The 144,179-nt window shown below is 40.2% G+C and overlaps 6 protein-coding genes across 17 annotated transcripts; 2 read left to right on the top strand and 4 right to left on the bottom strand.

Annotated features, from left to right (window-relative positions):
• Positions 1-32,723: 32,723 nt before the first annotated feature.
• Positions 32,724-37,527, bottom strand: ap5s1 (adaptor related protein complex 5 subunit sigma 1). The gene is made up of 3 exons (XM_040042364.1): positions 37,219-37,527; positions 35,697-35,988; positions 32,724-33,972 (listed from the first exon to the last, which is right to left on the bottom strand). Exons 1-3 carry the CDS (start codon positions 37,398-37,400, stop codon positions 33,844-33,846), a joined length of 603 nt encoding a protein of 200 aa, XP_039898298.1. The 5' UTR covers positions 37,401-37,527; the 3' UTR covers positions 32,724-33,843.
• Positions 37,528-45,330: 7,803 nt separating this feature from the next.
• cdc25b (cell division cycle 25B) lies at positions 45,331-52,290 on the bottom strand. Of its 2 annotated transcripts, none has more exons than XM_040042341.1 (15): positions 51,751-52,290; positions 51,493-51,575; positions 51,076-51,127; positions 49,858-49,899; positions 49,684-49,717; positions 49,335-49,463; positions 48,953-49,072; positions 48,730-48,864; positions 48,548-48,631; positions 48,112-48,300; positions 47,499-47,603; positions 47,351-47,413; positions 47,158-47,256; positions 46,702-46,947; positions 45,331-46,512 (listed from the first exon to the last, which is right to left on the bottom strand). In XM_040042341.1, the coding sequence occupies exons 1-15, from the start codon at positions 51,948-51,950 to the stop codon at positions 46,372-46,374; spliced, it is 1,722 nt and encodes a 573-aa protein (XP_039898275.1). In that variant the 5' UTR covers positions 51,951-52,290; the 3' UTR covers positions 45,331-46,371. The 2 variants fall into 2 exon arrangements, with proteins under 2 accessions (XP_039898275.1, XP_039898276.1); XM_040042342.1 differs by having other exon boundaries at positions 48,554-48,631.
• Positions 52,291-76,295: 24,005 nt separating this feature from the next.
• noto (notochord homeobox) lies at positions 76,296-77,705 on the top strand. The gene is made up of 3 exons (XM_040042366.1): positions 76,296-76,845; positions 76,952-77,139; positions 77,265-77,705. Exons 1-3 carry the CDS (start codon positions 76,467-76,469, stop codon positions 77,469-77,471), a joined length of 774 nt encoding a protein of 257 aa, XP_039898300.1. The 5' UTR covers positions 76,296-76,466; the 3' UTR covers positions 77,472-77,705.
• A 2,965-nt stretch (positions 77,706-80,670) lies between these two features.
• On the top strand, positions 80,671-90,698 carry emx1 (empty spiracles homeobox 1). 2 transcript variants are annotated; one of them, XM_040042360.1, is made up of 4 exons: positions 80,671-80,829; positions 84,763-85,176; positions 86,845-87,029; positions 89,354-90,698. In XM_040042360.1, the coding sequence occupies exons 2-4, from the start codon at positions 84,825-84,827 to the stop codon at positions 89,519-89,521; spliced, it is 705 nt and encodes a 234-aa protein (XP_039898294.1). In that variant the 5' UTR covers positions 80,671-80,829; positions 84,763-84,824; the 3' UTR covers positions 89,522-90,698. The 2 variants fall into 2 exon arrangements, with proteins under 2 accessions (XP_039898294.1, XP_039898295.1); XM_040042361.1 differs by having other exon boundaries at positions 84,844-85,176; positions 89,354-90,697.
• Positions 90,699-92,972: 2,274 nt separating this feature from the next.
• Positions 92,973-115,170, bottom strand: sfxn5a (sideroflexin 5a). 5 transcript variants are annotated; one of them, XM_040042353.1, is made up of 15 exons: positions 113,917-114,181; positions 111,259-111,327; positions 110,138-110,215; positions 108,575-109,400; positions 108,336-108,399; positions 106,584-106,638; positions 106,051-106,076; positions 105,858-105,911; positions 105,327-105,383; positions 105,141-105,206; positions 103,742-103,832; positions 100,027-100,142; positions 99,714-99,799; positions 95,777-95,894; positions 92,973-93,908 (listed from the first exon to the last, which is right to left on the bottom strand). In XM_040042353.1, the coding sequence occupies exons 6-15, from the start codon at positions 106,600-106,602 to the stop codon at positions 93,831-93,833; spliced, it is 711 nt and encodes a 236-aa protein (XP_039898287.1). In that variant the 5' UTR covers positions 106,603-106,638; positions 108,336-108,399; positions 108,575-109,400; positions 110,138-110,215; positions 111,259-111,327; positions 113,917-114,181; the 3' UTR covers positions 92,973-93,830. The 5 variants fall into 5 exon arrangements, with proteins under 5 accessions (XP_039898287.1, XP_039898288.1, XP_039898284.1 ...); XM_040042354.1 differs by having other exon boundaries at positions 109,374-109,400; XM_040042350.1 differs by lacking the exons at positions 108,336-108,399; positions 113,917-114,181 and adding an exon at positions 114,227-115,170 and having other exon boundaries at positions 109,374-109,400.
• Positions 115,171-115,338: 168 nt separating this feature from the next.
• Positions 115,339-143,842, bottom strand: rab11fip5a (RAB11 family interacting protein 5a (class I)). Of its 6 annotated transcripts, none has more exons than XM_040042303.1 (6): positions 142,881-143,842; positions 127,551-128,062; positions 126,505-127,090; positions 121,060-123,495; positions 119,476-119,620; positions 115,339-118,103 (listed from the first exon to the last, which is right to left on the bottom strand). In XM_040042303.1, the coding sequence occupies exons 1-6, from the start codon at positions 143,255-143,257 to the stop codon at positions 117,846-117,848; spliced, it is 4,314 nt and encodes a 1,437-aa protein (XP_039898237.1). In that variant the 5' UTR covers positions 143,258-143,842; the 3' UTR covers positions 115,339-117,845. The 6 variants fall into 6 exon arrangements, with proteins under 6 accessions (XP_039898237.1, XP_039898238.1, XP_039898240.1 ...); XM_040042304.1 differs by having other exon boundaries at positions 121,060-123,222; positions 142,881-143,841; XM_040042306.1 differs by having other exon boundaries at positions 121,060-123,009; positions 142,881-143,840.
• Between the last annotated feature and the right edge of the window lie 337 nt (positions 143,843-144,179).

The following is a 144,179-nucleotide window of genomic DNA, read 5'->3' as shown; positions in this document are numbered from 1 at the left end:
ATTAAACAGATCAGTATGGGTTTCAATGCATTAGAGAAAAAGCAATAAACAGACTGCAAATAAAAGTTCGGTTGATTTGATTTCATCATTACTTCAGACATTTGTTATCAGTGTTAACACAAAAATACACTAGAATAATGACTTCTACTAAAACAGGGTAGAGAAACTCACAAAATTGTCATCCAGAAAAGAGGGTGAAACACAACAAAAAGTAAACACAAGGCAGCCACGTTAGATTTAAAGTCTGATCATCTGTATTAATTTTTAAAATCCCACCAGTATTCAACTGGGATTTTCTGTGCATTTTTAACATTTTTATCTCTAAACCCTGTGGCAGAATTTGTTTTAAAGGATGCTCCACTGCTTCTGCTCATCGTCAAATTGTTAGATTGCCGGTGGATAGGCATCAGTTATTCCAAGAGTGCTGTTATCTGTGAACTTTGAATTAATAAGGCTTGAGTGTAGTGCTTATACCATGATAATTTGTGTTTTGGGGATATTGTGACTGCATCTTTAATAGTAAAAATAATTTGATTACATAATAATTTCATAAGTTAGGCCTCATGTGAGATCCCAGTGAAATTATGATGAAATCCAATGAAAAACACAAACTGTGGTCCCGGTTGCCACCATCAATTTGAATATCAGTCAAGTTTCTTGACGGCACAGTTGGTGCACCTACAATGGATTATGATGTTGCCACTGTTCCATTTTAACATTTGTTAAAAAATAAACACTTTTACAAACATGTCAAAGTGTGACGCTTACAAACCCATAAAATGTCAATAAAATACATTTCAATGTACCATGAAAGGCTCTGCAAAGTACCCAATGTATGCTTTAATGTCCTAATGTTTTTAGTCACAAAGGTGAAAAATGTCAGGAGCAAAGAGTAGAGCTGTTGTCACCCAACCCAGTCTCAGTCAGTCATGAACTCTATTGATTAATGTTGCTGAACAGGAATTTCCCATCATTATGTTGCGTCCCTAAACACAACTATTCATTAACCCACACTCATATGTACTGATTAAGAGGCAAATGAAGCTGACAGCTGGTTACTTGGAGATATTCCAGGATCTGGTTGCCTAGGTAACCATCTAACGTATTTACTATCAGGTCAAATGTCAATGAGTTGAATCCTGAACTCTCATTGATTCAGTCAGTTGCTTCAGTCATTCGACTGGAAATTGAGAAAAGTTTTTAAAGGACCTACTCACTTTGCATGATCAGTGGTTATTTTACCTTAAAGTAGCCAAATGTCATTCACTTTCTATGGTCTCATTTACACTGTGGACCAGGCTTTATGGGGAAATTAGGTTTAACGGTAGTAGCACACTGGCACTTTGTGGGTAGCTTCAAGCTGTTTGTCTACCTGCAGAGAGCACCTGTTGTCAGATTGGGGCAGTGTCAACAATATGTGGTACAACATGTCCGTGTGCTACTTCGTGGTCTATCAGCTGGCTGCAGGGAAGAGTGAAGTTGCAGCATGCAAAGAGCTAAAGTGAAACGAGTGTTGAAAACAATACAAAGAAACCATTGCAAGCCACTGCTGATTGCTTTTCATTGTTTATTTTGGATCTTCTGTTCTTAATCAATCAAACCTGCTGCAGCTCATTTCCTACTTGATCTCTCTGCCGAGCCATTTGATACAAGTCCCCTTGTCCTTCCTCAGGTGTCCAGTCTCACATACAACTTACTATGCACCAGCATCGCATAGCCACCTCTCTCTTTGCTGTATCCCAACCTTCCAAGTACTCCTGTATACTTCTTTGTTGTCTTTTCAGAAGATGTACCAAACACCTTCTTGGCAGTTTCCCACAGCACTCCTGCTATACATTCCCAGTCATCTGGTAACTATTGCCTACCACCAAGAGCCTGCCTCAACTCCTCCCTCAACTCTGTGCAGAATTAATCCCTGTCTCTGCCTCACTTTCTTGTCATTCTTTGAAGCTATATTTTGGGCCTTTCTGCTTTTATTGGACAGGAAGACATACAGTAGAGCACCGCGGGTCAGACTCCAACCTAGGCCACTGAATTTTAGCTGTAAGGCACATAGCACTCACTAAATTGGCACTCTAATTTTCTCCTCTTGATTTCCACAGTCATCTTACAGATTACTTTCCCCTGCAGACTACCATCTGAGCTGTTTCATCTAATTTTCTAGTTTATTAAACAGGAAAAGGAATTCAGACTAATCAACTAGTCAATAGTAAACATTCAGAAAATCCACAAAGCCATTGATCATATCCTTCAGTCTTTTAAATGCCAGTCACTGGCACTTCTCACTGTTTAAAACACTGCGCTCACATATTGTCAGATTGCTTTTTTGTGTGTGGCTACTGTTAGCTGTGCCAGCACCAGAAGCCAGTTTAAACTCCTCATGTCTCTCCTGAATATGGCTATGCATTGCTTCAGTCGAGTGGTTACTTGGCAGGTTGTTCTGACACAGCCCACATACAACCATATTTTAATTTTCTACATTCAAATACTGCCAAACTGCACTGATGATGTCATCTGTTCTACTTCCTCCCCATCCTGGTTTAAAACATGGAGCATGGAGAAAGAGAGGCTGGTGTCCTGGCAAGTGGCCATTCACAGAAGGCACATGTGTCCACTCATATGAAAGTTTTTGTCATTTGTTACATTTTTATTCATATCAGTGAATTGTTCATTTTCTGTGGTGGAATAATGTACTGAGAAAAGAGAACTCAAGAAAGCAGAGAAGAAGTTTTAAAAAGATTTAACGATGGATCAAAAATGATGCATACAGGGTCAAAAGTATACATAAACCCACTTGCATTATTAACATGCTGCGGAAAGTACAAAATAAAATGTTTTAAGTTTCAAGGCCAAGACCTCTTCATTATTTTGTATGTGATCATGTTTGACTACAGATTCTTCTGTGCCATCAGAAAAAGGGTTTGTTTCACAGCACTCCCTGAACCCAAACACAGCATATTGGCAAAGTCTAAGGAGCTCAGTGCAGCTCTAGGAACAGCATCAAAGATTTAAACAAGTCAGGAATGTGTTTCAGAGCCATTTCTTTAAAACTGTATATGCCAAGAGTACCAGTTGAGTTTCAAAAGAGACCCAACACTGTTATCCTCAGCTGAGAGGAAGTCAGTTTAGATCATCAGAAACAACCCAGAGAACCACAAGGGCGCAGGCCTGTCATGGACTCGGTGTCATCTACCTTCAAATATATTTTATATTACTGACTGAAAGTGTAGCATCCTTGCTCCAGAAACTGAACTAAAGTGTGTTGCTGAACATGTGAACAAAGAAACGGCCCTGTGGAGGAGATTTTTTATGGCCAGATTAGACAACTAGTGATGTGTGGTACCACTGATTTCCTTTCCAATCTGATACCAAGTAGAATTTAGGCTGTTATTGGCAATACTGATCCGATCTGATATTTTGTTGCAAATACCCCTGTATTAAACTATTGTCACACCTTATTAACAGCATCCAGAGGGATGTGGTTTATAAAAGATTAGATTATAGCCAATCTACAACATATGCTTTTCAGAGTATGAGTTGTAAAATCCAGAAGTTGTGTATCTAGTACAACTTCATGATGAATACAAGACATCAGACTACTTGTTCTGATTGTTTAATTATGAAGAATTATCATACAAGAAATCAATAAACCCTTAAAAGTCAATACCTACAACGGCTGTACTGCAAGTACACTGTGTATTTTAAAGATGCCTAGTCTATATAATCCACTTTAAAGTTCAACAAATGGGATTGTGTGTTGCCACATGTGTCACAAACTGCCTCTTGTCTGTTTGTGGAGCTGCAATAGCGCCACACATGACTCCCTGACAATCATCAGTGAGCACACGTGACAGCCATATTTGGCATATCACTATTACAGGCGGAAGAAGAAGTAGTTCCTACCAATCATTTAGACAATCCAAGTAATATATTCACTTTCCAATGTGTCTTCCTGTTAGTCATAAAGAACAAATTTTAAAATATTGATATTTTAATATGAGAATTAATTCTAGAACATATCTGGCATTGAAAGAATCGATATTTCAGCATTGCACCACACATCATAGCTACAACTTGCAGAGGTATGTTTGGAGCAGTATTGGCATTCAATGATAAGAAAACTGGGGAGGGGTCGAATCGTGCTTCGAGGTTGCCCCAGTGGTACATCTGAAAGAATGGACGTAAAACTGCCACAGAAATCTAAAAGCTGGGTGTAGAATCGATAAACCAGGCTATGGTTGATTAACTATGGTTTCTGTTCCAATTCCGACCTTAAATGTGTCTAAAATGTGTAAAAAGTAAGGTATGTGCCGGTGAAACAACCATTTTTAACTGTATTTTGCAGTTCTACTTGTAAGAACGGGCAAATATTCAACCAGAATTGTATCAAAAGTTTGTTAAAGTTTTAGCAAAATATTAGGTGTGCAGTTTCTTTTGTATATTTGAATTCCAATCATGTTTCAGAGAGCCCCAAATATATGAAAATATGCTAATATGTGCAGAATTTCTTTTAACTTTTAAAGATGTATGTTATACAACCATTCTACCCCAGAAAAACAACAAATCACAGAGATGACTGAAAGCCCAGTAACGCCTTGACATTTATGTCCAGGATGATGTATATAACCTTTTGATCGCAGCTATAAAACTCTAATCATTCCTTTAGGTATGAAACATAAAGATTGCTATTATTAATGAAATGTTAGGTATGACTCATATGAATTTACCACATCCATGCAGAGAAGGTAAACAAACAGAAAGGGTAAAGATATGCCCGATATTGCATATAAATAAGGAGACGAATGCATTATGAAAACAAGCAAGCAGGGCCAGTGATAACAGCTCACTGCATCCATACGTAGACTGCCTTTTACCACCAGATCTGCCCAATTTGTCTAACAGTGGCAGAAAAAAAACTGTCACTGCTCACAGTGAGAGATCAGAAAATACCTGAGACATACAACATATACAATAAATACCAGCGGCTGCCTGGAAGCCACGGTAAAAGGATGGATCAGAATCAAAAGCCTTCTGCACAAGAACTTAATGTGCCCATGTTTCATGTTTTCAGACAGGAGGACATTTCATTTCAGATGGATTCACTGTGATAAGCTGTAGGTTACAGGAAAAGCCTGGTGTGTAATGAGCGTCCAGGCCTAATACACAGTTTGGTTGCGATGGGCTCTGATGCATTCATTCTCAAGGGCCGTCGTGCAAATAACTGGCTATTGATTATCAATAAGTTCTGGAGCAAAAATAAATCACTAGCAAGGTTGATAATTTGTTAATGATTTGAAGCCATTTATCAAATCAAAATCACAAAACTAGCTGCTTACAGCATTTGAAACATGGAGATTTGCTGCTATTCCCTCTGTAGTTCCACTGTAATTCAAATAGCATTAATAGTTTAGTCTAGAACTGACAGTCTGATGATATAACTTTGGGAGCAGAGCAAAAGGTAACTGAGCAAGGATCCAGCAGTAATAGAACCTTCAGTTATACTGGAGACTGGATTTTCCTCCATCCATCCATCCATCTTCCGGGACCGGGTCGCAGGAACAGCAGCCTAAGCAGAGAAGCCCAGACCTCCCTCTCCCCAGCCACCTCCTCCAGCTTATCCAGGGGGAACACCAAGGTGTTCCCAGGCCAGCCAAGAGATATAATCTCTCCAGCATGTCCTGGGTCTACCCCGGGGCCTCCTCCCAGTGGGACATACCGGGAACACCTCACCCAGGAGGCATCCTTGTCAGATCCCTGAGCAACCTCAGCTGGCTCCTTTCAATGTGGAGGAGCAGCGGCTCTGCTCTGAGCCCCTCAGGCTTTCTCTTTTTTAACCTGATTGGATTACCTGTTAAGAAAATTGAAGGGTGGATTCCTTGATAAAAAGTTCACAGTACAAAAAAACACTGGTGAGCCAAGGAGAACTGTATAACTGCTCTTTGACATCATTGTGTATTTATCATATTGAAAGTCTTACTTAAAGCACATTTAGAGTTGCACCTACTTGAACACAAAAAAAAACATGATTTAGGCTAACATTTATCTCTGTGTCCATGAAAAAAAACAAAACAGAAACAGCATACGAGCAAAGCTTCACCTTCAAATGAAATCTGCAGCTGGTGTCAGTCACGTGGTTTGAATTTTAAGTTTTTCCTAGGAGGGAAACATCTACAACCAACATCAGGCATTCATTTGGAAACAGGTGCGAACAGGCTCTCAGATGTTTATGCCAGAGTGATGCCAGAGACAGACGCACCATTTCCCATCTTTATGCTTTTCAAAAATAGTTGTGTTGCGCGTGGGGAACAGCGGTGATGATGCCCACTTTAGATGCTACACAGATGCTGTCAGTGAGCGCTGATAGAGATGGCACAGTGTTCTCCAAAAATGGGCTGTTTCTTTTCACAGCAAACTCTGGCTTAAATCTTCGCATTTTAGAAAATGGTCAGAAGTGTTTATGAAATAAACGTGTTTCCTTTGGATAGTTCTACATGAGAAGGTGACGACACCATACAAGGAGCGGGGAGCTTCAATGCAAATGGCATTTCATGTCCCACTTTAAGGGCATTTTTGCAGAAATGAATTCAGGCCCGCATTCGCCCATGCAGTGTTATTGACAGCTACCATGGGAACAGACCGGGGATTTAATGTAGTGTCGGATGCCGTGTAATCTCATATTTCTCTCTGCTGTCTAAAAATCCATCTGGATTCACACTGGGAAAGCAGTGTTTATTAATGTTAGACCTACAGGCCTTACACAGACACACCCACAGGCATGGGTTTAAAATGCATCCTCTAAGAGTTTGAAGTGTAATCTAAATCTAAAAATACAAAAAAAATCATTTTACAGCTTTAGCCCCCTCCCAAAATCATCCACATTCTTCAACAAAAGCCTGCCAGTGATGAAAATCCAGCTCCTTCCCCCCACTGTCACACAATGAGCAGATTTAGGTACGCTGTCACATCGCAGCTTGCCATTGGGCGTCACCTTGCTCCAGGAATTAAAAAGGAACAACAGACAAATCTGAGCGAGAGCTGGGAGGCCCTCCTGTGACGACGAGCTGTCTGATAGGAGCAGAAAATATCGTGACAGAAGCGTCGCCTTCTGCCCCTGTTACATTTTGTCTCAGGTAAATAGCAGAGAGGTTTGATCTCAGCGGGTGGGTTAACTCCACAGGCCTTAAAGCTTTATTCTGAATCACTTCTGCTTCAGGACCTGATTTGTAAGATTTCTATTTATCCCTTTTCTGGGATGTAACCCGTTGCTAAAACATTACTTGACACTAAAGAAAAGAAAAACAAACTTACAAAAAATAAAGGATGTGTTTTTATAGTCTCTTTTTTTTTAAGTCATTTTTTATTGTTTTCAAATAAACTTCACCCACAGTTCATATTCATTTGCGACTGAACAGAAATATTTCCTTTAATGCCATTGAAGTTGGCATTTTGGGGCACAAAAGACTTTTTGAAAAGTGTGCTTGATTATGAGATTAATGTGATGCCTTGCCAGAGCTTAAACCAGAACATATTTTGCTACAGTGTCTTAAAACTATTTCTTTGTATTTTGCAGCAACATTGTATTTAAATATACAATATATAAGGTAAAAGTAGAGTTCTAAGTAAATTCTAATAAGCTTGAAAGTCAATATTCGGTATGATTACTTTTATTCTTTAACACAGCCAGAACTCTTTGGGCAAGCTCTCTTGTAACTCCTTCCAGTAGTGTTTAGAAATAGCCTTGTTGAAGGACATTCAAAGCTTCTTTGCATGTTGGCTGTCTTTTGTTCTGTTCTCTGTTAAGACGATCAGGTATTTTTATTGCATTGGCAGTGTTTATGGGTTATTTATACTGCTAAAAAACAACAACAAAGCCAATCAGATGCTTTCTAGATGGTATTGCACGGTGGATTAATTCAAATCTGACAGCACTTTTCTGGGTTCATCCCTCACTGACATGTAACCCCAAACCATGATGGAGCCTCCACCGTGTTTTACAGATGACTGTAGACACTCATTGTTAGACCTTTCTTCTGTCCTCCTCCATACATATCGATGGCAATTTTAACCAAAGATTATTCATTTTGGTTCATTACTCCATGAGACTTGTCACTGATTTCAGTCCAGTTTTTGTATAATTTCACCTCGGCCCTTTCTCAGTTTCCCTACCTTAAGAATGGCCTCTTGATAGCCAACCATCCATCAAGACCAAGGCTTGATGAAATATCCACAGCCCCAAACAGTCATGATTTCACAAATGTGTGCACAAAAAAAGGTTGGCTAATGATGTGTCATTAGAATATTTATTGAGAGATGTCAGTTTGCTGCCTATTAACAGAACACCTGTCAATACTTTTCTGAGACCCCTAAAATAAATGGGGGAAAACCCAAACATTTCAGATGAGCCTCAACTACTCATCCACAACTGTAAAACATTTCCCTTTATTATTCTGACTTTTGTTGAACCCATTTAAAGCAATTTAAATAAAGTTAAGGTGGAAATATTGTTTTTTTGGCAATAAACAAAGGAAGGTTGGCAATCAGACTGCTGACCTTGATTCTAGGACACCCATGTCAACAGTCTTGGTGTAATCATTGATGCGACTTTAAATTTTTAGTGGCCACATCAAAGCTGTAGGAACAATCGTTCTGGCATCTCAAGATTATTATTATTAATACTGTGTCCAAGTAAATCTTCGTAAGAGTGAGTCCTGCAACATTTGCAGCTCTTTTCAAACCTTGCTACTCAAAAAGAAACCTAACAGAGACCACTCACTGCTCAGTTTTTGGTTGATAGTTTCTGATTTTCTAGTATATGAATTTAAATAGTAAAGGACTTAATTATCAAGCTCAGTGAGTCATAGTATTTTGGAATAATGTGAAAGTAACAGTTCCTACTGGAATATTCAATCATAGCAATAGTTTTACGTGATGTCACTTACATATAAATCTTGACTAGAAGCAGTAGTGCTTAATACTTCGTACTTAGTAGTACTTAGCTCAGGTCATCCCTTTTTAACTGGGAGGAAATTGAAAGATTGTGCAAAGAAAAATGTTGAACCAAGCATTTGGTCTGTAAGGTGTAATAAATGTTTACAGGAGCAAGTATGATAATAATTGTACAGATTATTGTTGTTGTGGGAGGCGTCTGTGGCTCAGGAGGTAGAGTGGTAATCTAACAATTGGAAGGTGGGTATTCCCTCCGCCAGTCTGCATGTCAATGTTTCTTTGGGCAACATACTAAACCCAAAGCTGCCCCAGATGCATCAGTCAGAGTGTGAGTGTATCTGAGAAAGTTAGAAAAGGTCCTCAGGTATACAAAAGATGTGTGAATGTGTGTGTAATTGGGTAAATGATGGTTGTAGTATAAAGTCCTCAGTTAGAGTAGAAAATCACTATATAAAAAGGTAAGTAATGTGCTGCTTGAATGTCTAGAACGATGATGTAAAAAAAAAAAAAAAGGTTTGCAGACCAGTTAAGGCCTGCCAAAATGTGTGATCTGGTCCACTAGATGGATGTGCAAAGAATGAATTGTGTCACAATAGTGGTTCAGTCATCATCAGCTCTGCACTTTCTGATAAAGAGATTTCCAATGGCCTACCATAGCACACAGCCATGGAGCTGCATTTCTAAGTAATGGCCATTAATACATATTTGACTGCTTGTCATCTATTTTGTATAGAGTTGATTCATTAATGTGAATGTTGAATGAGTGTTTTCAGAATGTGCTTCTTTGCACTAAAATTAATATGGGGGAAGAAATGTCCTTCATTCTACAGCGGAAACAATTCATTCACAAGTGGAAAACATTCAAGTCAACTGCCAATCTTCCCAGAAGTGTATGTCTTAGCAAAGACCTTACCACACAGTGCACAGTGATCACACAGCAAAAGAATCCAAGAGCTACATCTCAGAGGCCTCAAGCTTCTAAAAGGAACATGGAAGCAAAGCTTAAGTTTGCAGAGTAGCCTATGAATAAACTGCAGGACTTCTGGACTTGTGTCCTTTGTAGAGATGTTTGGCAATTGGCAAAAAACTACACACAGCATATTAGCACAAATGGGGGAAAGAGGGATGATGATTTTGACTTGTTTTGCAGTCATGGGGCCTGGCCACCTATATGGAGTCAGATGTGAGGCCAAAGTCCAGACCTTAACTGGATTGAAATGCTGCGTTGAGGCTTTAAGAAAGCTGTCAAAGCGAATAGCCACAAACCGCAACTAACTGAAGCAGCATTGTAAAGAAGAGTGGGCTAAAATTCCTCCACAATGATGTGAGAGTCTTACAACATAGGACTACTTAAAGATACCGTTGCTAATAGTGGTTCCACAAGTCACTGAATTATGATGTACATTGAGCACAGGACTACACAGAAAGACTGTGAAAACTTTCCTTTTTCCCCATGACTGTGTAACGTGAGGGTTCACTAGATGGTTTGGAATCTCTCTGAATAATTAGGAACAGCAAGATGGAGACGGATAACTTTTTAGCAGCCTCTTTACTCTCAGCACACCGCAACAACAACCCACACTTCCTGTGTGCCGCCCTCATGAATACTTCACTGGCCTCTCAGAAGCCAGGAAATCTTATACTCAGATCAAAACAGGGAAAACAACCAGGTAGATATAACACATACTTACTACTGGTTTGAACATGCATGTCTAAACATTCAAACATGTAAACATGTAAATATCAAAACACGTAACCACCAAATAGCTACATAACTAGCTTTATAACCTTTGTAAACACCTCTTTGTATATCAAATTAGATTTAAATTTACTTCTACACTTTACAACTGTATAATTACCCTTCCACAACCGCTGTGTCACTTTTACAGATGCTGAAGTCACACATGTGTTGTCATTTTCTCAGACTGTTGGACCAAAGACTTCAACTTTACAGCTCCAAAAAGCCTCCATCAACCCGCATTATTCTCTTAACCTTCAGCTCCACAAACACAGAAGATCACATAGAGACGGAGACGCTCCATACACGCTGCATAAATATTTTTAGAATCTGCACTGTGGATCATACTGTATAAAAATCTTCAATATGTACTAACAGTACCCAAACTGCTATTATGCTCTTCAGGTGTGATGAAATCTGGCACATCAGAATACATTAGCGATAATGAATTTCCCTGGTCTGTTTTTTCACGGCGAACAGAGCTGGCCGAGGGAAGAAAAGGCAGTGGAGTGATGAGGCTTACAGTTCGATGCGTTTCGCTTTTTCCTTTTCATGTGGGAAGTGACACTGTCACGCTCGTGCCTCACTGACAAATGAAAAATATCAGGTTGATGACTGCTTTTTTTTTTTTTTTTTCATTTGTTTCTCCACGCTTCCTGTCAAGATTTTGGAGATGTCTTTTCTGAGCCCTTGTGTTCGGTACCTGCTCGTTATTACTGCTTCCCCACATTTCCGGAAGATTACAGGTTTCTCATGCAAACAAGACAACAACACAATGCAGACAGACGTGCTAAAAGAAAGAGTGAAGTTAATGGGTGCTCAGCCACACTCAGACAGAAACACAAGCGCCTCAAGTCTGCCATCTATTTTGTCCCTTTTCTCCCTCACACACGCACACACACACACACACACACACACACACACACACACGTACTGACAGTCAGCCACAGCAGGAAAGCCAGACACGCTGGCCCCCAGCTTTTTTTCCTGCTTCAGCCCTGAAAATGCTGAATCAAACATAACACCATCTCCTTCACAGCGGCCTTGCCCACCACCAAAAGCACCTAAAAGCTGCAGACACATTTTGGGTTTCTTTTCCTAAAGTGTTTTTTTTTACCAAGGGGGTTAGCTCATGCATGAGTATTTGTTTTCCTTTCCACCGTTTGGTGTGAGTGTGCTGTGGATTTGTATGTTTTTGCACGTGCATGCATATTTTTGTGACAAGGCTATTCATCTCAAACAGTCCCATCTGCGAGCAACAGCCTTGTTTACTTATCCCTCGACCAGAGAGCAGCAGCAGTCCTGTCCACAGGTAAGCGTGCAGCCAGAGCCCAGGACAAGCGGGAGGGATGTGATTCTGTCTTCATCCGGGGATAAATCATCCTTTACACAAGCGCCAAACTTCCAAACCTTTGTCTCTGCCCATGCTGTCTGCTCGTCGCTGCAGAGTCATCCTTTTCTGCTCTCCATTTTGCTGCATCGTTTGCCACTTTCTCACACCAGTTTAATTTACTCATCTTTCCAGAGCAATCTCTTTCACTTCCTCTCAGTCCTCCTCTCGTTGTCCTCTCTGAGCTCCACCCCCACCCCCTCCTTTTTATACCCTTTGCCATTTTTTACCCCTTCTCTCTTCTCCCACACCTTTTCCTTTGTTGAGTGGCTGTCTAGTTATCTTTCTAAAGCCATCCTTTCCCATACCTAAGCCTTTCTCTCTTTCCTCCTCTCCCTTCACTTACTGTTCACCCATCCAACTTGTCTTTCTCATCTGGTGGTCAAAGGCATCTTTCAAAACATAGTCATTTCTTCCCTCAGTCTGCTTCTCATCAGTCTCGGCTCTGATTCTCATCAACATATTCTTAGCCCCATTCTCTCTTTCAGTCCCTGACAGAGGACAGGGAACAGCCGGCACGGGCTGATGGGGTGAAATAGCACCCAGTGATGAATATTCATCTCGTCCCGCCAGTCGCTGTTCCCGGCCGCCGTGTCACAGAGGCCTGCAGAACACAGATGCCACTATGTATTTGTCTCAGCCAAGATGGGACCCACAGGAAGTTTTCTTCTCTTTAAGCCCGATGAGGGAAGAAAGATCAGTGATTCCCACCCATACTAACATCCAACTGATACTTTCCATGTTAAAGAGAAATGAAGAACGGGGACACATCCCAGAACTCAGAATCACAGATTTAGACAGATTTAGGCAGACAGCTAGAAAAACACTGGAAAAATGTTTCCTTATTTTGTTACAATTTTCACTTTTTATTTGTTTTTTTGGTTACACTTTAATCACAGTCTATATGATTGTAAATGTAATTCCTACTATTTTGGGTTCAAATCACCCAGCTGGCTTTCTGTGCATATTCTTCCTGTTCCTCATGTTCAGTGTACATCACCCATAACTTCTTCTGATTTAGACTTCCACAAAAATCTATTTCATAAACTACGATGTAATTAGAAACCTCTTTTAACCCTACGACATAACCCGAAAAATCACTACACATCAAATATATAACTGGTCAGTTCAGCACCATTTCCAGCTACTTTTTTGTTTTTTAACTTACCAGTGGCAGAATAGCAATCATCGCCTCAGCACAAAGAACAATAATCATAGCATATATATATATATATAAGGAATCGAATGTCAGCAGATTCCTGGAGGGAGATTGCTGAAACGACCAAAATGGACTTGAGTGAATACGAAGAAGTGGAAAAACCTGAGAGACTTTTTTATCAGCTGGCACCACATATGTAATACCACCCATTAATTAACACGTAATTACACACAAGCATGAATGTGGGCAATGACGTCAGCCAGTTATGTAGCTCACTAAAGTCTGTATCTGTGACAGAACTTGAAAAGGCGCTGTGGGCATATATAATAATTTAGACTTATTAATGTTAATCAGATTTTACAACTTCTTTCTTTCTTCCTCTTTTTGCAGTAAGGGATTGTAATCAACAATCAGTCTTTCTCAACAATCAACAACCTTTATTTCCCTGCTCACGTTCATTATTTTTCCTCCAGGCATCTCATTTAGATGACTGATTTTTGACTTTTGTGGCTTCTTAGACTTTGAAATGAAGCAAGGTGCTTTTTTTTTTTTTTTTTTTTTAAATGAGCATGAAAACAACTGTGTAAACATATGAAGAAAAAAAGCACTGTATCCCTGTATCAGTGCATCAAAATGTAATACAGTGACATTACAACAGGCTTGGCAAATACGTCACGATGCGCATGAAGCAACTGAAGCTTCTGCGCTGCTGTGGCGACTAAAAGTAGCAGCAGACAAAAGCGTCAGATCCATGTGGAGAGATTAAGGGACAATAACAGTATGTCCTCACCAAAAATACTGCATTTTTCCATTACCTTTTTTTTCACCTTTTGTGGTTTGACTACAGTTTAAAGCTTTTTCGTTTGCATCTGGAAAACAGAACGTGGCAGGAAAATTAGAGACATCAGCTCAAATGTGTATTTTCTGTATTTTCTGTCAGTATTGAGATATAAACCTAACATTAACTACTCACCCCTTGTGAATGCTTACACTTTTACAGTTTTCCCAATACTGTGCAGTATGTCATCACAAAAAAATACTATGAACGACACGAGGTAACTTTGATGATTGACTGTTTGAAGTCTAACTGTAAGGAAAAGCGATGCCATCTTGGTCCTTGTGGCATCACAAACCCCTTTGAATGTACTCACTGGTTTGATGATATAGTGACGCTTGAAGGGTGCTTAAAATCATTCTTTGTCTTTGATCGCATTCCCTGCCTTAGTGGACCAAAGCGGTATTATTTTCCTTTAATAGTGCTGCAAATTTTAAACACTCGCTTCGAGACCCTGCTTCAGACTCACAGATGATTTTCTCTGAAGGCTCCCTGTAAAATGTAGAAGAAAAATAAGGCTAATGGATTAAAAGAGAGCAGGGTCAGATGGGGCGAATGTGCCGACATGATTGGGGTTCCTGCCCAATTAACTGGAGATCACTTAAATGGTTGGCGAGCTGAAGAGGTCATTATCCTGAAGAGCTCTAAAGAAACCCATTAGGGCTTTTCAAAGCTGGACCCATGACTCTCCCACTTTAGTTTTACATTTCTCCAATAAAGAAAACACATGGCTGATTCTGCTTTATGGAGGCTGTTGGCCTTTTTGTTAAATTCTTTACCTTGATTGAATCTGGGGAACAGGTGCAGTCATGCATGTCATGTGTCCGTAAATTCAATCCTCAACACACTCTATCAGACATCCACTGCTATAAGCTGTGACGCATTGTATAAGCTATAGAGCAACTTTATCCTTTTTACGCCAAGCTAAGCCAAAAGGAAAAAAGACCAAAGAACAAATCAATGTTTTCCACAAACTGAGCACTGCACACAAAACAAATCCAAGAAATATTGACTTTCACGTTAGCCCTGAAAAAGAGATGGTAAACTAAACAAAGTACAAATGTTTCCCTGAACAGCCACAGAAACATGAATTGCAACATCAATATATACAACTGCAAAGGGACCGGGTGTATAAAAGTCTTTTTCAACTGGATTCCACATGCACGTTGTGTTGGAATCATTCATTCACGCACAGCAGCTCTACATAATCACACTCTAACTGTGAACATCACAGCAGCATCTCCTGTATTAGTCATGCAGTCCCACCAGCACGTTAAACATGAAGCAGTCTGTTTCAGCCTCCTCCGAATCCCCATCATCCCTTAACTGACTTCTGGATTAAAACTACATTTATTTAAAAGGGCTTTTTTCAAATGATGTCTGTAGAAAGTGGTTAAAAGTAGAGCATAAAATTCTGATGAGATTGGAAGACCAGGGTACGACTGAATTGTAAGAGTGTTACTAGTTTCTCACTTTGCTTATATAGAGTGACTCTAATTTATTAAGACTGTTACACACAATGAAAGTAAATTCAGCATCAGTGATAAACAGCTAAATTAATCTCAGTTACTTTTCATTTCTGAATGGATTATGTTTTACCTATTTTTGGTCATCCTATGTACAAATAATCCAGATGAGCTGAGGGCTCATCAGGCTCAAAATGTTCTGTTTCAAACGGATTTTTCAATATGTTCATCACACACTGTGATATTATTACTTTTATTTAAGTGCATAATTGCTTCTTATTAACATTTAAACCTGTCTTTTATTGTTTAACTGTTAAAGAGTACAAATTAAGTCTGCAATGTGAAAATGCAGAGAAAAGCTATTTCAGCTTGATGCCAAATTAGTCAAGAAAAAACACAAGGAGCACAATTAACTCGAAACAGATCCACCAGATACAGTCATGTGAAAAAAACGAGAGTTTCGCAGGACTCAGTGCAGCATTGCAAATAACTAACTCGACTCTCAGAGTCAGTAGCATGTAGAACCACCTTTATTAGCAATTACATGAAGCACTTATTTTCTGCAAGAGCTGATCATTCTCTCATGTTATTGTGAAGAATTTTGGCCTACTCGTCATGTTGTTTCATTTCGTTGCAAGTTTTGGGCATTTGTTCATGCACGGCTCTCTTAGGATCCAACTTCTCCGATTGCTGCTGTTGCATGACTCGGTTTCAGTCACTCTTCAGCTCTTGGACAGATCTAGAACAAGTTGGTACACAGAGTTCATGGTTGACTCGATGACTGGAAGGTGTCCAGGTCCTGTGGCTGCAGAACAAAGCCAAATCAGGATATCTCCCCATTTTGCTTGACAGTTGGCATGAGGTGTTTGCGATGCTATGCAGGGATTGGAATTGAGATCCAGTCCTTGGTAAGAACTTGTTCCTTTTAGTTCAGTTCCTTGGAATTCTTAGTCTGCCGCTTATCAATCGTACAATCACCTGATTTCAGTTCTTGTACCAGAAGAGGACATTAGCAGTACAGTCTACAGCACTGATGTGGATAATTTATTTGTGTTTTATTGCAAAAAAGGACAAGAGCACAATGGTGAAGTGGTAAACTGCATCCAGAACAGAAACAGCTGCATTATGCTGCTAACACAACTTCAAGCCTGCAAGCATCTGCACAGCAGCATTCTGATACTAAGCTAGCCAAGAAAGCCAGAGTGATGTTAAAGCTGAGTGAATGCTGACTCCAGGCCAGCAGCCTGAAACTGAACTTCAACGGGTATCAAAAGCACTGACGAGCATTGAGGCTGCAACCTCTGTTTCTACCTGTTTCTAAAGTGGAATCACCATGGCGATCGCTTTAAAGTCTCTGCGCTGGTTTCCATCTTTATTTTCTGTTGTCAGCTTTGTGTTCATACCTAAATACTAAGAGAAAGATCATAGTGTGTCCTCATTAGCATAGGTGTTTGTGTTGGTGTGTGGAACCACACAGCATGCAATTACTTTGCACAAATACCTTTGATCTGCTGCTTAGCAATAGTGGTGAATCTCAAAGGGGAGCCAGTGAGAATCGGATAAGAAAATCGATAATGGAACCGGAATCGCTAAATTCTTATCAATTTCCATCCCTACTGATATGCTAGCATGTGGTGTTGTTCAATATGAGCAAACATCTCCATTTTGGTCGTATCTACCCAAGGGGCGTTATTCCAGAGGTCTTGTGGTTTGTTGAAATACAATTTTTCAACACCAAGCTGTCCTGTCATGTTCTTTTCACAGTGAAGAGACTGTCTCCTGACAAACACTTCAAACAAACCTTACTTTTTCCATTTTTTCTAATTTCAATAAGTCCTCTGAAACTGCTCTTTTTCACACGACTGGATAGAAATTTTGCATATTCTCTATCAGGTCCTTACTATCATTTTGGGCGCAAAAATCTACTTTACTCCCTTGCATCTCTTGCCAGGTGTGTAGCGTGGCTTCTTGTAGAATTCACTCTGCTGATGATGAAAAAGAGCATAACTTATTGCTACTAATGAACTGCTCATTTGTAATGGTGGTACATAATGGTGATGAGCAACAGGAGTTCATAGTTTTTCCCACCTTTTTATTCCTAACCGCATCTCTTGCAGCACAGCCCCAGTAGAGACATTGCCATATGACCTAATTATCTCTCATTAGTGGCCTCAGTAATTACAGGCCCTTTTACAGCTCCATCTCCTCTGTCTCACATAGGAGGGGATTTCAATTAGGCTTGCCTTGCAGCTCTGCCTGCCTTACTTTCACAGCTAAGCCACACTGTCACCTGTGTAGCCAAGCATAGCCAAGCGGCATGAAGCCCAGTGCTCACAGAAAGCTCCCAGCAAGTGTTTCTGCATCTGAGTTTTATTCATTCCATATCATACCCCCATCAATGAGACATGACAACGAGACAGCTTGAGGAGGTATCTTCTTTCACTGAAGAGAAAAATAACCTTTTATGCCATCTTCTTCATGAAAAATACATAAGAAACAAACTATGTATTGCAGCAGATCTGCCTGTCACAGGTAAATAGCATGTGATATGCAAAATCTCAGACATCTGAGTGACAGAAAATGCCTCCATCAAGCCACATTCGTCAAACATAACTAGAAGGGGAGAAAAGAAGATTGAATCAGAGGCCCCTACGTTATTCAGCTAAAAGCACAGTCAGATTCATAAGTACAGGAAAGTGGGGCGGGGGGGGGGTATGAACAGGAGGAGGCCTGAAATTGTTGAGTGGAGGTGAGGAATTGCTGAACACACCTCTTCCCTCTACTCATGCTTATCATTTAACTCTCACTCCAACCTCAGCGCCAAATCATTCACCCTAATTAAAAGGCCAACGAGGAACACCAATCAATACTGCAGAGGGATAATTAACCCCTTGTGTTCTCAATTGTCTCTACAAAGGTGAAATTGAAATTGATTGAGATTCCCTTTTGTTGGCTAATTGTTGCCCTCAGCTGGGTGAAAGAGTGTCTGCTAATAGTGCATGCGCTGCTATCAAGAGCAAGTGGCATTTATGCAGGTTGCAGCAAAGACGCTTCATGACTACAGTAGAAGGGTTGCTTTTATTTTGAAAATACATTGGGGAGTAGCCACTTTGAAAAAGAAACACAGTACAGGAAAAGGATGAGTTTTATTACTTAATGAAGCAAACAGTATTACCTTTAAGCCTGCTTACCTTTTTACATATGTGCATCACTGCTGTGCAATATGGAAAATTTGGGTGTTGATCAGATACCAAGGAAATGCAAGGACAATACTGCCGATACTGATACCAGCACCAATACTATAAAGCCAGTTTATGTAGGAGAGAGTGTGTCGTGATTTATGAGATGAATCATTATTAGTTTGCAAATTCTGAACACATTTTAATGACCGCTAAATCACTTTGATTTTTACTTTCCACAATAATTAGTAAATGCAACAAATCACTCGTTTTGTTTTTTTGTAAATGTGCCTGTTTTTAAAGCACTTTGGGGAAACTTCTGTTGTTTAAATATGCTAAAATAGAGACAGTCAACACAAAAAGGTTCAGACATTTTTCATGGCGCATGTTTCAGTTATATTTTTTTTCATTTCCAAGAAAAAAATGCAACACAGTTCAGTGGGCTGCATAATGAACTTAGAGGATAAAAACAGAGGATCGATCACGGTAGTATTGATCCCATACAAATACCAGCGTCGACATTTGGATCAATCCGCCCACCTCTAATGTGCATACAGGTCAGCGCACTGCAAGCACATGTGTTAAATATACAAAACACAATATGCAAACATGTTTCAGCAGCCTTTTATTCACGATTCGTGTGTATGTGTCGCAGAGCAAACTGAGGAAATACAGCATTCTCATATTTTCATCATTTTAACAAGTCCTCTCTATTGGCACCCTCAGTGACCAGTGGATACTACTAGAGCCACAGAAACCCATTTCTCTTTTCACCACAACTTGAACAATGTCTGTCAAGCCCACACTCGGCTCAGCTTCATTTCATTTTCTTTTACCCGGCGTCGAGTCGCCTCAGGTGTCACAACCCCTAGAGAACACTTCGCCCAGCAGTCCTACTTCCTTTCTGCGCTCTTTTTCTCATCTGTTCTAAACCAACCACCTTCTTGCACCTGTGTCCATCTATCCTCGGCGACTAAAGGCTATCCCTGCACATTACTAACTTCATTTGTTCTGGCCTCATTTTGCCACCAAAGTTTGGGTTGTTTTTACCAACCTAGTCCACCATGACTTACACTGAAGTTGAATGACAGACGTTTCTTTCTTCTTCATTATGGGACTTCCTACTTTAGGGGCAGTGAACTGTACATACATGATCTCAGTAATAAAATTAGAAAATAGGGCAAGTCTGTAATTTCATTAGGGAGGTTAGGATGAAAGGTGTTGCTGTGCCCCAGCTTGCTGAATGAGGCTGAGCTGCAGGAACACAGAATTATTCCCATAATTCATTTTCTGGGACAGCTGAAGCTTGTGTCAGCACGCACTAAAACACCGAAACTCTACTTTTCCCATGATCTGGATTGGTGTGGACGTTTGGTCGTCAGTTTACTCAAACAAGGATTCTTTGAAATAAAAATGTTTAGATGCATTCACCTTTATAGATGCCCGAGGACAAAGTGAACCAAAAGCTGAACGAAAATCAGCATAAGCGACATGTAGCTTTAGTTTCTGTAATTAAAGAAATTAACATTAGTCATCAATACAACAGAAAATGTTTGAATTGGAGCTGCAGGGTCTCTCGAGGTTTAAATGTGGCGATCACCTGACTACCTTTTCTCTTTGAGAAGGAGGCAACAATGAAAAAAGGTCCAGTCTGAAAAGACATCAGACTTCAGGCAGGTATAGCTTTGAAACCTGCTGTAATGAGCTGTGACAGTTGGAAAGCCGTGGACAGAAATTTCCCTCATTAGCACTGAGAGTAAAGACCAGCTAGTTATTAAATATTGCTTTCTATCCTGGGCAGGACAAGGTAATTTGGGGTTGATGCATGCCACCCTCACTGTAGGTACATATAAATCCATCCTCGCTGCAGGGGAAACAATTTTAAGAAAGAAAAAAAACTGTGAAAACATAGCTTACCAGGTCATCATTCCTCCACTGTCACTGTGGCTATAACAGCCGCGCTAGATCAGAAATATCAGTTTTGTTCCAACAAAACAAAAAGTCTCATTGGTGTTCCAAAACCCCTCTGGGGGGGGGAAACTATTATTTCACAAAGATCAGGACGAGGAAAAGCAAATCCTTGAAGATATACGCTGCAATCGTATTAGCATTAGGTAATGATGCATAATTATTTGTATTTCAGCAAACTTTTTGAAAATCAATAAGCCTCTCTTCACAGTTTGAAGCCAGAGCTTTCCAGGTAAGAGAGGAGGACTCTGGGGAGTGGGCAGCTCTCTAACTGTTGAAACCGATAAAGGATCAAGGCGGGATAAGGCTAGGGATAAAAGTAGCTAAACAGAGATGGGAGAGAAAAAATTAATTGTGACTCTCTAGAGACATGGAGTGGAGGACGGACAACCTCTGGAAACCTTAAAACAGGACAGGTAGTCACAAAGGACTGTGAGAAAACTTCTGGAGTTCAGATGGAATGGGAAGAACAACTGTTTTTTACACTTCCTAACCTTTACCCATAGCAGGGCCCCTGTAGTGACAGAAACATGAATAAAATAGATCAGAGCAAGATTGTATCCGAAGTCATTCACTGCAAAGATATGGTAAAAAATGTCACCTTTTAGAAAGGATGGGTAAAAGGCCAGCTCCACCAGGAGGACCACCGGGGACTGCTAAGAGCCTTTGAGCTGCCCCTGACATTGTGTACAGCTTCATCTTCTGCTCCCAACGGGAACAAAACACCGCAACTGTAACATCGTAAACTATACAACATACCCACTAATAACACCACTAATCACACCTCGGGGTACCATTTAGCTTTTAATTTATAAATATTTTAGTCTTTTATTTGACACTATTTAACTGAAATACCCCAAATATGCTGCTGCTTTTGTGTTGCCTGAGACTCAAATTGGAAAACACATGGGTAAAATTTGGCAAGGATTGCGAAAAATGCTAATCTTCTTGCATACTTTGGCACGTACGTGCAAAGTTATTAGAAGGATAAAAAAAAAAAAACAGCCTAATTTCCATGTTCGAGAAAATCCACAGCAAATAATTGTTCAGTAAATAACACAGAGGCCTTTGTATGTGTCATTCACGTAAGTGTGCCAACGAATGTGGACGTGTCTCCGGAGATTATCGCTGGTAGAAATTATGGGTCTCCTCCAACCCTTGCATGCATACACCTTGTTGGTTTGCAGTAAATTATACATATACATGGCTGGACTCCAGCCAGAGCTGAAAAAAGGCATCAGTCAAAAGTGTAACGTGTGATGTGTTCAAATGAGGTCACAGCTATTTTCAAAGATCTTTTCAAAGTGCTTTAAATATCAAATAGGTGACAACAACACAGCTACCCACACACACAGGTAATTATTAGGCTGCCATTACAGAATAGGGATTCTACCATTTATCCGTCAGTATCCTAACATCGCCTTCAAGGCATATATGATGGTCTAAAATAGCTTTACTACCTACACACGGTGTTTCAAAAAATGTTACATTGACAACATTCCTATATCCAGTTAATCTAATCTCCTTATATGAGCCCAGTCCTTATGACAGCTGTATTGCAACATATTAGAGGCTCTTTCTGTGAGGGATAATGGCCAGTAAGGAGAAAATTGGACAGGCTTGCTTTTAGAGTGGATCCAACCTGCCCAAACTGACATCACTGACACTGGGGGCCGCTCCTGAGTGACTGCAGCTTAGTGAGAGATGACATGACAAGCACATAGTGCTTTCTGCTGCACATCCCTGGTGTCACAAGTGACCCACTTTCCCCCCTCTCTCTAATTGCAATTCCCTCTTTAAAACTGTATTACTATGCACACCCGAAGATGCATTGTGCAACTGCCTTCTGCAGTGACACGCATAAAATGCAAAGGGAATTAGTGTTTATTCTCACAGTAGTTCTGTGTCTTTAGTTTGCAAGTACAAGCACATACGTTATTATACACTTTGCAACCCTTGAACTCATGCGGTGTATTTGTATTATGCGATTTTATCCAGTGAATTAAAGGGTCGAGTCCAGAAATGTAAAAACTAATGTCTCATCAGGCAACTTTATACAGAGACAAGTTTGTTTCACACATCTGCCATAATCCTTATCAAACCATCCACACGGAAACATTAAAACCACAGGTTTACAACATATGTTGTGACAGTTTACCTGCGCTGTGAAAAGTGTTAATGAAAACGTAAAATGAATTTACTGTGATCAACAAATTGTTCAGAGTGCTAACAAGATACATTTCCATTGTTTCCGACTGGGACTGGGTTTTCATTTGTCTAGTTTAGGTGATATATTTACCAGAGTCATATCAAATGACAGCAGAAGAGGCAAAACAAAGCCTCAAAACATCTATTGCAGCTCACCAGACTGCAAAAAAAGTGATAAAGTGCAAGAATGCCCACAGACAAACATTTCAGTGTTACGTCTTCATCAGTGTCTCATCGTGCATCACAAGTCCTTGTACATACAATGTGGTTTTGTTATAAATCTCAACTACTGCGAGTTGATTAGGCTCTCCAGAATGCTTCATTAAACAACTTATCAGTGGACAATGGAGTGTAGCATGCCGGGGAGTCTAAAAGACCCGCCAGTATGTCCTCTAAATCAGCAGAAGAAGGGTGCATTGCTTTGAAATGAGACACTGAGCTGATACAGAATCCAGATGCTGAATTAGGCTGCAGTTTGAGTTTGTATTAAATGCCATTATAATTGAATGGAAAGTAAAAAACACTAGAGTCTGGCAAAGGAGAGATGCTATTATCAAGACCGAAGAAAAGCCAGCTCGTTTGATGAGGCCTCCTGGACATCCTGTAATTTATGTGAGCGAATGCTGCACGGCTTCCCCTGGGTTCCAAATGCAGAACTGGGTGTATCAACCAATTGGTTAATGGCTGGCAGAGAGAAAACCTCCCACACTTCCTGTTTTCCTGTTGGGTCTCACTCACAGGGGATTTTCCAAAAATGAATAATACATCTTCTCCATTTAACTTGGAAAGCAGTCATAATGAGGCATTTCCCATCTCCAGGCTCTCACGTGCCACGAGCACTGTGCGGTTGAATTCAAAGCTGTGGTGAACCAACGTAAGGATGAGGCTCTTAAGACATGCGCAGAGTCATATTTTAAATGGGTGCAATATTGCTCGAGTTATTTACTGGTGCATTTTATCTCAGAAGATCAGAAAAATGATTTTGGGAAAGGCCCAGTTAAATATTTTAGCACAACTCAAGTGAAGAACCTGGTACCTAGTCTAATCAAACCCTGTCCTTATTGATATAATGAGATGTCAAAACCTGTCTCTAAGGGTGCTGGGAGATGGTGATATCTAGTCTTTATGGGAGAAAGAGTTAAAGTTTCCAAGTTATCATTTTAAATATCAATTAATCATTTTTTAAATTAAATATAAGTTAAATTAGTTCATTTAACAGTAAATGACGCATATTTTGAATGGTATTACTGTCAGTAAATCTGTATTAAATTAAATATATAATGCTTGCCTATAGGGCCACATGGCATTAAGTCAATTAAACACAAGCTGGCAAAAGCAGAATAACAAGCTGTGGTTAAAAATCAACAATCTGAGCTGCTTTATAGATAAGATTAAGAATTAAATCCTCAGCTAGTTTTTTGTTTTTTTTAATAATTTTGACATTTGTGATAAGTAGTAACATGACAACGACCCCAAACTGGGAACAACTGTGTGAATATGCAGTTCTTTGCTAACATGTGGCCAGTAAGAACTTTAGAGCCTTGTCAGAGGTCTTCTGCCCCCTAGTGGCCAAAAATCAATAAACGTTGCTTTACGCGCTTAACTGAAAACTACATTGCTCAACAAAAGTTAAGAAAACACTTGTTTAATCACAGTATCGTGGAAATCCATTTGTCCAGTTAGAAAGGACTAACAAGTGTGAATCTATTTCCCCATTTCTTCAGTTGTGTTTTTTTGTTAGTGTCCTTATCACTGCTGGCATGAGATGGTGCCTGCAGCCCAAAGGTCAGGTTGCACAGATAGTCCAGCTCCTCCAGGATGTCATACATGCAGCAATATGGAGCGACCTACTCATGTGCATGTTTCTGACCAAACACTCTAAAACAGATTCCATGAGCACAGCACAAGACTCAGCATCCTTTGATGGGACCTGTGCTCACACACCTGGGCTTGGCAGCTCAATTGGCATTCACCACAGCACATCAGAACTTGCAGGTCCTCTGGCCACGGCCCACGTGTGACAGGCACGAAAGAATTTGGAGATGCTGTGGATGGACGATAAAATCCTCACGCCCATTATCAGAAATTGTGCTTGTGTCATGGGCCCTGAGTTCCTGCTGCTTCAAAAGAACATCCAGTGTCCAACAAGAGTGTATAGGAAGTTCCCAGGGTGATGACAGATATTAGAAACCATTAACTATTGACAGCCCTTCACATTCTCCAGGCCTAAATCGAACTGAGAACCTTTGGGATGTGTCAGTGAATCTGAAGCCATCAAATAGCACTTGTCCAGGAGCTTACTGATGGCTTGACCCAGGTCTGGAAGGAAATTCCTTGACCCGATCTATCATCTTATCAGGAGTGACACTGTCAGGAGTGAACATGGCCTGTGATTTCAAATTTCAAACCCTCAAGCCGTTTGTGATTTTTGTTTCCATTGACCATATTGCTCTCAACAAATTACAAAATGTATACCATTAAAGGATTTCAACTTGGATATTTCATTCATTAAAAGCCAATTTGTGATTGAAGCACTCCCTTATTTCACTGAGTGAATTTGCTTCATAGATGTCCTGATATATTCAGTTAAAATCAAAGAGGAAAGGTGAATTGTATGTGGCTGTATTTCTAAAACATAAACATAATACAGACAGCTTTTTTCTGATCTGAATGAAGAAAAGTGCATCATGAGGAGCAGGGAGGAGACATAGGGGAGTATTAATGTGATAAAGGGGCATGACCCATTAAAAAAACTCCAGGCCCGACTATGACACAGTGACACGCACTCTCACTGTAATTTTACCATAAAGGAGTCAACCATTCCCCGGATGTAAATTTATTGGGGAGGCTGTAACATTTTATAGCCGGTACTCTGTAGTGGATGTGACCACATTTGTTCAGAGCTGTTGAAATTATGATCCCAGACATACTGCTGAGGAGCTTCCAGCCTCGCTGAAATTATTTTCATTACTGCTGAAAATTGCAATTAATGGCTAATTGCAAGCTGTAAAGCAGCAGAAGGTTTTCTGCGTGATAAAGACACGAGTGTGTTTTTGCTACAATTCTTGGAACTTATTAGGAGTTTATACGGAGCCGTGCGTGCACAGCCTGTCGCTGTGATTTTAAGAGAAAAGCGAAAAGTAAGTGAAAGTATCTCTATCTGTGATTTAGACAGTGGTGACAAATATTAAGAGCGTCTCCCGTGCAGAAACAGATGGCATCCAGTTTGCTATATAATCCCCTCTGAGTCACTATCAGAGCATCCGGAGCATGTGGCCTTTATCAGTCTAGACTACTTTATCGCTTAGCTTATTTACAGATCAACAAATCAATTTGGTGTGAAAAACAAAAAAGAACACAAAAAGAAAGCAGAAAAATCAACGACATAAAAGTCCCCGTTTTCATTTCTTGGTGTGAAGTTATTTACTCGACTTGTTTCCCCGCAGACCCACGCGCTGCCTTTTCATTGGTAATGAGCAAAAACAGAAATCCTACAGAGGCATCCCGCAGCAGAGGGAGCTTAATTAAGAAATAATTGACTTATATTTTCAATTAATGGGGTTGTTTGAAGTCTGCCTCTGACAAACCGTACCTTTAGAAAGCAGGCACCTTGCGCGCATGTTGGTTGAAATGTGGAAAAGATGTTTTTTCAGAGACTGGGGAGAAAAAAGCTATGAAATAAAGGGCTTGAAATTGGAAATCTAACGCGATTTGAGATGCTAAGAGAGAACGTCTCACTTGTGATGCCCGATAGACTGGATGAGAGAGAATGCGATACTCCCTCTGCATATGTGTGTGTGTTTTTAAAGATGATTCCAGGTATAATATACAGAATTATGGGGGAAGGAAATCATCATGACAAATTTATGTTTATTACATTCCAGCCATTAATTCAGGCTTGGCATGTGCGCACCCACGCACTCCACTTCAAACATGTAATCTCCCTCCTACGGATTCTGCGGAGAATGCAGAAATTTACAGATCACGCAGATCTGTTGTGACATCTAATATGAGTGGCGTTTAGCTGTTAGCACTGAGCATTCCTCCACCTCCACTCCAATAGAAACTCCACTTAGCTGTGGCCCAGGAGCAGAGGAACGTTTGAAATTCTAGCGATGCACGCGTGAAAGGGAATAGAAATGATGCCTAATGTATATGAATGGAAGCCATGGCGTTCAGGTATTTCACACTGCATGCCCTGACAGAGGCTAAAGTGAATAAGTCGTCAACTCGCATTGAAATTCATATTGTATCTCTGGCTGGGGCTGAGCCCATTTTCTCCACTGCGCTCTCGCCATGAGCCATACAATAGTCAGGGAGACATCTAATGAGGCAGGAGAAAAAATATTAAGAGCAAAATCCTTAAACTCAGGAGTTGGCATACTCAATGACCACACTCTAAATTCAATGAGAAAATCTTTTTTTGGTTTTTTGTTTTTTGTTAGGAGCTTGAGGCCGGTGGGAGGGAGAGAACAAAACGCGGGGAGAAGGAAAGATTGAGTGAGTGACTGAGATGGGCTGTGACAATGTCAGCTTTGGTCTGGTCAGCCCGCACAGATGATGAGTGAATATGAGGGAAGCTGGAAGAAGAAAGGCAGGAGGGGAGAGCCGGAGCACATAACCAGAGCAGGAGGGAGCTGCCAAGTGGATAAGAATATTGTAAAAGGAGTGAAAAATCTGTGTAGGACAGCCACTCTGCTCGCTGCTACAGAGTATCAGGTGCTCTGGGAAACACCTTCTTTCTTGACTTGGTGGGTCAGCAGTGCAGTCCAGCTCGTGTACAAAGCAGATACCCAGATTTTGCCTTTGATCCACTGGCTCTGCTGCTTCATGCAGCTTGACCTTTGGGTCTTCTTTATAACCTTGCCCCACTCACCATCTGCTTGCCATTCTCAGTGCTCAGGGTTTTGTTAGCTATGAGAATTTTCTGTACTTCAGTTAATGGCCTTCAATTTATTCCCTCTGTAAGTGCTATTGAAGCCAGAGAGTGTTGAAGTTTTCATTTCAGCAACACATTAAAGCAGCCGGCTCGCGCCTTGTGCTAATCAGGGAGCGATCGCCTCCAGTTTTTAGCCGGAGTTCTTGAGCTTTTGATAGCACTCAGTAGAAAAACCTCTTCATGACCTTCCTCCATTTAAACTTTGACCTGAGAGCGCCCTCCTTTCAAAGTCAAGACAACCTGCGCATGCTCATTTTGTGGCATCATTGCATTTTCTGTCCCTGGGATTTTTTTTGTGCAATTATGCTGAGCGTCTCCTTCGCCCTTCTGACTTCCACGTGTTTATTTGTACACTCTGCTGCGTAACATGTCCTTTTTAATAGTCCCTGTTTTTAAACCGAGCTGTGCTGTAATTAAATGTAGCTAGGCCATTACAATCACAGGCTTTGAAAGCACAACATACATGCTAAAATATCTGCAGCAGATACTGTAAATTTAATCTCCACTTGACACCAAGTCATGCATTTTATCAAACAGCTGCTTGTTGGCAAAGATCAACTTCTGATTTTCCGAGCTTCCCTAATTAGACGTAATCACAAACAGGATCCACACACATGAAAACAATTTGAGCGCCTGCTTGTTTTGATGTCTATCATATTGTTTTAAATGGTTTCAAATAAGTAGCATTTGTGATTTTATGGCCGGTTCTGCTATTACTGTTTGTCTTCCATTAGAAGAAACACAGGGAGCAGCTGCTTGGATCGTCTTTGGCTACATACTGCCCCCTAGTGGTGAGGTGCTGCATTGTCAGTCCTTATGCTGCACCTGGTTGTTTAACACAACTTTTTAAAGATGCCAAGTAACTGGATGGAGGCCAGCTTCCACATTTGAATCAACTAAATGTTTTGTTGGGAGATTATAAAATGAAGTAAACTAAATTTGCTAAACAATTTAAAGAACTCAGAAACTACCTGAAGTTAAGTTTGAATACAATTAAAGACAGTTAAGAACACTTTGAATGAGTTTTATGATTTTAACACACAAAGTCTGAATTCTTCTTCCTCAAAAGAACCAGACTCAACAAACATGCTAATGTTTTTCATTTAAGATGTAAATGCTATAAAAAAAAAAAAAAAACCTAACAATTGTTGAAAAGTTTTCCATTTCAAAAATAAAAATATGCCACTGGAAACCCACTAGCTGCTCCACAGATAAAACCCTACTGACAAATGCGTCATGCATCTGCGCCTCCTTGTGAGTGCATGGCATGGCAGTAGCGCCCAATCATACTGATTGTTAATAAAACATGAGTGAATGTACAAGTTTTGCTTTTAGTATGCATGCCCTGAAAAACACATTTGTAGCAATATTAATTTGCACAACACTGACGTTCAGTTGTGCCACCCATGCAAGAGCTGCATTCAAGGATTTGTGATAACTGCTAATGAGCCTTTTATATCACTGTGGAGAAATTGTAGCCCACTCTTCTCTGCAGAATTGTTTTAATTCAGTCACACTAAAATGTTTCAAGCATGAACAGCCTGTTTAAGGTCATGCCGGAGCATCTCAACCAGAATTAAGTCCAGACTTTGACTCGGTCACTCAAAGACATCAAGTTTGACTTTTTGAGACTTTCAGAGGAGGACTTGCTGTTGTGTTTTGGATCATTGTCCTACTGCATAACCCAAGTGCCTTTAAGCTTCAGGGCATGAGCTGATATCCAGATATTCTTTTTCATGATTTTCTGGTAGCGAGCACAATTCATGGTTTCATCAATTACAGCAACTCGTCCAGGGCCTGAAGCAGCAAAGCAGACCGAGACCACCATGCTTGACTGGTGGTATGAAGTTCAACTGACTTTCATCAGTCCACAGAATATTTTCCCAAAGATTTCAGTGATCATCGAGATGTTTTTCTTTTCTTTTTGTGGGGCCAGTAGTGGATTTGGGCTTGGAACTCTTCCCATGGACACAATTTCTTATTGTTGAATCATGAGTTCTGACCTTAACTCTGGCAAGTGGAGGTCTTTAGATGTTGTTCTAAGTTCTTCCTTCTGGGTGAGTCATCCATCACTCTTAGAGTAATTTCAGTAAGATGGCCACTCCTTTCAAAGGTTCTCAATTGGGCTTCACTGGAGTCCCAAAGCCTTAGAAATGGTTTTAGAATCCTTTCCAGCCGGTAACATGTCAATGACTTTGTTTTGTCAGTTGTTTCTTTAGATCATGGCATGGTGTGTTGCTTTATGAGCCTGCTTCACTTTGTGACAAGGTTCTATTAAAGTCATTTCTTGATTCAGCAGGTCTGACAGTGATCAGGCCTGGGTGTGACTAGTGAAACTGAACTGAGCTTTCCAAAAATTCTGGTTATTTATCTTTCCTAATATGTTTTTTAAATTATCTGAAATATGTTAGTGTGATAAGTGTTATACATTTTCACTGAAACTCAAATTTTGGGCCATAGTTTTTGTTGATACTGCAATATTCCTGAAACAATCATTTTATCCACAGATTTGATCATTTGATCATGAACACAACAAAAACAAAAATAAACTTTATTATTCTGATGCATTTCCTGTTGTTGTGAACAATCAGCAGAAATTACAATTTTCACCAGACTAGCACCAGACTAACAAGAAGAATTTCTGTTTTTAAAGGTAGAAATGCATGAAGTTAAAGCTAGAATTATTGTAATTAGTCGAACAAGAAGATGCCAGAACTTAGTGCTCAGCCTGTGAATATTAGTAAAGTCAATAAAAACGCTCAAAAGTAGAGAAAAAATCAAAAAATCTATTGAATTGAAATCAGTTGATATTTTAAGTTTAATGGCCTTTTTCTTTCTTACAGTGTGCATGTCAAAAGATGTCTCCTACTTAAAATCTCCTGCTTCGGATTTGTATAAATAATGTTATTGAACAATAACAAGACTTCCAGTCTTTTAAAGCTAATTGCTCCAAAGAAAAAGTGTTGCTCTCATTAGATTAGATCTACAAAATCTACAAGATCTCACATGCAGATAACACTCTAAGCAAGACTGGAGGGTTTTGTTTGGGGGGGGAGACAAGAGCACCCATAGAAAGGTTTGGGCACCCCTATAGTTCTGAGCTTAATGAACTTTTAAGAGGTGGTGTGGCTTGTTCACATTCATTCATTCATAATAAAGGTCAGGTAGAGCACATTTTAAAGCTTTATAAACACTCCTTAAACCTTGCTCAAGTAATCAGTAGAGAACACAGCTGCACTGCACTTGGAAAATTAGAGTAATTGATGCCCCCAAAGCAGGAGAAGGCTGCAAGAAGACAGTAGGAAGATGGATGTTTCCTCAGTTAGAAGTGCAATTAAGAAATGTTAGTTAACAGGAACGGTGGAGGCCAGGCTGCGGTCAGGAAGACCTGGAAAACTTTGAGAAAATTGCTCATAGAATCGCTAGAGAAGCAAATCAAAAGCACAGTCTGAGTGCAAAAGACCTTCATGAAGATTTAGAGTGGTGCCACTGCATTCTGCTGTGTTCAAACAACAACTGTAAATCCCCCCAAACAAGAACTGAAAGACTCATAGCACCACAGAAAGCACCTTCATGCTGTGATCCTTGCCAAAGGACACACTGCTAAGCGCTGACCTATCTTTGCTGAGGGCCATTTTTCCTTTTTTATGTTGAAATTGTGGAATATGCAAATTAAAGAAAAGCAATTTGCGTGAAATATTAAATCAAATGTATCCTCTTTAACTCGGTGCCTTTTACAAATCAGGACATCTTTATTGGCCATTCAGAGTCATTTTGACGAGCACTACTGCCCAAACGTCTGCACGGCACTGCACGCAGAGAGAAAAGCAGGCCATGCGAGTGCAGCAGAGGACCTGCGCTGCCTGTCTGAACCAGCTCTGAGTTATTCATAAGGTCGCTCACTGATGTTGGATGATGAGTTCTGGCTTGCAGTCAATGTTCTAGCTCATCTCAAAGGTTTTGGATGGGGTTGAAGTCAGGTCTCTGTGCGGGCCAGTTCTACACAACTTCTTTATATTTCTTTATATGGCTGTTTTTGTTGGTTGGGAAAAAGGGAAATGTAACAATTTCTTGACTGAAAGAACTCTTGAGTTCCGTTTGACGTCTTCTATTTAGTGGATCTGTCCTTAGAAAATGTTCCCCTGGAGTCAGATACTTTTTCTGTGTTTTACACGCTATTAGTAGAGACGCTGTTATTGGAAAGTTGATGGACCAACACTTACTTAGCTGATGTCTCCACTGGCATTATTTATAATAGCTTCAGGAAGGAAAGATGAGCATTCTCAAAACAGATAAAATACAGTACCGCCCCTCATTTCTTTATATTTTGCTATATATGTGTGTATGTATATATATATATATATATATACATATATAAGGCAAAAACAATTTGTACAAGCTGGAAAGTTAATATTCAGTATGACCACCTTACCAACTTTCTAAGGCAAGCTTTCTTGTCATCTCCGTAAGGACTCTTCAGTAATACTTCTTCTTGTCTTGTACTTGTCCTTTTTATTTTGCAATTATGTGGAAGTCTCCCTCAGTCCAGCATCCATCTTTTTAACAAGTTCTTTCTCTACAAAGAGAGCTCCAAGTAAGATTTCCCCTCCAACGTCCTTCATGGCACACTGAAAGTCACAGTAACAGCTCCCTCTCCTGGTCATACCATGAAATGACTTGTCACGATCAGTGTAAAGGTGTTTATGGTGGTTCTTTTTTTTCAGTAATTTTTGCTCAGCATATCAAATTCTCCTCTTGTGTGCTACATCTCATTTAAGGTGCAATCCCCAGCTCCTCGCTGATATCTTCTTTTTTTTTTTTCCTTTTTTTGGGTGGGGGAGATGTGCCGCATGCTTGATTGCAGACTACACAAGTTTCAAAGCATACGCCTTGGGTAATACAAGAAATTAGTTTTATTTTTAATACAGGGGGAAAAAAAGAAGAAGATCAAAGCAATCAATGTTGGCATCCACACAATCTCCCTTCCACACACACAGACACACGCCTAAAAACACAGCTCTGGTTTTGGTTGCCAGCACAAAAAGTGGGGTTTAAGAAGCTCTTAAGAGGCCAGAAGGAGGAGCAGGAGAGTCTGGCTCGATGTGAGGAGAGGCAGTCGGGGGGGAACAACAGATGTTCACAAGACACAGGTATACATTTTTTATTTGTTGAGTCAGGATGTTTGTGTTTGTAGGTCTACTTGTCATCATTTCCTCATGTTTTGTTCCATGTTCTGCATGCCAATGCATTTCTGCTTTCATTCATAATAGTTTATCCAAACGTCTCCTCACTTCCTGCCCCGTCCGTTGTCCTCAGCATCACTGGCATTGCGGCATTTCTGCTATAAATTGTCATAAAACAACTCAGATCTAGATCTTTTGTTCTTCCCTTTCTATTGTGCATTTCTTTAAGAGGATTTATACTGTGTTCTTGTTCTCCCAAAACATTCTTTTAAAACCCATTCGCTATCCCGATGAGTAGTAGGAAATGTAAGGTCTTATGAGGAGTTACTATAAGGCAATAACACTCCGAGATTTCATTTATACTCACTGAAATCTGAAAAAGCACAAAAAAGGGGCAAGTCTGGCTCCTCAAGGTCACACTGTGACATTTCGAGTATGGTGAATCAGATAAACAGCAGGCTTTAATGCTGACAAGTACGTCTTAACTGGCCTCTGCGACTGCACTCTTTAATCTGCCACATTTTTCTTTCCACTCTTCAATTTGACAAACAGGATTTGAAGTGAAGCCACCCACACAGTAAACAGCCAAGAGTGAGCTGCAAGTGGATGAGGCAGGTATTTACCACTCTGTGTGTTTACACATCATGCAATCTCTAACAACAGCAGCAGCACCAGCAGCAGCTGGTAGTCCGCTCTTCGTCTTCCAGCGTGGAAATGTCACCGGAGGTGAATGACAGAGGGCTTGTTTGCTTGGAAGCCAGCAGATATAGCTAGAAGTAGCTGTAAATGATAGCCCGCCCTCCCTGAAAATGGCAACCGTGGCTGCTCGGCTTTATTTGGCCATATAAGCCGCTACTTCCTTTTCCAAACTCTGGGCAAAGCGGTGGTTGAGGAAGAGCAGCTGCCCGTGAGGAAGCAGGCGACTGAGCAGGACGTCGATCCGGTTGCTCTTCAGCAGGACCTGGAGAGAAAAATGCCACAAGTGATGACCCCGAGCAGGCTTCTCGATTAATCAAGAGATGCTTAAAAGCTGGTAATAAGAATGCGCGCTGCTGCAATCTAGTTTCATTACTGCTGAATTTTGCTTTATTGATATTTTTCATAGCACGTAATGAGAGGCTGCTCTTGCGAGTCTCGATACCAGTGTTCGACAATCATCTTTCTTTGGGGAGGTAAACTGTTTAAGTTAATGGATTGCAGTCTGATGATGCCTTAGGACGCATATAGACACAAACACTCGCTACAGTTTCTGAATACAAATGCACTTTACAGCAGCCGGAAGATGCATGAGTCACAGTGATCTACTGTATGTTTGTGGTAAAGAAAAGATGTTTATGCAATTATTCCTGTCAGAAAAAAAGAAAAATTGGAGAAATGAAATAAAACAATACATTTTATCAACAGCTGGTCAGTGACTCATGGCTTCACTAGGTTTGTACAAGTCAAAAGGCTCAAGAGGTCTTTAAAGTTTCACTGTTGAGAATAACTTCAAAGCTAATGACATGTCTCAGTGTTCTTCACACACTTCTCACTGAAGCAGCCATCAGAGATAACACTTCTTTAATCTATGAAAGCCTTAAACAGTATATAAAAGAAGGCATTAACAAATGTGATGTTGCACTTCAGCTTGTGACATCCCCATGTTTAGCATTTTAGCTGACACCAAGATTAGCCAGAAGCAACTATATTTCGATGAGAGCGCTAAGCTATCAGCAGGTTTATCGCACAGGCGCTAAAAGTAAGTGCTGTGAAACACACAAACACATAAAACACCATAACTTCATTCATCAAAACTGAGAGAAAGACTTCTTGCATGGTCTGTCAGCACAATCAGTGACACATGGCCCCATATTACTTGTCAGATAATTGAACTGATGACACTCAAAAAGACATCAATGCCAGAGTTCTCGTTCAGTGACGTGAATTAACTGAGATGAAGCTCATGAAACTGCTGCTGGCTACAACCCCGCAGGCAGGCGTCCACTACTCAATCAAAGGGACAATACTCCTGATAATACAAAGTTTAAAGCCAATTTAAATGGGTTTAACATATGAAAATTCATACGGCACCAGACCATAGCCATTTACAAATTACGGTAACTGGAATTGGCAAGTTTGAACTATAGTAATATGGGCACTTATTATAACTCTGTCATATTTATGAAATCTAAACTGTATTTGTGAAAATAGATCCTGAATACTCCAGACCAGGTCCAAATTAAACACACATCTAGTGCAACAGAGTGAGTATGCTCACTCTAGAAGAAGTCCAGCTCTCCTAGAGTAGCTACCTGCCTGCTGGAATCTCCTGTGTGGTCTTGAGACTGTGCTGTGAGGCTCAGCAAACCTTCTGGCAATGGCACATATTGATGTGTCATCCTGAAGGAGTTGGAGTACCTGTGCAACCTCTGTAGGGTCCTGGTACCAGAAAACAATCAGAAAAGATGAGGCAGGAAAAAAATGTCAGGGGCCTCGACCTGTAAAACCCGTTTTGGGGGTTGTCTCATTGTTGCCCCTCTAGTGCACCTACTCTTAATTTCAAAGCAACTGAAACTTATTTACAACCTACTGCTACTTAGCTGACCAGCTCAGTATCCCAGAAACTTAACTGACTTGATGGTGTACGCTGATTAAAAAGTGTTCCTTTCATTTTTTTGAGCAGTAGAATGTATGTCCACAGCTCACCTCGCTCCCTTGCCCCAGCATGTGCAGGTGCTCCAGGCAGTGGCGGGTCAGGTTGCGCAGTGTTCCCTCAGCCAGCAGCAGGTTCTCGTGAGGCTCACAGACGAGCGTGAAGCCCAGACTCTGAACCCCCAGCCACAGAGCGCTCGTCTCCTCGGAGAACAGGTCTCCGGCTCTGAGCCGCACCACGCCGCAGTCGGCGTCCTGCAGAGCCAGATTCTCTTCGCCCGGCATCGTCTCCACTATCAGCCGACCCGAGGCTTCCCGGGACAGAGAGACAGCACTCCGGACTTGTCTGAGACACAAAAAGTGTTTTGCCATTAATTAGGATGCTTTCATAGTCACAATAACTGTGGGGCTCATTTTATTTTGAGCTATTTAACCAGTTTTACTGATAACATTAGAACAACCGTTGTCTTTGACAGTAGTAATCACTAGTTACAGGCTGGAACAGGAGAAAAACAAAACACACACACACAATGATTCATGAGTCACTGAAAAAAAATATTATTGTCTGGCATTTTACATTGTGTGTTCCCATCAAAATAGCAGGATGCTTTATATGAGAAAACAGAGAGATGATTGATGGTGAAAGAACTGCTATTATGAGTTATCAACAAGAATAAATCCTAAAAATCACTAGAAATAAAGCCAGGGTGCTATTTTCAGTATTTTTTTAAATTACCTTCATACAATTAGCAGTAAAAAAAAAAAAAATTGCTCAAAAGCCAAAAATGGCTCTAGGTACTCTGGCAGGTAAATTCATTTTTTTAAAGCATTGAGACTGAGGCCATCTCGGTGTCTGGCAGACCATCTGTATAACAAGTATTCCTGTGTTCTTGAGTCTAAACATAGCTCCTGTGCTCATCGCTGGATAGATCTTCATGACACTGCATGACGGATATGAATAGAGCATTCAAAGAGCCTTTTGAACAATACTGTATATGACAAACATCAACAGGCAATGCAGGGACACGAACAGACGCCACTCAACAGAATACACAGGCTGCATGTCTTTATCTGGACAGGTGTTAGTTCCAAAACAAGAAAAGAAAACGCACATCAGCTATCAGAGCTGACTGAGACATTTATTCAGGAGGAAACAAAAACATTTTTGCCCCCTGCAGTCTCTGCATGAACTGCTGAATCCTGTTGTAAACACGAGGGAATAGTGTACATCAGATGCATCCACAAAGCGGAATCAGAAGACTACCACAACAGGTCCACTGCGCAGGCCTGGGGCTCTCACTCTGTCTACCTGGTGGAAAATGAATGAAGCTCAAGTAATGGGACAGAGCCTTGGGCTGTCAAGTCATTTCCACTATGTTATTGTAATGCAAAAACACAGAAAGGTGATTAACTGAATTTAATTATGTCTGCTGTCCTTATCTCTTCACTCCTACAGGCAAAATTACACAAAAAGGGCTTAATTAAAGTGTCCACTTCTGTCCCAATCTGTGGATGTCCAGAAAAAAAATGACTTCGAATAATGATTTATTTTTAACTGTTAACCACAAACACCCACCTGGCTACTGCGGTCACCCTCTCCTTCTGCAGAAGCCTTCTTTCCTCCGGGCTGAGGTCTCGGTGCCGCTCGGACAGGACTCCGTCATCTGGACCGAAAACCCGGGAGTACAGAACACGGCTCTCCCCGGCAGACAGAGCACTCACCGGGCACACGGTGTGGATGAGGAAACACCGAACCATGCTGTCGTACTAGGGGAGAAAAGGTTATCCAAACAGAGCTTTTTACTTTATTTCTTCTGAATCGTTGTTTACACTGCTGATTTTAAGCACTTCCGCGTTGGTCAGCTGACCAGTCTCGTGCACTGTTGCTTTTCATAAATATAACCACCAGAGGTCGCTCGCAGTCAGCGACTCCCACACAGCAGTGTTATTCAGAGCCATACAGTATCTTTGAAGACTTGTTCGTTTGTTTGTTTGTTTGTTTGTTTGTTTACACTTACAAAAGATTGTTTTTAAACGGCAGCGTGGAGCTGTGTGGTGGCTGTGTGTAAAATCAGAATAGTTTAGCCAGAATAACATTGCTTTAGCTGACAGCCTATAGTACACTGATCATAGACAATATTGTCAGGAGAAATTTGGTACTCTGCAGATTTTAATCCAAAATTCTGACCGTAACATTCTATTGAACAGGTCACATGTGAAATTAAACACTCCTGCTTTCAGCTCAACATACCTCACTAACTCAATAGTCTCTTTCTTCCTAGTACAGCTCTCAGGACTGAGGGACAGGAGAGGCTGCAGAGAGGCTGAGTGAGAACAGAGGGTTTCGGGGTCTCAGCGGATAAACAGAGGCAGCTGGTAATCCAACAGCTGCTGCTGGTCATGCTTCTTTACACTGAGAGGCCCTCCTCTGTGTGTGTGCATGCGTCTGTCTGTGTGTGTGTGAAGAAGAAAGAGAGCATTCACTCTGCTTTGTTAGCATTCACTCCACCATCCTGTTAACCTCTTCACCCTCAGCCCTGAACTTACTTGGTGTAACTGAAACACAGTGTAACAAGACCTGGGGATAGTTCTAGCTCTTCATAGGATTTTATTTTATTTTATTTTATTAGAAGAACTGCTGATTTTATGACATTCAGAACTCCGTATGTCATTATTACAACTCTAACAGCTGGAAGAGAGTAGCATCATGAGGCTGTTAGCAGTCTGGCTTTATTATTAGGTAATAGGGACTCATGTTAGTTCACCACGTTGGTCCAGAATGAAACATCTCAGTAGGTATTTTAGGGATTTCTAGGCTAGACTAAACTAGACTCCTTAGCAACAGGCAGGAAATCCTGGAAATCCTTATTTTGATCCAAAAGGCCACAGCAAACAAGTAACATAGGCAAGAAAGAAGGACTGTATTTCTCCCATATTAGCTTCTCTTCATTGGTTCCAGGTAAAATCTAGAATGTCATTTTAAAACCCTTTAAAAAAATCTCTTCTCACATGCAATTTGACATGACGATGAGACCCTGTCATATGTTACAGATCGTTTAGTGTCATATTATCCCAATAAAGCACCCTGCTCTCAGAGTGAAGGCTTACGTGTTGTTCCTAGAGTTTTCAAAAGTAGAATGGGAGACAGAGCCTTCAGTTTTCAGGCCTCTCTTCTGTGGAAACAGCTTCCAGTTTGGATTTGGAAGACAGACACAATCTCTACTTTTAAGATTAGGTTTAAACCTTTCCTTTTTGCTAAAGCATATAGTTAGGGCTGGATCAGGTGACCCTGAATCCTCCCTTAGTTAGGCTACGATAAGTGTAGGCTGCTGGGGGATTCCCATGATGCATTGAGCCTTTCTTCTTGAGTCAGCTTTTCCACTCAAAGTGTGTTTATACACCTCTCTGCATTTAATCATTAGTTATTGTTCATCTCTGACTCTCTTCCACAGCATGTCTTCTATCCTGTCTTGCTCCCCTCTCTCCAGCCGGTTGTGGCAGATGGCCCCGCCCCTCCCTGAGTCTGGTTCTGTTGGAGGTTTCTTCCTGTGGAAGTTTCTCCTTCCAACTTTCGCCAAAGTGCTTGCGCCTAGGGGTCATACGATTGTTGGGGTTGGTTGTATTATTTTAGGGTCTACCTTACAATATAAAGCGCCTTGAGCGACTGTTGCTCTGATTTGGCGTTGCATAAATAAAATTGAATTGAATTGAATACAACAACTTCTCGCTGCTTTCGATAGGTTCCACAGTTTGGTGATTCATCTTCCTGAATTCAGTGGTACCCTGACTCTTCTTTTAGATATGCAGTTGGGTTTAGTTACCTCAGTCAGGTTTAACCTGAAATTAAGCTGTCTTGTTTCATTATTTAGCTAGGACACTCATGTCACCTTTGTTTCTATTGCACATTTAAAACAACAGGAGTTCTATCCAGTTAAAGCAGATGTATTTATACTCCAGGTCTACAAAAACTCAAGTACCACAATTCACATAAAAAACACCAGTCAAATAAAAGTAAGTCTTCAGATTTGATTTAAAAACAATCACCTGTTTGACAGGTTTTTATATGGGATGGCAAATTATTCCAGAGCCTGAGGGCTATAAAAACAAAGATGCGGTTGCTTTTAGGCTTTAGGCGAAAAGGGGACGCTGAGAGACGTTGCTGGAGGATGACCTCAGTGACCTCGAACCTGGAGGCAAAATTTGGGCTTAAAACATCCGTGAACTATTGTGGAGCTGATCCTCAGAGGGCTTTTAAAGTAAATAATAAAATTTTAAAAACAACTCTATGTTTCACAGGTAGACAGTGCAACTGAGCTAAAAAAGGAGGGATGTGTTGTCAGGCAGTTAGAAGTCAAGCAGCAGAGTTGTAAACCAACTACAACTGAGAAAGACACTAATACAGGGAGTTATTGTATTCTAACCAAAAAGTGATAAGGGCACGACTAACTGTTTTATGTTTAAGTCCTTATGATAAATATATAAATAAAGATTTGTAAAAAGACAGCTTATCTATCGTGAATCATATCTTTTTCTGTAACTCCACACAAAAATTACTATCTTTTATTTTGTTTGAGATGTCTCCATATAAGCATACAATATTGTATTGTAGCTTAAAATGACAGTGTGTAAAATCTTACTAGATGTCTGTAGATTGCAGACTGCAGTCAACACACATGGGATGCTTACCATTTGTTCCAGAAGACAGACCATTAATCTGTAGTGAGTGTACTCAGGCATTAAAGTGACTCTGGACCAAATCTGCCCTGGAGTCTTTTTGCTATCTGGGCAGGCCACTGTTTGCCTCAACTGTCAATATGCAGATGAGAGGCGTCCACGTCTATTTACTTTTAGGAGGCTGTAAAACTTGAATACGAGTTGATGTGTCAGCGATGTTCACTTCTGTTCAGTGGCACAGACACTATGATCAGTTTTTGAAGATATCCTGTTAGCTGTTAGCCACCATTAAACTCGGTTAGCCGCTGTTAACTGGTGTTAGAGAAAATTGGAACTTTGAAGTTAATATAACATTATTGGACGTTGGCACTTTGCAAATAAACTCATATGACGTGAGAATGTAATCAAACTGTTTATCAGAGGGAAAGTGTGATTTTTAGGAAACTCCATTAGCTTGCACAATGTTAGCTTATAAACAGCTGTTTTTAAGCTAGCTAGCCTTGAGCTGTCCAGATTCTCTTCTTCTTCCCTTTTGCAAGTCTCCAGACGCATACATAAGATGCGATTAGGTGGAACATGATGACCATCTTGGCCATTGTAGTCAAGATGATGGAGCAACACGGTAGCTGCCACAAACCGGTGTTAACTCCTGTGTATTTTTAATGGATGAATTCAAAGTTATGACAATGCATAAATTTGTTGGAACAATTACTGTACATTTATGAGAATAACATTCTTTGACTCTATTAAATAAATTTTTAAAAAAAAACAACTCTCTGTACTTTTAAGATGCGCATAAAAATTCCATGTTTAAAAGAACAGACATAAAAATGGCAAATATGAAGATAGTTGTAGCACTTCTCAAATCACTGGTTAACATATGAATGTTGTGCAGGTGAAATTATGTTCCACTTACAGAAAAGACAGAAAAGAATTGAATGAATGTAACTTAATAACTAACTATTCTTTAGACCAGTGTGTCAAACGTAAGAACAAGCCTAACAAAGAGCTTAATCTGTACGACTGCGTGGCTGGTGCATTTCTCTATGATGACAGTGAAATGACTGAACATGGAAAAAATTAGTCAGAGCGTTGAAGATGCATTTATTTTCTCAAGACTTCATTAGCTTTTCGTCATCAATTTTTCTGAATGGGTGGTTCATCAAATGTGAACGTTTCCACAATATAAATCTTGAGACTAAAAGAAAAATGATCCAATACTTTTGCGTCCCACTTGAGATCAAGTGGCCAGTGAACTAAAACGATTCTGCTGCTTTAAACACTGACTACTTTGGATTCAGTTCAAGTCTGGTTTTGATTCATGCTCGGAAACCAAGAGAGAATTTTCAGCCTACTTTTATGGAGCTTGTCATCAAAATAGACATAGGAGAGCAATATTTCTGCAACACACACATAAGGTAATGATCTACACATGCACACATTGCTCCTCAGCAATAAAGTAAAGGGTGGAGATCACTGCAGGTAATAATTAGACAAAATCATTGAGAGCAGTCAGTGTGAAAGTGAAGGCAGATTATGTTGTCATTGTGAAATTTCAGCTTCAAACACCAGCTGTTTGACGAGGATCGCGTTTTCAGCGTGGAGGAAAACAAAAAAGGAAAAGCAGCGAGCGTGACTGAAGTGCAGAAACTTGTGTCGAGATCACCACAAAAAAAAGTCAGAACACGTTTCGGTGTTTTTGACCTATGAGTCACATTTCCTTGTGATGAAATAAAAACCAGCTGAATATGAAGAACAACAGGATGTGGGGGATGGCAAGGGCAATCAGCCAGTCATACGGACCAATAATGATGAGACCCGCCAATTTGAATTAAAGGAAGCTGAAGACAACATGCAGCGAGTGACATAAAGAACATTTTGTCTGCTGCGCAGGGTGAAATCTTCTTAAATTGTGTGTATGCGTGCGTGTGTGTGTGTGCAGAAAGCAGAACTGTGAGTGAGACATTAAGAAGTTTCTAATCCTCAAAAACTTTGACTTCACCTTAGAAAACCACAATCTCCACCCTTTCCTTGAAACCACACTGTTACGCTTCAGAATTTCACCACCCTTGTTGGCCCGTGCGACCCTTTGATTTGCAGGCTGGTTTGTCAGTTTACTGACAATGTCGGCAGTCGCACAGCAAACAGAGGTTTATGGGTGACACCCAGGCTGGAGGTTTGTTTGAGGGCGCCTTTGATCGGCTTTGCAGAAAAGGAAAGACAGTCACAGGAAGGGTGGCGAGGTTTTAAGGGCAATTCTACAGAGTGCTGGCATGCTTTTTCATCCCATGTCAAGTCTTTACATATCTTCATCAGTCTTTGGCCATATTTGAATTAATTAAACCGATTTAACAGGAACATTGCTTCACACCACCAAGGGTCCACATTTAGTCATTTGACTAAATCCAAACCAAATTAATGAAAGGTCATCAAACAGCATCCACCATCAGAGAGTCACACACTGTATACGCAAAGTATAGGTAGTGGGTCTGTGAAGTGAGTGCCTTAAACATGCATTCAGAATTTCCCTTTGTTGCAAAAAGAAGTCCAACAATCTAGCAAGCTGTGGGAAAGCAGCCCTGGGCTCGCTTGAGCCATGTCCCCAGGAGACACTTTCCTCAAAGTTTAACAGACTCGATTGCTGTTTTCAAGTCTTCCTGAATGGAAAATGTCGTTTATTTTATTCTCTGTTGTGCCCAGAAGGTACCCTTTAGGGTATGTCTTTATAATATACACTGTTTTCACTATGGAAATATGGGATTCCTCCACTATACAGGGAGTGAGACCTCTATTGTGGGAGGGAAAAAAGGAAAACATACACATAAGATATTGTTTCTGTTTATGTTGTATACAGTTTAGAGTTTACATTCATTCAACTCTTTTGAAAGCCGTCAGATAAACAAAGCACACCTTTGAGAACAAGCCACTCGGTAATGCAGCATTCATTCGTGGAAATCAGTTTAAGTGTCCCACTGTTGCTTTGCTGAATTCTTGAATCTCCTAATTGGATGAGTCTAATTGTAAAACCTGGCTCCGTTTACTTTTTGAGGACCTGCCAAGGACTCATCTACATTTTAAAAACGACTATTGAGGTGGAGAAGGGAAGCTTGTATTGAAAGGATCTCACGAGTGTTGCATTATGTATGCCTCGTGTAAAGGTGTCAGGCCTCTCAAATCTAAGCAGCTGGCCTGGTATTTGCAAAAAAAAAGGTGAAAGATACCATAGACTCAGGGACCAGTATGTGTAAAGACTGTGGAAGCTAAATAGTCGTTTATAAAGATGTATAGTGTTTGCTCTTTAGTGCTGCTGTCAGTAATTTTTTAGAGGATTTAGGAGAGACTTGAAGCAGCTTCAGTTGCACAATTCAACCAACAGACATTAGTTTCGGCAATTTGCCACTGGCTGTAAATAAGTTAGACTTCACTCACTGGAATGCAAACAAAGCCTTGTCCTTTCGTTCCCACAGCCACATGGACATTGGGAAACTGTCTGATTTCAAACTTTGGTGAGGTGCCAGCAGGCTTGTGCTTTTACAACCTCTCCTCCCTTCATGTCACGTGTTTTCAGCACGTGGTGACTGTGATATTTTCCCTCCACTCCTTGTCCTGTAACAGGACAGTTAACCTCATGTCAGGACACGTCAAGCTGCCAGGTACTGCCTTCATAGAGAGGAATGTGTTTGTATGCGTGGACACGTGCTGGAAAGGAGAGGCCACTCCCACGGCCAACTCGAGAGGGAAAATTTGAAAAAACAGGAAGCAGCCTGTGGAAAGAAATCCTTCACCGTGCACAGCAGGCATGCTAAACAAAACGGCAGACGGGCTATTCTTAGAGATCAAATGTGGAAAACTGGCTTTGGGTGAACTCAGGCTGAAAGCTGAAGGAAGTTTAGGTCCAGGATGTGTACAAATAATGTGTATATCCCAGAATATGAATAAAGTTTCTCTAAACTGGTCTGTCAGTTCTTTCAGTTAGTTTTTGCCAGAAAGCAGTGAAAAAAAATTACAAAAACAAATCTTGTTTTGAGGCTCTAATGTGATTCGTGCAGCCATCAGAGAGCATTTCTTATATTATAAATCACTTTATTAATCAGAAACAACTCACTGTTCCGCTTGGAATGAAATTTCAATATCACAACTTGGTCAATATTAATATACAAAATCAGCATCTTTCTTTAATGTAGTTTTGTGTATTTAAGACTAAAGTTAATCCTGAGACGAGAAGAGGAAATAAGAATAGTGGCCCTGTTGACACATAGCATGTATATCAATGAATAAGATGTGAGATACACACATGCTAAAGTGACTTTACTTTGAACTGGTCATTGATTTTCAACACTAATCAGAAAAATAGTCAGGGGGGGGGAGAGAGACTCCCTCTGGGCAACCAATTAATTATTAATCATTGACAGGAAACCTGCTGCCTTTTCAAAGAAAGCAGTCAATTAGCAGGGTAATAAACTGACTACACTCACATATAAAGTATATTCAAATGCATCAAAGGCTAAAAATTGCATAAAAGTATTGATCTATTGAGCCTTTTGTACATTTTTAAATCTAGGCCTTATTAAAGACCGAGATAGATATATCTATGAACTGATAGTCCTAATTTTAAGTATGAATTTTAGTATTCGTACCTCACCAAAGCAGCTCAACTCCTTAGCAGGACATACATACTGAACATTGAGACTTTCTTATAGAACAACTGGTTTCAGCTCAAAGACGTGGCAATCATGAAGCCAGTGAGCACTTTTAGTCCCTTAAACTCTGCACGAGTGGTTGTGGCCATTAGAGCTCAACACTTTCGATCTTTGATGGTCTTGCCAAAACCATAAAGGTTTAAGTTTGTCAAGCTCAACTTAAACCTGATTTTATTAAATAATTCTGACAAACCATTTTTAAAGAATTTTAAGTTTATTTTAAAAAGTATTATTCATTCACAAACTACTTGCAAAGAAATATAATTTTAAAATCCTGCGTGATAAAACTCAGAAAGAAGAGGCTGCTATTCATCTCATTTCAACACACATCAGATCTTTATTTCAGCAGCTCCCCCGCGAGCCTGAACCAAAATACCAAAAGCACCCTGCTCATTATAAACCAACATTATTAGCTCGGCAGAGGGTTAGACAGTTCTCTCTGGATTTTAAAAGGTGTCAAAGCGAAACAAAAGACTTCTTATAAGACAGAAAAAGAAAAAGAAAAAAATCTGTCCACACTTGCTGACCTGCAGCATCAGAGAAATCTCACTGCAAAGTAAACAGGTAGCTTTGTTTGCTTTGGTATCTTCTGACTGAGGAAAATAATTATTGCAACAGATGTGGGTGGAGGTGATGGGGCAAAGCTCTGCATTGATCTTGTGCTTTCACATGTTATCATTAAGTATCCAATTTGCATTTTAGAATGATGGAGAAATGCACACTTCAAAGAATACTCAAATCATTCTTTAAAAAACAAAAAGTGTGTGTATGTATATATATATAAAAATCTTGGGGACAGGGACACCTCTCTAATTCAACTTTTTTTTTTCTTTAATTAAGTGCTGATATAATGTAGTACATGACATTAAAAGAAAAAAAAAAATAAATCCAGTGGGGGGACTGAAAGACAAAGTCCTGGCAGTGTGGTCTGTTTGTATATTGCAATATGGCATTGATTCATATCACTAATGCCAGCTTATATTTAAAAAAAAAAAAAAAAAAAAAGTAAAAGGAAAGGTAAAAAACAGGCAGTAGGTCCTAGTGGTTTGTTTTGTTAAAACATACAAATTGTTTAAAATCACCTTTATAAAATCTGTTCACTGCACTGCTGATTTCTTCAAGGATCAAGGATCCATCATTCCACATCCTTCCCTCTTTAACTCGCATAAATAACTAAATTGGCTATAAATGAAACTTTGTAGGAAATTTAAAAATCCCCTTTTCTGCTGGCGCAATCACAGAAGGCATTTCTCCTTGGTTAGAATGAGGCGTTAGACACATGAGGTTGCTGCACTGAGTCCGTTTCATGGAGAGGCAGTGTGTTTTAGCGGGAGGTTGGGAAGATGAGGACGTGCTCACAGCTTCTTCAGTCGTCCGTACATCTCCCTCTTACTGCGCTCTCCGGCCCAGGTGCGACTCTTGAGGCGGCACTTCCTCAGGTCCTCCTTGAAATCCTCATGGTGCATGGGTCGGTAAGACTGAGGTTCACATTGTGCCTGCACAAGAGAACGAGATGAGAGGATTCAGATGACTGAACAGCTGAGATTCATGTGGGTCTGTGATAACTGATATGCTAAAACATGAGCACGCAGTTCTTTGGACTAAAACCAAAGCATTATGGTCCAGATACACAAGGCCTCACCAGCATTTATATTTCACTCCTTGAGAATCAAATCAAACCCAACCTGAAAATGAGGGAAGAAGTCCTTGTAGCCGCCCTTGAGGATGTAGAGCTCGGGGTAGTGAAGTTTGGGATACTCGTTCATGGCGCGGTCTTGCTCTCTGACGAAACGGCACATTCGGGGGCCGCGCTCCGAGGAGAACTCGCAGTGGAAGATGATGACGATTCGCTTGTCTGGGCTGGATGGGACAATCGGGTTCTTGAGGAGGAAGTCCTTCACCTGGTCCTCCTGGTGTAGGTTTAGCGCTCCCTGGAACAAAAACAAATACCTTTAGAGCTCAGGGATGGATCACCTACAGAGAAGTCTTTAATTAAGCAGTTTTTACATCATCACCCCCCCCCCCACAGTTGTTACTGAAAACATCCATCACTGATTTTCACATCGTTCTGTGCGATTTTCCAACACAAATTAGGAAACACTCGAGTTTTATGTATACTGCAATGTCTGTCACTGACTCACCTTGATATGTCCTCCTTCAAACTCATAAGGATAGCGGCAGTCAATGACGATGACTTGTTCAACTACATGATCAAACTGGCCAGTGAGAGCTGCCACCATCTAAAGACCACACAGAACATACTTTTAATGTTTTCAAAAGGAGCAGTGATTACTGTGAAGGGACTGAGCGCTTTGACACAGTACGTCTACTCACCATGTCTGAGGTAATGTATTTGAGGTCTTGGTGTTTTCCATGCACTGTGGGTAGAACGAAAGGCTAAAAGACGAAAGAGGATTTCGTTATTCCACTTTTTCAAGCAACTAACTAACAAGCACACAGAAGAGTTTTCATTCTCCCTTACCTTGGTGAAATCACCTATTAGCTCATTAGAACCAGCCTCACCGTCCAACAGCTTTTCAATCTCTGCCTGGCAGAAGGACTTGGACCTCTGGAGCAGTGAGCAGCCCTGGAAAGAGAGGAGAGGGACACTTACCGAGGTAGCCAAGGAGAAAATGAAGCGATTTAAGATAAGCTTCAAAGCCTGGAACAATAGCCAGTAAGCCTCAGTGGATGTTTCAGAAGCTGGGTGACAGATGGTCAGTGGAGATTTTTTAAATCACGCCTACAGATCATTGCTGTCTGTTCAGAACAGCAGCTCCATGTTATCACTGGTTTTAAATGTTTCAATCAGAATAGAACTTAAGCTCGACAGCACGTTTTTTGAACACAAGACAGTTTTTATTAATCTTGCACCGTGTGGCTTAGACCTGAGCAATGCTGTAAGACCAATCTCAGCATGCATGCACTTCATTCTGTTTTCATTTAAAAGACGATGCTGCTACTTCCTCCCATTCACCTCAGCTCCTCATGTTATTGGCCAACATGTTAAAATGATCTCAAGTTATCCAACTAACTTGCATCAACTATCACAACAACAAAAGTGATGCATGTTGTCCAAGGCAGTATGGCCTTACCATTCTTGGGGATTCTGGGTTTTGTTCCAGGGTGGTTACTTGCGTTCCTGCAAGGCTACGCCGCCTCTTCACCCTGATGGGTGTATTTTCATCTCCGGGGCGGTCAGCGCGCTTCACAGAGAGACGGGAAACAGGACTGGGCATCGAAGGAGAGCGAAACAGGCTTCGTGGTCTGCACCGAATCACAGGCTAAAGAAATGCGAGAATAAGTACATTTTTAAATTCAACCCACATTTTGCGTGAGGTGCTACAACTTATGACAGCAAAGCATCAAAATTTATTCTGGGTGATTGCATCAAAATACATCAGGACTATTCTTTATACTATGCTGTGACATATTGTGTTTGTTGTAAAATGGTTGTCAAGATGGATAAGTCATCTGTGGCTACTGAGAAAACCAGGCACACACTTTACATACTGCACCTAAAGTACGCACACTTACAGAGTCTTCTCCTATACTGTCAGCCACCAGTGGGGCAGTGAGTAAGCTGGCCATGCCCATCGGTACCCCAGAGTCATTCTACAAACAACAAATGGGTGACGTTAAAAATCAAGTCTGACAAAAAGGAATTGCAGAAAAAAAATGAATCCATAAAAACATGAATGGCAGGGACTCACCTCCATGTTGTCATCAAGTACATCCAAAAAGCCATCGTCTTCATCATCATTTGAGGAGGTGAGGGAGGAACTTCTCAGAAACATGGGGCTGGAGTCATGAAAGTCAAGCTGCTGCACCGGAGGAGGTGAAGAAAGCTTTATATAAAAATGAAAAAAAAGTCAGTCAGCATCTTTCGAGAAGCAGATCACCCCTTTTTAACTTGCAGACAGATTCTTCACATACCATGAGGGCTGGGGCGGAGCTGGGACGGCAGGCAAAGGTATCCTTAGACTGCCCGTTGTTAAAGGATCGCCCACGACACCGCGAAGCAGGTTTGGTGGGTTTCTTGAATTCAAAGCTTTCCTGAAAGAACCGCCCCCCCCCAAAAAAAAAAAAAAAAAAAAAAACCACACAGGGCATTTTAAACAAGGAATGCCAACACAGACGTGACAGATTAATAAAAGCACCTGCTAATAACACTAATAATTTTCACTTACATAAAATGCAAATATCCCGTTTTTAACCCAAATGATGAAATGCCGTCTCCACAGTAATAAAAGCTCATATAGCATTGCCTTAGTTCTAAGGCAGTGAGACTTAAGTAAATGATTTTGGTCCAACTGACCTCTGGCATGTTCTCCTTATTCTCATCCTGAGAGGTGGATACTTGGGAAGGTTGCTGACCAAATACTCCATAGCGGTTTGGATCATTTTGCTGCCCCTTCAGAGCTGGACTGAAGGCCATGAGCTGGAGCTGAGTGGGGGAATAAAAGGGAATCAGTTAGCAACGCGTTTAGGCTTAACCTCCACTGTATGGTTTGTTTAAGTTGTGTTTTATGTGTACTGTCAACTCCTCTTTAAGATTAAATGCTATTCAAGCGCCAAAATCACAACTACAACAGGACATTATCTGTTATCTCTGGGGATAACAGATAATATGTGTACGCATAACGCACAAGCTGTAAAATACTTACGGGCAATGAGTTGATTCTTCGAATTGGCATTCTCCTATAATCAACAGATGGCAGAGAAAAGAATTGCAGTCAATAAAATAAGGAGATAAGATTTTTTTTTGGCTTGAAAATTAAACTGCTCTGCAATGTTGTTTTTTGGGGGGGGGGGGGGATAATACCAGGTACAAAACTTACTCATTGACAACTCTGCTTGACTCTCGAATGGCTTTTTCAAATCTGTAACAGAAAGAAGAGTAAGGAATGCTTCAAAAATTACAAAACTAATATATTCTTGCAATAAGATCTGCTAAGAAAAGAGACTAGGAAGGCCTCAACTGTCAGTCGAAACATTGCATACTCATAAACTACAAAGAATCTGGGACTCTATTGAGACACCGAGAGGAACGGTTGAACATGAGGAAGTTGGGTGAATGCATGGAGGCAAGACGTACTCTTTGCATTGGGAGTACGGCCCACCTGTATGCTAAATAAGTGGGCCTGAGAGCTCAGGCGGTGGGAGGGAGGTCAGGGGAAGGGATGCGGAAATCAGCTAATCTACCATATGCCTGCTGGAGCCGATGCTGCAAAGCCCCCTTTCTGCAAGAGCTCTTTTGTTTGTCGAGGGGGGAGCGTGTCCCATTCAGCGCAGACCACAAGAAGGGAGGGCAGCTGTTCTCTGGGGGTGCCCTGATTTCAATAGCTGATGCAGAGAAACTCCAGCCCTCAATTCCCTATTGAAACAAGGCTGCAGTAGAAGAGTGTGCCAAAGCTCAGAGGGGGTGGGTTATCAAACCAGAGCACGCACGCCACATCCTCCCCCGATCATGGAAAACTCCTAGCAACCTAACAGCTGTAAAAGGAGGTGAATGAAGTCTTGAGCACCAACTGCTGCAAAAGAACTCACATCAGACCTCGGCAGATGTCTGCAGGGCAGAGACTCACCCAACTGAGAATAAGGAAAAGGGCCACCCAAGATTAGGCAGCTGAGGGTATGCTAACAAACTGATCAAGATAATAACGCTGAGCACAAGTGCAACAGTATTTTCAGTGAGCAGCACTAGGGTTTCCAACTGATTTTACAGAGCATATTGTCCCAGTTGTATTACTTCCCACCTACAAAATTGCAATATTTAACTATTAAGTTAAGTCCATAATATGTCACACTACATTGATTTAGAAAGTAAAGCTCACATGGTGTATCAGCTAATCTGCTTTGTCTAGTAAAAGGAGCGAGGTCATCGTCTTAAAGTCAACGGCAGAAATATTAATCCCTCAGATGGGAAATGGTGCTTAGCGCTGCTGAACCCTAGCACTGGGGTGGGGGTGGAGGGTCGGGTGAAGGGGCAAAAGGGTAAGGAGACTCACTGCTCAAAGGCTGATAACAATAGTCAGAAGGAGGATAGTTTAACTTACGTGTCTTCCACTTCGATGGCATCTAGTGGGCTGGGGAGATCCATGCCCAGGCCTGAAGGAAGAGATATGTGTCACTAATAGATGATACTGACCTGCCACATGTATACACACATTTCTCATATTACAGTGCATAGGTGAACTGTCTGGTGGAGTAAGGACTTTACATTAGAAGACTGGAATTACAAATAAAAAAAATTTAAAAAAAAAGAATAAATAAAAGACTATACTTGAGACATTTGAGTCGTAACTGAGTTGTAAATTACAATGCATAAAATATTACTGCAGCTAAAATAAATAATACAATACTACATTCCGCATAACCGTATCGAATCTTGTGACTTGAAATCAAATTCAGTCCATGAACATTTGGCCTTATAGCATCAATTAGCACAGACAATAGCTTTAACGGGGTCTCACCAGCATCAGATGAGACGTCAGAGGCGAAGGAGGGAACCTTCTCGAGGGGTGCATGCTTTCTCCTTTTCGGGGTATCACATTGGCTGCACGACAAAGAAAGAAACAGAAAATTTTCCTTAATGTCAAGACTGAAACGTATTGTGCATTGCAAAAAAACGATCAAAAGGAATAAACAGATGACAGGGTAGTTAGTGGTTTGAAAAACGGGAACTGCAGTTACATGAAAATAATTAACAAATAAAAACGTCTTAGTAGTACCTTCCGAGTCCAGCTAAATTGTTCATGTCCATAGCCAAATTGGTAACAGGAGACAGCACAGCCGTGGGCCCAGGGGAAAACAGATTCCTGCAGTGCGAGGTCTTAGTGCTGTGCTCAGGCAGAGAGAGCAAGGAAAGCTCGGGGATCCGGTCGGGCCTGTTCGTCTTAACAGGACTAATCCTGCTAAAAAAAGATTCCATGTTGCTTTTTTCGCTGTCAAATCTGTGCAAAAGTCACGCGGGGGTACTACTGTATGATAGATTTGGTTTGAATTTCGAGTCGGAGAAAGCAAGACAGTCAAAGTTTCGAGCTAACCCGGAAGCTAAGCAGCTAGCTAGGCACAATTGAGATTACATTTCCAAAAATACGAAGCAAAACACCGGCCGTAAGTTAGACGGTGGTTCCGTGAGGTGTAAAACCTAGATTTGGTCTTTCCAAATCACTAAAGCCACATAGCTGTTGTTTATGCCGGAGAGTTACAGCATAAGGCACCTCCTCTCTGACAACCCCTGATTTGTGAGGAAAGGACTGAAGCTGCTCGTATTTATGTTCAAAATAGAAGCTCAGAAGCGGCAATATTTGAGCCAATCAGCGACGTTGTTACATCTGGAAAACCAATCAGAGCGCGAAAGGCGTCTCCGCTGTTGTCCTCTCACCGGATGAGGGAAAAAAGGAGGAGGATATGACACAATATTCATCTTTTTTCTTCCTCGCAATTCTTTTTTTCTGAGAAGAAATTTGAATTTTTTTATTTTTTATTATGTATTTACCGGGACTATACACTCAGAAAAACATGTCTTCAGAGTACTTTATTAGTTTTTCAATTTGTGGAGTAAGATTTACTTAACTGTAAATGATGGATTTGATAGGGAACTTTGAATATTTCGAACAACAATGGACAGTCTTGCAAACAAAATGCCCGTTTTTGCAAACCTGTACTCAAATCTACGATTAATAATCTAACCTCAAGTACAAACTGAAACAAAACGTTCTCCCTCACATTTTCATGAATATTTTTAGTGAAGGCAGAAATATCAAAGTACTTTTTAAGTGAAAGACACCGACAAAGTAAAAAAGCATAAAAATGCATGATTTTAAGTACAAAGCATTATCAACATTAGGTTTAAAACGTGAAATCAATTGCAGAAATTACAAAAATGCTTCAAGTGGGTGTTTTTGGTTGCGCATGTAACAAACTTGTCAAATACAGAAAACAGATATCCATTGTTGTTCAAAAGGCAGTGAAGAAGAATTGAAAAGCAAATGGAAAAACAAATTATAAGTACAGTACTTCAATAATAATTAAGCATAAAAGGCCCAAATATGTTACATAAATCTTACAGATGAACCGCAGGTTGTTCCTTAAGAGGACTGAGCTGCACAAAAATTTGGTAAATCCCATTGTAACACTGATTGTGTGCATGCTTAATGGCAGAGTGAGTCAGTCAAAGAAATCAGCTTCTCGCAGGGCGAACATGTATTAAGAACACCACGTTCTTTCTCTTGTGCTTTTCTTTCTGAAATCATGTTAAATGCATTAAACATTTTATTGATTAGATGAGAAAATAGAACTCATGTTCTAATGAATGCTCCTTGTTGATTGTGAATGCTGTGGGGTGACATGGGAGTTGTTAGGACTTTAACTAATTGTTTTAAAATTCATGTTATTTGAAATGAAACATCACAACCTGGCTCCTAAAATTACAACTAAATGTTTTAGAAAGCATCTCAAATAGAATGAACCCATTTTCACGCTGCTGGACAATAGAGTTTACCACACATATGTTTCAATTTAAAGCATGAACTTTTGACTGTACAATGTAATGATATTATAAACTGCAAAAAATGTAAATGGTTCATGATTTCTGTATTTGTACAGCAGGTTATTACGTAGGTTCTGGTTCTAGCTGGTTTCAGCACAGACTTTTTATTTCCTTTTATGCTTATCCCAATCTCCTATGTGCAGTGGGCTAACAGTCATAAAGTTTGTACATGCTCGCTGTTGACTGATATGCTACCATATATTGAACTGAAAGGCACACACCTTCCTGCAACTAGTTCAACCAGACAATTGAAGTTGTCCAACCGACAAAACCAGACAGATGTTCGTAAAACCACATCGGTATTCTGCCTGAGGTTAATGTCAGGCTTTGTTTTTTGCTTTCATCCATCTCTGCGTGATTCATTTCGAAACTTCTTCCACCAGCAGTCCAGGTTTCCCACATTTTGATTGCATTCACAAAGCTAAGGGCGCAGTGGTGTATAGTTGAAAATCTGATATCTTATCACTCATTTTAACATGACAACAGTGATTTAGTATTTCAGTGAGAAGATCCTCGGCTAACATTTTCAGCTAAGTCGGTGTGTTGATCCTGTGACCTTCTGGTTTTAATCGCTGTTCACTGGACTTCGCTCAGCTAAAGTATCCTTGTAACTGCCATCTCAAATGTAAATGAACTTTCTTTGGAAAGGTGTGAGCACAGCGGTACGACCCAAGGCTCCACACCCCGCGAGTGAAAAAGAGAGACAAAAGTGGGAGAGGGAAGGTGAATCATCCCAAATGAACCCCCTTCAAAACTACTGCTCCCACTTGATAGTGCTAGTGCACTCACACCACAACCTCAGCTGCACAAACATGCAAATAAGACTGAGATCACTGAGAATCATTCTACTGAAAACAAGACTCTATACCATTCAAGTAATCCGATACCATAAACATGTTGATTTTTTGGATTTATGAGAATTCATTTTCCTTCACACTTTAAAGAAACAATGTTGACATCAGTTTATGTATTTGTTGTTACTTTAAATAAGTGAATTGTAACCAAATACAGAATAATTGCAACATGTAACACATGTAACACATGTGTTACATGTTGCAATTGCAAAAGAAGCACACGTAGAAGGGTAGAATTGGCCAGAAGTATTACATTTTCCCAGAGTTAGCTATGATTGCACTTTCTGAGCTTCTGATCATACCAGGCTACAGTTTATTCATAATTGCAAAGATACACATCCACATACACAAACATTTGCAAAACCTCCGACTCGTTCGCCAAAATCACTCAAATGCCTCAAAACCATTCTTATCTATTTCAAAACCACACAATAATTTCAGATCACATGCACACACTCAGTCAAAATAACAACACTACTGAGCATTCAGTATTCAAACCAATCTCTGAACCAAATTTTCTGTCTTTTGTTTTTACCACTTTTACTTAATTAGATAAAGTTTGTAAATCTCATTTAGCCTTTTTGCTTATCTCTAAATATGTTCACATATCATTAAACACAACTGCAACACATCTGCGCTGTAGTTGTGTTTAACTTCTGCCTATTGCGATACCCATTACACATCACGAGTGAATTGGTGTGCAAAATGTGTGTCAGAGAGTGGTAAAGACTACTATGTTTTCTTTATTGTCTTTGGTTTTGTGCTCCATCCAATTTGCTGCAAATCACCTACACTTATGATTGCAGTACACCAAGTCAATACAGCTTTAAATATCACTGCAAGGGCAATGGCATTATGCAAAGCATGCTGCTGTGGAGTTTTTGCGCCATAATGTACAAAGTGAATCAGCAGACTCTTGAAATTTGCTTGACAACTGTAATCCATCACAGTCAGCTTATGTCAAAATAGCATCTTTATTATCAAGACTCAGCAAACACAACGTTTAACTCAAACCTTTCTACAGTTCTACACAGACGGGCTGACTAGGAGGGTCACACTGCGCCATAATTATAGATAAGACCCAAACAAATAAACAGTAAAATGATGATCCAGGGAGCTTTTAAAACGTTATAGTGATTATCTCGGTATACTGTTGTAAACTGTTGTAAAGCCCCTGTGCTACTTGGGGAAAAAACTAAAATCACAGTCTGTAAGTTTTAGTCTATAGCAACAAGTTGTTTGACACGGAGCTGTACTCAGTTTTATCTAATGTTTTATATACATTAATAACAGTTAAAGGCACATTTTGCTTCTTGTTCATTTCTGTCAGATCAGTTAGCAGGCTGTTATCTGTGGGCAGCTGTTTGTGTTACTGTGGAATCCTGCAAGTGTGAGTTCATCAGTGCTTTTCCACCAATTGTCCCCCGACTAAACCATCTGCACTCTTTTCAACCCCCTCTGCAGCTGTGTAACTACAAGGGAGCTGAGACACAGAGAGAAAGAGACACACACACGCACACATGCACACACACCTTGTAGTCTCATAGGTGTGAAACTGGACTTTCAAGGTGGTCTTTGTGAGTAACTTCTGAATTTGACTACCGAAGGTCATGGAGTTTGACAGATCTCTTGCCAAAGGCACCGGGGAGTTTAGACTTGTCACTGTGTGAAACTGCAGAGGGTGCATTTCGGCTATAAAAACGTGACCCACAAGTGTATCACAGATACTTCCAGCAAAATGAAAGCAACGCAATAGCACCCGTGGATCACTGAAACATTTCTATTATTACAGGAAGTGAGTTTAAAGGAAGTATCTTTAAATTATATGGAATATTTGGGAGCACCTAGTTAGGTTTAAATATTAATTTAGGGGGCTTTGACAACTAGCAGACAACCTCAGCAGAGGTTAAGAGCTGATAAAAGCTGGAGCGGTTGATTGGACACTTAGGTACGCATTTGAATTTGTCTTATCTGGAAATGAATCCTGGAAGGAGCATTTACATTCACACTAGTTCAAACAGGCCATTAGCACAGTGGCAGAGCACTCAGACTGTCATGTGGACAGAGGAGACAGTTTACCACCTCAGGCTGATGACACCAGAGGGTAATTAACATGGCAGACTGCTCACAAAACAACGTCTCTTGTAGCTGCTAATAATGATCTCTCTGCAGGTTGAACAGCACTGCTGTAGCTATGGCTTTGTTCCTTTACGAAGAAAGAATTAAACAATCAAATTAACTAAATTTATAGGCATGTTTTCTCACTGTTGTTGCAGTCCTCCGTGAGCCATTTGAGCTATCTTCGCAGCTTCAATCAATACAACAGAGATTAACCTGTAAATGCAAACTAATATAAGCCCTGTGTTTCCTAATAGGACAATTAAAATGTGCTGTGTGATAAAGAAATCTCAGCAGTGTTAAAAAAAAGTGGTACTATGAAAGAAATGCTGCAGTAAGTTAACATTTAACTGCTCCATATATTGTTCTTCTTTTCATTTGACCATTTTATTATGCTTATTTTCTTGCTTCCTCAGAGTTATTACATTTTAAACCTGAACAACCTGCTAATCGATTAGCTTATTTAGCTTTGCTTGAAGATGAAAAGGAGAGGGTAAAACAGCTAGCCTAGTCTGGCTCTCTGCAAAGCTTTAAAAAATGCATTCAATCCAGATTTATGACACAGATTCACAACATTTCTTCAAGATGGAGCAGCTTCTCCACCTAAAACACAACTTGTGGTATTTATAGCAGCACAAAGATATAGTTTGGGGGTTTGTTGTTGTTTCATTTGATAAACCCAGGCTAGCTGTTTCAACCTGCTTTCTATCCTTATGCTAAGCTAAGCAGTAGTTACTGGGTAGCTTCATGGCAGTAGTATAACATTTTCCCATCTATAAAATACAGTAGGCAAAACACCATATTCCTTATTGTGTTTCTTAACGTTCCCTATCACAGGATTTCTGGTTTCTCACCAGTGGACTTTTCACATAAGTGATAAGCATTTGCAAAGTAAGATGCATTTATGTTGCCAAAACACTTTCTTGTCATGGAAGCAAATTACGTGAGGTACTGTGCTGAAGTGTCTGTTGCTGTAAAATCCAATTTTAATAGACATTATGTAGAGGTGTTTTGGACTTGCACATTATATTGTTATATTAAACCTTTTAGGTCATTTTATAGTGATGAGATCATTTTGTGAGCAGAAATCCTGCGGTAGTCAAGACCCTTGAAAGCTTTAACTCGTCCTATGTATGCTCACAGCCCTCCGCTCTACAGAGGAATGAAGGCTTCATATGCATGGACACAGTCAGGCAGCTATGTTACCCCCATCCTCCTCCCTGGTGTCCTGCCTGGTGTCCATCCATACCATTGCTTTCGCTCATTGTCTCTACTAGTGTCAGTGTGTATAGGTCAGCCTTTCACTCGTAGATACCCCAGCTCCCTCCACATTTACCCACACCCGTAGGCGCGGGCCAATGCAACAGGAGTCAATATCAGCTCTTGGAGAAGGCTGACAGATGGACACGGGGGGAAAGAGCTCCAGCCTTTGGCCGGAAGTTCTGGAGGGAAAGACAGACAAAAGGCGAGGAGGGGGCAAAGATGGGAGGCTGCAGCGGGCGATTGAAGGGGTTAATGAAAGGGAGGAGGAGGAGATAGAGGTTAATAGAGTGAAATGACATCCTGATAAAGCTCAGTGTATTCTGTTAATACACAATATTAAAGCGAGAGAAAGCAGACATTTTTAAAAAAGGAGATATTATTACACATCTTCAGCTCCATTTTTGCTTGAAAGGTGCATATAAATGAAGTCAGTCCTTATTATTCTTAACATCATTATTTGAGAGTAGGAAGGAAATGAGCCTTTTCTTAAACAGCTGGAGCAACACAGTCTTCCTGTGTTAGTCTGCTCTTTTATGATTATAAAAATACAAAACAGAGCGGTTTAAAAATAGAAAAGAATAACAAACACAAGTTAAAAACACCACACAACTAACTGTTACAAAAGATATGAGCAGATCTATAGATGTGAAGCTACAAAAATAAAGCAATTAAAAAATGAAGGATCTCAAATATGTCTGAAAGTTTCTGAAAAGGATTTCAGAAACAAAGATGGAAGGACTTTTTACAAGATTGTGTACATTCATGTTTGTTTAGATGTTACATCTTTTTTTGTTTTCTGGTTTATGGTATTCATACCTGCATGTGTATGCATGGTTAACACTTTATTCCTGACTTATAATGGGTAGTTCCACATGTTTTCTACCATCTTTTTTAACCCCTTCCTGACCAGTGTTGGTCAAGTTACTTGAAAAAAGTAATCAGTAACTAATTACTGATTACTTCCCCAAAAAGTAATCCCGTTACTTTACTGATTACTTATTTTCAAAAGTAATTAATTACTTAGTTACTTTTTAAAAACACGATTTACAACCTGAAGAGGTGATAAAGCGATAGATCTTTCAGCCCAATTCTACTTTTTCTGCATAATCCATCATACAAAATGTAATCAAATGGAAAAGTCTCTTTTTTAACTTGTTTTATCAGTTTTAATCTTTTAACTTTATGCATCAAGCAAAAATTTAATTATATGCAACATTCTTTGACTTGAATAAATTAGTTTAACATTTAAACCTATTTTCTGCACATTCCAGCACATAAAATAAAATATTTTTTGTGTTTACACTCACTCTTTCAAATAGATGCAAGTAAAACACAGCAGAAAATAAATAAAGTCAAAGACTCAGCGGTCCTGTTGCTCTATTTTCACCTGTAAAGCAGGACTGCGGTAGGCGGAGGTTTACCCTGGTGCAGGCGTGCCGCGGTCAGTTGAAGAATCCGCGAGTTTCTCTGTGAGTTTCCCATTACGTGGTAGCGCACTCGGTGCTAGCTTGGAAGTTTAGGGGTTTTTTTCGCTGTAAAAAGAAGTTTTCTTCCCACGCGCGATGCTAACAGATGCTAATGTTTTTGTCACTTTTTATGGAATCAAACTCAAAGTAAGGTCAGTACTTCCACGCTTTAAACGCTGCACGCTCATACTCTCTCCCGCACTCGATATATTATCCATTGTTGATCTGCACACAGCTGTTGTCACGAACGTCGCACTTGCTTACGTCACTGTCATGAGACATTCTCGCAAAAAAAATCACGGTTTTAGTAACGCAGTAACGCAGCGTTCCTACGGGAAAGTAACTGTAATCTAATTACCGTTTTTACAATAGTAATCCCTTACTTTACTCGTTACTTGAAAAAAGTAATCAGATTACAGTAACGTGTTACCCATCTCTGTTCCTGACACAACACCTAAGCGATCGCCGCCTCCTCAGTTTGAACCAGCGATCTTTCACTTGTTAGGTTATTTACTTTTATTTTTACCTTTGGTTTATGTTATTTGTATATGGCACAAATACCATACCATAGATATGGTATCTGTGTTATATGTTTATTGTTTAGTGTAAATAACAGAATCCGTAAGGCAAAGAAGAAGAAATGTAGCCTTTAATAAATACAATCTTAGCTGCATTTAAATGTAAAAACAACAAAGATAAAGAAAAGTAAATCAGAAATGTATAGTTATAGAATAAAACAAACTGCTTTTAAGCCGAGCAAACGAGTGAGGCAAAGTTCATCATGTTGTGTTGAGCAGGCTGTTAAGTCAGGCTCCACACTGTGAGAAAAAAAAAACGACTTAAGTGGGAGAATTTGTGAGTGAATATCCTCGGCTGTTTACAGTTTCTGCTGAGCAGATCTTTATCTATGCAGCAGCTGGGGAAATGGATTTAGATACCATCATAGTGTTTTACAGGGACACCTCAGAACAAACTCCACATACTGGTGACATTTAAGTATCTCCCGCTTTTAGCATTTTTAATTACTGTATTCTTCAAAATTGCTATTGACGCGTTTATTATAAGCAGATAAAACCGTGTATGTAGGTCATCAGTAAGAGATGGATTTAAAACTTTTAAACTAAATGTGTTTATAATGCATTGTTTGCTTCAAAACATGAACAATTATCAGCTGAAGGACATGATTTTCCCCCAGAGCGCTCAGTCTTAGGCTGTTTCATGGCATTTGATAGACACTGCTCTGTTGTCTTAGAGAGCAAAGAAAAATATAATTTCTAAAAGGCTTCAGTGACAAAGTGTACACTTGTACTACACAGGAAACAGATAATCATATGCAGTACTACAGAGCATAGATCACACAGTTTAATGTGGTTTGTACATGAAGCAGATGCTTTTAGTCTTTGAAAATGTTCCTCACACATGTTTTTTGGTCAAAAACAGTTTTTTTACACACACACACACACACACACACACACACACACACACACACACACACACACACACACACATAAGAGAGAACAATGTGCTTTATATTGTTATATTATAAAGTAAAGACCCAACAATAATATAGCGAAAACACCACCGCATTCAGACGAACCCTATATGAGCGAACATTGGTGACAGTGGGAAGGAAAAACTCCCTTTTAACAGGAAGAAACCTCCAGCAGAACCAGGCTCAGGGACAGGCAGCCATCTGTAGGTGAGGGGAGGTAGACAGGACAAAAGACAAAAGGCTGTATAAGAGAGCCAGAGATTAACAATAACTTATGATTAAACACAAAGTGGTGAATAAACACAAAGAGAGTGGAAACAGGAGCCTTGGCCTGTTGCAGTGTAACTAAGGGAGGGTTCAGGGTCACCTGATTCAGGTCTAACTATAAGCTTTATCAAAAAGGAAAGTTTTAAGTCTAATCATAAAATAGTTAAGGTGTGTGTCTGTCAAATCCAAACTGGGAGCTGAGTCCATGCAATAGAGGCCTGGAAGCTGAAGGCACCATCCTTTGAACGCAGTTCCTCATTTTACCACCAAGTCTCTTCATCCTCTTTCTGTGGTGTTTGTATTCATCCTCTGGAGAGAGCATTTACCTTCTTGGAAGTTTCCCTCAGAACTGTAGCAGATATACATTTAGCCGATATAGTGAGATAGTGAGTATCACTTAGTATCAGGGATACTGAGTGATAACGCGAGACTCCCTTGGTCAGAAAAGGGACAAAACTAAAGGCAGAAAGAGCCACTAGCAAACACTGCACATAGCTGCAGTAAAGTGTCACAATGGCAGAAACGCATGTAAAAATAAACATGCGTCTTCAAGCCCTTGACTTGAAGCTCAGTTGCAACTTGATTATTTTATTTTGAAGTTATTACATTTGTAATACAGAAAAAAATGATGCATAAAAATAAAGTATGTTACAGATAGCTCTGAAAATTCCTCAACAGTCATCATTCTATGACATCTCCCAGTTTTTCTCAAATAGCCTAAATTATGTTGCTGTTGTCACCTTGATGGATAACTACAAGAAAAGAGGGGCAGCCTGTCTAGGAATAAAATCACCGTCCTTGTGATACTGAGACTGTCCTTTTGTTCAACTGCCAATGTGAGCCATGGGCACTGGTTGTGTGTGTATATGTGTGTCTGCGCGTGCACGCTCAGGCATATGCATCTTGAATATTGCATAGAAAGCAGCTGGCAGCAGTTGGGCTGCCCATCTGTCAGAGCCAGTGCGGGGCTTCATTTTCATAGGATCAGACAGAGAGTTATTAATCATGGATGAGGTCAGGGATTAAAAGTTAATAAGTTCCACAAGTATCGGAGGAAACGTTACTAAATATTCGCTCAACAATTAGGAGCTCTTGCCGATTATCACCCAAATGACTGATTCCTTATTATTACTGAATTAATTGGGATTAATGTCATCCATCTATGCAGGGATTAACTTCCTGTTCAGAAAACGTCCACTGTATTGGGGCAACACTGATTTAAAGAGTTCCCCACACTTTTTCTGACCAGCAACGTTTTAAAAACTCCTGTAATTTCACTTTTCACTCTACTGCTTATTCTTTTGCAGTTAGTAATTCCCCCCTCAAAAATAATCCACAGACAACTTTAACGTTGTGTTTGTTATTATTTATTATAAAGTAACTGATTCAACATGTGCTGCAACCAGCGGTGGTATGCTGCCACCTACTGGCGACGTTAGTGTAAGACAAAAACGGGAGTAAGAAAACCTTTGTTTTTCTTTCTCTCTTCTTTGGGAAATAAATGTCACATTCCAAATGAGGATTCACAAACTATCCAGATAATTATAATTTTTTTTTTGCATCATCTTCATGGAGATGAACTGAATTGATGATTAACTGTTCTTTTACTGACGGAGAGTTTATGTGAGAGGAGATATTTGGTTTCCATGGGCTCACTTTTAGCTTGCTTGGCACCTCCTTAACTTCTCCCAGCAAATAAAACTTCAGTTGAAGTTATAGGAAGTAGCTTACACTCTAGTTTTGTTCACTAATTTCCCCTGGCAGGGGGTGTTTAATGTGTAATAATATAATATAATATAATATAATATAATATAATATAATATAATATAATATTAAAGGTTTTCTTTGTTTGTTGTTTTATGTATTGACCATGTGGGTGTAGTGTCGGTGTCACTTGTAGTGTAACACCAGTCGAAGAGCACACGACGGTGTAGAAAAAGGTGCAGTTCCTTTAATGGCCTCTAGAGGCGAGCTCCAAAAGTGAATCAATCTCCTTTTTTTTATTTAAAAAAATTATTTTAACCTGATGTAAACAAAAACAAAACACAAAAAGATTTGGATCTCCAGAGGTAGTATCACTCTTTAAAGCAAACATATGGTGGGTGAATTTCTTTTTAACAACTCATAAATTGACTGGTACTCAATATAGCGCCTTTCTACTCAGTTAAAAACTCAAAGAGTCATTCACCAAATCACACACACATGCACCCACAAACGCACACATTTGTTGTACAGGTAATTATTAAAATTAGAGGCCTGGCTGCTGTGATCAATAAGCTGCAGGTCGTCTGTTTGCTAGCATCACCTCTTCACGTGCTTTTGGTCTTGCAGAAATTAGTGAGCAAACTGCAGAGCAAGGAGTTGAGGGAGGTGGTTTGAATGGCACCAATTCAGTGGACATACCAGGCATCTGGAGGCATCTAGACATTAATCTCTTAAGCCGGTTTAAAAGGTTGTTTGGCGACAAGAAGCCAGGAGATGCTGGCTGAAGTTGAAGCTGTCTAGGAGCTGCACAGAGTTTTCATTAACTCTGCCATAACTAACTAACTGACTGCAGAAGTTGAGGATGATGTAAAGAAATTCCAAACTCTTAAACGTCCCAGAGAGGTTTCCCTCTGAGACTTCACTTTGTTTATGGTGATTACAACTGTTACAGTTTATAACCTCATCTGTGTTATTTTAATTGAAAAATATATTTCGATACAAAATAAATATATTTAAGTTGAAAGTGTTCTGTTAATTCATTTCCTCTTTATCCCATTCCTACAGTCTCTAGCCCAACTTACATTTTACTAATCAATAAACCTCGGATGGGTTATTTTTTTTTATTTAACAATAAATCTTTGTTTGTTCCGCATCATTTTTGTGCTTTGCCTGTTTCCCTTTTCTGTTATGATGATAGCTGAGACTGTTTTGACTCTCAAGGTCATTCTGATCTTTGAGATTCATTTGCAAATGTTTTATAAGGCCTATAGTAGACGGTGTGCTGTAAAATACTTAATAAATATCCTGTAACCGCCTGAATTAGCCATGGATATAAATTTTGGTGACTGTTAAGTTATATATGTGTGACGTATGTTGAATCTAACATGAAAAAAATACAGAGAATGTCATATACACATTGCATTTGCAGAAATCCAAATGAAAAGAATAGAGATTTATAATACATTTAAAAAAACATATAGATGTTAATAATTGCTGTATGTATTAAGATGCTTCTGCAAAGTTTCGTTCATATAAGCCTACCTGTTGACGAGGATATGGGTACATATGTACATACATAAGCTAAGATCATTATAGTAAGATTAATTTGAATGCAGACATGATGTAACTCATGGAAAGTTAGCTCATATCTTAATCGTATGGAAAAATGTACATCTATAAACTTTCTTACTCATTTACTTAGATTTTCTAAATGATACCATGAGAAATAAAGAGCTCCTAAATCCTTTTTGTACATTATTTAGAAATGGTTAATCCATCATTTACAAATAAGAAAATGTTGTCATGTTATATATGAATTTATTAGGCCTGAACAAAGCGTTTAAAATGATATAAATGAGGTACAAGCCGTCCAAGAGGTTTGTGCTTCAGTTTTGATAAGTTTCTGGCAAATTAAATTCTATTATTTTACCTGTCTTTTACTGACTCTGACTGCTTTGTGTACTTTGAACAGCATGATATTGTGACAGTAGGATATTATAACCAGTTAATATTTTAATTTACTGTAAATGACAAAGGATCATGGGGAAAATGTTTGCGCAGAATGTTACAGTTTCTGAATACAGTAGATGATAACTCAGGACTCCACCAGTTCTTCAAGGACTGAGGAGAGCAACATTTTTTCCAAGGTGGCAATAAACTGGACAACTGAAACACGAATTGACTTTATGACTTTTTTTTTTTCCATGTGGATGTTTTTCATCACTTTAACAGCTTCTACCTCACTTGTCCACCAGATGTCACCAGATGCCGTCCCTGGTTCTACCTGTGAGCCTGTGTGTGGTCTTGTTTGAAGTGCTCAGTCTGCCCTTGTGAAAAAACACTAAATAAGCCATTGTGTCCCCTGACTCTTTGCATACTGGAGCAGACAGGGAAGTGAGATGTAGTGTGCCTCTAGGTGGGCCGTCCACTCTAATTATTGCACTCTGTCTATCATGGCCCACATAATCTGCAAATCTGTCTTTGTTTGTCATTTCTCCATGGAGACAGCTGCTTTGATCTGCTGTTTAAAGTCCCTGTTGCTCAGCTCAAAGTCAGGCTACATGACAGAAACAAAAGACTACAGCCAAGGTGAGCCAACTGTAAACTTTGAAGTTACGCGTCAAACCACAAGATTCATTTACAGTTTCCTTCTAAATGTAAACAAATGTTTATCCCATCACCAAAATTACAACATAAGAATGAAAGTAGTGCTTTCAGGTTAGATCTGCACAACCCTTTCAATCAAAGGTTCCTGAGGGTCAGTCCTTGTTCATTAGTCTTCAACCTTTACATGCTCCTGCTTGTAGTGCAGTGTCATAAAGAATTCTAATATATCCTACCGTTCTTATGCAGGTGATATTTCTATCATCTGTCTTTAAACTGCATTGAGCAACTCAGGAGTCATTCTGAACAGTGCTCAGAAAACAGTGGTTTGATAATCACATCAATAGTATTACATGAACTGCTTTCTGTCACTTAAAAATACATGTAAAGTTAGAAGACTCCTAACACAAAATGATTATAAAAAGGAATTGGTCGATACGTTCACATCAACCAGTTTACATTACTGCAATGCTGTATTTGCCTGATTATCCAAATTATCAATAGGACAACTTTAGCTCATTCAAAATGCACCATCCTTACGGCCACACGGACATTTTACCATATTACTCAGCATTAAAGGGACTTCACTGGCTCCCAGTGTAATGTGGAATTACCCCTAAAATATTTTTACTAGTTTATTGTAAAGAATTAGATTTAAGTGTGCTGAAGGTGCTTTCAGCTATCGTGGTTCTGTTCTTTGTAACAAGCTGCCTGAGGACCATCTGTGCATACACAAGAACAAACTAAAAACCTTTTTTATTTACACAGGCCCACAATCAATAGCTTTTTACATTTAATTTGTAATAAACTTGTACTTTTTTCACTGCCTTTATGCATGAGGCAAGGGGCTATGACTTAAATCCAATCCACTGCTTTTGTGGCTATGCAGCATGTGTTGCCTGTTCACCCAATGAGCTAAACCAGCACTTGCCCAGGTATTCTTCTGATACACTGAGCATATAGTTTGATTCAAGTATTTGGATAAAGACAACCATCTTCTCATTTTGGTTCTGTACACCACAATATGTTCTGGTTCATTGTCTGTATTATGAAATGCCTCCCAATCAATCTGAGTGCATTTAGCTGGATTTAAGCAGACAGTATGTCTCTGAACACTTCAGAATTCATTCAGCTGCTTCTGTCCTGTGTGTGCTGTGCTGGCTTTTTTAGAGTTTTGTTTTTTGTTTTAGCCAATCTAGCCTTTCTATTCCTGAGACTTATGAGTGGCTTCCACCTTGCAGTGAACCTTCTGTATTAAACTTCATGCAGTTTTCTCTTTATGATAGACTTGATGTAGATACGCCTACCTCCTGAAGAGTGCTGTTCACTTGGTTTGCTCCTGTGAAGGGATTTCTCTTCACCATGGAAATGATTCTGCGATTATCCACCGGTGTTGCCTTCCATGGATGTCCAGGTCTTTTTGCATTGCTGAGTTCACTATGACTTCTTTTTTCTTTGTTTTCTCAGGATGTCTTGATGCATGCTTAACCATCCAGGTAAGTAAATCCCAAAAGGTTGATTCAGTTCATCTGACAGCAGCATTTTCAGTGGGAAAACGCTCCCACTGAACAGAATCAACCTTTTGGCTCTTTCTCGGGATGCACCAAAATGTAGATTTTGCCACTCCTAATATTGTAGCATTTTCTTGGATGGGTTTTTTCTGTCTTCGCAGCTTAAGGATGGTTTGTTTCACTTGCAAAGAGAACTCATTTGACCGCATGTTGTCTGTTCACATCAAAATCTTCTAAATGGAAGATTTTAATGATCAAGCTGATGTTTTTGGTATTGCACGGTGGATCAAGATCTGACTGTACTTTTCTTGTTTCATATTTCCTTAAATTTTAACAGGATCCACTGACTTAAGTGCAGCTCCAAACCATGACAGAGCCTCAACCATGCTTTATAGATAGATGTAGACACTCACTTTTGTACTTCATTCCTAATTTCCTCTATGCCTGGTGACAGTAATCTAATTTGCTAATGCCGGTCACATATTCAATCAGCTTATGTGATTATTTTTCAGACAATTTCATACAAATTTAGATTCTTCACTACGTGAGACCTGTTGTCACCTGCTGTCATTTCTTGTGTATCTTCCCACACCAGTCTTTTTTCTCCGTTTCCCTTAATAATGGCTTCTTTAGAGCCACTTTTCTACTGAGAGCATTTCTGACAAGGCTCCAGTGAATAGTAGATGGTTTAACTCAGGTCCTGTGTCAGGTCTTTGCTGGATTTTTCCTTTCTTAAGAGCGTGACTTTTAGATATTTTTAATGATTGTTTTTTAGGCCTGCCACTTCTTCTTTTGTCTTCCACTTGTACAATTTCCTCCAGTTTCCACTGGAGACTACAAAACAGACTACAAAACAAAAATCTATTCAATTTAATTTCTATAGCATCAAATCACAACAAGGTTGCCTGAAGGTGGTTTATATTGTAAGGTAAAGACCCTAAAGACCCTGTTACTGGTTGGGGGTCAGTGGAGGAAGACAGGAGTTTTCTGATTTCTACCATTCATTAGATCTTTATTGTCATCCAGACAGTGACCTGAACAGTCAGGTTTGAATATGCAGGCTTGTCATCATTTCCTATAAAAGGCCTGAGTGTAGGGGGGGTGGAGGAAGTGTAGCAGTACCATAAGCAAACAGAGAATGTGAAGAGAGGAAATGGCTTGTCCCTATAATCACAGCCCAGGAGCAGCAGTGCATTGAGCTCGCAGCGCCAGGGTGCTTGGCCTCTCTCTGTCTTCTTTCAATGCTGCAAAACCCTGCAAGAAGTGCTTTATAGACAAGCTCTGACACCCACAGGAAGTGTAAACAGAGGTCAAGTGTTAAAGTCCAACCCGCCAATTCTCACCTCCATTAAAGATAGAGGGGGTCCCTCAAAGCACCTGGGAAGAGCCCACCCTTTTAAACACTGGAAAGACTGGTTTTAAAAAGAAGCCTTATGACTCAGTGAAGCTCTGAAAAGTCTATAATTTATGCATTTATCAAAAGACTAATGGGGATGCTAATTTGACTAGAGAGATAAGAAAAGGTAAAGTTTGTTATTAAATGTGGTATCTACGTCTGACCAAACTTTTCTCAAAAAGGTTATAATGATGCCACCTATAAGGCCTTTCACCAATCAGTGTGTTTCAGATCTCTGCCTTCACTTATTAATAAAAAAAATGCATGCTCTACTGGGTTGAGATCAGGTGACTGACTTGGCCATTAAATTAGCTGGTTGCTAGATGGGAACGCACCGTTAATCTTATTACATTTTAAAGACAGACACAGCAAAATTTTTGTATCACAGTTAAAACATGAAGCTCTCAGAGGCCATAAAGGCAGTTCACTCTCTGGGACGGATTTAGTTTTAAGCAAATAATATTATATATGATATTTAAAATCACCATATACCATTTTTCTAAATTTTGCCAATACGAACAAAGGCAGCAGATTTTTAAGGAAAATTTTAAAGATAAAAGACATTTTGTGGAAGTTTAACATTTTGAGGTCAAACATGACAAAACATTTTAAATCTTCATCCAGTAATTTCTATGCGTTGACAATACGCAGTACACTTGTAAGCCAAATTTTAATGGATTGTGAACAGGACCCCACTTTGCACCCCCATGAAGTTTAATCAAATGTCATTAAAAAAAATTGAACGATCATGTTTACAAACAGAATGATGACACACCTGCACGCAAATGCTAATGAAAACATAATGTCCTTGTCAGAGGTAATGCTGGCATCGGGAATTACAGTCAGTCCCCCATTTTCAGAGGCTTGAGATGAATTTGAAAGTTGACAAACAGTTTCATGGCTGTGTGAGACCTGTTCCCTTGTTATTACATGGCAAATGATGCAAACATAATATCAAAATTCAAGGTGTTGATTTTGCATTTTGCAGCTTTTGGCTGTCATTTTTACTACAGGGCACAAATAGGCCATTTAAAGCCATCACACACAGAAAAAACGTTAGGAGTGGACAAATGCATGATGACAGAATCATTTCCATCCTAAAGAAAAAGAACTTCACAAGGTCTAATCACGTCTCTGAAAATGGAGCACAAATGGGTACAACTTCTAGAAAAAGTATTTTTTTTTGGAAAAACCCTTGAATTAAAGCTGAAAGCTGGTATTTCAATCACATCTTGATTTTTTTTTTCATTTAAAATCCACTGCAGTGGTCAGAGCCATGCAGAGATGTTTGAAGGTGCTCAAAGTTAAAAAGGACCACACAGAACCAGGCTGACTAACAACAACACACATTCATCAAGAATCTAATATGGACTCACATCATACTATATCACTGTCATCAGGTGGGGACAATGCAAAGCAAACGTAGCCTATGTTTTACCTGATGGGTACGATGTTGCTGTGGAGGGGTTGCTGCTGCTCCTGCTGCTGATAGTGCTGGTGGGCAGGGCTGTGCTGATCTGAGACTGTAGACTGTAAAAGGTTCATAGGAGAGATGGTAGCTGATAAAACAAGTGTTATGAGATAATAATAAAATGCAAAGATTGGTGACAGTACTTGGAACCATAAGGCAAGAGATTTAAAAAACCGCTCTTCCTCCTTCCATCTCCTCATCTCATCCATCACTCTCCACTTGCTGTCCATCTGAGAACAAGGCACAGTTTGCTATTGCATTAAACTGTTATTCAGTTATCCACACTTAACAACTCTTGCACCTAATCCATGATAAAGTAATGATAGAAAAATGTTATAGAACCAAAATATTGTGTTTATTATTATTGTTTTTATACTTGAATACCTCTGCAATGCAACAACTGGTACATGTGTTATTGTGACCTGTGCTCTTTGTAGCCCAGCTGGTGAGGGATCCACTGCTTTTAGCCTCACACAGTTCCTTTGGCGACTGTTTCCTCCTCGTGTCCTTACAGGGCATGTCTGGACAATGTTATACCATGAGTAATAATTAGAAAAAATGCACACATGTGCATGTTTTCAGGGGATAAATGTAGGCACGGGAGAATAATTGGGTAACAATTGTCAGTATTAAAGTAAGTGATGAGTAAATTAGACTGCAACATTTTTAATTGACCAATGTTTTAATTAACGTCGACTTTTGAACAGAATAAACTGAATGTTAAACAAATAATAAATTATAATATTAAAAAGCAAAAGAACAAATTGTCTTGAACTAACTAATCCAACCCTTAATTTTAAATAAATTGAGATAATCAAAGCCTCTGGAATTAATTCTAATTTTTTTGTACTTTTCTTTTTTATTTATTTATTACTTCTGAAATCTTTTTGGAAACTAGCGCCACTTGAAAAACACAGTATCTGGAGGACTTTACAGCCCATTTCCCAAAGAAAATGCAATCACATTGTTTATACATGAAACTACTTATAGTATAATTTGTTTTTCCTATTAAAGCACTAGCTGTTACCTCTTGTCTGTGCCTACTGGTAAGCATTTTTAGGTACTGAAAGTAACCGGTAATATGAAGCACTACCAAAGCTTGTCGCTTACAATGGCTGCACATACATTTGACCACATCAGTGTGCCAGAACCATGCATGATGGAATTCAGTTCTAATAGACCAGGCAGATTTGCACCCACAATTATCTGCACAGGCTTCACGTACAGCAAGTGTCTCAGTTCATGGTGCAATTTTTTTTACATTGTATGCAACAATAAATACTTTATAAGGTCAGCAGCAGCAGCAGCATGAATTCCTGTAAGTAAGGGAAAATGTGCACAGCTGGAATACATGGTTGAAGCGCAATGTTGGGCTACACCTTGCTGTTATGTTTGCTAGGTTTAGCTTGTTAGCTTGCTAAATTTACACTGAATTGTGCTCTAAACACAAGTTTTGCTAATGGGACTTTAATCATTTCTGTAGGTCATTGTGTGGTCATAAAGTAAATTAGGAACAAAATTAAGTTTTGTTAAATGTAATCTGGGGTCAGATGATTAGCTGTTAGATCATGAAACTTATCAGAAATCCATAGAACGGGACATGAATTTAATGGCAAGCAGCATCTTTTAAAAAACGATCCACTAAAACCACAAATGTCCACCTTATAGCGGTCCTAAAGGAAAGACACTGGGGGTTTGTTGACTGAGGACAGAACTATATAATATATATATATTTCTGTAGCTGACAGATATGATAGCTAAGCTGCTAGCATGGCTGAAAAGGCTATCCTATTTAAATACTGAAATGTTGTTTTTATTGTGTCTCACCATCACCACTTTTCTCTATCAAATGACTTATTGAAATCCTTATTTTTTAAAAGTTACTGAGGGAATTGGCTCTTTATTTTGGATTTTGCTCTGCTGAAATCAGGGATTGACAGACTCTTTCTTTGGCCCAGTAGTGGTTTGTCTGTGTCTGGCAGCTTGAATACACTGATGCTCCGGTGCCTGTAAAGCCAGTGAACAGAAACTCCTCAGCAAGAAAGTTAATCCTTCATTAAGTTGACAGTATAGACGATTATTTAAGTGAATGGTGGCAGAAAGCAGCTCATACAGTCAGTTCACAGCTCCGGTGTCGACACTGAAGGACAGAGCTGCAGTGAGGCTGTTTCTGCCACCACACATATAAATGGAAAACACACAGAATATACATAGTCACATGCAAAAGAAGCTATTTCCAATACTGTAATTACTTTGTTCATTAGAGGAATAAAAAACATCGCTTTTATACCGATTTTTATTTCTCTCCAGCTCTTTTAATGAGATCAGGTCTTATAGAGCAGCGGTCTCCAACCTTTTTTGCGCCACGGACCGGTTTATGCCCAACAATATTTTCATGGACCGGATAAATACAACAAAATAAAACTAGTACCGGTACCGAAAAAAAGAAAATTTATTCATAACAGATGTGAAAAGACCCAGGAAAACCGAGTTAACGATAAAAACGATAACAAAATAACGCTGAAAACCGATAAAACCCCTGAAAACCATACATTTCACACCTGAGCCTCAACTCTCGCGGCCCGGTACCAAACGACTCACGGACCGGTACCGGTCCGAGGCCCGGGGGTTGGGGACCGCTGTTATAGAGCAAAATTAAACACATGTATGTTCACATACATTCTAGACAGCCAGTTTCTAACTGCTTTTAAATGACCTGCTGTATGATTACAGGTAAATATATTCAAGTTAATGATTTGGGCTAGTAAAACGCCAAAAGAACCAAATATATATAAGAAAGTTTCCCCAGGGCTAATCATAAATGTTATTTATATGTGATTGAAAGATTTTTATCTGAAACTAATGGTTGATGACACGGGTATAAAGTCTTTTACATTCAAAGACTCATTTGCAATTTAATAGCCTGTGACCCCCCCTCAGACTTATCATGAAAGTCTTGAGACATGTTGTGACAAGATCTGACTTATTTCTAAAAAAATATAGAACAATTATTAAGCTATCGACAGTATTTATTAGAAGTCACCATACAGAGACAGAGAATGATATGCACTGGTGTTTTTTTGTTTTTTGTTAATAGATCTCAATATTTCTGTGCCCTGCCTCTTCACACTTCCTTAAACAGTAACCCCTGAGGTTCAAGCACTGAAGCTGATTTTAAAGCTGTCCACTTCTAGCAGGTCAACTCGCTTTTTTAAGAAATTAAAAAAAAAAACACTTAGAAAGTAACAATTTTGAAAAACAGTCTCATGTTATGGTTTCATCTTTAGGGCGTGTGAGGTTCTTCATTGACCAACTACAGTCACAGCCCACAGCAGTCCCTGAATGTGTATTGGAGTCAGACGGCGTACCTGCCCATTCACTGGACTCTCATTCATAGTCAAGGTGAGGGCCAGAGCCCAGCAGGCCCCTGTAATACCTAATGACTCCCAGTGGCAAAGTGATAGAAACAAGTCGTTCTTGATCGTTTAGTAAGTAGCTTCATAAAGTCATTAGTGGGGAATGTGTGGAGACAGGAAAGACTGAGATTACAGTGTATGTTAAATATGTCGAGCAGGTGAGAAAAAAGATCCCTTTCACTGCAGCGGTAATAATGATGATGATGATGATGATAGTGTTTCTCTTTGCTTTTGTCTCATTCAGCTGCATGTGCACAGAACTAAACAGAGTTGTGTAGCTCTCACTCCTCTGTCATGTGCCCATGAGCTGGAGTAATATTTCTGACATCCATTGTTTTAAAATGACGGCTTTGATCCTGAAAACCTCGCAGTAACTTGTAACTGAAAGTAAAACAGGAAAACAGAAGCATGTAGGCAAGAGTAGGCTTACATCTCCAGTTGCCGTGTTTTGTTGGAACTTTTAATTCATTGTTTTATTTTATTTCATGCTACTTAAACTGTAGGTGAATTATCTTTCATACAAGTATTTATTACACAACATGATTGTATACCAAATGTGAGAATGTGAGGTTCATTTCTGCTGACAGCTCTTATGTTTTTTATGATTCTTGTATGCTTTTGATTAAAAACAGCACCTTTATTGTCTATGTTTGTGACTGCTCCTTGGGTAAACTTTCACAACTGACTGAATCGCAAATAAAATGAGAATCTAAATGCCACCCATCATTGACAGACTACTGTGATTTTTTTCTCCCTGTAGAAGCGAAGGCTTGCATGCTTGTTGGTTGTATTAACATAACATTAATGGCATCTGTCAGAGCAGCTAATGGATCTCTCATATTCCACAAACTGCTGTTAAAACTCTGATGTACGAAAATGTTTCACTTTCTATGAAATTTTAAGATTGTGTGTGAATGTGTGTGTGAATGGGTGGATGACTGGATGTGTAAAGCGCTATACAAATACAGGCCATTTACCATTTATGCATCATGTTAATTAGATGGAGTTTTGGTTGTTCACCAAGTGTGTGTGGAGGGTTGATTTTACTGTATGACCCTTTATCTTGGTAGAGTTTTGCATCACTCACAGAAGTAAAACAAATACCAAGAGGCGAGAGAAACATGAGCCATCACTACATGCAGCCAGATGCTGAATGACTAAGTGATGCTGATGAGTTTCAAGCTTCTGCTGAGAGCCTCATTTGGGAAGGGTGGCCCACGGAGCTATTAGAGAGCAGCCCTTAGTTGTCTTTCTTCTCTCGAGCCATGACTATGAAAGGGGAACTCCCCTGGACAAAGGCGCGTGTATTCCCTGTCTGGCTCCAATACACAAGCATGCTCTGTGACTACCTTGACCCAGAGAGGGTTTTTATTTCAGGTTAACTCTCAATATAAAGAAAAAGAGTGTTGTTGAAGATGAAGTAATGTTATTAGAATAAATATTTACAGCTGAAATATTGGAGGATTTGGCTGAAAATGAAAAAGAAATATATTAAACATAGTTCAGACTTAAAATTGAATTTATTCAATTCTCTTTTTTAGCCTAAATTGTCCAGAAAGTGCAGGAAATGTCCATCACCAGTCCCCACAGCTCAATGTGAATCCATCAAAGAATGTATTTATGTTCTATATTCCACTTTTGTCCATCTTAACAGAAAATAATCCTTGAAATATACACATTTACATATTATAACATAACTTTTGGATCTAAATGTCTCTTATATAGACCTAGACTATTTTTGTATTTGCTTATTAATTGTCTTGGCCTCACAGGAAGAATGTGAAGTTAATAATTTATGTATTTTTCACTTCTTTTGATAATTTTTTGACACTACAATAGTCCTTTTCTCCGCTTCAGAAAATAAGGCCTTAGTCGACAAATAATTTCCAACGCTGTTTTAACTCAGAAATGGCTTACATTTGCGCACCAGCTTAAAGCTTTTCCTTTTCAAGACTAAATGTGAATTAAAGGACTCGTCGGGGCAGAGGTTTTCCGCAGTACACGCCAGTAAACACCGGTCATGGGGTGGGTGGTCCGGTCGTAGGCATCAGAAGAAGGATCCTTTATTGTTCAGGCCTACTCGAGAAAGTCTGTGTTTGCCCTCTTCATTAGACATTCTAGTGTCAGCCAAAGAGAATAAACAGATCGAACGGAGGTCAAAGGGAATGAGCGTTTCGCCTCGGTGTTTAAATGTGTTTTAACAGTTACTTAAGGCTCGGGAGGCGCTCTCTGCCACGTCCAAATGATGGAAATGAGCCTGGAAAGTTTGCAGAGCTGGCAATAATCCGGGTTGAAAGAGAGGAAGTTTTTTTGTCCTAGAGTTAGTGTAAAATCACCCCCTTAAACAAAAAAGAAAGAAAAAACCTAACAACTTTTTTTTTAAAATAAAATAAATGTATGCAAAATAGCTGTGCAGTGATAACACTCCACATTTAGTATTTTTAGACCATAAACCAACCAGACCTCAGATTTAGGGCTCAGATTCAGAGCAACTTTAGATTGTTTGAGAAATCAACCAAAGCCTTGCCTTCTCTGAGGAGCTAAAGGACGGGACAGATCAGCATGTGGATTAACGGAGTAATTGAGATTAGCGGAGCTGCAGTTTGGTAAAACCTGCAGCGCTGCGCTCACCCGCTGAATTTGACGCCTCAATTACGCAGGGCTGTTATTCAGTTTCAAGAACCACACCGTTGCTGCTAAAATAAACACTTTGGGAATAGAGTGCATTCGTTTTATACAGGAAACGCATCACAAACTGTTAACACACAGACGCAGTGCTTGATTTACAACTGCAAACACGTATCTTAGCGTGGAATTCAGAATACAGGATACAAAAACAGAAAGCAACACAACATTCCCTTTCTCTGTAGCTTAAAGAAGGTTTCCAATTATGAAGTGCTTAAAGCATCTGTCGACCAGCCTGAACTTAAAGGACACAAAAATAAGATGATTTGGTAACATCAAGGCTTTCCCAGCGGTGATGATTACATTTGGACTTAAGATCCATGCAAGAATTTGTACTCTAGCAAATCTCTTGAGTCCCCCCCCCCAGCCTTCTTCAAAAGGCTGCTCATTCAAAGGGTTAGGATGTTTGACAATCCCAGTTTGTATTACTCCAGCAATTAATTGGATACCTTGTCGGGATGTTCGCCTCTCATCTGCTACTTAGAAAGACAAAGGGCTGGCGGGGGGCTGTTGACACCTCCGTGCGCCTCTGGACTATAAATTGAGACACTCCGCAGAGGAGCAGCATTCACCTTCCTGCTGGACTTGGAGAAGCAACTTTTTTTCAGCAGAGACCTTCATAAACTAATTTTAAACAACCGTCAGCATGCAGGTACCGATCGGAGCTTATGGATACTCCGTGCGTAATTGCGCACCTGCGTCGCTGCACCCGCACTACCAGGGAGGTCAGTGCGAGTCGAAACCACCCAGTGGGAAATCTTTTACTATTGAGGCTTTGCTAGCCAAACCGGAGGACAACACCAGCGGCCGCACGAGTCCTGCTAAGTGCGGAGTAAAATACGAGTCAGCAGCACCATCTCTGCCTTTTACCGGACACGTAGGCTTACCGATAGGACCAGCTCCGTGGGTCTACTCCTCACCCAACGTGTTACACTCAGCGATCCACACGCAACCTGGATATTCCGTCTACTGTTACTCACCTTTCACCTACCAGCCATCGTGTCGAGGCGCACTTTACGCTCAAGGTAAAAACAAACAATCAAACAAAAACATCCGAAAAGTAGTTTGTCTGTAGAAACGGAGACCTTTACGTGGCAGTGTGTGTGATTATATGCTTCATCTGTTCTGCAGCTGCAATGCCCAAAATCAACGTGGGGCTACATTCGCTCAAAACGAAAGGTGGGAAGTCAAAGAGGATGCGCACCAGCTTCACCAGCGAGCAGCTATCCCGCCTGGAGAAAGAGTTCGCCCGGCAGCAGTACATGGTCGGATCGGAGAGATTCCTCCTAGCGTCTTCTCTGCAGCTCACCGAAGCTCAGGTAATAAAATCTTACCGGAAAACACATAGTTTAGGTATTCTTTCAGACATCTCAACAACTTAGTCGTCCCAAGGTAAAGGAGCGATTTCTAAGTGTCTTCTTTCTTCTTTTTTTTTACCCCATAGGTCAAAGTCTGGTTTCAGAACAGACGCATCAAGTGGCGCAAACAGAGTCTGGAACAGCAGCAGGCCAAACTGGCCAAACTGGGCCTGGCTGCTCCACCGAAAAGCCCCGGATCTCAAGGGAACGGAGATGAGGGCGATGAGGATGAAGAGTTCTCCGATTCGGATGTGGATATTGACGTATCTGACGACTCCAATGAGCACTGCTGAACCAACCACCGGACTTTTGACTACAATAAAAAAAGAGGACTTTTTTTTATATATATGTACATATATATATCTGAGAAAAGAGGCTAATAGTCTCCAACTAAAAATATTTAATAGATTTATAGTTTTTTATTTAATTGTCTACATTTATTGCCCTTTTGATGAGTTTGTTTTTGTATATCTGAAATATTAAGAAAATATATTTTATGAAATGAATGCAAAACCTGTCCTGTTCCTTCCTTTATATCCAATTAGAGAGATTTTAGAAGTTTAAGGCAACAGCAGCAAACTCAGCAGCTTAAAGTTTGTTTGGGAAGCAGACATGTTACATCATGTTCTTCAAATCTGAATTTTTAATAGTTTGAGTGAATTTGCTGGATGTTTGCTGGGGTTCATTATTCATTGTCAGTGAAATGTGATCACACAGTTATGAAGAAGCAAATGAATTCATGTTTGAGGGGTTAAAAAAATAAATGGCACATTAACTTCAAATCTGGTTCACTTAGTGTTTTAGAGAAAGACTTGAAATCCTGTTTTCAGAGGCATCATTTAGATATTTCAGAGTTTTATTTAACAAATAAATGAACTTTCATCTTTGCTACATGGAGCAATGTTCATCTTTAATGTGTCCTAAGCAGGTCATTCTTGTGTCTTTCTGGACTTTGCTCATTTCCCCTCTCATCTCACTCTGCCAAGTCTGAGGATGATGGGAGATATTTCCTTCCAGGTTCGATCCAATGTAAAGTCTAGGTTCCCCTCTGGTTTAAGCTAAGCAAATAAATAACCAGCTCAGGGATTAGCTGGGATATCTGTAACCCAGGGTGGTAGGGGTCACTGTGTCTCGGAGCAAGAGAGCTGGGTCTCACTGTTTAATCTGTTTAAATGGTCAATACGACCGTTCTCACTGTTTCTCAGTGGACAGGGCTTCCACATGCCCACCCACCGCCAGCAGGTGTCCTGTCTCTGCTCTATTGAAACGAAAGGGACTCATGCTGTCTGCCTGGCAGACACGAGGGATAAAACAGAAGAGAAGACGGCACGTAGAAAGGATATGTGTCCATCAGAGCAGGTAATTGGGGCGGTCAACTGAAACTCGGTCACATTAAACAAAGAAGGCTGATGGGAACACACAGCGTCTACCTCTATAATCTTAAAAACATATGATGACACATTTCATTTTAACAAATGCATCGTCACAGGGACAACAGAAGGTACAAGTCAGGGATGATTTTAGTTCTAGGTCACATACAGCTACTTTGATCTTCAATGGGTTGGCCAAGTGAAATTACAAGGTAAATGAGTAAAATGAAAGAAAAAGTCTTGGTAGTTCATTGCCCAGACTGTCCTGTAATTCTAAAATATCATGTTTTTATTATTTCTCTGAAAAATGTCTGGGGAGGTTTTCTTTTCTTTTTCCCCCTTTTTTTTAATGTCACCAGGAATGTTTCTGTCATTTAATTGTTTATCTTTTACTGAATTACTTTGGTATAGTGTGAATACCAGTGGGAAGGTTGTCTTTACCAACAGGAAAAGCTGGAAAACCTTTAAAAATACAGCTAAAAAAAAGTTCCTAGCTAAAGCTATGCACTCCTTCACAAGCTTGGAGTCTTCGCTGGGCCAAGTTGGGCCCCCAGGCCTTATGTTTGATACCCCTGATGTAACTAATTATATGAAGGGTTAGGCTTCTTTGCTTCTATGGTAACAAATTTAGTTGCTGAAAGTGATGATTTAAATTTATAATTTAGTTTCTATGCTCACGTTATTTTACCCGAGGCAAAGAACAATTACACAAACATGACATTTGGAAGAAAAACGCACACACAAGTCACACAATCATATTCAATCAACAGAACAACTCCAGATGCAGATACACCTGTTTCTGCGTGCAAAATGTATTTTAGAATAAAGGTTTCCTTTCCCATGCAATATACTATATGTTTCTGACCAACAGGCCACTCAAGCTGACTAATTCACTACAAAAAGTTCAACAAAATCAAGTCAGATATTTCTTTTTCTTCTTTCACTGCCGATCAATTTAACTGTCAATTTAAATATCAGAGTGCAAGGAGACAAGGAGAAGACAGCTGGTCACCGTATCAAAGAGAAGAGTTTAATAAACGCTAACAGAGCTGATCTCTTTCACTGTCTCTTGTCCGCCACCCCCTGCCTGCTCTCTCTTGGTGCCCCCGTTTGGCCTGATTATGGCTTAAGCACCGCTGAAGGAGCAGAATTTGTGTAAAACCACAGAGAACCGTTTCTGATGTGATCAGCTGGGAATCAGAGCCCCCTTCTCCTCTTCTCTGTCCACAGCTCCACGTAATCCCATTGAGGAACAGAAAGAAGCAGCTAGAGGCCTGGGAAAACTGAGAGAGTCCAGGGGAGGGGCGGTGGGGGTCACCGGGCTCATCGTCTCAATTAGCACAGGGCACCTTAACGGCTGGATGCTTGCCAGCGCTGACTGTGCTTCTTAAGACTCTCTGCAGGGTCCGAATTGAAGGCTTTTCTGAAAGGAAACTGTAACATCTTCACTTGTCTCTTGACCGGTCGCTCTCATCTGCTCTCGTGAGCTTTGCATTTCAGCACATTACACAATTTGTCTTGGCGACACAAACACAGTGGGCAATTTTGGTCTATCCACACGGGTCTCTTCAATGTGCCTTTGTTGGGCTGTGTTAATCTGAAACAACTCATCAGCAACTGTTTTGATAACTCGCTCAAGAGAAAAGACCACTCTTTGCTGGGTTTAGTGTTTAGAGCGTGCACATTTCAAGCTATTAACTTTGCTCAAAGCTCAAAATGTTGGGAGAATCAATATTAGGGTTTCAGTGAATAATTAATTGCAACTAAATCCTAATTTTAAGAATGAATTAGTCAATTTGAGTCTGATCTGAGTTTCTTGATGTTGAAGCTGATGTCTCGAAGTCGCTTTCTTGGCCTCAAGAACAGATCAAAGGCCAAAGCATTATTATAATTATTATAATAATTATTATTAGTATTATTATTATTATTAGTAGTAGTATATTGAACTCACTTTTTTGAGGATTATTAGTGGCAATGATGATCCTTATTTGCACCAGTGAGGCCTGTTTTATACTAGCTGTTTTATATTGTCTGGTGTACCTAATTAATTGGCTACTGAGTTTCTCCCCACCAAAAAATTTAAATACAGTTCGTCATATGACTCCCATGAGTTCTTCTTCGCCTTCAGATTGTAATGCAGCTTTGAGGAGGTGTGAAAGTTCTCATGGAATTCAACGACCTGCAGCCTCAATGGAGAGCGCACTCACGCTTTAACCAACATGCGTTTTAGAGCAGGCGATCGTAAAGGGGGGGAATCCCTCTTTGCATTTTATTTGCAGAGGTAAGGGCCACTCTACTCCATCTAATAGTCATTAGCTTTCATTACAAGCGTTTGAAGTAGAGGCAGGGCTTTGTCTCGACGTGAAAGGCTCGCATTTGAGATGCACATTGACTTCTGACACGGGCACGGACAAGAGGGGCTCATGCTCGGAGAACAAACTGCTTCTTTTCTTTGCCAGGAAACAGCAGTTCCTGTTAACGTTGTATACAGCGACGGAGGACGCCATTAAACAAGCTGCAGGCTAAAACAGAAAGACCGCCGGATACCGACTGTGCAACTTTTACGTTCGACAGCAAAACCTTTCATCAATTAAGTGTCATATTTTAATTGTATTGTATCTGACGTCCCAAACTGAGATTTCAAACATATAATCTTAACACTAATGCACTTCCCATCCCATTATTTTTTCCCCAGGCCTTGTTCAAAGTGGGATGTTTGTTTATGCTGAGGAGGGGAGCCGGTGGAAGAGCGGGGCCCGTACAGGTGGCTGAACGACCGCACTTCTTATGCAGGTGCCACAAACGCAGAGACGTGCTACTTTTCTCATCTCGTTATAATGGGGTGAAATTTCCCAAGTATTTAAGTGGAAGAGATTAGCTGAACACACAACGCTAATGCGAAACAAAATGGCCAATTAGGTTATTAATGAACGGAGGAAGGGACCGAGGCGGTCTGCGGACTGATTTGATCTCATGGCTTTGATCAGCGTTAGGGGAGAACGAGCAGACAACACACGGCGCTGATCTTTGTCACACAGCCCCAAAAGCTGAATAGCCCAATATTTATTTAGTTATTTCCTTTTAATTCACAAGTAATTTTCATTAAAAAAAATAATATGCATCAGTTAAAACTTAAACTTCTTGTTCTCCAACTTACAAGCCCTCGTGAAGCCCCTCGCCAACCTGGAACCGCTGAGGTCACAACTTCCCTTTGATCTCCGCGGATAAACTCAAAATCCTTACAACCTTACGGTTCCTCACGTCAACCGCTAGATGGCAGCATTGACATAAAAGTCTGTGTTTTTCAGGGAGCTGTAAGAGCATTTCAATCTTCCGCCACTAGAGGACAGCACTAATCTAAACTGCCGTCACTCGTCACAGTTGTTTCCTTTTTTGACTGTGAGGAACTGAACAGTTTAAAATGTATTATTATTATTATTATTATTATTATTGTTGTTGCTTTTGTTGTTGCTGTTGTTGTTGTTGTTGCTTTTGTTGTTGCTGTTGTTGTCAACTTCATATCAGTTGATTAACATTTAAAATTATAAGATACAAATTTATTTTAAGTTATGGATAAAAGCAGGCTGTTTAGGGTTTACCGTAAGCGCCCCCCCTCCATCCGGTTATTTCTAGCTCCTGCAGGCTACCTGCATCTTGGAACATCTCCGATCTCTCTTCTGGGTTTTCTTAATACACAAAATGTGCAACGATTTTTTTTCTCCGGTCACACTGGACATATTCATACGTGTGTTGGGTGCTTTAAAGAGTTGTCATTTATCTCGTTTTATTTGATTCTTAATGCACTAAATGAGAATTAAGATCTCGAAAAGGTTTCAGATTGTTGCAGCTGCTACATTGAAATGTCACTATAAAAGCTTTAAGGAAACAAATCCATTAAAACAGTCAGTGCACTATTCTTGAAGATCACTTTGGTCAGACTGAGTAATAAGGGGGCCTCGGGGGTGAAATCAGCAACAGGTACGGAACAAGGTTAGAGCGCTTTCCTTTGTTTTTTGTTACAGCAGAGCGATTTGATCATCTATTAACCAGCCGCGATCAGGGTCAGCGCGTAGAGGCCCACAGGGTTTCATCATTAAACTCAAGGCGGCATTTTTAACCCACTCAGCCATCCTTCAAGTTCCTGCTTCTGATGCTGGACTGTTTAGATAGAGAACTGAGCTGCGTGACTGATTCCTGAAACGTTTCCCTGTAAAGGCGGTGTATTCATCGGCGCTGTTTCCTTGTTCCTCTTATCTCTCCTTACATTCTCTACCACTATAGGCTTGTGGAACTTACCGCTGACCTATACGACTAAAATACTTGTGAAGGTTAAATTTAAAGAGTTAAAAAAAACTCCAGGGTTTAATTTTACAGCTATTTCGCGGCAGACCTTTCAATAGACACTTATAGTTATGCCACAGATGTGGATGATTTCCTGGCAAACTGTATTAGGAATTTATGATCCACCAAGAATGAATGTTAAAATAACTGAATAGCATTTATGCGTCGCCACAATCCGCACCGTGTAATTACTATAACTAAAAGAAATGGAAGTGTTCAAGGAACAGCCCCATATTAAGCTTTTCGAACAATGACCCATTCCCAGAACCGATTGCTGTCTTTAGGAGCCTTTAGCTCTAAAAGCCTAATCAACAGCTTGTTTTACCTCATAATTTCCATCGGTAATGATTTTCTAATGCAACCCCAACGCGAAGGAGCATATTAAGAGGATAATTATTAACTTGGTTAGCGCGCAATGGAAGCTGAGCGCCGAGGGAGCAGCTCTAGTAATGACAAACAGACTTTCTCCTGCTAAACTGTCCTCACAGAGGACAAACTCACAGACGTTTTCTTAAAAATATATATAAAAAAAAAACACAAGGCGAATTAATGACGCCGTTATGTGCTTACAATAAAAGGTAATAATAATAATAATAATAATAATAATAATAATAATAAATGAGCTCAATTTTTAACACCATTAAAAAATACAAATACACGTTGTGACCTGAAAGATGCTTCGATCTGATTCGACCAAATTTAACAACGTTTGCTTGACAAATTTAAATTTTAAACAGGAAAAAAAACTCTAAACTAAAATTAAAAATAACACCTGTAACAAATATTATTTCTCGCCTTTTTCTCCTTTTTAACCGGAGCTGTTAAGTCGAACGTGCACTTATTATTGCACCGATTGAGAAACATTTCAAATCCACGGAAAATTTGATTTAAAAAAACAAAAAACAATCAGCGGGACACCTCACATTGTAGAGAGAAAGGATGCTCTGCTGCAGGGAGTCTGACTCACCAGAATCAGCATTCTTCACTGATTCATGTTGTTGTTGGGTTTGTTTGTTTTTAAAAAAATATATATATTATGAAGATCACATAAAAACATGAAAGACAGAAGTGGAGTTTCGACTGTAGTAATAATAATTATTAATAATAACCTCAATAAAAGAAAAATAAGCCGTATTTGAAGCTAAAACTTTGTATTGTCTTATTCTGAGAGGCACATAAATCTCATAATATAAATCTAATTTTGCTCTTGTGTGTGCGTGTGTTTGTAATGAGAGTTGAAAGAGAGCCTAAACGTTAAGTTAAAGGTGAAAGATCCAAAGTGTCTCGATGAGTCAGCTTTAAAAAAACAAAAAAAACAAACAAAAAAAAAAACAAAACTTCTTAACGAGCGTCAGTCAAATACTGACACTATGAGAATTCCTGAACTGGATGAATCTGCTGTGGGACGAGTGGGACCTTCTCACTCCCGCAGGCGGACTAGTTTTTTTCCCCCTCCTGTAGAAAAACTTGACATTAAAGCTGAACGCGACATGCAATGACCCATTAATTGGAGCATGCTAGTTTTTCTCAGCGTGCCCCTGTAACTAAGCTGCCCGGTCTTGTGTGATCTACAAAGCAGGTACTTGAGGAGACCTATTGGCAGGTGCTCTGGTCCAATCAGCTCCCTCTTTCCGCGCAACGTCAAGCCACATGGAAGGTTTCGGGCGCTTTTCTTGGTGCGCATTTGCGCGCAGAAACCCTCCGAGCGCGCACGGGCTCCGTGAATCAGGACAATTTGCAGCACCGTTGAGTTTTCTAGCAGCATCTTAGAGCTCGTGTAGACAAACCCTTCACCCACCCTCCCCCTAACACCCCCACCATCTTTGGCCATGATGCTTCTCTGAGAGTGGGCTTCTTTTTTTTCCCTTTACAGCAAGAGGAAGGAAAATAATAAAGGCTGATCGCGTTCTTTTTGGTTTCCCTTTCTACCGAGAGATGATGTTTTCGTCTGCAGGCAAGCGCTGCTTCACGATAGAGTCTCTGGTCGCTAAAGAGAACCCTCTAACGGCAGAGGATCCCATCCGCCCGACGGCTTTAAGTTACTCCAACCCGACGACAGATGCCTTAATGAACAGTTACCAGGCTCCACCACCGGCCAGGTCCCTCTACCAGAGCCCGGACCTGGTGTTCCCGGAGACGATGAACCACCCCTCACTCACCGTGGCTCCTCACCAGCTCGGAGGATCCCACCTACAGCATCCGCACTTCTTTGGGACGCAACACCGAGACCCGCTCAACTTTTACCCCTGGGTGTTACGGAACAGATTTTTTGGACACAGATTTCAAGGTACGCGAAAATGCGAATGCAAAACATAATAATATAATAATAATACTAATAAAAGTTTTTTAAATTATTACTTCGTTTAAAGATTTGCAGATGTGTGCGTATTTTGAGGTCCACTGTTGGGCTATAAAGGCCAGAATTCTTAGTCTAGAATTAAACAATGCGTTATTCTGTGCGTAAAATGGTGAATAAAGTAGGTGGAGGTGATTAAACTAATAAAATAAGTGTGTGCATAACACGTGGTTTCCATAGTAAACTAAATATCTTTGTGTGGGATTTTTTTCAACAATATGACTGTAGATTTCAAAAGCATTTTTAGTCGAACAATAAACTGTAGCCGCAGATATCACAATCCACAAGACCACTGACAGCTTGCAGCAGGCTTGTTGGGCTCCTCTCATGTTTCCCACTCTCGTTTGCCCTGCAGCTACTCTCGGAAAACCACAGGAGGAAAAGATAAGCAGCCGTGTTGTGTTTTTTCCCCACATAAAATAAAATTCGCCTTAGGTGAGGCTACAGTTTTTTTCATTTAATTAAAAAATCTTGCACAAAAGCCAGTCCACAGAGGCAAAATAGATCAAATCTACCATAATAATTTCATCGTGAGGGGAGGGATGCGGAATAAAAATCTGATGCAGAGAGGCTTTGAACACAGCTAGTGGTGACAAACCTCAGCCACACCGACCCTCCAATAACTATACAGCACTAAGACCTGTTATTAGTAAGACATGAAAAATAATCTACATCTTTTTATTCATTCAATCATTTTTAATTACGAAATTGTCTGGACAGAAAATGTCATTTTGGGGGGGGGGGAAAGCAATGTTGCAAACGCATAAAGGGCCCCTTAATTTAAAAACAAAACAAAAACAACTAAATAAATCAAATATCTGTATCATAATTATACCTTAGGCTAATTAATACAGACATTAGCCTTATTGGATGTAATTGGGTAATATGGGACATTTAACAGAATTTGTAAATGTAAAAAAAACCCAAACAAACAAAAACCCAAACATTTATTTTAAATAAAACAGTTTGCACCAAAAAATAACTCTGAGAAATATTGACCATAAAAAAAATTCTCAAAAATATTTTCAGTCTCACCTCTTATACCCTAAAAAATGCAAAATAGATCAGACTAAAGACAATAACTTTTAAAGACGCATTTAATATATTTAGCTGTAGTCACATAAATATTTTTATATATTACGATGTGTTATGATGTGCTATTTTATGACTCTATTCCGAATGTGTAGCCATGTACTTTCTTATTTAACTATAAATGTCTGATCCTGATTTTTGTCACGATTTATTTATTTTTAAAATGTGCGTAAAGTCATTCAGCCTAAAACTGCGTTATAGGGCAAAACTGTCTTTAACGAGTTTACCAGAAAATGAATTTATTGTGTTTTTTGTCAGGTTGGACAGTTTACAATGCCACGTTCAAACGGGCCTAATAAATAGCACGATTGTGCAAAACAGCATTTTGTTATCGTACTTTTGTATTAATACGCTTCTTCTTTTTTTTTCAAATGTCAATTCTATTTTATTAACAAAAACAGTAATAAGTGAACCATTATAACTTGTTTTGTTTTTTTCTCGGGAAAATAAAATAAGAATGAACTTTTTCCATGACTGACGTTACCGTTTCGTTGACTTCGCTGTCAGGTAACGACGTGTCCCAGGACAGCCTGCTCCTCCACGGCCCTTTCGCGAGAAAACCCAAACGCATCCGGACGGCCTTCTCTCCCTCCCAGCTCCTCCGGCTGGAAAGAGCCTTCGAGAAGAACCACTATGTGGTCGGAGCCGAGAGGAAACAACTGGCCAACAGCCTGAGTTTATCTGAAACGCAGGTAGGTTAAGCTAACGCTTGCTTGTGTAAATTAATTGCTAACGTCGCTTAATTTTGTCGTCAATACTATTACTGCTAATAAACTATTACTAGCATTTGGCTAGTTCTGGACTCTTCTACAACGTTATCTACACATAGCTACAGCTAAAATAGCCCTAATATTTTAAAGCCCAAGCAACGACATTAAAACGGACAGCAACAAAAGAATAATAAAAAAAATAATTTATAAAAATAATTTATATTTATTTTCTTACGTAGCCAACAATTTTTTATATGTTATATTATAGGTTTTTACTCGTCTGTTTAGTTGTTAGAATACATTTATTTGAATGAATGCACTGTATTGCAGAAAACTAGATTCAATTGTAATAGTTTATGGCAATTTTATTTGTATAGCACATTTTATGTGTAAACTCAATGTGTTTAACATGAAAGATAAAAACATAAAAACCCATGTAGGTCTGCTGTGCCTTCAGGCAGTAAAAATAACAAAACAATCTTTACAAAGATATAAAACACAACACACACGTACAAGGTAACACACACTGTTATTAAGTGCAGAGCTGCGAGAATGATAAAGTTTGAAGTTTGTCTTTGATTGTGGACAGAGCTCTGACTGACCTCAGGGCAGCTTGTTCCTAAGAACAGGACCCGGGTAGCTGAGAGCATTCTCAGCACACTTTGATCTAATTCTGGGAACAGTTAAAAGATCTGCACCTGATGACCTGAGAGGTTTAATCGACAGGGAGCAAGTCAGAGATTTATTGCGGGGCCAAACCATTTGGAGCTTTCTGAATTAATAGGATTTTAACGATGATTCTGTGCTGAGCTGGGAGACTTTAATATGTTCAAATTTCTGCGTATTTATAAGGACTCTGCTGCATTCTGGACAAGCTGAAGCCTACTGATAGTTTGGATGATCCTTCAAATGGAGCATTACAGCACTCTTGATATGGATGCATCAAGCACTTTGATATAAGTATTTTCAAACTTTTTAAATATATATTTAAGTGTCAGAAAGAAAAAACAGTTCTTGTGAACCTGTTAACATAATGAAAAACAGAGAATTAAAGTCCAAAATGAAAAAAAGTTCCTGACTTGATCACTATGTTTCAGAGACAGAGATGATAAATATACAAATATTTTCTTCTTGTTATTCTAATTTCAATAATGGATATTCAATAATGGATACATTAGAAATTTAAATTAACAATAATTAACTGAATTTATCTTACATGACATATCTGTAGGCCTGTGCACTTGCATTTCTTTAACATTTACCTGACCCACATTTTGCAAAAAGAGTCTCTCAAAGGGATTTCACTCATGTATGCTCTACCGTAAGCTGTGGTAAATATTATTGATGCTTAAGTTTAATGAGTCCACACTCTGTGGGTGTCAATTAGGCTGCCTAATAGGTAAGATTAAAAGATATTTCCTCAGTCAGCAGTGTGAATATATTCGGCTTGCAAGTTTCTGGTTTGTGTCAGTCAATAAGGCGGCTTGCAATTAAGCAGCAATTGAATTATGCAAATTTTAAAGACTGTCAAACGAATACTAATAAACTCACTTTATTGGATCAGCAAGATTAAACGATAGCATCTACATGGGTGATAGCAAGGCCCATGTCATCAGTTTATCTTAAAGTTAGAAAATTTGGATAAGATTAATCAAGTCACTGTGGTCATGAAATAAGCACGAAATACTGTAATATACTATAACGTATATAATGCAGCTCACCCTCAACCCTTTAGCTAAACAGGTCATTCACAAATTACTGTACCAAGGATCTTTAAGCGTTTGCTCTGAAAAAAAATTTACCCCAAAGCCGAGCAAAGTAAAGATTAAAGAAAAGTAATGTAAGTGTGAGTGTGTAGTACTCTGACTACATACAGGTTAGTCAGACAGGTTCATATTACAAGGTCACAGCAGCAACCGTCTGGAAGCTTTTAAGCTTGATATTTCACACATTTTATGCCATCCTTAGTCATTAAGTCTTTATGTGCATTTCTGTTTTCCCTCTCGCTTGCTAAACAGAATAAACTGCGTTGCTTTATTTTATTTCCCTTACTGCATTTCAACAATACAAGTCAGAAACACAGTTTGCCAAAGCACATACTTTGTAGTGCCATAAAGAAAGAGAGAAAGGAGCTTCTTAAGGAGTAATTATCGTGCCTTTATTAGATCAACAAAACCACAACATGGCCATCATTTATCTTATTAGCTGCTTGCGCGTTGGGAAACTCAAAATGTGCATCTAAACAGATGTTCGTTAAGTCTTTTCCTTTTTCTCGGGTCACACACTGAGTGCTTTTCTCTATCCAGGTGAAGGTGTGGTTCCAGAACAGGAGGACCAAGTACAAGCGACAGAAGCTGGAGGAGGAGGGACCAGACAGCCAGCAGAAGAAGAAGGGGAACCACCACATCAACAGATGGCGCATCGCCACTAAGCAGACCAGCTCCGAGGACATTGACGTGACCTCAGAGGACTAAATCTGCGGTCCAGCCTCTGACAATGCTGCCCTACCCCTGCGTCTGCTTGTGACGCATCAGAGGACCAATACTATTTATTATGTAATATTATTAAGTATAATTAGGCACATTAGAGGAAGACTCGAGGACTTAATATGTGATCACTGCTCATCTCTTCATCAAGGAGCTATACTCTGTGACACTGGGAGGGGTGGGGGGCATCTTATTTAATGAAATCTCTTCTGATTGTCTCTGGATGAGGAGAGATTCTGACATCGTTTGATCATTTTGGTTGTGTGACAGCCAAACATGAAGAGACATGACACCCTCTACCATGGTGTTTTTGTTGTTTTGTTTTTTTAAATTGTACATAGACCAGTGAAGGTTACGTGTTTCATGAAAGCTGTTTTTTTTTTTTTTTTTTGGGGGGGGGGTGTTACCACTTGCTTAGGTCATTAACACTTCATCACTCGCCCTACTCCACCACCTGTGTACCAAGTTAATTTAAATTTCTCCTCACTTACAAGAAGGAGGTGATCCACACTACGAATCCACCCGGTGAGTCGGAGGACGCACTCGGTGCCAGACCGGAAGAACAAAAACTGGGGAGAAACAAACAAACAAAAAAAATAACGTAAAGAAGCACACATCAAAAGAAGATTCAAAGATCCTGCATGATTTTATTCCCACTTTCACGCCTTCAAAGCCGTCTTGGCTCTTTGTTACACTTCCTAATGAAGATTCTTCACAGTAATGTGACTCTTGGCCAGCTGTGCATGACTCTGGGACAGATGAGAAGCTGCAGAGACCTCTGGTGTTCGGGTTAACTTGAGCTGCATAGTACAAGTTCACAGCTTCGTGCTTCTTCTGCCATGGCACATTTGTGATCGTGAATGTGTGCAGATTTCATCCAGCACTGTGTGTAGTACAAAAACGTAATATGACCGGAACACATTTGTGCGAGCGGAACGTGTAATTACAGAAAGATGTTTTAGAAATAAAAGTAAAAATTATTTCTCTGATGGGATACGCCATTTTTGTGTGTGTGTGTGTGTGTGTGTAACTCAAGTGTTTTCTTTTTAAACTTCAGATACTGCAAGATTACATTCCATTACAGCCATTGCAGTTACAGATTTGATTTATTACGTCTTACTTTCAAACTCAAGATGCATGCAAGTGATGGGAATGACAACCCGGCAATACTGGAGCACAAATGAAGGATTTTACTGTTCTTTTGCTGTAAGCTGCAGCAAATCTGACACTTTCAGAAGTTTTAATTACTGCTTAGGTGGGTGGTGCAATCCAACATCCCTTTAAGGTGGTTTCTCTTTGAGATTGATGTGTCAGGAATGTTGCCGGACAGCTGCACAGGTGTCAGGTGTGTTAGCCATCAGTCTGTATTTCCTCTGAATTCCAGCAGAAATAGCACAGAAATCATTCCCATCCAGAGGCTGAAACTCCTGGAAAAAAAAGGAGGGAAAGTAGTTGGCATTGTGCAGAAGCCTTTTCACCAACTGCCACAGTAATCACCTGTCAAAGGAAACGGAAGGAGCCTCTGCCTAATGACCCCGAGGCTTTAGAGATGAGCCCTGACGGCTGACCCTGATGACTTGTTTTGTAAGCTAAGAGGCACGGAGACGTACGAGTAAAATGCACTGCAGTAGTGCTCACTTTTTTCTTGTTTTTTTTTAACAGCGGTGCACAATACATCAGACATCTGGAGGTGTAAAGGGGCCATATGTTTTGTTTTGAGTTCCAGGATATCCTATACTCACTGCAGGTGCAAATACATTGTAAGAGACATTGACGGTTTCCAATCATCTAAACAAACACAATCAAATGGGCTTATTTTTAAACAGTACAGTAGCTCACTGACACTAAAAGCTGTCTTGACGGTGAGCGGGTTGCTTAAGCCCAATCACATCTTGATTAGCTATAAGGTCAGCGCAATTAACGCGAGCTGCACCTCTAAGTCGTCTGTTAGGAAAACAATTAAAGGCAAAAATCAAGCTCATCTCCCTAAACGCCCGGTCTCCTGTCGCCTTAGTCAGCAGAAGGGAGAGTTTAGGATGAGAGCAGGAAACCAGCGTGAATAACAAGTGTCTCTCCAGACGTGTAGGGTTAGGAGCTGCTGCTGCTGTTGTTGCTGCAAAGGTGTTAGAAAACTCGACCGAATCACTGTGGGTTTAATCAGGATTTTCTCATTACTTGCTTTCTGGGGGATGATTGCAGCTTTGTGTTTTCTCAGTAAAACGTACAAATTACACTGACTTTAAAATTCCTCGTTGAGTGATAAATCATGCAGTGCAACGCACACACAGAATTACACGTCTAATTACTGAAAGAATGCTGCTAACTATGCCCTGGTAGCATTTACATGGAGCTCAAAGTATAGCTGAAAAACTGAAATTATAGGGCACAACCCACAGCACCTTTAGAGATGACGCTGAAAAACATTTGCTGGCTGAAAAATATTATTCAACATAGATTTAGTGGATGTAATTAGAAATAAATAAATGCAATATATCACCGTAACCACGTTAAGCAATTTTTATTTTTGTTATTTTATGGCTATTTTATTGTTTTTATTTTAATGTTAAATTTAAAAAATAAATTTACTGAATTTCAGTGAGATATTACAAAGCTAGTAAGCAGCTTCCGGTGATGGGACGCCTTGATCCTGCATTATAAACGTCTCAGCTGTTGGATAAGCTATGGCGGTGGAACCACTCTGCTGGACAAACTATGGCACAATTTCTCAAATCACATGATTTTAATGAATTGTGGCCTTCTTAAAAAAAAAATAATAATAAAAATTAATGACATTTTCTGCAACATATGTTTTCCACAGCTTTATGATATGCAAATATCAGCCAACAAATATCAATATCGTTCAAGTTCTGTTAAAAAAAAAAAACCCAATACCTTTTGATTACCAGTTTATAATCTTCCTCAAAGGTTTCACATACTCACCTACAAGAGACACACAATTGATACCCAACCAACCCCCCCCCCCCTCTGGATTAATCAGACAGATGCTGATAAATCCACTGTGGATTACAATTTAAATTACTAGCTCAAAAGCTACAACATGGTGCTCTGTAACATCAGATGACATTACAGTTAACAGGCCAGAAATAAATCTGATGACAATAACTTGGTGAGAGATGTGCGTCGTTATGAATGGGGTTTTGTTTCCATTTATTCATCTCACCCTGGTTGTGTGCCATAACTCACACCCAGCAACCTCCACTGATCCTGCATGTGGCTTCTTGTTGAATTACGCTGGAGTGCAGCCTACTGTGCTGTGTTCCCTCAGCAACCGGGCAAACATACTAATCACACACATCACAGCAAACCATCTTAATACTTTGAGAATGTTTAGATAAATCGAGCATGAATATGTACACAAAGAGAGAGAGCGAGAGAGAAGTCTCTGGTTATAAGACTAATAAAAGAAACAATTTGGAAATAAAATGTCACAATTGTGTATTTATTTATGCTTTTGCAATATTTGCTTAATTATAATGTTCTGGTTTTCACTCTGAACCAAAACTGCAACTTTTTCATTAGAAACTGAGTCACTCTTTCACTGGAGGAATTTAAAGCGGATAGTGGTCACAGGGAAGACTTGGCTCATTGAGATGCAAGGAAACTTAAACAAACACAATCAGGCTGTGTATATATTTGTTGTGCAGACACCAGAGAAACGCAATTCACAGCAGAGCTACTTTAAAAATACATAAATCAGTAGTTGCGAACGTGAGTCACAGCACCCCAAGAGAGCAAAAATAATCATTCAGATTCAAAAAGATTGATCTTGGCTGCTTTCTTATTTCCACTTTGATTGAAATACTTCCAGGTTATAGACATACATCGCCTTGGGTCACAGGAAGGTACTGACTCATATTGAAGGGTCAAAAACAAAACAAAAAAAGGCGGGAAGCATTTGTATCTTCATTTCATTCACAGTTTACACATTTATTTGTCCAGACATTTTAATTTGCCCATCTTTGATCTATGGTTAGCGGTCTGCTCGTTGTGGAAAAAGCCTCAAGGAACCAAGCAAGCTAACCTAATTAATCAGCCTAACTGGGCTGTTACCCTCAAAATGCACTTGTTTGGCTTTGTCTCCTCGTGTTGTGATACATATTTTCTTATCACTGTTGCTGCTGATTCTTCGTATCAGCTGTTGTTGTCCAAACGTGTGCTAAAGCCACTGCAGCAGCAGCCAAATTTGACACAATTAATTCCCTGGCAGCGTCGGGGCGGCTCGAGCCACGACGGGCTGCGCGTCCTTTCTTCACATTTCAGTTTTGGTAGCGATCACTCAAAGTCCTTTATTGTATGTCACAATCTTACAGTCGGTTGCCATGGCGATCTCTGGCTCCAGCTGATCTACACTGATCTGTGGGAAACCAAAGCAGGACAGAAAAGGTCAGTAGTGCAAATGGAAATATTTCGCACAAATCGTCAGATATAACAGCTTCGATGCAGTATGTGCTGCTGTACATGCAACCGTATATCACCGACACGAACCGCTGCATAGAGACTGGAAACTGACTGTAATTCTCAAAGGCTTTAAATGTTCTGTATTTACTGCTAATGTGCAAAAAGAGCCAATTTGCCAGATTAAAGTCTAATTTGAGGTTTGCATCACCTAATATTTGAACCAGAGACAGATGGCTGTTGGAGTTGGAGGCAGAATCCTAATCAGACATCTTGGTAGGTGTGAAATGGGGAAGTGGGACAAATTGAGTAGGCGGGGGGTCCAAGAGAGTGGGGCATTCATGTTGCTTTTTGGGGAGATCTTTTTTTTTTCCCTTTTTTTTTTCATCTGCTATCCTTGTGAAAGTGCAAAAAGGACTTGTGAGAAGAAAAAAAAAAAACAGGCCCCTCTGTGGAACTGGAGGCAGCTTTTCACAGGACTGTTGGCGGCACATATGTCTGAAGTTTTTTGCCATATGGCTGTCTGAGCTATTTCAAGTGGTAATTAAATCCTAAACATTTTAAAGCCAGAGCTGGTTGGCTTGTGTCAGCAAGTCATTTGGCAGAGAGGAGACAAAGAGAGAGGGAGATGGAGTGGAAAAACATAATTGTGCCATTGCCGTTTAATGAGTAGAATGATACATACTGAGGCAATAAGGCTAAAGTTAGATCTCAGCCCGCTAGTCTGGATGGCATCAGTGGCGGTGAATAAAGGCAATGGTGGCTCTGGGCAGATCATAACAGAGCAGGTTGAGTCTCAGAGGGCGGCGCCTCATTAGGACAGCGCTGGTGCACAGCTCAATGGGAAATACTGGAGAGGTCAGGAGACGCTGGTCACCGACATCATCATTCAACCTGAGGCTTTACATTTGCAGCTCTGTGTTTGCAATGAACAAAATCTCAGGACTGAGCATGAGCATCCGAGCATTAGGCAGGAGAACAAAAACTGTGCCACCGCAGAGACTCAAACATTCATAATTTAGACACATATGCTCGAACACACATCCAGCATATCTGCAATTTTAGAAGACCCAATATAAAGCCCTGCTTAAGTCTGTTCTGTTTTATTCAATGTTGAAAAATTACAGCGGGGGAAATGATTATTTGATCTCCTGATGAACTTGTAAGTATGCTCACTTCAAAATAAATGAACTGTCTTTTTTATGGTATTTTCATTTTAATGCAGAGAGAGAAAATCAAAGGAAGAAATATAAAATGACCATCAGTCAGTCTCGGTTTGGAGCTCCATGCAAGATCTTGGCTCATAGGATGAGGATGATCATGAGAACGGTGGTGGATCAGCACAAAACTACACCGGAGGAGGTTGTTAATGATCTGAAGGCAGTTGGGACCACGGTCACCAAGAACACCATTGATAACACAGTTCCAAAAATCTTTGGAGGAAGAGAAATGCAGAGTATGACCCAAAGAACATCATCCCCACAGTCAAGGTGGAAACATTATGCTTTGGGGCTATTTTTCTGCGTAGTTTACAAGACGGCTTCCTCAGTACCATGATATCTTGCCTGAGAACCTCCTTCTCTCGGCCAGAACACTAAAATTAAATTGGGTCATGGATGGATCTTCCATCAGACCTCAAAACATACCCCCAAGGCAACAAGCAAGTGACTCTGGTTGATAGTTCGTCTCTCTCAATTAAAATAAAACGACCATAAAGATTAGCCTGTTCACTTCTTTGTGAGCAAACTTACAAATTTAGCAGGGGATCAAATAATTATGTCTCCAACTGCATGCTCCTTAAGAGAAAAAGAATTGGGCATGAAGTACCTGCGACATCTGTGGAAACAAACTGATGGCAAGCGGCAGAGCCAGGCTGAAGGCAGCGAGACACACGAGACTGTGGACAGGCAGGACGAGCCTCTTTTGTCTCTGCAGGAGAGGGAGCCTGACGGGAAACAGAGAAGAAGAAACAAGTCAGTTGTCAGCCATACACCCAGACCATGGGCAAAAGCAACAGGTTCTCACACACAACACAGTGCAACATAGCCTGGGCTGCATATATAGTCAACAAACACACATATGCTATGAGTGTTTAGGGACCAACCAGCTACACATTTTAAAATAAAGGTGAATAAAAGCTGGATCATCTTGTTATATTTATAATCTTCTGTTGAAAACTTTAGGTTCTGGCCAGGGTCCCAGCAAAATGTGCTTAAGAAAGGAACATGACAAACACCCAAGACATTGACGGAGTCTCCAGCCCTGTTCAGGTGCCAGTCAGCACAAGACCCATGCAGCACTAGGCAGGCTACTTTTCCACACCATTCATCACCGAAGTTAATTCAGTGCAGTTAAGCTAAATAAACCCCGGCAAGAAAGTCATTTGTCAGGACCTGATAAACCTCACGTGGATCAGCAGGTGAGCAGATCAAAACATTTTGATTTCACACACACTGTCAGCTGTCCACTCCGTCGTTACACATGTTTAGCTTAAACAAGCCTTTAATCACCATTTATGCAGTTAAAACTGAACCGCATGATCCTTTGCTAACATTTTGCAAAAGGTTTCAAAAATGTATTCCCATGAGCTAAAGAAAACAAATGCATGTTAATTTTTTTTAAGGGCATTTAATAAATCAAACGAATGAAATATGTTTCTCCTCTCTCTCCTCGCTAACCCTCCACTAGGATAATCCCCCTCTACATTGAGCGGGACAGCGAAGCTCAGCAGGAGCTTGAGAAAGAGCCGCTCTGTCTCTCCACCGCTAGCGACGCCTCTCCCCCTAACGAGGAGAGCTACTGCCTAATGAGAGAGCTCATTAACACATATGGCTGCCATGGTTTAATTAGGCTCCGTGCACACACACGCACGCGCATACACACACATGTGCAGATACACACACGTGGAAAACTGCATTTTTAACAAAAAAAAGTCAACGGGAGAAAAGTTGCAAGGTATGTGAGACGTGACAGGAACTTGGATTTGGGCTCATGTGCAAAATTTAAAAACCCTTTTTGCTCAGGTAAAAAACCTGAAACCAACCAAAATCAGTGATATTTAATGTAATACTGCATTCACGGGATCTGACTACAACCTGGCTAGTGGCCATATTTTGGTCAAGGTCTTACCCAGGTTGAACTGTTTACATGGACCTGTGTCTCCCTGTTACCATGATCAAACTGGCTGTTAGACTGTCCCCTGCTGACCTGTGGCGAAACACAGCACTAGATGATGATGGAGGAAATAAAAATAAAAAAGCAGCATCAGAATCAAATTTAATATTGTTAGTCGTTCTACTTATAACCAAGTGCATTACTGTGAAATGAAACAGCAAATAAAAGCATCAGAAATTAACACATAATCAACTACAACTGTTTCCCCCCCTTTAATGGGGACTAACAGAAACAATTTCTAAATTACTAAATCTAGGATATCATATTTATATTGTTTATTTTTATTATACAAGTGTCCTAGAGTTTGCCCAAAATGTGCCCAAATGTGTTCCCATTTATTAAAAATGAATTCCTGAAAGCCAAACGGTTCATTTTTATTCACTCGTTCGCTTCTGCCGAGCCATCATTTGATTTATTTTGACATGTTGGCCAGTTAGAGCAGAAAGAAGCGTGCAAACATGTGTCAAGAGGGGTTGTGTAATACAGACTTTTCACAAATGTTACAAAAAAAGGAAAAAATAATGGTGAGCATGTCTATTTTTAGCAATATCTTTGGTGTCATATTTCAATATGAAAGAGCCTTAACATGGCCAGTTTTGACCATTGTGTTTATCTAAACAGTCTCGCTACTGCTACTGCAGGAAATATACTATCATTTATATTATTAAATTGTTATAAATAACACCTGACTTAGAATTTAAATGCTGAAACAGTAAACCTGACTCTGAATCAGGTAACCTGGGTATCTTACACCAAATGGAAATTCCCATTGCAGATTAATGTAGTCTGGGACTTAAATAAATAAACAGATGAAAGTCCAGAATTCACTGCACCCCCTCACAGCTACTGAAGCACATGAAGGCCAGAACCTGCAGTCACTCCCCGTGTATCTGTTCTCAGCAGTGTAATCCATCACTGAGGGGCCGCCCGGGGACGTGTCTCCATCCCCTTGTTCTCGCTCCATTGAGAGCCAGTGAAGGCGAGCTGATGTGGAGGACGGCTGAGCAGCGCTGCAGCCAACCCTCGGAGATCTACGCTCACCCCACCGCTGCTTTCTCTCTCGCTGACGGTTCAGTCATTCAGCTGCCAGGAATCCCAAACACACCTGGGCAGTCGGCCCCACCGACTGAGCCCGCCCACTCTGAGAGGTCTAGACAAGTGCTGTCAAGGATCTGCAGAGACGGCTGCATTCCTCGCTGCACCACAGGCACAGTCGCGCCATCGATCAACGGGCATCTGCATAAACACCCTTTGTCATTAAGGCACCGTTACCGTCATCGCACACAACGCTGAACCAGTAGAGCTGATGTGCGGTATCGAATCAGTATTAAACAACAGCCAAGTAGATAACGAGAGAATCACAAATATTCTTTTCTTGAACAAAAATTGGACGGCTTTATAATTAATTTGTGGTAATTTAATTAGAAGACAGCTGGATCCTTGAATTATTCTAACTCATGAAACTTTCACCTCCTTCATTACCGCCATAACAGCATAATCAGCCTCTTTAAAAAATAGTTTATGGAGTTTGATAAAGACAGTGGTTCTCTCCATTAAGACTTAATTAAATGAGTTATTTTCCTGCTGCAAACACTGGCTGTTTAGTCTTCTTTTCCTAAAAAAAACTATTCATATCAAAATGAAATGCATATTAAGGAATGCATTTAAAGTGCAGAGCACAACCTCACTACTCGTACACACAACAGAGGTCAACATCAGCAGTTCCAACAGACACAATCTACAATTAATAGCATAAAAAGCCAGAGGAGTCAACTTTCCATTGAAAGTCAAGATTATATTTTCATTTGAAAGACATTGCAGGGAATTCTTTATTTGATCAGGAACAGTGTGGTTCTTCTACTGTTATCCTGTTTTTGTGGATATAAAAGCGATGGATCTCAACAGCACACTTTAAGACAGACGATAAGGAATCAGAAAATCCAAACATCTAAACGGCATCAACATCTTTCTGCCTTCAGTCGTCCGATACATTCACAGGATAGCTTTATTAGGTGCACCAATCGGTGCTAGTATCGGGTTGGTTCCCGTTTTGCCTTCAGAATGGTCTTAATTCTTCATGGCAGAGATTCAACAAGACGCTGGAAACATTCCAGACATATTGACATGACAGCATCACACAGGTGCTGCAGATTAGGCAGCTGCATGTCCGAAATGCAAATATCCCATTCATATTCAAGAAGCCAGTCTCAGATGATTTGAGCTTTGGGTTATCCTCCTGGATCCTGGGAACGGGAAGGTCATCAACAATACTGCTGTGTAGGCTGTGGCTTTTAAACAAGTCTGCCAAGAAAACACCCCAAATACCATTACACCACCACCAGCCTGAAACATTTATATAAGGCAGGTGGGATCCTACCATTCGAAAGCTGTAGCAGGAATTGATTGGCACTGAAATGGCAGCAGATCAGCTGTTTCTGAAATACTCGGAGTGGCCTCTGCATCATCAAGAATCACTTCTCTTAACAATTCTGATGCTGGATTTGAACTTCTGCAGGGTGTCTTGTGTTAAACAGCAGCTGAACAGGTGGAAACACACAATGGCTAAACTAAGTGGAGAAGTGTTTCTTACTTTTCCAGTGCAGACATGATCAGGGGAGGAAGCACCAGGATTGGCATGGGCATGACTACTCTGGTCAGGGCCGTCTCCAAGAGAGCCTGCATAAGAAAACATAAACCAGGAATATTAAAAAATACAAATAAATTTGCTTTGAATCTGGGAAACAATGCAATCATTTAAGTGTTTAAATGCACGAATACTGACGTGTGAAAGCAAAACACTAAAACTTTAAATTGTTTGCCATTTAAAAGCATTATAGTGCATATGTTGCTAAACAGCAAAACCAATAACATGATCCATTTAATTTTCAGAGCTGAGGACATACATGCCTGGCAGCTACTTTTGATGTTCCCACCACGTCGCCGTTGTTGTCGAGCACGCTGATGCCCTCTGACAGCTCAGAGTGTCTCATGAGCACCACGTTGCAGACATTTGCACTCGCTGTGAAGACAAAAGAAAGTTTTTTAAGATCAAAGGGAAACGTGCCACTGCCACTAGGAATGTAACATACAGTCATATTTGGAATGAGGAAATCGTGATGTTATGGACAGAGATAGAAAAGGTTTTTTTTTAAAAAGCACCGTTTTGACAGCCTTAAAAGTAATCAGTCTACTAACTGATAAACAGGTTTTCTATGAAGACGCCCACTGGAAAAGGGAGGTTTGATTTCCTTTTATAAGTCCTATAAGGATGAAGGACTAAACTTTGTTTGTTCTGAACTGCATGGATGGATTCAGAAGTTGCACATATTCTTTTTCAAGATGTAAACGCCACATCAGTGTCCTGTGATTATTAAATATTTGCTCAAAAATAATGAAGCTTCTTGGCTCTAAGGATGGTAATATCAGTCAATGGGTCATATGGCTGGTCCACCACTTTGATGAAATTCAGAGTGACTAACCTCTGGCGCTGACTTTTCCTCTTGGATTTCTACGAGCGTGACCTTTTGTTTTCTTGTGAAATATATTTAAAAATCTGGACTGACATTAAATTTACTACAGACCCTGATGCGCTACAATAACTTTGATGAGCCTTTAACTTTTTATCATGAAGTGAAAAATCATCATTTGTCCAAAATGTTGTAATGTAAGAATCAGCATAAAACTAACTATAGAACTGGCAGCAAGGCAGTAAAACTGCAAGGACACTCAGCTGCCAGCAAGAAATAATAATACTTTAACACACAGATTGATTAAAAAAAAGAAACTTGCAATACCCGTACATTATGTTTCTTTCAAATTATATCATAAGGCTCGAGTCATCACTTATTTGTTTCTTTTTTGCTAGAAAAGTAGGAAATAACTGCAGTGTGTACATGCAAACATGTGCAAATATACACAGAAATACAGTATATTAGGCAAAAACAGAGTTTGTACAATTCTAATGACATTTAAAAGTAAGTATTTGGTGTGACATCATTTATTCTCCAACACAGGCTGAACTCTCTTAGGCACTCTCCCCACTGACTGTAGCCCCAAAGCTTGGCAGAGCCTCCGCCGTGCTTCACAGATGGCTACAGACACTCACTGTTGTACTTTTCTCTCAATCTCCTCCGTCCACACTGACAATGACTTGAATCAGACTTAAAAATTGCTTTCATCACTCCATAAGACCTGTTGCCACCAACTTTCAGTCCAGTTCTTGTTCAGTTTGGCATACTTCAGCCTGTTCTCCTTGTTTACGTTCCATAAGAACAATGACAGCCACCCTTCTTTCACTGACACATGGATCAGCTGACGCGTTGGCTGTATCACTCAGGTCCTGTGTGAACCCTTTGCTGGATTTTTTCCTATTTCTTAAGGATATCATTTTCAGATACTGTTAATCAGCTGTAGACATTTTTTAGGCCTGTCACAGTTTCCTCAAATCTTTTGAAGTCACACTGCACGCCATGCTGCAATAGGCCAAGCTGTTGACTCTCTGGTAATCACCTATTACTCAAGACCGCGTTTAAAAGGTATAAAGAAATGAAGCGTGGCTCAAGACTTGCACAAGACTATTCTTTCAAATGAAATAACCTATTAACTACATTAACTCAAGGATTGGCACTAGACCTATAACACAGATAAATAATTTCTGTTTGCATATTTACATTAAATATCTACAACTGCATGTTATTTGCACATTTTTGGTTACACAATAATGTTAGATGAGCAGCCTATCATTGATCTACAGTCCATTTTAACACATCAGGATATGCAATTAGGTCAGAAAACACCACAGCTTAAGAAATCGCTTTTGCCCTTGTTCCCTCCTGTAAGGAAAATCATCTCTTGTAAAAGAAGCTAACAGGCTGAACTGACATTGTTATGAAAACTCCAAACTGCCAATTACCACCGCTGAGTGTCCCTGTGGAAGACACTGAACTCCTGTTTACTCTTCTCACTCCTCAAATGAAGAACATTATTGCCATGTCATTGTGTCAGCGTTCAGAAAACTGAAGCCGTGCCTCTGCGAGACTCTGACACACACAACAGTCAGATCACAGAGAACAGAATCACGAAGGCTGGCAGGTTGACAAACAGCGGCGGTGCTTCCCTCTGATTATTCACGAAAACTAAAATGAACACAAATGTATGTTAATATAGATTAACCTTTCTTCTTGACTCTAATAGGAATAAGACAAACTCATTTTAGAGAGTTTAGTGGTGCTGCCCCGAGCCTTTTTAATTTAAGACAACAGCGTTCAGAGTTATCTCTACTAAAGGCCGCAGGGCTGCCAGGTCGCTTTGTGAGGGGAATTCAATTGACTGAGCAAATAACTCTTTTTACCTATAAGGGATTTTTTTACCCAGACCAGTTAATAACAAAAAGGGACAGACAGGGTTTTGGCGAGGAACAAACAGGAACAAACACTACAGTTAAATAGAAACTCTTAAACACATAAATAAAAGCATCAAAGTAATTACTAAATTAAATTGATAAAATGCAAAATCTGCACAGCTTAATGTTGAAATATCTGCCTGTCATTTGTAATTATTTAAAATAATTACATTTGTGTACATTTTAATCATCATCTCATAACTGGTGGTACCCTCACAGAAATACATCCAAGAATTTTTTTTGTACATAATTACTTTCTAAATATCACAAATAATGACAAATAAGACAACAAATAATTAACCCCCTAAATTTCTGCCAGCGTGGCTTTCCCTCCAGTTAAGGTCTTCATAATCTAATTGAATGACAGGCCGCCGCTTGATTAGGTTATTACAAATAAATCTAGCCTTAAGTAAGCAAACAAAATCAAATGGGCGAAAATTCAAACGGCCCTTTGCTTTCGTTCGCTTCAATTAGCCATTTTAATTACCTCTTATATTGGCCTAGCAAAACAACAACAGGAACAACAATGAACAAACAGAAATCAGGTAAATGAGGCCTTGACATAGACGCCACTTTAAGGGTAATTATCCAATTTGTTTGCGGCAGCAGAGTTCTAACAAGCAGCCAATTACCAGGCAAAGGCTGCGCTGTAGAAACCTGTTGATTTAATTAGAAGAACCGCCATGGTAAGGAAAGGGGGGGGCAAGCAAACAATTTAATTATGAGCCAGCAGCCCGGGGCATTCTGGGACACGGGTCTATACCCCTGGGTGTGATTGTGTTTGCGGGAGAGTGGCATGAAAATCAGCTTTGTGGCTGCACACACAAAGCCGGCTGTCAACGCGACGGTAAGCCTGCAGAGAGGAGAGCGGGCGGAGGGGAGCGGCGTGAGACAAAAATCGCTCTATTTAGCTTTCATACAGGGAATTATTGTGATCAGAAAACAGCTTAAATAAAAAGGTATAATATATCAAGAGCAAGGAAAAGAAAACAATCAGCTTGTGTGTGCACTTTTTTAAATATACCTTTTAATAGCAATTATTGCAGAGCTGTTAGCCAAAGGCGTTTCATTTGTTTCTATAAAACCCCCAATTGTTTTATTACTATTACTAAAAAATATCTAAGCTATGACATTTACTTTAAATGTCCATCCTAGGCTTAACCCTTCTCTGTCCCACGAGAAGCTCACCTGACTTTTTACATTTTTATTTAACTTACCCACTGCTGGGAAGGGGATGAACCTCTGCACCAAAAGCCTGGTGGTTGGGCTGAAGCGGCTCGCTCTCTGGATTAAAACGTTTAACCCAACCTGAAGATAAACCAGACACAGATGATATGATCAGACACTGTGTGTGTGAAAAGCCAGCACAGAAAATTTGGAATTCAGAGCTCTTTCTTTCAAAGGGGATGAGCAGAGCACGAGAACAGCCACCACCAGGCTTAAACATACAAGCATCAGAAAAAGGATCACTGGGAGAAAGTGGACTAAAATTATGGGCAATGTGTTTAAACATTTGATGAACGTAACTTTGCAGTGTTTTAACATTTCAGATTGGTGCATTCAAAAGGCTATATTCGCTCAAATAACACACCACCACGCCACTTCATCCTCCAGCTCCCTCTAGCCCTGCGGGGGGTCGTCACCAGAGCGGACGTTTAATTGGAGCGTGCCTGCCCCCCTCCAGGGATGTCGTACCAAACTCCAGACACCCCGCAATTTCTTTCTGTGCTTGCTGCCATTGTCAAGCCTGAGGGCATCAGCCGGATGAACACCCAGCAGGACCAGTAATTGGCTTGGTTGGAGCTCCTTGTCCACACTAAGGGTTGTGTCAGGCAGGTGTGTGAACGGGTATTACGCCCCTATGACATTTTATTCTGTGGTGACATAGAGGTAAGAAGAGAGGTCTAAGTGATTGGGATATTATGAAGTCTGCTTTTTTTAATAGTTATGTTGATATCCACCTTATTTGAAATTTTGCCATTTTGGATATTTGGTGTTTAATTCAAGAAGTAATGCGGTGAAAGACCACATGCTGAAACTGCACAGAAGCCCAGATTACCAATATTTTCTTCTGGTTATCAAGGTGGTTACAGGAACCCTTCGTTTAGTGTATGTAACAGACAAATTAATAAATAATCTGCAAAAAAAAAAAAAAAGAGGCTGATTGGACATTTTTTTTCCCATCTGTAGGTAATGAAGGGATTACAAAGACCTGCTTCTATACATTGTTCCTAGTTTCAGTGAATTATCAGTTAACCTGATGGATCCTTAGATGTCGAATGAGACTAATACTACTATTTGGTGATTTTCAAAGTCCTTTATAATGGCCGATATAATCAGAGATTTTTTTCAGACACAGCACATACACAGATCCCGCAAATAGTTGTTAATGAGTCTTTAGTCCACAACAAATCATGGATTTCTCATTTACATTACTTGGATCAGCTGGTTGTTGGGTTTGTGGTGTTCCAAACATTTGTTGCCAGCAGGGAAGTTGCACTGTTTTGGTAGAAAAACTATGCAACATCAACACTCATGCCAAAGTTGAAGGCTTTACTTTTTTGGTTTTTCCTTTATCAGTCAACACAAGTCAACACAAGATTTGCTGGGACTTACAGCAATGGACACTGCACTGGTAACCGCCCCAAGGTATCCCTGCAGGAACTTGGAAGCTGGAGCTGGCTAAAGTGGCAGAAAACAAGAGGAGACAACATTATAAAAGCACTTTAGCTGAGCAACAGAAAAAGGCATTTGTAATGTGTGTAGTAATGGGCCAGCTGGGATGCCATGCAGGTACAGTACCTTGGAGGCATTGCGGTTGCTGTAGTTAACACAGGCATTGTGACTTTGGTTCAACCACTGCCATACAAAGGAGAGGAAAGTGAAAAGTATAGCAAGATGTAATAAACTGCGATAATAATAAGTTTCATTCAAGGTGATTCTCCTGTGCATTTAAAATCAGCTAAAAGAAGCATCTAAACCTACAGGCTCAGCCACTGGCTCTATCAAGCATACGAGCAGAATCAGTGACAGAAGAGACTCCGTTATTTAAACAGTGGCAGCCTCTGTGTCACACCACCCGGATTTCTTATAATTAATTCTTAATTTATTCTATTCATTATTGTTTCTGCTTTTTTAAAGCATTTTCCATCAATCAAGCTTTACAACTGATCATTCTTAGTTTTATCAAAACAAAATCACATCATAGTCAACACTTGCTCATTCGTTGTTTTTCTTGAGGCACTACCTACAGCATAGGTGCCATGTTTACAAAGTGAAGTAATTTAGAAAACCAAACTTGTACTACGCCAGAGATGAATTTCGAAGAAATACCTGCCAGAAGACGGTAGATGCAAGTGTTTGATTAGGGAGAAGGAGGCCAACAACCTGCAAAGAAAGAAAGAAAGAAAGAAAGAAAGAAAGGAAAATTTCATAAAGGAAAATCAATAAATTATTATTATTTGTAGCATTGGTATTGTATGAGTGTGTGCTTTGGAAAAACAGAGTTTATGAAAACCATTCTTACCACTGGTGTGCCAAACGGGATAAAACCTGGTAAAAGATGATCAGTATTACCACTCTTACAATTTCGCCTCTACCCTTTTTCTCAGATTTACTATAAATCTATTCTTTTGTGCAGAAATGTCCAAGCCCTTCAAAAAACACTGTTCTCTTCTTTCTAACTTTGGATCACGAGGCCAGTTCCTATTGGTCTGACATTCATGTGGTATGTTGGTCCTAACATGTTAATTGCTTCTGTCCTTTCCTTCTTTTCTTTGTTCTCACTTCCACTACGGTCATCCTACAAAAAAGGGTGCTTTCAAACTGAACCAAAGTGCTAGCATTTGCTTCTTCACAAACCCCAAGTAGATCTCTGTCAGCACAGCAGTGAGGTTTTAATCAGCGCCCAGCTGAGCGTGACCTTTTCCAGGCCTGAGACAACCTGAAGAGCCCTGTTGAGCCATGACAGTCTCTAAGGTGAAGACGCCTCCATATTGGACCACTTAAAAGCCCCGAGATTCCCCTCCACTCCAAAGTTTCCGCTCTTAGATACGCTACCTGACATCCGAAAAGGCATGAGGATCTTCTCCCCTGTGTCGGGGTGGATGATGGCCTGTAATAAGTGCATAATGATAACAATCAGACAGTAATGAGCACCGAATGATTTGGGTTAAGTCAGTTCATATGACTTATAAAGAGAGTACTGCTGTGAAAATAACTAAAAGAAAGTTACTGCTCAGGGTATTTAATATTAACTTGAATATATAAAAACCACTGAGAAAATGGTTTCAAATCAATAGATTAACCAGTTATTGCTAATCTACTTATTTATTTACATCACTCATTTAATCATATTTCAGGAACAATGCATTGCACTTGGGGAGCTTTTGAAAAATAACCTTACTTCTTTGACAAATATAACAGTTTGACATGTTTGCAGTAATTCAACAAAATTCAACAAAAGTTGTTATCTTCACAAGTAAAAGAAAAATAGTGACTGAGTTGTCAGATACAGTATAACGCTTTAAAGCAAGCCAAAAGTATTCACCACAGAAAAAGCTCCCTTTAAGAAGCTAAACATGCTAATGCTAATGTAAAATACTTGGAATAACAATATGCTGATGCATAAAAGTACGAAACACCAGTGTCATTACCAATTGTGGGGTGCCGTAGAAACCCAACCCTAACATTTAACACAATATGTACAACAAATCTAATTTCTGTTATGGTTTGGGTAGCGAGAGCTATCGTTTTTAGCATGTTAGCATGCTATCATCTTCTAATTTATATTAAAACACAAAGTAAAGTTGAACCAGGCAGTTTTCATGGACAGTTAAGGGATGTCTAGTGAATGAAATTTATCCTGCAGACTGCCTGCACACACTGTCAGCTGAATGTACGAACTGGTTGCAACCACATCCAATGGCTTAATTGACTCCCCCGAAACAGGGAGCAAATTTTAACAGCAGTCTTTTCAGCTAGACTAAGGTACGAGGCATTTTCAAGGTTTACCTTCTCATCTACCACACAAGAAAGCATTTGATCAGTTTCAGATTCATTCTACAACATTACAACAACTTAACCAGACCGTCAAAGTGATAAAGAACCACAGGAAGGACCGGCAACATTAGGTAAGGCCACCATAGAGCCATGATTCCAGTGTCACTGAGTGAATCTTGGATAACATAAAGAGACAGAAGCAGCCAAAATGAATTATGGCAGGTATTTCTAGACAAATAGGAGACTAACTTTAGAAAGCCCATTTACTTTTAAATGATTTTAGAAGGATTGTGGGATGTTTTTTGTCAATTCTACACAAATATTCAAGCAATTACACCAGACATTATCCCGTCAGTTTGCTATTCCCACTGTTACAAAGTAGATAAGACAGATGATGTGTCTTTCCCCCACTGCCTTAACACTGATCAAATCTGCAGATTGGAAAAGAACGAAAGCGATTACACTGCTTCCTCAGGCTCATGGAGCCAAGCTTCGACTTGTAAAAGACCACATACGTACATGTGATAGATATACCACTATCATGGCTGAATATAGATTTTCCTCTTAGTCTTGAATGAACTTGGGATGCAGTAAGAAAAATCTGGAGACTAGTTTAAACTATAATGATCTAACAAACTACACAAAGAGTTCTAGGTCTTTAACACTCAGAAAGAGTATAAACCTTAGAAGCACATAAATAAGGCAAGCACCATGCTGAAGGATAGGTCGGTTTTGGGGATTTTTGGCAGTTGACAACCCTGAAACCCTGCAAGTGCACCAACTGTTTCATGTTCTCATACAAAAACAAACCTGGACGTAAGCCAGCCTTCAGTGTTCATATGGAGCCCAGTTTGAGCCGGATTTGGTTTCATTCCTGCAGAGTGTGAAATTGTTTATGTAGACTGAACTGCATATCCTACACATGAAATGGAAGCAATAGCAACCATAATGATAAAAGAAGAGTTACTTACTTAAGATTTGCCTGAACAGCCCTTTATACACACATTAAACCTGACCCAAAGACAAGTTTATGTCGACAAGATACATACTTTAACGTAAAGTCCACTGCATCCCATCCGTGGTTTTGAAAATTAGTTCTAAAGATGAGAGGATACTTTTGGTTCATCTGTATTTAGAGTGTTTGATTAGATCCTTAAATACACATTTTAGTGTCGAGTTCAATATGAGCAAAAACTGAGATGTGACAGCTTTTAATTTTTAATTTTCCAATGAAAATGCACATTTTAAATGAATAAGGTGGACGTGGGAAGTCATAAGATTTAAACAGCATCTAAATGAAAAAAATGCCAAATAAAGTACAAAACTAATTTCACAGTGCTGACATTGCACTTAAAAATACAGTCATTAAATAATTCATCAATTCATTACATTAATTAAGTTTTATTTAGGTGAGGCATAAATATCAAACATATAAATCTCTGGCAGTGTTGGACGTTGGCAGTTTGTAAATAGATATTAAAACTTTAAATAATTTTTTCCCCACTTTAACCGGCTGCACCTGTAGTTCAACGACTGTCAGCCGTCTTGCAGAGCTGGCACTTCCAGCTAATTAACACTGGAGGTAAAACCGCTCGCCTGCTTCAGTGTCTAATTTTAATGTAGTTACTTCAACATGGAAGCCTTTTTTAATGTTGTTTTTGTACACTCTTTGGTATATTTGCGGTATAAGCACGTAACACCAGTCAAACCTTACCTGCTTCGAATGACGTTACTTTTGATTGGAGTGTTTCACTTAGATCGGACCCAATAATGACATTATATAGAGATGGATCGTATTTCATCTGCTTCTCTTAATAGACAAAGTAAGCAAAAACAGAGAAATCTTACCTGCTTTATTTTCTGGGCTTGCCAAAGCTGTAAAATAAAATAAATAAGAAAAAGTAGAAAGTCTTTCAATGCTTCTGCGTTTAAGGGGGATAGTTTGTCTGTCTACAATATAGTTTACAAATTTAATATGTAAAAGAAAATTAAATAAAAAATTACATTAAAAAAATGATGAAATTTCAATTATTATATTTTGCAATTATTAACAGGACTGTACGGTTAATAATATTGTTGAAATTAAATGAATTAAAATGACTAAATTTGGTTTATTTTTACAATTAAAATTGTTTGTAGTACATCAGCTATTGCAAAAGCAGTAGACTTGAAAAGAACAGATATTTCAAATTTAAATATTTCATCTGAACGTTTAAACAATTAAAAATATTGATTGTAAATACCTCCTTAGATAAAATAGAAGGTTAAGTATATTCATAGAGTCTGCTTCGCAGAGAAATTACTGTACAACTAATAACGAATAAGTTGCTTCAACGGTGTAAATAAAAACTAATTATTAAAATGTTGCAACAATATAAACCTCGTTCATACCATAAATATTTCCCTGGCACAAACATTAAAGCAGCTATTTTTGATTTAGCATTCAAAGGCCGGTTAGTGCCTGCAGTGCACAGACAATCCACTCAAGGGCAGGAGACACATGTCAGACTGCACAGAAGAGGCTTTTCAGAAAGGTTTGCAGCGTTTCAGATGCTGAATTCTCACAAACTGATGTTGATGTGAGTTTTCAACTCAAGCTGACGCATATTTACCTGAGCATCCGTCACTCCCAGAGGCAGAGTTCCTTGCTTGAAATGGTCAAGCAGCTCGACGCACTCCCGCAGCCGTTTCTGATGTGACGGAACATGAGAGTCAATAAAATGTGAAACCAAGTCTGGCCACTCTCGCCTCTATGTCAGCTTAGATGTGTATTTGCCCTCCTGCTATAGGCCTCAATGTGTGATAATTATGTTTTACTAAAACCTCCGTGCTGATTTTCATGTGACAAATGAGTTCCCTAAAAGGTAATGAGGAGCTTACTGTGGTGTGATCATTGTGTAATATGGAGGAAAATACAAGGTCATGAGGACCAATTTGTTCTAATGAGCTCGCCATCTGTGTGTGTATGTGTGTTCACGTTTCTGTAATTGTGCGTGTCAGTGTTAGCCGTGCACTTTTTTTTTTTTTTTTACTGTATGCACAGGAGGTCATGTGTGCGTGCGACCGAAGGCAAATCAGGGCTGTCCCTGTTCCACTGTCTGCATTAGGGGCAAGTTGAGGCGATGCCTGGCCCAGCAAGGTGTCATGTGTATCAGTGTGGGTGTGGGTGAGTGTCTAAGCATATGCACTTTCCACCCCTCCCAGCAGCCCCATATGTCCACACCTCATCACATCCCGGGAGGTACTGCAGCTATTAGTGTCACCAAAGAACCCACTAACAGCTTCATTACCCAGAGCACTAGAGCTGTGATGGCTCCATGAGCAAAATTACCACAACACAACCAAGAACTGTGGAAATGTTGCAATGAGCAGAGCAGCCTAACATTTACAGAGAATATCCTGTAACCTAAAGGTGGCACATTTGCTGGTAGTAGCTGAGAATCCTTCATTTTAAGTATACCTTTGAGGTTTTCTTCCTTTGCTTCAACACCTCCTTCAGTAAATTTTGGCTAATGTTGAATCCCACAAGATTATTGTGCTGCCGTTTTAGCCCAGCTAGGAAACCACTGCGGTTATATAAAACCTGACTTCTCTAAAGATCACCATCACAGATCATCTGATGGAGTTTAATGTCATTTGTATGCAGATATTGTGATACTGTGGCTAACTTGGTAAATAAGCAGCCCCGATAGGACGCATGTGATCCATGTAACAAATCCAAAGGTTTGTTTACCTCTGTCACAAAGAGCGTGCTGGGGTCAATCACGTCCAAGAAGTGCCTGAACCGGCCAAAAAACGTGTCCTGAGAGACAAACGAAATGCACATTCATTCATATACAAAGCAATTGTTAGCAATATTGTTTTTTTTATTTAAAGACCAAACATTAAACTGCAGATGCAACTTTAAATATATAATCAGTGGAAAAATCCTGATCTGGAATGTATAAGTTCAAAAAGTCCAACTTTCCACCCAGTCTGCATATAAATTGTTGATCAATTTTACGCAGCCAAATCATGATTATGAATCAAGAGCCATGGAGATTCCAGCTGTCGCCCAGTAAACAGCAATATTACCGCTCGCCAGCTGTTTAAACACGCCAGGTGGAGCCTCCTCATTAATGCCAGAGACAAACTGTTTCCTATCTGCATCTTTTGCACACCCGAAACTACTCACACCGTTTTGCAATTAATTCTAATAATGACTGTGCCAGAAATACCTTTCGAGAATTTATTCATAACCGAGCATAAGGAATAATTTAGGGGAATCAGCAACGCGCCACGCAGCCTCGAAAGCCTCCTATCCCTCCCTAACTGGAGTTTAATTACACTAACTGCTAATTTGGATGAAAATCTGGTATCTGACTCACTGCTGTGCCTCGTGACTTCCTGAACATATGGATGGTTTGTACAAACATGGCACAGGGGAAAAGTTGTTAAATCTGGTACATTCAATTACTCACCAGTGCCACTCCAGTTTGACCAGTTTGAGTCGATACTCGAGTGGAACAGACTTGTCTCAGCTTTACTGGAAGGGTAACAGGGGCTTAATCTTATCATTATGTTGTATCAGATCCTAATTTATGAAGACGCAGCCTTTTGAGTTGGTTTCCACATTTCAGCTTCGTCTGAAATTCCACTTTCAATGGAGTAAACTTAACAGTTTTTATAAAAGAAAATTCAAAAAAATATCTCCATATAATAATTTCACAGGATCAAAATAGGGAATGCTGGAAATTCAATTTTTCCACAGTTCATGCCATACCGTTATACCAGAGTACAGATGGAGACTTATAACACCTAGCCATTACAGAAGGCTAAACCTCCCCAACTTAGACCAATAGAGTTGGAGTTAAATGCAAATCACCTCAGTGATGGTTAAAAAACTATGAAAGCACAGAAATTAGAGCTACCAAAACAAATAACCATCCTCTGGAACAAGAGATTAGGCTTTGGTCTTTTTCAGGACATTGTCGTAAACCCTACAGAAAATTCCCAGCAAACCAGTACTAAAATACTCAGACCAGCTCACCTGGCACTCAAATCACCGTTCGTCCTCATTCAGAAAATTAGTTTATGAGCAGAGAACATGCCTACATGGCAAAATGCATGTGGGCTAATCACATATTTGTGTTGACCAGCAGTTGGACAGGTGTACCTAATAAAGAGGCTGGTGAGTGTATACATCTTATGTCTTATGTTCTTCTTTTTCATTTTTACTGACTCAATATATTTGTGTACAAAAATACCATAAATTGCTGTAAATGTATATTTATAGCAGACTAAAAAGTGTATTACACAAAAAATCTGCATTTTCTGTTAAGACTTTGCTGATTCACCTGGGCGATGGTTTTTGTTACATGTGGCTTGTGGTGCTGAACCGCTATACCCCATATAGAGAGCCGTTTATGACATGTCTCATTTATCTAAATGAGGCATATAAAAAAATCAGACACCAAAAGAAGGTCGTACAGTTCAAACTGATAAAGTAATAAACATTTCTCTGAAAGAGCCTCGAAGGTGCAGGCTTGTGTGTATTCGCTTTTGAGGGCACTAGGGTTGAAATATAAAAGGCTAACATAAGATGGAATAAAAGCATATCTCATGGGATACCTGTATGATAACAGCTGACCTGCATATTTTCTGTTAGCACATACAGTGAGGGTCAAAAAGCATTTGAACAACAACACAGTATTTTGCAGTTTTAGCTCTGTGTGCCTCCACAGTGGATTTAAAATCAAGCAATCAAGGAACTATTTAACAATTACAGATATTTTTCAGGAGCTAAAAGCTTGTTGGATCAACATAATTTGAAATAAAATGACTGTTTTTAATACTTGGATGAAAATCCTTTGCAGTCAGTGACTTTCTGAAGTCTAGAATCATTGAAAAATATTCAGTGTCTCTGACTCGCTGCTTTCGATGATTTTCTGCACTGTAAATCGCTTTCTGATCAGTTTTGCAGCATTTGTGCTGAATCGGAGCACAGAGTATATCCCTGTATACTTCACATTTCATCCTGCTACTTTTATCAGCAGTCATGTCATCAGTAAACACTAGTGACCCGGTTCCTCTGGCAAGCATACATGACCGTGCCATAACATTGCCTCCACCCTGACTGACAGATAATGAGGCATGTTTATCTCCTTCTCCATACTTTCCCCTCCCTGCACACTGTAGTACAAATTCATCTTGGTTTCACCTGTACAATGATTGACACCAACCACTGAACAGTTATTTTTTAAACCCCTTGAATAGAAGCTGGAAGCCTTGACCTTAATCACATCTTGATTTTAAGTCAAGAGGTGGTGTGCAGAGGCTAAACTACAAAAAGCTGCGTCGCTGTCCAAACACTTATGGACCAGCTGTATATTACAGATTTTTACAAGTTTACCTTTGCTCTTGTGATGCGTTCAATGCCCAACTTCACCTAAAGCCTTTGGGATACAGCTTTAAAAGTCACAAGGCTTCACCTAAAGTTATGGTATGACTTTCATTTCAAAAGCGCAATAAGATATGATATGGTATAATGGTCCTGATATGGGTTTAAGAATCCGCCTGCGGGACAGCGCATCTAACCACACACACGCATAGACACGCTGACACGGTGAGTGGGTGTGGTCTGTTTGCCACGCAAATTATGTCCAAAAAATATATTTTGTTACAAGTGTATCTGTTTATGATCAGATAAAAACTGCAAGTACCTGGTCGAAACGAGACTTGCCATACTGGAAGGGCGGATATTCAGACATGCTGCTTCAAATCACCGCCAGCCCTCTTCTTCTCTGAGATTATTAAATGTTTATTTCTTTCTCACCCTCCAACTAACTTTTACAGCTGTGGGACTGCCGTCAAACAGTCAGCTGGCCAGGTTGCACTGTTGGAAATGTAGTTTTTCCGGTCTGCTTCGCTCTGACAGGACGTGGCTTTAACCCCTTTACAGGATAACTACATTTCCCAGAAGAGCTTGCATTGTTTTCGCCTTTTTTTAAAACGGGAGGTTAATGTTGAAAGACCTGCACTGGGTTTGGAGTACAACGGTTAAAAAGAGAAATGCTCTTGGTGAGTACGAGGTTGCTTGAGCTTATAGAGGATAACATACCCCCTAGTGGTGGTTCTGAGGAGCAAACAGTAGCAGCTTGTATTATACAAATGTGCAACAGGGTAACCCAGCAGGAGTTGGGTTTGGTTTGTAAATGTGAGTTCAAAGTATATGATGTCATGACACACGTGGTTTTTAGAAATTATGCATGCTTAAAATTGCTGGTGACTATGCAGTATTCAGAAGAATATCAGTCCTGGAGGTGTGTGAGAGCATGTACAAAGGATAATAAAACTGCAGGAAAAGATTCAAATAGGATATAAAAAATGTTATTGTTAATAGTGAAGAACACTAATGACTTCAGTGTTCTGGTGTAAAGGCTACGAGAGGTATTGTGAAATCTCCAATAAGATTTCAGCTCCATCTTTTCAGTGTTTTAAGAAGGTGGAACTAATAAAGGCATGACAAATGGGTGAAATCATGTGTATAATATGAGCCCAGTCACTGTCGGTGAAAGGTTCCCAAAAGACAGCGTTCAACATGACATAGCAAGATCACTTGTTTTAATATATCACATTTTATTCAGTTACTACTTTGAAGAATATGCTCAAACTAGTTAAAGAACTACCTGAATGTCAGGAACATCTATAACTCTGCTGTTTTAGCAGCTTGGAATTGGATGCAAAATTGTAAGAAAAAACCCAGAGTGAAAGATTCTGAGTGTTTTTTTAAACAATCAGTGGAAATATGGAAAGAAATAATTACCAGAAAACATACGGTGAGCAAGAAACACAAAATATTCTTTATTAAATATACAAAATTTGTGAAACAGAATTGCATCACGGATTGTAAACTTTCCAATCTTACATACTACCTCAAGCACATTCCACCAGCTACACAGTTGAGGAGAAAAATACAATCAGTTTAAACTGAAATGCAAAAAAACCAAAAAACAAAACAAAACCTCTGTAAAATGGAAGACGTGAAAGAGGATGTGCCGAGTCACACGTAATGTGCAGTCTCTACAGTCATCTACGCAACTCGATTTTGCAATCGCACAGCAGGACTGAGACGACGGGATAGGTCCGGATGCTTGTGTATGCTCGTGTATGCTTTGAGCTCACTGGCTAGTTATCTGTCGTGACGTTAAAAGTAGGCCGAGTGCTTAAATCACGGAGCGATTAGAAAGTGCAGTACGGTGTAAAGAAGATCTAACTATACCGATACCAGACAGACAGGTACAGCTTTATTCTGACAGTTAAGTAGTGCAAGAACATCCACAAATGCTGTTAAAAGTGGCATCATATCAGAATACTTTATGGTGTATCACTCTGCTCCATAGATTAAGTTTCAAGGCTTCTTTTTAAATAAATATGTACACACTATATTTTTGGCATTTCACAGGAAATCACTGTTTCTACTCATTTTCTATTGTTATGCATACATTGTACTTTTGTGCAGCAGTGACCTAAACAATATCAAAACAAAGCATTAGAAAAAACAGAGAGAACAGAAAAATATCAGTGAACAGATGGCTTTTCTTTCTCAAAACCTGCCTCGGGCCCCGACAAGTTCAAACGAAGTGCTCGATTCTCAATGAACACCAAAAAACAAAAATAAGGCAGCATTTGGCATTTCAATACGGCATATATGCTGTAGAACGCGGTATATATCCCTTTGTAACACCTGAAAGCTGTAGCGATATGTGTGCTTGAGCAGAAGCATATGTGACACCCAAGACACTGAGGGAGGGAAGTCAAGTACCAGCATGTCGCAGGCATCTTCTTCTTAACGTGGTGTCGAGAACGCACACGTGGGAAGGCAGAAGCATGAGATCAAGTAGCTGGGATGGCTGATCCTGATACTGACTGGATACTGAGTGATACTGTCTTCACCTGATAACACCGTGACCCATGCTAGAATCAGTTAGCTTATGTGGCTGAGCATAACATGCCCAAAGAACAGAAAGAAGAAAAGAGGAAAAAAAGAGGACGGAACAAGCAAATAAATGGGTGAAAGAAAAAGAAGAAAACACCATTCACTTGCTGGCTAAGAACACTTTTGAACATTCAAAGGCTACAATCAGTTCCAAGTAATGTCCACGTGACAAAGGCTGAAATCTGCTCATTTGGTTTGTAGTTTCAAAAACGAGTCAGAGCACTCGGTACTTATCAGGGAACATTAGTAGAGTCTTAATCCAAAACCAAACACGCACACGCACAGACACACACTCTGGAAATAGTGGCACGACTCAAACGTTGCAGAAAGCCATACCAAAAGAAACATATCAGTGGTTTTGCACATTTTTATCATGAATTTGCCTTTTTAGTTCACTTTGCATGATTTCTATTTGAAGATTTCTTCCTTCCTTCCAGATAGCCAGACTTTTGAGATCATTTCAATCAGGTCTCAACTTGCAGAGACTTGAAACTTTCCCTCTGTTGGAGGAAATGTTATGGTGCCTTTGTTATTTGTTAGCGGTGTTTCCATTGCGTACTGCAGCGGCTGCTGTTGGCGCTTCATTCTGACTCTATACACAGGGCCCAAAAAAGCCAAATCCAACATAAACTTTCACAAGTTTTACACATGAACTCCAGACAATGCAGGAGAAACTGGGTTAGGGGATTGCCCAGTGAACTGCTCAACACACAATAGGAGATACTTGATTTTCATGCCAAAAATAGCTGAAACAATGTCTGCCTTGAAAGAGGGGAATCAATCTACCACTTGACTGCATGCTGAAAAAAGGCCAACAACTGATGGACTAAATATGCAAAACCACCAGTATGTCTCTTCAGGTTGCTCTGCTCAAGCTACAAAGCTGCAACACTCACGAGGAAGTGTTGGTGTCGTTTCATCTCGAGTGAGGATATAGTCGGATAAACGTCATGTGGACTGAAACCCTACGATTTTCTCTCTTTTGTGATTAAGGTGATAGAAGTGACAGGTGAGGTGAGAAGGAAAATTAATTGTTTTACAATCAAGATCCCAAAATTGAAGCATCTGGGTTTTTTAAACCCACCATCTGGCTTTGTGAACCTGAAAACAACCTGAGGACGCGCTACATTCATAAAACCACTCAGACCAAACCCTTCACCGAGGACGGGTTTCAGTACAGTAAAGCATGCCAGCTGGAAAACGTCGCCTCGACATCTCTCAGTGCCTAAATATTTGTATCAAAAAAGACAGCATAGCAGTGAAAAGACTAAAGAGCTGTTGTGGAGGTTAGAGTGAACAGATGCAACGTGAACTGCAAACCCTCTACCCCCCGCCTGAATTCGTCACTTGAATTTGGAGCGCACTTGCAGGAGGGTGGGCTTCTGCTCCATGATGCGCACCAGCAGTGTGTCAATGTAGTCCTCCAAATCTTTGACCTGCGGCTTCAGTTTCTTCAGCTCCGTCTCCCGCTTGGCCAGCAAAAGTTTCTGACGTTCATACTCCGCCTTCTGCCTCTCCAGCTCCGCCTCGCGTTGCACCAGCAGGTTGACCAGTTCGCTGTGGGTCAGGTGGTAGTATGACCCGGCTCCTTCTGTCAGTGACTTAAGACAAAAAGGAAAAAAAAGGACAAGAAAGAAATATTAATTTAACAGGTACAGCCTTGTGTCTTTTCATTGCACTCATTACAGAATGAGATTCAGGAGTTACATAGCTACCTTGTAGAAAGGAAGTCAAGCTTCCTGGAGATTTCAAAACAAGTTTCTCAAGGTTCAACTACAGGCCCTGCTTTTTCTCCCCTATTTTTATAAAGAATATTACGAAGGACATGCCTGTTCCTGAACTGCACCTTTATACAGATGATATAATACCCTACTCAGTTAGCTCTTCTCTAAGTCAGGCCATTTAGGAGATCCAGACTGCTTTTGAACTGCTGCAGCCATCATTGCCTGGTTTGAAGTTGCTTCTTAATACTAAGGAAACAAAACCTATGCTGTTCACTCCCAGATCTCGACAGTGGCTAGGACTATACTGCCTCACAGCAAGAAGGTCCTGCGTTTGAATCCACTTATTGGTTGGGGCACTTCCGTGTTCAGGTTCTCCTTGAGGTTTTTCTCTGAGTGCTAGGGCTTCCTCCCACACTCCAAAGACATCCTGGTTATTCTAAGCTGCCTGTAAATGGGAGCATGAATGCCTTTTTTTCTGTCTGTTAGCCCTTTTCATAGACACTCCACCCCTACCCCCGTCTCCCAACCTTAAACTGGATTAGTGGGAAAAAAAAATAGATGGACAGACTAATGAAATATCCCAGATCTCAAATAATCTCGGTATTCCTACGCTAGGAGAAGACTTAGTGTAAAAAGGGTAATCCTACAAATACACATGTGTCTTGCTGGATGATAGACTTTTCTTTAACATCATATTGTGTACACACTGGTTTTTCTATTATCAGAATAGGGCCTTTTTTAAATTTAGCACTCAGGAAATCACTCGGACATAATATGTTTTTAAAGGTTTTCATTATGATTCTATTATTTGTTCTAGACTTCGTGTATCACAGTTATTTGTATTTCATATCAAATTCATTGTCCAGTACACATTCCCATGTATTTTATGGTCTAGACAACGTCACTGGTATAACTATATTAACAAATCCGTACTGGATAAGCACCCCCCCTTTTTATCTCTTTATTTACTTAACATTACAAAAAGCTACTATGATCTTCACTACTTTAAATATCTCCTCATTAGGGCACTGAGTTTTTTGTTGGTATGTGTTTTTAAGGTAGTAGGACCTGGTTCTCTTATTTTGCACTGTGTTCATGGATGAAGCTGAATGCGTTTGTCTCGCTGGGAGAGCTCAGAACTCTTATAAAATCTTCTGTTACTACAAAGTACAATTCTTATAACGTAAGCTATTTTATTTTATGTTAGTAGTTTATTTCAATTTTTTTCGATTTTTGTCAAACACTGTACCTTCTTCCTTTCGCCCTCCTGCTCCGTCAGCTGGCTGCTCCTTCCGTGGTGGATGGTGGACTTTAGTTTCTCCAGGCCTGTGGCCAGCACTGACCGCTTCTCCTCAGCCTGCATGGCAGTGGGCAGGGGCTTCACTGGGTGGGGGCTGGATGTGACAAGACATACACACAGTCACACCACCACACTTGATACAACACCGCACTCTGACTCTTATATTTTATATGAAGTTTTTTTTCAGTTGAGGTTAGGTGAAAAACCCGGTTGTCATACTGGAGTTCCACAACTCTTGGATATATTTAACTTAAAAAAAGCCAACTATGCTTCAACAATATACATCAGGACTATTTCTGCATGTGAAATGATGATCGCAGCTACATTAATAATAACCCAGGATTCTACAATATAAGTGTAATACTGGATTCTAGCACTTCAGCCCCAAACATCTTCGTAATAAACTAATGTAAGAAACCCAATCAGTCCGTAGCTTAAAAAAAAGGACTCACATCAGCCACATGGTGGCCGTGAGGAGCTATAGGCTGACAATAGTGCATTTTACTAGGGCCACAAGTGACCCTTTATTGACCCTTTCTGAAAATCACCAAAACCTTACTGTAACGAACAGAGACAAGAAAACCGTCTTGCTGCTTTGTTACACTGATTTGCATGAAGGGCAACAAACAGCCAAAAACTAGCCCTCTATTTGAGTCAGCTTAAAGGATCTTCTGAAACTCTACAGTTGACCTACATTCATAGGAAATCTGAGTCGACTTGCTGAACTTTCATACTATCAATCAGCAACAAATCTTTCTTTATTCCAGGTATTGCAGGTTAAGCTGTTATTTGAACGCAACAGATTGGCCTGTGGACCTCCAGGGTGACATCAGGTGCTTAAGGACTCCTTGCTTTAAGTGATTAAGACCAGAGGAGGTTAGACAGGTGTAAGATGTCTTATTAAAAGAAGTAATGATGAAAATTGAAAAGACCTTAAAAACCGAGAGACTTAATTGCATGCACTGGTGCAATCAATCATGTAGAATTGTATTAAATATGTTATTACCCGGAGGTGGAAAGGAAATGCTACCAGTGACAAAACAACACCTTTTGTGTCTTGCAAAAAAAAGCCTGTTTTTTGCTTGAGATTTTGGCAAATGAGGATGGCTGTGTGAGAACTCTAGCTGGCCCTGTGGGGAAAGGGGGGGTATGTGAGTGTTTGTGTGTGTTGTGCGTGTGAGTGTGTGTATTCGAAAGGGAGTTGGAGGTGTGTGGTAGGAAATGGGGCAAAATAATAACTGCTAATTGGCCTGAGGCTTTTTTCCCCCTCCCGTTACCACAGCCAGGACACATGAAAGACACCTACAGAAGAGTTTTGTTAACACCAATGTTGTTGTGTGTGTGTTTTAACAAAGTGAAGAAAAAAGGGAAGATCACACCACAGGGATGAGACAGGATGTGCAGTTGGCGCAGAAGAAAAGCAGGCGGAAGCAGAGCGCCAGAAGGAGACCAAAGAGATGACAGGATAGAAATTTCTGCAAGTAGTCCTTCCTCTTCACCTCGTCACCAAGCACTGAGCATGTGCAACCTCACCTGTTCTGCTGACTGGCTGCCTGCTGCTGCTGCTGCTCTGCCTCCTGTTGCAGTGGCATTGGCGCTGTGGCTTGTGTTGAGCTGGGCGGTAACCTCGCTGAAGCGTTGGCAAAGGGAGAGAAGGCAGGAAGCGCTACAGGGGAGCAAATACTTTCAGGAGCAAGAGAAGGAGCAAAGGAAATCAGAGAGGGAAGGTCGGGGCCTGGCTGAGACGAGGTGGAACCCTGTACCCCGCCAGGATCACTACCAAAAGAGGGTAGGAGGAGCTCGTCGAAGGGAGTTGCCAGTGTGCCCTCAGACTGGGAGCGGTGTAGTGTAACATTCTGTGTAGGAGCGCATATCGAGGACGTAGCATCCGAGACCTCACCAGCACTCTTCAGATTACAGCTCATAAAAGAGTCCGGCTGTGCTGCAGGGAATGATTGCAAGTCTCCTATTGGGAAGGTTGGCTCAAGAGTCGTCGTCTTGTCCTGAGCAGCTTGGGGAGATGCTTCAGATTTGTCAGTTTCCCCGATTTCCCCATTAGATAACTTGGATGCATTTGTAGAATCCATTAAGCCCAACGCAGCATCTGCAGTTGTTTTAACATCCTTCAACTGCATCGTCTCATTTGGCTCAGAGACGCTGGAACTTTTGGAGGAAGAGTGAGACACGCAGGTTTGGTAATCCTGCGAGTCAATACTGACATTCAGACTTTGGAGAAAGCTGCTGGAGCTCTGATCAGATATCCGTCTGTGCAACTGAGTGTCATCAAAGTCTTGGCTAGGACTGTTTGCAATCTGACTGATGTTGAGTAAATCACCAAGGCTGCTAAATGGCACATGAGAATTGGGGCTAACATCCTGGCCTGCTAAATGAGCCCTCTCAAAGGGTTCAACCAATGAAGCCTGCTTGACATCAGGGGAGGAGGTTGTGATGTGTAATGATGGTAGTGTGGAGGATCTTTCTTGATCTGGAGTCGCAGGATTCCTCACTTTTATATTATCGTCTTTAGAGCCATCATTTAAATCTTTAGAAAAATCCTCTATAGAGACCTTTAAATCATTTATGTTTCTTTCTTGCCCTACATTGTCCGACTGTGAAAAGATGATGGACTTTAGTTGTGGTTTAGAGAGTTCAGGCAACAAGTCAGGGTACACAATATTAGAATTGTTACGCGTTTCAGCATCTGCACCATCAGTTCCTATCTCCTTTGTGATTGATGGATGTGGATGCCCAAGTACTGTGGGCTGTGGTGCCAAAGACCCTGCTGAACCACTCAAGTCTACCTTTCCGCTATCCTTAGGCTCAATAACAGTTTGCTGAACAACATCAACTAAAGATAGATCATTTGACCTGTAAGTAGTGTCATCTTCAGATTCTGAGCCCCTTTTATTTTTTACATCCGTTGACCCAAAGATGTTGCTTTCAGTGTCTTCAAATGAGGATGCAGAGACTTTATCAGAATAAGAGGAAACACATGACAGAAAATCCTCTTCTGCTGAACTGCCGAGACCTGAAGAACTAGGATCTGGAGAGCTGCTGCTGAGTTGTACAGACGGGGTGCGGCAAGGAGCTCGACTCATGTTCGTGTCGGGTATTTCACTGGTAGCGCTGGTGTCCTGATTAGTTTCAGAGCAAGTGTTCAGTTTCAGAGAGTTAGTGGAAGTATTTAAAGTTACATCATTGTGCTCAAAACTTCTGTGTTCTGGGATTGTTTCAAGGAATTGTGAGAAAGTGTTAAGGTAATGCATGTTAGTGTTGGTCACTTGGCTGGCCAGCTGATGATAATGCAGTGCATCAGTCACATTTGTGTTTCGATCGGCTTTATTATTGCGGTGTTCCAGCAGATGGTCGCTGGGTGGTTTTTGCTGCATTTTGCAGCCTGTGGAGAGATCCTCAGGAGACTGCAGCCTGCCAGCTGCAAATGCTTCAAAGGATTCGTCCCACTCTGAATCCGGTTCCACACTGCTAACAGACATAAAAGGGTTGGATGACTTCTTGAGTAACGGTTTCTTTCCTTCCACGAGAGTTAGAGGAAGTCCTCTCATCCCAGCTTTCATGACCTCTGTGCTGCTTGCATCAGCATCAGTGATGGATTCCTTGGCAGCTGAGTTGCCGTGGGTGAGGACAGAGTTAGAGTTACTCGGCTGTGGAAAGAGTTGAGCTATAGGGGGCCGGGAACTGGAAAGATAGGGCAGAGGAGGCGGTGTAGGTTTAAGTTGCTGAGTGGTTATCATGTCTTCATAGAAAGGGTTGTGCTGGATTAGAGAAAAGAAAGGGTTGGATTGTGATATAGGGGGTGGTGAGGTCGGTGAGTGGCAGAAAGGGTTAGTATGGTGCAGGTTTGGAACCATGGAGGTATGCTCTACAAGGGGACCCAAAGGGTGGTGACTAGGTGGAAGAGGTGGTAAGTGGGGATCAGTGCTGGGTTCTAATTTAGGTGAGACCACCAGGCTGTGAAAGGAAGGCACACAGTCCTCTTGATTAGTTTGGATCATTCACACAGAATAACCGCACCCTGAAGAGGGCTTTTCTGTCTCAAATCACGATTTAAAGAACATACTTGTACAGAGTGCTCACATGAATCAAATCAGTCGAAGCTGCAGTCCCCTTTATTCTTTAAAACCACTACTAATTAGTGTATAAACTGAAGTGGAAGAGTTTGCACACACACAATTTGATGCCAGCAACACACATCAAAAAGCTGCAGCAAAGCAAACATAATGTCAAAAAACAAAAACATGAAAAAACATGACTCACTTTAAAAATAGTATTCTAGAAGTAGAGTTGCAAAGAGGTTGGTAATCACAACCTCTAACAGTGCATGATAGTATTAAGAAATTGAGAGAATCATATTGGGAACGTCCAACTGCTGTAATCATCTACTATAAAAATCTATAAAAACCTTTAAAAAAGCATGTTTGTTACCGTATTTTCCGCACTATAAGGTGCACTTAAAATCCTTTAATTTTCTTGAAAATCGTCAGTGTGCCTTATAATCCCGTGCGCCTTATGTATGGTAAGCTACCAAGCCGCACCGCTTGATGGATTTTCGGAGCATTATGGCTACCATAGTCAGGGAGCCTCGCGGAGTAATCTGGGTCCAAAGATCCGTTTACTTCAGGTCCTATAGTCAAACAAACACTGAGGCACACCGAGAGTTAAAACTGCCTAAATTCTTTCATCTTTAATAAAATGATCAGCGTTGCTGCTTTGCCAGGTGTAACAATTAAGTTTAACATCCTGGCATCCATGAAAACAGGATTTATTAAATTTAACAGAGTTAGAAGTTAGCAGAATGTTAGCAGGAAGTTAGCTCACTGCTTTCGCTTACCTAAACATGATATACCATTTTCTGACTGAGAGATTTCTGGAAAAAAATTAAAACTATCACTCTGCTCTGCTCTGCTATCACTTGCAACATAAATAAAGATAGAAAACTACACAGCAGTGACATTTGTAGGGTTACTGAAGTTGGGCTAGCTGGTATATAATGCTGTGCTACGTGATCACTAGCGACACAGCTATTTTAGCATAACATAAACACTGGAGGATGAACGCTAACTTTTTTCCACTCGATAAAAGTTAGTGTGTTTTTGACAAATGCAATCGCATGGAAAGATGCTGTAAACGGACCAAACTTCAGTCAGGAGAACGACTGAGATAATCTATCCACAATACGAGGTTAGTCATTAATGTAAGATAAGATAACCTTTATTAGTCCCACACGTGGGAAATTTCTTTTGTTACAGCAGTGGACAGTGCAAAGTTACATAGCAAACATTATAAGGCATTTAATACGCCTTATAATCCGGTGTGCCTTATGGTCCGAAAAATACGGTAAGTAAGACCTTCAGTTCCAGGTACACTTCATTGAAGACTTTAATTGAAAAAGTTGAATTAAAAAACAGAAATTACTTTTTAATTGTTGACATCAGTCATATGCATGTACGTGTCTTCACGTCTTCCATCCAAAACACTTTGCATCTAAAACATTAATGGCCGTCTCTTCTCTGTTTTCATTGGCCCTTCATGTAACAATTTGCGAGAAAAGTTGACGCAGCTAGGTGTATCTAAAAGCATGTGGGTGCGTAGGCCGTGAAAATGTATAGTTACAGAGGCAGCAGAAAGGCCCTGTGTGTACTATGGTCCAGAATAGCTGACCCCTTACTTCTACGAGCAGGTGCTTATCTGGCCAATATTTTGTTTACACTCGGTGTATGAAAATATTACGACATCGACTTATTTTTTTCCCCCCCACCTTAGTTAAGTAAATTGATTTAAAAAAAAATTAAAATCATGAGTTTTGGGAGACCTGAATGAAAGATTAATAATGTATTTACTACTATTTACCACCGACAGCAGTGCAGAAAGTGCAGTAAGGCCTGTGACGTGACACCCCCAAAATAAATTACCCACTTAAATATGCACTTGTGTTAGAAGTGGATATAAAATAAGACGGGGTTTTCTTCCCCCACTTTCTCCCTGCCCGTAAACACACACACACAACCTGTGATAGGAGAATGAGTTCTTTTTCCCAGCTCACATCATCATCTTTCCAATGAAATGAACATTATTACTGAAGCATATTACAGCGTGCACAAGGCTGAAAGTTGACAGAGCTAATTTCACAAGAGCAGCTCTCCTCCTCCATCTGCACTGCAGATACCTGCTGTAACCAGAGACTGAAACCAGGAGGGATATGTGCAAAGCTGGAAGCAATTTCTAGCTGTGATGCTGGTGCACAGGAAGTAAACATCTACGCCGTCATTTAACCCTCCTGAGAATGGGTTTAAGTTACGCTTTTGCTGCACTGTGAGCGTCATCGGTTTAAGCAAATAGTAGTAGACAACAGATATCGTGCAATGTCACGCCAAATGAGGTGCTCCACAGGAAATTGAGTGCTAATTTAGAGCCAGGAAGGAAGTCTGTTTCACTGCTACTCTGTTTGTCAAAACCTGTCACTGCTAGCCTCTGTCGTAGCTTGGTTGCCATGTCTGGTGGCAGTGGCCTGTACTCACTGGCTGTATCTGGCAACCTGCACTAGAGAGGCTAGAGAAAATTTTGTGCAGAGATTCATTTAAAATTCATTTCAAGATCATTGATCTTGAAATAAAATGCACATTTAAAGACTTTATCTAGTAATACTAGGATAACACCGCTATAACACTTTCTGTTACTCGAACACGCATTTGCATTCTGCTCTGCTGCCAAAATATCATCTTACACATCAAAAACATTCTTTGATGCCCTTATGATTGCTAAAGTAAGATAAAACGTATACGGGTCACATGCAATTACGCACCTCACTCTGTGAGTAATGATACTGGAAGTCTAAATGTGCAGGTACAAACTCTCAGCAGGCACTTCGTTTTTGGTTGCTTTTGACCTTCATTCAAATAATATTTGTACCAAAGGTTTAAATTGGTCAGACGTCTTCTCTGTGATCAGTGTGTATCTCACCTGGGTTTGCTCTGCGAGTCCTTTGATCCAAACCATCCCCTTTGTTTCTCGTCAGTTGCAGCATGGGCCCGCTCGCACTCATCCTTGGGCTGAGTCTGTCCCTTCCCCGCATGAGAGAAAAAGTTCCTCCTCTGCTTTTTCCCCTGGATGTCCCCCGCCTCCACTGTGGAAGCAAAGGACCATGACTTGGCTTCTGTCAGAGCAGCCTGTCCCAGGCGCTCCTCGTTTTCACCCAGCATCGGGCCGCTTTTCTCCAGAGCTGCAGCTATGGCTGCTTTTTCCTCCTCGCCGGGCTTGTCAAAGGACCAGCGGCGCCCATCTCCCACACCACCTTTAGGGAGATCTATGGAGGCCTGCTGACTGAGGTTCTGTAGAGACACGGAGAGAGGCATAGACTTCTGCAACAGTCCCAGGCCTAAAGAACCTGCAGGTTTTCCTGAGCCTGGGGCCTGGGGCTGCACGTTGTAAGAATGGCTTCCGTTGATGCAAACAGTGGGCTGAGGCACTGCAATGGTGATCTCACCGGCCTCATCACCAAACTCGCATTTGAGAGACGAAGACTTGGGCGACGTGTTTGCTGTGTGCTCTGCAAATCGTGGCGAGGAGGAGGGAATGGAAGAAAATTGAGAACAGAGGAAAACATGACTTTACTCGATTAAACTTCAGCTGGTAAAGCCTTCTTGACATTTTCCTGACAATGTCTTTCAAAACAGAGCTGATCAGTGTTTCTGGCGGACAAAGGTGTCAATGAAAATTTACCCACGATTGCAGAATCTTTTCTAGAAATTGTGCTTTGTAGTGCAGCTTTTTAAACCCTGCTCTCAGTGTAGATGAGATTTCAGGGAGCACAACTATCAAGAAATAGAACTTCCACATGTATAACTTTAACTTAAAGTCTGTGACATTTACAGAATAACCTCAAAAACTCTTGCTAACAAATATTTCTGTTCCTTTGGTTGAAACACAACAGCTAACAAATCCATGTTCTAGACATTATCATACAAGAAGAATATTTCACTTTCATACTAAAGTGACAACAAGCTCACCTGGGCTGTTATCTGCTGTCAGGTTGCTGCTGTTACTGGGCGAGTTAGAGAGATCGGACACCACCACGCTGATACCGGCCGTGGGACTGAGGCTCCCACCCCGTGACGATGACTCGCTGCTCTCCGAGCCCAGGGACGTGCTGGACCGAGTGTCGGACGATTTTCGCAACTTTCCCCTCAAAAAGAAAGTTCTCATCTTGCTCCTCCGGACCTCGCCCCCTTCGTCGTCTTCATAATCCTCCTCTCCGCCTCCATCGCTAGGAAGTCTTTGGCGCATGCGGTACAAAGAGCCATACCCACTCGGCAGGACGGCCGAAGAGGAGTCCTCGTCGCTGGATCTCCTCTTGCCTTTCATGCGCTCCTTCAGCTTGCCGAAGGTGGAGGCGCTTTTATCTTTGATGACAAGGTCGTACATGCTAGCTGTCAGGTTGTCGCGGGTGAACTGGATGGTGACTTGAATGTCTCCCCGTTCCTTCTCCTTCTTCCCCGTCTTCGAGTTGAGCCTGTACCACCTGCAACAGAAAAGAATCCATTTGCATGATTAACACACAAACACTATCACTCTCCAGTGAAACAGGCGTGTGAAAAGAAGCTGTATTATAGCATATTCAAATGTGCTGCTTTTCACTAGCTCATATCATCTTAAAGTATGTGTGTTCTGACTATCAGCAAAGGCTTGTTTTTTATAGCTTCATGTTATTTGATACTTAAACCGGGCTTCTGTGCGTGCCCGGAAAAGAGCTGCAGAGTGCGAGGAACTATTTTGTGCACCTGTGGTTCCAGGTGCTCGTCACGGATCTGACAGCTGACTAAATCCAGAACAACCTCCTGAGAAAATATATTATGCATCGTATTGAAAAATGCACAGGTGCATCTTTTTTCACTGTCAATAAAAATCCACACACAGAGCTGAAATGTTCTGGTGTTGATTACTCTTCTTACTATAGTAACAACAAGTCAAAGTGCTTTTGTGACGAATCACATCAACAATTAGTTCGCCGCTGCGTGCAGCCATGAAGCAGTGTGAATGACTGTATTGTGATCATGAATGGGGCTAATCTGTCCTCGCACAGGGTAACAGGGTGTGTGAGTGTCTGCGACCTACTAATACCAAACAGCTGTGCGTCCTGACATACCACAATACCCTGCGGGAGGCCCCTTGTTTTTGTTGTCAGGGCCGGTAAGCAAGAACAATGAAGTAAAACAATGCTCACTTCTGATGTAACACTCAGCGCCCCACATGAATATGAAGGCCTTAAAAGTGTGTGGAACGATGCCACCAAGTTCACTGCACTGTGACTCATAGGAAAGTCTCATCTGATCTGTAGTGACTGGTTTAAAAAAATTAAATGAGTGAGAAAAATTCCCCAGTTAGCATAAATATGCTGCCAACGGGAAGTTGTCAGCTCTGTCAGGAAGACAAACAAACAGGCCTCAAACGGGTATCTGCTTATAGATTTTTCACTTCCTGTGCTACTGGGTGGCCACATTATTATAAACCTCACACCTCCACCGCATCGTCTCTTTATTCATATGTGCATTACGAAGCTGAGGGGCAAATACGTAACCAAAGTGAACATTCACCATTGTTCTGAGAAAGAGTACAGACATCCATAGATATACAGCAGGGTATCCACACTCTATATTCAAGCTCCATTTGGAGAGACAAAAATACTTTCTTTGTCAAGTAAAGAACTATTTTTATATCTTTTGAAATATTCAGACAACTTAAGCTGGTGTTGTGATATAGTATATAAATTTGAGTCTTTTTAAACGAAATATTTCCTGCAATGAATTCTTCAATACAGTTTATCTGAGACGTTAAATAACGATCATTAACTAAATCAAGTGTGCTTACATGTAATTTTCTGATTGCATTAAGTGGTTGTGAAACTTCTTATTGCACAAATGACAAAACAGGATGTTAATAAGGTTGTCGAAATTGCTTCATGATCAACTACAAATGTTCTGTTCTGTTGAGTAAACAAGAAAATCTAAATGTCGTGCACTGGAAACTCAAACGTGCAACTGAGGAAAGTTACAAGAACAGAGGTTTAAGAATCAAAGGCAAAACATGAAAGCTCCAACATGAAAGAAAACGGGGACTACCCCACTCGTGTATGAGAAAGGAACCTCACACATTCGCCTTCTTAGAAACCAGAAAGCTTTTTATTTCTCCCCCACGGGATCCCTTCCTTTTTTCTCTAAACCTCCACTGTGACTCTGCAGAAACACTGAAGTTGAAAATTAACACGGGTGTTGCTGCATTATTGCAACATTGTGGCACAGGTTTAGCATGTTGTCATGCTAACATCATGTACAGGGAGTGCAGAATTATTAGGCAAATGAGTATTTTGTCCACATCATCCTCTTCATGCATGTTGTCTTACTCCAAGCTGTATAGGCTCGAAAGCCTACTACCAATTAAGCATATTAGGTGATGTGCATCTCTGTAATGAGAAGGGGTGTGGTCTAATGACATCAACACCCTATATCAGGTGTGCATAATTATTAGGCAACTTCCTTTCCTTTGGCAAAATGGGTCAAAAGAAGGACTTGACAGGCTCAGAAAAGTCAAAAATAGTGAGATATCTTGCAGAGGGATGCAGCAGTCTCAAAATTGCAAAGCTTCTGAAGCGTGATCATCGAACAATCAAGCGTTTCATTCAAAATAGTCAACAGGGTCGCAAGAAGCGTGTGGAAAAACCAAGGAGCGAAATAACTGCCCATGAACTAGAGAAAAGTCAAGCGTGCAGCTGCCAAGATGCCACTTGCCACCAGTTTGGCCATATTTCAGAGCTGCAACATCACTGGAGTGCCCAAAAGCACAAGGTGCACTGTGCAATACTCTAGAGACATGGCCAAGGTAAGAAAGGCTGAAAGACGACCATCACTGAACAAGACACACAAGCTGAAACGTCAAGACTGGGCCAAGAAATATCTCAAGACTGGTTTTTCTAAGGTTTTATGGACTGATGAAATGAGAGTGAGTCTTGATGGGCCAGATGGATGGGCCCGTGGCTGGATTGGTAAAGGGCAGAGAGCTCCAGTCCGACTCAGACGCCAGCAAGGTGGAGGTGGAGTACTGGTTTGGGCTGGTATCATCAAAGATGAGCTTGTGGGGCCTTTTCGGGTTGAGGATGGAGTCAAGCTCAACTCCCAGTCCTACTGCCAGTTTCTGGAAGACACCTTCTTCAAGCAGTGGTACAGGAAGAAGTCTGCATCCTTCAAGAAAAACATGATTTTCATGCAGGACAATGCTCCATCACACGCGTCCAAGTACTCCACAGCGTGGCTGGCAAGAAAGGGTATAAAAGAAGAAAAACTAATGACATGGCCACCTTGTTCACCTGATCTGAACCCCATTGAGAACCTGTGGTCCATCATCAAATGTGAGATTTACAAAGAGGGAAAACAGTACACCTCTCTGAACAGTGTCTGGGAGGCTGTGGTTGCTGCTGCACGCAATGTTGATGGTGAACAGATCAAAACACTGACAGAATCCATGGATGGCAGGCTTTTGAGTGTCCTTGCAAAGAAAGGTGGCTATATTGGTCGCTGATTTGTTTTTGTTTTGCTTTTGAATGTCAGAAATGTATATTTGTGAATGTGGAGATGTTATATTGGTGTCACTGGTAAAAATAAATAATTGAAATGGGTATATATTTGTTTTTTGTTAAGTTGCCTAATAATTATGCACAGTAATAGTCACCTGCACACACAGATATCCCCCTAAAATAGCTAAAACTAAAAACAAACTAAAAACTACTTCCAAAAACATTCAGCTTTGATATTAATGAGTTTTTTGGGTTCATTGAGAACATGGTTGTTGTTCAATAATAAAATTATTCCTCAAAAATACAACTTGCCTAATAATTCTGCACTCCCTGTAGATATAAATGTACAGTTTAAGTATCAATTGAATTACATTCTAAAGTGTAAGCTATAATGTTAAAATAGCATGGATTATTCTCGTCAGTGACCTCCTGACCCAGTATGAACCTTCCAGATCCCTCAGGTCATCTGGATCCGGTTTTTTATCAGTTCCCAGAGTCAGAACCAGACACGGAGAAGCTGCATTCAGCTTTTATGCTCCTTATATCTGGAACAAACTCCCAGAAAGCCTCAGATCAGCTGAAGCACTCAGTTTATTTAAATCCAGGTTGAAGACTCTTCTACCTGCATTTGAATAAAACACCAAATCCACACTGTTAAGCTTAAATTTCAAAACTTACATTTTAACTACTGATTTTATCTACTGTTTTTTTTAATCAATTTTAAATCATGCTTTTTATTTGTTTTTGTTCTTTAATGTCTCTGTAAAGCACTTTGAATCACCTTGTTGTCATTTTCCTAGGGATTAATGAAGTATTCTAATTCTGATTGCAGAGTGGTTTAGATTACTTGCTGCTGAAATCTTAGATGACCCAAGAGTGTAAATATATGCTGCACATGTATGCTGCTAATAAAAAAAAAGCTGCAGAGGCCAAGAATGAAAACTTTGTGGGGGGCTTGTTTCTATTTAGAGAACAACGTGCACAGCACTACAAGACATTAATAACACATTCAACAGTCAGGGTTGTTATCTTCGCTTAACGCCAATAGGCAAAAAATGCTTAACCTATGAGATAAACACATACTTATGAGACAAATTAGCATTTGCCAGCTTACCAAGCTCCATCAGTCCAAGAAGCAAGACTGGAGAGGATTTAGTTTTAGACCGAAATGTTGAAAAACTGACTTTAAAAAAAGATATTTAAGATTTAGAGCTAGTAATTAAAGCATAAATAAGTGTTTTAAATGCCTACATCCTGCAGCATCTGGTCAAAATGTAACATTATATTGAAGACACAATATAATGGAGAAAAAAAAGACTATGGAGTAGGACTGACATACTCATGAACCCAACATGAAATCATCTAAATCTAATCAGAATACCAAACTCTCTTCTCTTCAGTAGGGATGGGTATCAAAAACCGGTTCTTGTTGAGAACCGGTTCCCACTGTTTCAATTCCTTGGAATTGTTTGCCATTTTTGCAAACGATTCCCTTATCGATTCCAGTCGCCCCGAATGACGTCACCACGTTGCGGAGCGTCATTTACCTGGCAGGAAACACGGCCTAGGCTCAAACGCTCAAAAGTTTGATTATACTTTACGAGAACGGATGACAACAGGGCAACTTGCAATACTTGCAAAGTATATATTTCATTTAAGGGAGGAAACACTACGAATATGCAAAAGCATTTGCTCACAAAACACGCGATGACCTTAAATGAATGTCGTGTTTTTAATTCCGCTCCGGACTCGTGAATCTCAACCCAGCAGCAGCGGTAACGTTTGCACGCCCTCTCCCGTTAATGCGGCAGGTAAATAATCAACTAACAGTGCATATTATGTTAGCGCGATCTGCCTTATTACAAAACCTGCCATTACTGTGCATTTAGGTGACCATGATGGAGTAACGTCAACTGCCAGATGCTGGCAGTTCTCGCTGCAGTCTACCGGTAGCGTCTCCTTTCAGGCCAGGATAGACGAATGTCACAGAGCAGTGACTAAGTTTGTGGTCAAAGGCTTGCACCCATTTGCCACAGCAGATGCCCCCGATTTTCAGTAAGTGAATGTGTTTAATTGTAGGCAGGGACATTACTGGATATTCTTGTGTAATTGCTACAGAATAATTTATGTTATATTTTGTTATTGCTACAGAAGAATATTTATTTTATTATTTTACATTTACAATTTTTTTCCCCGGGGACCCTGTGACACCCCATTGAAGAGCCGTAGGCTGTGGATCTCTTAAGATCTCACTGTTGGGTTTGTAAGGCCATATTACTCCTAAATTTCTATCTTGTTCAAAGAGAAGATATAAAACAAAGTTCTAAGCTATTCGACCTTAGTGTTCTCCTTTTTTAAAAAAGAATCGATAAGAGAATCGATAAAGAATCTAATCGTTAAACAGAATCGAAAATGGAATCGGAATCGTGAAAATCTTATCAATACCCATCCCTACTCTTCAACCAATCTTCTGTTTGATTACAGACGAACAGAGACAGGAAAGTCGTTTCTGGCAACAACACTGGCGTAATAGTAGGCTGCAGAGAAGAAATAACACAAGTCATATAATTCCCTGCACAGCCTGTTATGTAATCATCATCGTCCTGCCTCTGACCTCAAGTTCAGCCCTGAAAACATGGTAACACCCAAGAAGAATGTCACTGAAAACAATTAGTAAAGCAACTCTAAAAGTCAAACTCCAAGAGGCACGACTAATGAGCAGGTGGAGCTCGGCGTATAAGGAGAGAGGAATGCTTTTTACGGCCCGAGAACAAGAGAACTATACCTCACAGAAATGAGGCAACAATGGAAATCTGCCACATGAGCACGTTGTTTTCATTAACGAACCAGATATCATTCACACACATGAAAAAGGCGTAGGCGGGAGCAGCACTCCAATGAAGCAAATACATACAGCCTATAAGCCTGGGTCTTATGTTTCTACGTTTGCTGAATGATGAGTTTGAGGCTGATTTAGTCTAATCCAGATAAGGTATTTATATTGGCGCGTTTCATTAAGACAAATCCTTTTAAGGGATTATCGAGCAACATGTCAACAAAGTCAATTCCTCAGCTCTGAACTTGTCTATTTTCTTTTTAATGTTTGGAGCCAAAACAGATTTTTTTGTGTGGGCTCATTCTCCTGTCACTAATAATATGTCTCAAACGCCTGTTAGGTGTGGTTTCGAATTTCACATCGACGTGTCAACAATAGTATCGGTCCTCCTCTTGGCACGTCAGCCGAGGTGGGGTTCACATTCCAAACACAGGGCCAGGGAAGCTATGCAAGGTTTCCTCAGGGATACTTAGTACTACAACCACCATCACTAACATTACAGGGATTGTAATTCATTAAAAATATGTACATCTTTCTCTAAACCTGCACACAGTAACATTTTGTGCCTTTGTCTTCTCAAAATAACATTTCTAACTGGTCATATAAAAATAAAGAAGTTGCAAAATACTTAAAAGGCCATGTACAGTTCCGTTGTACGTGCACCTGTTCTTGCCTGATGCATGACTAAGCTTGACAATAATAAATGTGAACAACAAGTAAAACACACAAGAGGCCCAAATACAGAAACTGCAAGAGAGACAAAAGCAGCAACCTACATTTTGTAGCCCACATACTCAGGCAGAGCACAGCCTGCTACTGAAGAGGAGCCAGTTTCCCAAAAGCATCATCCCACACAGAAACTGTATAGTTCACTAAGGCCATCGTGCAAACGCGGATTTTCGTTATAAGCACTAAGTGAAAACATAATAAAGATGAAAAATGTTCTTCTTGTTTTTGGGAACTTGTGGAAGTCTAAACAGGCTTTTAATTGTCATAAGAGAGGGGAAAATGCCATTCCAGAGCTGCAGAGCATAACTACACATCTGCTTCCCCATCTTGGGAAAACAGGAAATCACAACACTCCACCCCATCCCAGCAACACACCACCATCTCCTCAATCTCCCTGATCTACCACAGAGCAGACAGGAAGATGTTCCCACTCTGAAGCTGCTGTCTTATTGCAGACTTCAACTTACAGGCTATATGTCAATCCCTAGAAACCACCCTTCGGAGCAGACGAGAGCTGAAATTACAACACAAGTAGGCTATCAACTCGTTTCATCCAGTGTGTAGTCGGCCTCTGTGAGCCTCTGTGGTATCGGGGCCAGACACAAGAGTGAAATGAAACCATTGCCAAGGACGTGTGAGCTGTGGAACTTAGCAGCACATGATTTAACAAATATGTTGGCATTTAAGGTCGTATCGCTCTCTTCTTCTCTTTTTTTTGCGTTTATCTAGCAGAAGCATCAGACGGGTTTCAGTTTCAGGGAGTACACTCCAGGGACACGAGTGCAGAGTGCATCTTGCACTACAACTTTAGAAAACACAAGCAAGTGAAGAAACTTTGTCACTTCTCGAACAGTCTGTCACATTTAGAAATGAAGCTAACAGCTTTTCTAGCAGCTCTAGAGGGCTGTGCTCATGCTAACGCACAAGGACTTCAGTAGATGAGAGTATTTTTGAAACAAAAACCTTTACCAAACTTTCCAACACACTACAAACTGCTATATTACAGCGTAATGCAAAAAAGGTTTTCTTTTTAACAATACTCTGTTAGGAATCTTCATCAATGTTCGGCTGTAGTGCTGGCAGGGATTTTCTGTTGGGGGGGGAAAAAAAGGGTAAGAAAAGGGTCAACTTTTTATCCAAAATGATGAAATGATTCAGCAGAAAATTCATAAAATAATGAACAATTACAGCCAAAACAAAGGATATAGTGAAAAGAATACAGCAGTCAATGGTCTTCAACAATGATAGCAGACCATCACCTCCATATCATATCCAAGTGCATAAAAAAGGATGTAAGCGGTGTTGTTCATTTGAGTTACCAACTGAACACTTCCCATTACACCTTTCTGAATTAATTAGGCCAACAAGCCCTTCAGGAATACTGTGGGTAATACTGGTAATATGCCCTGGATTCCTGCTTCCTCAGCAGAAGAAGCAGACAGGCTGTGAGACCCAAACCACATTCCACATCTGGATGCTATGAGCGAAAAACCTACCGACCAACTTCCCTCCCAATTCTTTAAAACCACATAGCCGCAGATACACATTAGGGATAAATGAGTGATAAATAAACCTGGACATGAATGCTCGTTGTATAAAAACTAGATAGGTTGCAATAACAGACAGAAAAAAAAAAGAATGCACAATAAAAGAAAATGCAAAATAAAAATAAATGCAGATTACAGAATACTAACGCAGGCTATGCCAAATAATACATTGTAATCAGGTTTTAAGCTATATCTACAAGAATCAGGCACTAATATGCAAGGCCACCAGAAGACATCCAAGAACATTTTTTGCAATGCAAAGTTTGCCACATTCTTGCCATCACTGCGTTCCAGTGTTTCAGTCTGAAAAGTAGCCGAAATGTGACGCTCGAGTCTGCCAGCTTTCCAAGGTTTATGTACAACAACTACCATTAAATATCTAAGTACCGAGTAAGAAAGAAGCAAATGAGAAGAAAATTAGGCAACAGAGCTAAGACTTTCAGGACGGGGGACTCAATGGGAAACTTAAGCAATCGGGCATGTATAACTTTTCCCTATCATCTTTCAATAAACTGTATTTCCCTCCTGAATGACTACTTAAATCACCAGTGATGCTCTGCAAGTAACAAAGAGGTATTCACTACAGATTAACTCACATTATCTAACCCCTTAAATTACCTTAGTTTAATCACATCACTACTCATTACCTTCATCATAAAAAAAATTAAAATCAGGGGATTGTTCATCGACTTACGTAGAGTCTAATAAACTTAAGAGATTTCTCATGATTCCAAATGTAATTTGGTCATCAAGGAAAAGCAAGAATGTTTGCATTTTTAGTTTTAAAGTAGTGATTACACTTCAATCTTGACAAAAAGCAAGCATTAGCTATAAATACAAACTCCAAAGGTACCCCTCACTGCCACTGTTAGTAACCACTATACTGATGATATTATACAATATGCCACACTATGGCACAATGCTAATACTAGAGAGGAGCTAACCTGGCATCACTTTAAAATAACTTTACATTAGCATGCTAGCTATTTGACTAGCTAGAAATACACGAAAAGGCAGCAATGTTAGCTGACCTAGATCTGGAAGCAAGTCAAACTCATCTAGCAATTGTGGCCTGCTACAAAATATTAGCAAACAAAACAGCAGTCATCCTCTGTGTGCGCCTCCTCTCCTTTACTTTCTGGCTTTGTTGAATACAACCAGATGGTCTGATGAGATTTTTGTGATGTAGACACACACTGCCTCTCCATCACTCAGGAACATATCCCTCGAACGACCAGTGGACTCCTGCATACTCGGCTATCTGTATAATCTATACAGATTATTGTCTGAAAAATCTCCATGGAAAATTTTCCCAGAAAGCCATGCTACATTTATATTATCTAGGGTGACTTAACAGGTCACACTGTTATATAACTTTTAATGTCCATTAGACTAGATTTTCTCCAGCTTGTAGCTACTGAAAGTCTGTCTGCTCTTAGCAGAGGATTTTTCTGGATGTACATCTCTCTCTCACACACACAGAAATAAACACACCATCTTCCTGCCTCACTCAGCAAATAGACGTTCAGCTCTCAGGCCTGAAACAACATCACAGATTTTCTTCCTACACATACACAACAGGGCAGGGAACTGTGACAGAGAGCCGATACAAAGAAGAAGTTGTAAAGCACCAAATCTAAATATATAATCTTAGCACAACAAGAAGCACTGAACCAGTAAAGAATCACTGGCAGGCAGCAAACAATAAATAAATAAATAACTGAATAAAAGAGCTGACATTTATACTCTTGGGAAGAAACTTGATTATAAAGGAAACCTGAATATGGCAAATCTGATAATCAGCAAAAGCCTGGCAAAATGAATTTTCTGTTAACAACATGGGTTCCCTGGTATGCATGCTGCACTGGCAGGGCCTTTGTAGCTTCTTCCTGACAGACCCAGTAGGGGAATTCACCGAACGCCCACCTTTCCAGTAATCTGCTCTACACCAGTAATGCAAAATGCAAATATGCTGTGGTCACTCTTTTGAAGGAAGATCCACTTCTATCTTTGTTTCTTGAAAAAAATTACTGAAGGAGGAACATATTTGATATGTTTTCTTTTACTTCTTTCATTGCTAACTATGAATATGAACTGTGTTTTTAATACTCTTACATACTTGTGTAAAGCTTCTCTGTTACTACAAAAAGTTACCGAACCTAGAGTGCTTATTGATTGAAATTGCCTCAGTTTTCACTGTAGGCAACTTTCACAATAGATTCATGATTTAACATTTTGCAGTCTTACAATGAGTCAAAACTCCAATATTTTCAGTGCCATGCATATTCAAACTAAAATAAAAGGTGAAAATCTCATTTAAACCAGTTACTAGATATATTTGATGTATTTAAAAAAATTCATTACCATTGATTTTGTCATGAATTAGGAACAAGTCAAGGTACTAAACACCGTTTTAGCACCAACTTAGTCATTTTGTACCCTTCAACAAATTTGATACCTTTTTGAATATTTGAGCAATTAATATTGAAACTCTACTACCAGTAAACACTTGATTTTGATAGCTTTTCTTAATTTGTTAAGCTAGCAATAGATAACTAGCTTAAGCTAACATTAGCTACATGATAAGGTTGAAAACATTGTCACTATGGGACTTTTTGTTTTAGCTGACTTGTTTAAAGAAATTAAACCAATACATGCACTTGATGACACATACATACAAGACAAACTGGCAGCATCCTCATTGGTTTCATACAAAAATATGGTATAACACTTTTATTAAAGCATTAAGCTAGCCAGTCCTGGAGAAACAGAAGCTAGCAAGTAACGCAACCTTTCTGACCTACAGACACAATAATGTAGCTAAATTGTTTAATGACATATTCCTTGAAGTAACAATTGTGCTACTCAGTTAAACGTATCGGAGGTTGCAACTCATGTTAAAGATAAACACTTGGTTAAATTCATTACCAACACTTTTCCTCTCGCATTCTTGGGTTTTAAAAAGGCAAGTAAGACTCCATCTAAGTCAAAAGGCTCAGCTCAAAGCGAAGTCCTGTGTTAATGTTGAATTACAAGTTGTTTATCGATTCATTTTTAACAGAATCACAAGGCAAGTCAAATGAGCAGAGTTAACTCATGCAGTCCAATATAAATGCGTCCAAATTTAAAGCTCATTCCTCATTTCCACTCACTGACTGGAACATGCTGATTCAGAAGTACACTGTATGGAAAATGATGAATCCTGCAGACAATAAAAGTCAGAAAATAGGGTGGCTGGGGGGGTAGAAATATACAGTGTGATGCTTCAAACTCTTCCAAAGGGCTAACTATTAAAATCTGTAAAGTTACAGATGCACACCTTGCTTCTTAACCTCTGCTAAAATAATTACAAGGCTGTTGTCACTGTCAACTCAAACTGAATATTAATAAACTGAGCTGTTTTGTCCCATTATCACTGTAACACTTTATTTTCTGGTTTCGACAAACAGTTCAGTTCAATTTGGTTTTGAACTTTAGGGTTGCATTCGGAAGGGCATTCGGCATAAGCTCTGCCAAATCAAGCATGCGGAGCGTCCCGCTGTGGTGACCCCTTGTGAAGAGGGAGCTGCCAAAAGTAGCTACTACATTTAACAGGGTTCTATCAAAACACAATCTACTGAAGTTGTTCATTAGTTATGATCACTAGCGTGTACAGCACTGTACATCAAAAAAAGAAAAGAAAAAGAAAACGAAAAACATGTCAACAATAACACAGTTTGACTTGAAGAAAAATAGTATTTTTGTACCAACAAGGTGATTCCCAACGAGCTATTAGCCAAAAACTTTGTATATCTCAGCATGGTGTGCAATTTGAAAAAGAAGCTAGACAAGTGGAGGCGAAAAGAAAAAGTAGTAAGCCTAAAAAACAAAAGAAAACCCATCTTGAACAGTATTTGAAACAATATTCTTCAGTTGGTCCATCTACTGTTAGAGGTATTCCAGTGTACACGAGAACTGAGCTTAAAAGCAGTGGCAAGAGGTCCTAGAGAGTGACGAATCTTATTAGTACATTAATATGTATAAGGGAGTTAGGAGAGAGACACAACAGTGAGCGTCTACAGCAATCTGTAAAACACGGTGGAGGCTTAGTCATGGTTTGAAGCTGCATTTCAATCAGTGGTGTCGGAGAACTTGTAAAAACTGATGTAAATATGAACACGCAAAGTAATGTCAGATTTTAATGCACCATGCAATATCGGTTTTGAATGCAGCTGATTGGCTACTGATTCATTTTTAAGCATGGAATTGATTCCAAGCATATGGACAACACAGTAAAAGCATACCTTGATAGAAAAACACACAATGGACACTGTCAGTCATGGATTGGCCTCCAGCGTGGGATCATCTTGACAGAATGAAACAAAAAGCAGCTAAAATCTAAAGAAGAGCTTTGGAAGACCTTCCAGAAGCCTGGTGAACTTCCTAAAGAAAGCTGCCTAAGTGAACTCAGACTATGTTGAAGAATTAAAGTAAGTAAGTCATACCAAATATTGACTATCAAGCTTTTTAGAATTGTACAAACTGTGCTTTTGATTTACATACTGTATTTCCATGTATGTTTGCACATTTCAAAATGCACCTATTTCATAAAACATAACAGGCAATTCAAGACTTTTGCACAGTACTGTGAATCTCTTATTAGCTTATCTGTACTTCGCTAGCTTCCATATTTGTTAGACAAAGCTCTTATGAGAGTTTTTGTTTGAATCAAACTTTAAAAACTGGTGCACTTGAGAAATACAGCAGGTTCTGCAGAAAACACATTAACATGCAGCAAACAAATACTACTTTTCTCAGAACGAGAATAGCCATTATCCTACAAAATGAAAAGCCAATACACTCAGGGGGGTTTGTTGTAATAACCTTACAAGGCCTAATACGACCAGAGGCTTATAGTAGTAGCTAGTAGTTGGAAGTATCTTTTTAAAATGAGCAAACTTTTCTATTTGTTCTAAGTTCCTGTTTGAACATTTCCCATGATTTAATGCAACGGTAGTCAGAACATACAGTACAGGTTCTGATTGTGTAGCAACACTCAGAGAACAGGGAGCGAGCAGATGCTGAATACCTTCAGCCCACAGGTAGCCTTTCTTGTCTTTAAATTATACACGCATTGGCTGGGTATAGTGTTTTGGTGTTGGAAGAATAAGAAGAAAAGTGTAATTATAAGCTTTTTTATGTATCAAAGTCAACTATTGTAAATCGTCGTGTTCAAATGTTTGTTTTGGGGGGTCTTTTGCAAACCTTCTAGCATATATTTTCTCTTCAGTAGCAAAGACGAGAATTGAAGCTGGAAGCTTTGAAAGCAGCTTGTGTTGCTAATAACCAGTGAACATTCACTGAATCCCACGTGAAGACACTGAATGTACCACAGCACCAAACTGCTGACACATCATCATCATCACAGGCTGGCTCTAACCTTCAATTGACCAGCTCCAACAGGGCCGACTGGAGAAGACTTGCTCCCCTTTCGTCTCAAATTCATGGCTCTGTTTGACTGAAAGCACACTTAGGTCAGGTGGCAGTCACTTAAAAGATTTTTTTTAAAAACTGCTTCATGTGGCATTTTGTTAGCCAACACGACAAAACATAACATCTTTTAGTGTGGTGTCAGCATGATGGGGCAAGATCATGTACCAGTTCTGAGTAGCACTTATTGCTACTGTCAGATATAACAACTGGACTTACTTTTTTATTGACCCTGGTTTGGTGGATAAAAAGTAGAAGGGAAGCTCGTCAAGTTTTGGAGCAGTGGTATGAACACGCAAGCAGTAGGAAAACCTTTAGGTATCCAAAACCTTCCTGTAAATGTCAGATCTTTTGCTAACAGTGCCTTTGAACCATCAGTGCAAAACCCACCTTTTTATCTAACAGCTAACTGCTTATGTGCCATTATTACTCAACCTACAAATGTCACACATTTCGATATTCTCTGAAGGTGTTGAAAGGTGTTATCAACAAAAAAAGAAAAGAAAAGCTCCTGTTTGCACCATTAGAGAGATGCACAAAAAAAAGATTTCTGTTACCATGAAAAAGAAACAAAAAGATTCCTCCAAAGATTTATCACCAAACTTCCTGCTGTAGTGGGCGGGGCTTGTGTGAAACCGCATGTTATTGCTAAAAATACCTTGAAGCTTTATTGGGATCATGTAACTGTTGGTTAATCCCTGGATTTGGGACAAGCATTAATCCAGCTCTACTCTATGCCTCAGCTATGGGGAAACAACAGTTGTTGTTGGTGGGTTTTTTCTTTTCTAAAGAACCGACCGCAAGCAGCTGATGATGTAAACATTGTGGAGGATGTGAGGTTTGCAGAAGTTGTAGGGGAGCCTTGAGCCTCAGTGGGGAGTGCGCTGATGGTTGCTAAGAGTTAGTTTGGTCTGTCTGTGGGAGGAGGGAGGGTGTGTCTGCAGGGCCCTGATGCAGCACCAGAGATTTGACAGCTGTGTTTGTATCTAACAACAAACTGTGTGGCGAGTTAAACGGGACAAAAAGCGGACTGGACAAGAAAAACACCCTTGACGGGTTCAAGGGATATGGGAAATTAGATAAAACAACAACACGTGAAAGCATATCCACGCAGCTTTTTTGCCACACTGTAGCAGGTTCTCGTACTAAAAACACACACACAACTATTACAAGCGGAGACAGTTGGACTTACTCGTTTTTCACGCATCTACTCTCGAGAAAGACTTTATCCAGAGGGATGACAGCCTGTCCGAGGAACACGTCCAGCCCAATGAGCGCCCTGTGCATCACCGTCAGGATTAGCTCGCAGCTCCCAGCCGGGTATCCGCTCTGCCCGCCGCTCTCCAGCACACCGGGCTGCAGCTCGAACGAGCACTCCTCCTTCCACTCCGGCTCGGTCGTCTTCTCCGCCACGCCGGTCGAGTACTTCTCCTTCCCGAGCTGGATGATGGTGTACACATCGCTGGTGCCGTGCTTGCCCTTGCCCCGTAAGCCCCTGCCTCTCAGAACCGTCACCTGGACGTGTGTCGGTACCCATTTCTGGTCCTCCGGTACGTTTAGCGAGGACATGTCCGTCCCCCCACCTCCTCCCTCCAGACAGACAGAACGACAAACCGACCGGCTGCGCACACACCGAGAGAGAGAGAGCGAAGGGAGGTGGTGGTGTCCGCCGCTTCCTCCCGGTTCTGGTTGTGCACAGTCACATCAGCTCCGGGGTCGTCGGCGGGCGGTGCCGCATTATGGCCGTCTGGCGTCTCTACAAAGTTGCCGTGGTTGCCGGTTGTTTCGTGCCCGGCTGCTCCTGCGATTCTTCAGTCTGCTCTGCGGCAGCAGCAGCGTCCGTTCCTGCCTCTCTCCCCCTGCCGCACGGGCCTGTCTGCGGCCAGCGACGTCACGCCTCTCTATCCTCCTTCTTCTAATGCAGGACGAGGAAGTTCAGCGCCGACTCGACACATGGCTGCATGCACAGAGAAATCACACACACACACGTGCCTGGGCTGTAACGTAGGGCCCGATGTATCCCCTGGGTGAAAGCTATTATTCAAGCACATCAACAACACTCCGCCCTTAACCTGTTTGTCTGAGTTACAAGCTGCACAACTACAAAGCCAGACGAAGTTTCCGTGCCAGCGTATGCCAACATAACTCCACCACAGCACACCAGAGTTATTAGAGTTTCCTATTTTTTATTATTATTATTTTGAGCTCAATTTAACTTTTTTGTTTTTAATTCAGTATAGTTTTTTAATTTTTTTTTAGGTTTTTGTTAGTTTCACTTTAATTTTAGCATTTTAATTTTAGTGTTGTGTGAAATCTTGACTTTGCTCTGATACCAAGTAAATACAGGGCCAGTATTACTGATTCCAATTATGATATGCAGTGGAGAGCAGTGTGTCATGATTTATCATTTATGAGCTGAATTTTCATTCATTTTAAAATTCTGAACACATTTTAATGACCACTCAATCACTTTGAGGTTTACTTTACCAAT

The sequence above is a fragment of the Simochromis diagramma genome, unplaced genomic scaffold (genome assembly GCF_900408965.1).
Source record: "Simochromis diagramma unplaced genomic scaffold, fSimDia1.1 OVJJ01000304.1, whole genome shotgun sequence".
Lineage (NCBI taxonomy): Eukaryota > Metazoa > Chordata > Actinopteri > Cichliformes > Cichlidae > Simochromis > Simochromis diagramma.
Note: the sequence above shows the minus strand (reverse complement) of the source record. Positions and strands in the feature narration are given on the sequence as shown.

Coding starts and splice junctions, on each gene's coding strand:
- ap5s1 (XM_040042364.1), bottom strand. CDS start 37,400: ATGGTTCGGTGTTTCCTCATCCACACCGTGTGCCCGGTGAGTGCTCTG. Junction 35,989..37,218: donor AGGGTGACCGCAGTAGCCAG/GTGGGTGTTTGT, acceptor TTTGTGTCTCAG/ACAAGTCCGGAGTGCTGTCT. Junction 33,973..35,696: donor TGCTGGGGCAAGGGAGCGAG/GTGAGCTGTGGA, acceptor TTTTCTCTCCAG/GTCCTGCTGAAGAGCAACCG.
- cdc25b (XM_040042341.1), bottom strand. CDS start 51,950: ATGGAATCTTTTTTTAGCAGGATTAGTCCTGTTAAGACGAACAGGCCC. Junction 51,576..51,750: donor AATTTAGCTGGACTCGGAAG/GTACTACTAAGA, acceptor TTTGTCGTGCAG/CCAATGTGATACCCCGAAAA. Junction 51,128..51,492: donor TGACGTCTCATCTGATGCTG/GTGAGACCCCGT, acceptor CTCTTCCTTCAG/GCCTGGGCATGGATCTCCCC.
- noto (XM_040042366.1), top strand. CDS start 76,467: ATGCAGGTACCGATCGGAGCTTATGGATACTCCGTGCGTAATTGCGCA. Junction 76,846..76,951: donor AGGCGCACTTTACGCTCAAG/GTAAAAACAAAC, acceptor TCTGTTCTGCAG/CTGCAATGCCCAAAATCAAC. Junction 77,140..77,264: donor TGCAGCTCACCGAAGCTCAG/GTAATAAAATCT, acceptor TTTACCCCATAG/GTCAAAGTCTGGTTTCAGAA.
- emx1 (XM_040042360.1), top strand. CDS start 84,825: ATGATGTTTTCGTCTGCAGGCAAGCGCTGCTTCACGATAGAGTCTCTG. Junction 85,177..86,844: donor TTTTGGACACAGATTTCAAG/GTACGCGAAAAT, acceptor CTTCGCTGTCAG/GTAACGACGTGTCCCAGGAC. Junction 87,030..89,353: donor TGAGTTTATCTGAAACGCAG/GTAGGTTAAGCT, acceptor TTCTCTATCCAG/GTGAAGGTGTGGTTCCAGAA.
- sfxn5a (XM_040042350.1), bottom strand. CDS start 114,274: ATGTCTGAATATCCGCCCTTCCAGTATGGCAAGTCTCGTTTCGACCAG. Junction 105,207..105,326: donor GCAACCGCAATGCCTCCAAG/GTACTGTACCTG, acceptor CTGCCACTTTAG/CCAGCTCCAGCTTCCAAGTT. Junction 100,143..103,741: donor CATCCCCTTCCCAGCAGTGG/GTAAGTTAAATA, acceptor TTGTCTTCACAG/CGAGTGCAAATGTCTGCAAC.
- rab11fip5a (XM_040042303.1), bottom strand. CDS start 143,257: ATGTCCTCGCTAAACGTACCGGAGGACCAGAAATGGGTACCGACACAC. Junction 123,496..126,504: donor GACTCGCAGAGCAAACCCAG/GTGAGATACACA, acceptor TTCCTTTCACAG/CCTGGTGGTCTCACCTAAAT. Junction 119,621..121,059: donor GCAGCCAGTCAGCAGAACAG/GTGAGGTTGCAC, acceptor TGTCACATCCAG/CCCCCACCCAGTGAAGCCCC.